The sequence below is a fragment of the Volvox carteri genome (genome assembly GCF_000143455.1).
Source record: "Volvox carteri f. nagariensis unplaced genomic scaffold VOLCAscaffold_44, whole genome shotgun sequence".
Taxonomy (NCBI): Eukaryota; Viridiplantae; Chlorophyta; class Chlorophyceae; order Chlamydomonadales; family Volvocaceae; genus Volvox; species Volvox carteri.
This window is the reverse complement of record NW_003307587.1, coordinates 919,618-1,056,327: the sequence shown is the minus strand read 5'-3', so window position 1 is coordinate 1,056,327 and position 136,710 is coordinate 919,618. Positions and strand designations below refer to the sequence as shown.

Sequence of the window (136,710 nt, the reverse complement as noted above, 5' to 3'; positions counted from 1 at the left end):
CAGCGGCCGGCTGAGGGCGGTGCCAAAGCTGTTCCCTCAACCACCGCACGGGCACAGGCAGGGGCCCCACCCGCGCAACGTACCCCAGTCAATCGAGGGAGTATTTCGTTGCCGAACTGGTGCAGCGTGGGGACCTACGCTCGCAACGGCGAGCCACTCTTCACCACCATGACTCGGACCGAGGATTCACACAAGGTTTACCACAATGCCTTCTGGCACGCACACAAATGGTATGCGCTGGTGCCGCCAGATGCCATGTTTCGTGACGGCGACCAGCCTGGCACTTCCGACACTCCCCTTTCCACGTCCTCCACGGATGCTACCACCACCACCAGTTCCGTTGCTAGCCACCCTCCTAGCAGCCAGCTCGAGGAGGGCCTCTCCGTTAACTGCGCGCTGATCAACCTGCCTGTCAGCAACATCAGTTCCTTCACCGACAACATGCGCACCGGCTTCCTGCCGGGCACCACCCTGCTGGTAGACTTCCCCTTCCCCGCCTTCCCCGACAACCTGGGCCACTGGGCGGAGATCATGCTGACCACCTACTCGGTACTTATGGACGGAGCATGGCGGAGTAACTCCGTCGGCACCCGGGGGGGCTATGTGGACCGCATCCTGTTACCCAATCTGCGAAAGGTGGGCGGGAGAGAGAGAGAGAGAGAGAGAGAGAGAGAGAGAGAGAGAGAGAGGGCAGGCGGGCACGGCGGGAGGCGAGTGTGCGGCTGTGAGAACCCGACTAGTAGCGACGGCGAGTGGGGACCCTGTTGCGAAGATGTTGAGGTTGGGGAGTTACAACGGGATTCAGGGTGAGGGAACGTAACACATGCACAGATGGCAGTTCAGTAATCTGATGTCCTGCCTGTTACAGCTCGTATGTGGAAGCTGATGGCGTTGTGTTAGGCCCTCCGGTAGGGGGCGCCTCTTTGGTGGTGTGGGTTAACTCGGGGTCCTTACACCCTTGCGGCTATCAGTGCTGTGAGCTCATGTTGGGGCTCGTGCCAGCTTGCGAAGGGAGAGGTGCCAACCCGATTATGAGTTCAGACGGCGTCAACCCTACCTGTGGCGGGTGATGGTGGTGCTGGTGGTTGGGTGTTGGCGGGGACGGTTGGTGGGGACGGCTGGTGGTCTTAATGCCGACAGGAATGCATCGAAGGGGGAACAGCCGTTTCTGTCCTTAGGGTCCCGTCACGTTTCTGTTTCGGTTACGTGTTTCCTGGGTAGCTGCACTGACGTGGCGATTGGTGGACGCACACGCATGCGGGTGCGAACGCGTATGTGAGTACGTTGCGTGTGTGGCATGTGTGGTCTGGGGGAACTAGGCTACCTGTTGCGTGCGGCGCTTTTTGTATCCTCAAATGGGTTTATTGTTGTTTGTTCCGCGGTGTCTTTCTCCTGGCTTTTTGATTTTCTTCCTCCTCTTCTTTTCCTGCAGGAAATGAACGACTGGTTCAAGGAAATCCTGGCCATTGCAGTGGCGCCTGGAGTGCGGAAGGGAGGCGCCCCGGTACCGCCCATCATTGACCATGCGGACCTGGAGGTGAGAGGCGGTGTCACAGCGGGGGCTGCAGTCCCAAATGGCAACATGTCCGCACCCGCCTATGTGTTATCCCTCCACCCATATTTCCTCCCGGCCCGACTGCCCGACTGCCCGACGGTCTTTCTCATTCCGCCTCTTCCAGACGTGCACCGGGTGTACCTCCTCCTCCGCCAACCAACCCATCACAGCGCAGCCGCTACTCCCCACCATCACCATTTGGCTCGCACCTGCGTATGTACCAGCAGCTAACCCACTCATTCATTCGTACATTTACTGACAGCATTATCGTCCCTGCCCTCTCCTTCGTGACCGGGTCCCCACCCGCACAGGCCTTCCCCAAGCTGTCCTGGCTGGCCATTGAGAACCTGCTGGTGGTGCAGGACAGGTGTGTGGATGTGGGTTGGCGGCAGGGAAGGGTCGTGGTGACCAGGTGTTGGGGGGGCTGTAAGCGAGCCGGGGGCTGGTGGCCAAAGGTATTTGAACATGGCATGGGGTAGCCCCTGGAGCATTGCCGCCCCACGCAGCTTCTCCTTGAGAACCCTCCTAGTCCTAGTCCTTGTCCCATACGGTGGGGTGATCGCCCAGGGACCCGTTAACCGCTGCCCAAGCGAGCGAGCGAACATTAGACGGGCGATCGGAACTAGACCTGCGAGCAGGGGGCAATGTGGGGGCATTCCGGCGCCTTTTGGACGGGGAAGGCCACATCAGGAGGGCTCTTTACCTACCGTGAGTCTTGGCTCTTTCTCCCCCTTCCCGCCCCTTCTCCCTCCTCCCCTCCCTCCCTCCCTCGCCTAAAGGTACACCCACCCGGAGCGCAAGACCGGCTTCATCGGTGCGGACCACGGCGACCTGTGGCGGTACGACGGCTGCGGGCGTTACGTCAACCGGGAGCTGGATGTGGGGTTCAGTAACGCCAGCTACGCGGCGGCTTTCAGGTGAGCTAGGGGGTCGGCTTGAGCGGCGGAGACATGCCCGGGCTAAACACACGTACTGCGTCTTTGGTGTAAGTCGTTGCATGCGCATGTGGGGCCCCTCTCAGTGTGGATTGGAGGGACGAGGGCGGGGGAGGGGGTACTGTAGCCGCGCTGGTAGATGGGCTGAAGGAGGGCATCTGGGGGGTATGTGGGGGGTGTGCGGTGGGAGACGTTTGGGAGGCGTTTGGGGGCTGTATATGCATGCACACGCCACGTGAACACACAGGTTGGACAAGCAACCCATACGTGCTCCTACGCACCGCACCGCCACCGCCCCTCCGGTCCCCCACCTGACACGGGCCCAGATGTCTCCTCACCCAACATGCCTGCTTACATCTTGACGTCCTAGACCGCTATTACGCCATCCCTGTCTCTTGCCATATTCGTATCTTCTCCCCCCCCCCATCCTTCTTTTACGGTTTGGCATTACTGCTTTTCCTGCTTTTTTAGCCCTGGCGGCTTAGGTAGGTAGTTTTTCCGACATCAGCTTCACTACGTCATCCCGAGGTCGCCGTCTTCACGGACGCCTTTCGGTCAGTTCTACGTCTGGTGCACTCTTGCCCTGGCAGCAGCTTCACTCGTTTGTGGTTCGTCTTCCCCCCCCCCCTGCGTGGTCACAGGGCTGCCGCCTACAAGCGAGCTGGCCTGGACCCTCCTGCCTCCAGCTGGGTCCCCGGCTCCCCTCCGCCCCCTCCCCTGCCCGGCTCACCCCGGGTCATGACGCTGCTGCTGCCGCATGAGGACTATCCCCCGGTGAGGGGGGAGAGGGGAGGGGGAGCTCTCCATGTCCCGGGGGTGTTCGCGAACTGAGTGGGCCGTTCGGATCTCGTCCAGGTCGGTGTGGGACTGCCCCCTCTTGCCCCCCCCTGCCCCTGAGCCCCAGGTGGTCAACTGGCAGGAGGTCCAGGAGGTCTTGCGGCGGGTGGGGACGGCCACCGGCCTGGAGGTGCGCACCGTCACCCTGTCCACGGATGCGCCCTTCGTCTCGCACCTGGACACGTTCGCACGCAGCTCGGTGCTGGTGGCGCGACATGGGCCCCTGCTGGCCACTGCAACACTCATGGCGCCAGGTGGGGGAGACGGGGGGCAGTGGGGGGCGCTGTAGGGGGGTGGGGAGATGGAGAGGTGAAAGAGGTAAGGCCGAAGAAAACCGCTTCCGGGTTGAGGTGGTTGTGGATTGAGGTGGTTGGAGGTGTACCGGGGCCACTGGCGAGGTGGTTGTACGGGAGCCGGGGGTTTAGAGGAAGCGTCGAGCACACCCAAGAGAGGCACAGATTGGGGCGGAGTGCACAGCAAACCGTGCTGCTTCATGTCGAGGTTCCCAGCCGCATTAGTTGGACCTACACCCACACAGACGCATATGATGAAGGATTAACATCCTCTACCTCGCCATGTAAGCCTCATCCCTCATCCGGCGGCTTGCTGCAGGTTCTGCCGTCGTCGAGCTGCTGCCGTACAAGTGGGAATGGCTGGGCCTCTCCAAGCTGTACTACAACATGACTCAGAGCGCTGGCGACCTGCACCACTTTGCCTGGCGGGCCACCGACCACCGCCTCGTGCACTACGACCACGAGAACTACACGCGGTGCGTTACGTCGCGAGGTGTCCAGCTCCGGTCGGTTATGTGGTGTCTTGGGAGCTCCCGCAGCCCCGAGTCAGACCTGACTCCCGCGGTCCCGGTCGCTCGTCGTCATCATGTCACGGCACACGTGTCTCTGCGCCTGACAGTACTGCGCACCCAGTTGCGCAGGACTCTGTAAGGACTGATGGGGGTTTGGAGGTACCCTTGATGAGCCTTTCCCATCGATGATGATGTCCTTGCCTGTCGCCCTCGTGCTCCCCCGCTCCCTCGCTGCCTATCCACATCTCAATATAGGGTTTTAGGGTTAGCTGTCTATACAGCTGTTCCCCACTCCCTCCTCTCCCAACCGCCTAACGTCCTAACCGCCCCAACCGCCACCTTCAGGTACCACTCCTGGACCCCCGAGGAGTGCAGCGCCCGGGAGTGCCTGATGGTGCACGCCCGTGCGGGGCTGACGGTCAACACTGTGGTACGTCGTCGGTGGCCCCGAGCCCCACCAGCGCGAAAGGGGGAAGGGCCGGCGGTCGGAGGGGTTTCCTAGGGGCCTTACAGGGGGTCTAGGGGGCAGCTGCGCTCGCCGCTGAGGCAGGACGCCGGTTGCCCTCCTCCACCTCTCGCTGGTGGCGGACAGGGGGCGACACACGTCGGTAGGTATACTCTCTGGTGCGCATGCGGATGCACTCTCGGTTGTCCTCCGCCGGCCAGAACGGTGCGGTTCAGTTCGGTGAGTGAAGACAGCATTAGAGACCGTGTGGAGCTTGCGACAGTGACCCGTGCTTGCATCCAGAACTCCAATGATGGCACGGCGCATGAACCGTCCTGGACGCCTTCCTTCCCTAAACCCCGGACGGATAGCGCACGAGCAACCAGGTCCGCTGCGCACCTCTGTGTGAGTGTGTATTTGCGTGGATGCGCACCGCTTTCTGCGGCTCGGTCCCCCATTGGGATATGAACATGAAAACTGGTACCTCAAATGTCGACCTGCCGTTCACGGGCGGGTAGACTCACTATCCGCTCCATCTGAAGCGCACACTGCGTTCTTCATGTACGGGTCCACTCGCGGCGCGTGTGCAGCTCGCCCCTGTCCCCTTTCAGCCCCCCCCCTGGCAGCAGCTTCACTCGTTTGTGGTTCGTCTTTCCCTCCCTCAGCCCCCCCACTCAGCCCCGGCCCCCGGCTCCCATGTTCCCTTCATGTGGACATCATCACCCTACTCAGGAGCTGGAGTCCCTGCTGCGAGCCAAGCTGCCGGATGTGGTGGCCGGCGGGGACGTGGGGGAGCTGCGGGAGCCCTGGCCCAAGGCGGTGTAGCTGCTGGGGGGGAGGGGACCTCAGCCATCACGACACCAGCGGACGATAATGCGGTGTGTCTGCCTGCGACGATAGCGGGAGGGATTGCCCCGGCGGGTCCCGGTGTGTGTGTTTTGGCTACACGTAGAAGTAGGCTGACTGCTGGCCAACGGTGTGGTGGTACATAATATGCACTTGGACAGGCAACAGCTGGTGGAGTGGCAGGTGGTCACCGCTGGGTGCTACTTTGCAGGTGGAAGTTACATACGGGGTTTGGTGGAGTGACTTGCGGACTTGTGGACGCGCGGCATACCGGTTGGATGCTGCTGCTTCCTGCCGACATCCAAGCAAGAAGACAGGCTGTCATTGTTCCGCGATGCCATAAGCCATTCGTGACGAAAGCCGTCATCCGGCGCGCAAATTGCCAATTTAATGTTTACACGTACATGGCAGTACGGTAAAAACTGAATTACGTGCGTGTTTCGTACATGACACCTCCTGCGCGGCTTTTAAATGCATACGCCCGAACCTGCAAAAAGCGCCTTCCACATCTGCACACGAAGACACGTACATACATACAATACACTCACACGTACACACATCCGTGTCCCAAAAGTATCCATACACATGCGCATACATATGAACGCCGAGGAGGTACTGCATCACACATAAGGCCTTCTTATGCCACGGCGCGGCACTGCGCTGAGTTCTCCCCTCACCCTCTACCCTCTAACAAGCCTCATCCCAGCACAACCCTGGAGCCTAACTCTCTACGAACACCGTACCTACCCCGTCGTACCACGCCCGGATTGAACCCAAACCGGCCACCTACATAGCTGGCGGCTGTCCTGCCGTACCGCTGTCCTGCTGCGCCACTTTCCAGGGGCCCGGTACACACGGTGCGCTACAATGTCGCCTCGTCTATCAGTTCCTAATGCATCTGCCAACCCGCATCAACTCGTAAAGGCTGTGGGATGAAGTGTAACAGCTTTGCTCTGTGGCAATCTAACAGTGATGAGGACATGTGCCTTTACAGCGCTGGCCCCTAAGAACACCTTACAACCAATCCTAGTATGCGGCTAGCGGCAGCGGCGGTGTGATCACCACACTCAAGCTGTCCGAGTCGTCGTCCTTATAGGACTTGTACGATCGTACGGACTCAAATGTACGGGAAAGTGCTGAACGCGGTATTGCCGCCGCCTCGTCCTCCACCTCCGCCGCCAGCGCCTCCGCGTCCACCAGCCCCCAGGCGGCCCTCGGAGGATCAGAGCGACGATCCGGTCCCCCCGCCGCCGCCATGCTGCCGCCGCCCAGGACATCATGGCTGAGACCGCGAAGAGCATACGGTGCCTCGTCCACTTCAATATCCCCCGCTGCAGCAGCAGCCGTTCCCGTCGCTGACGCCCTCCCCGCAGCCCTTGCTACTGCTGCGGCCTGCACTTGCTCGTCCATCGCTGTGAGTTGCTCTTGCAGTCGTGCGAGCGCCCTTCATTGGGGTGGCATAGGGTGGGGGGCGAAAGGAGGTTATAGGGGGTTTAGAGAGGAGATTTAGGGAGGAGCTAATGCTGAATCCATACCCACATACATACCCACATACATACCCACATACATACCCACATACATACCCACATACATACCCACACATACGTGTACACCCTAGTGGCGGCGTAACTCGGCGGTTGGGAACCACGAGCCGGGAGACTCCCCACAACCCGCCGGGGGGGGGGACCCGGTGTAGCACCCGAGACATGTTTCGAAACCCCCACTCCCACAACCCGTACATATCGTCCACAAGCACGCGCTCGCCCACCTGCTAGCGTTATGTCTGAGCCGGGATGAGGGTCGGGTCCAGGAGGTGGGACTACAGCCCGACCCTGGCCCCGGAGATCCACCCCCCCAGTCGTCAGGCCTGGCCCCCACCGCCTCCTGAACCGGGGAGTGAGGCAAGGGAGGGGCGGGTGTGTGAGGGGGGTTGGTGAAAGCAGTACATGTGACCGGGCGGAGCTCCGAAGATGAGGAGGACTTGCAGCACCAGCAGCAGCATGGGATAGGGGATAGGGGGACGGAGTCCGCCGACGTGGGGTTAGGAATATGACGCCTGCCGTAGTACGACTAGGCAAGCAGGCATCCGGACATCCGTACCCTCGAGCGTATACCAACATCTGCACCGAACGTCCGTGCAGACGCCCCTCAGCACGTCTCACGGACATGTGGGCACTGGGCACTGGGTGGGGATATCTGGCCCGGGGGCCCGGATGTTGGCGTGTCACGAGCTGCAGGAGGCGGAGGGCGGAGAAGTAGAGGCCACGCCATCAGGAGCCACCACCTACCGGAACCTCCGCATCACAATCCGAGACCCGCAAAGCCCTTTACCCGTCCTGGGCGATATCCCTCCATACTCCCCAACCCACCACCACCACTCCCGCACCTTGAGAAGCTCCACCCCCCGGAGGCGGCCCAGTTGTACGGCAGCGGACTGCTCCCGACATAAGTGACACAAAGCTGCAGCGGCATTCACCTGTGGCCAGTTAGCGGCGGAGGGGAAGGGGAGTGTGTGTGCAACCTGCCCTAACCGAATGCGACCAAGACGGAGCTCACCGGTTGGCGGTTGGGGTTTAAGAAGGGGGATGGAGGCGGACCTGCCGCACATGGTGGCAGGAGGAGCTTAGTGTCCACAACGAGCCCCCTTCCTTCCCTCCTCCCGTGTGCCCGCTACCCGCCCTCGTGCTCCAGGTGGGGTTCACACGAGCGGAGAGGCCCGCATCCCCGGGGCCCTGGACTGCTCTAACCCACCTGGGCTGGTTCCGGAGCCTCCTTGAGACATCTGAGCAGCGCACCCAGACTCTCTCCAAACTCCACCTGGGGCCGCATCCGTACATCCGTACATCCGTCCGAACATGGCGACACATGTGGGGAGAGGGGGGAAAGGTCCATCAGGAGTCACCACCTACCGGAACCTCCCACTGCTGAGCGCTTCTGCGTTGCGCCCTCACACACACCCTGTACTGCTACCCTGTTGGGAACCACCATACAGACCTACATACGCGCGAACAGAGGTAACACATACCTAACCCCATACACACATACGACCATACCCACAAACACACTCGCCTCCTCTTCCCCCCTCCCGCTCCCCCCCCCTCCACCTGCATCAGGCTCCTCCGTAGCTCGGGGTACTTGGCCGCCTCAGCCAGCGCCCCCACCGTGTTACACAGCACACCACCCGGGTCGGGGGAAGGGGAGGGGGAGGGGGAAGGGGGGGAGCCGCCTCCTGCACGCATATATGTTCACATATGCCCACATGCGGAAGGAGGTCACAGGGGGTTGCGGCCGCAACCCCCTCAAGGGCGCGCAGTGGGCAGTGCGTGATGTGTGAGTTTCCGGCGCGGGGCTTAGGGAGGGAGTTGGGAGGGAGAGGAAGCGCTGGACCCTTCCCCTACACTTCCTAGGCTTCACCACTCGTACGGTAACAACCCGGAGCCCGTCAAACTGCCAACCAATCATCACTCACGTACCTGACGCAGATCGCTCGTCCAAGAGCATGCACACCAGTCGTACCAAGGACGAAAGTGCACCGCACTCCTGTGCACAACCACCACAACTGCCGTGAGCGAGTGAACGAGTCGGAGGGATGAGGGTTGGGGATTGAGACAAAAAAGGCAGCGGAAAAGCGGAAAAACTACCTAGCCGCCAAGATAAAAGGAAAAGTCCTAATGAAAGCAGAAAAGCAAAGGAAACCGAAGTGGTGAAGTGCAGAACTGGAGGGCGGTGTTGGGCGGTGACAGGCGGTTGCGCACCTGTATTTGGCTCCTGGCCTCCTCGTCCTTCATCATGGTCACCAGTACGGCCGCAACATTGGCTCGAGCCGCATCACCTGGTGCGTACGACATGCCGTACGTTTGTCCAATATGACCCGGTGTGAGGATACACCATACACAGGCGAGGCGCAGTCTGAAAAAAACCCGCATTACCGTACATAGTGGGATCACCAACCGTGTGCCGTGCGTTTCAACCAACCAACCAACCATACCACTCCCATTCTTCCCTGCACTCACAGTCCAACCGAAACAGTTAAACAGTCCCCCCGCCCCCTCCCTTTTTCCTCTCCCCTTCCCCCCGTCCCCCCATCCCCCTAGATCTTCATCCTCACACCCACCTCCCCGAATCAAGAGCCCCGCCAGCAGCGGCACACAGCGTGAGGCCACCAGCGCCGAATGGATGTCCGAATTCGCGGCCGCTAGAGAACAAAGCGCGTTGGCGGAGTTGATCTGAACACAACCGAGCAACCAACAACCAACAACCAACCAAAGATCAGGCGGGAAAACCCGGGCAAGGAGGGACTTGCAACCGAACCATGGTACGGGCAAAGGAGGGGGATGTTTACCAAGCTATACAACCCAATGAGCCAGCAATCCAATCCGTACTTCACTTCACACGGAAAGACCGCCAAGATAAGCCAAGGGTATCGTCCCCCACCCCCTCCCCACTCCCCCTTCCACTCCCCGCCCGGGTCAGGTAGGTCGGGTGAGCAGGTACTGCATCTCCTATCCCTACTATACATACATACATACATACATACGTACATACATGCATACATACATACAAGCTCACACGCATACAAACCGCTTCCCCACCCTTCCCCCTCTACCCGCTCTCAATCACCTGCATGGCCGGGTCCTGCCCAGACTCCAGCAGCTCCAGCAGCGTCCCCACCGCCCCGCACCGGCCCAGCTCCAGCTGCATGGTGGAGCCCATCCGCGCCAGCGCCATCATGCACAGCAGGCAGTTGCCGCGGACCACGGGGGGGACCGGGTACAGCAGGTCCACACCGCCGGAGAGGAGGTCAGAGGACGGCGGGGTAGGGGGAGGAGCCGGGGAGGCGGAAGGTAAGGGCGGCAGCGGAGGCAGCCGGCCGGCGGTCAGCGCCGCCAGAGCCGCGGGCACCGCAAGCGCGGCGTCCGCCAGCAGCGGCGCTGCCGCCGGGTCTTTGCAGAGCTCTAAAAGTACGGCAGATGCGTTGACTCTTGCGCTGGTCGAGGCGGCGACCGACTCGTCGGCTTCACCGCGGATGTTACGTCCCGCCATACACAGCAGCAGCTGGGGCACCACCTGGCGTGACATGCGGGGGGGGAAGGGGGAGACGAACCACGGGAGATGGTAGAGGGGCGGTTGGGGTTGCACGGGTGTTAGTGGGGCGGGTGGGCGGGGGCTGGGCGGATGAAGGGGGGGAGTCCCAATCCCGATCCCCTCCCCTTCCCTTCCCTTCCCTCCGTCAGGGGGCGCCAATAACGTCCTACTGCAAACAACGGCTGCAGGGGAGAAGAGTCTACCCTTCCCCCTCTGCCCTCCTCCCTCCCCTCTACCCGCCCTTCCCTCCCCCCTCACCGCCAGGCTCCCACCCGCCTCCGACATGGCGGGCCGCACACTGGGGGGGGTCAGGGCGGCCAGGTTGTACAGCGCAGTCACCGAGTTACACGCCGCCGCGTCCGGACCGCGAAGCATACCCGCAGCAAGCGCCGGAACGCCCCCAGCCGCGACCACCGCCGCACGGTACGACTCATGCGCGCCCATCAGCTGTACGAGCACGCCCGCGGCGTTTGTACGAACGTTGGGCGCGTTGCTGACGGCTAGCAGGCTAATCAACGTGTCAATACCTCCGGGGGAAGCGGCGATGGCGGCGGCGCCGGCAGCGTGGCCGATGGAAAGATTACCGAGTGCGCTGCATGCGTTGGCGGTGACGACAGGTGCGTCACCTCCGGCAGCCTCCGCCGCTGCCGTACGACCTCGCGCGGCCTGCAGGAGTCCGTCTACAACTCCTGCGGCAACGAGCGTCGTCTTGTGCGGGTGCGGTCCCGCCGCCAGTGCCCCCAGTACGAGTGCGGCATTGGCGGCTGCGGCCTTCTCCGGGTGGTGTGTGAGGATACGGAGGAGGTGGGCGGCGGCGTCTGCGGGAGGGGGGGGCAGGGAGGAGGTCAGGGGAGGCGGGCGGGGACGGGGGAGGGGGGCCGTCCTCCTGTTCGTCCGCGGGTAGCGATGTGCCGATGACGGACAGGAGGGGCTGCTGCCACATCATCATCATCATCATCACGGGAGTAGTTGTGCAGCAGCGAGGACAGCTGTAGCAGCAGCTGTAGCAGCAGCAGCAGCAGACCTACAGCAAGGGCCCCTCCATTGCCCCCCTAGCCAGCGCACTCCGCTGAATGCCTGCAGATCCTCCCCCTCCTCCTCCTCTTCTTCTTCTCAGTACAGCCAGCCCCAACAACTCATCACATCACATCACATCACATCACATCACATCACATCACATCACCTCGCACGCGACACAGTCTCACCTCCCCCCCCTCCCGCCCCTCCCGCCCCGTCAGGTCCCACCTCGCGCCATTGCCGCCGTCCTAAGGCCCGGCGCCTCATTCACCAGACCCGCCAGGAACCCTAACTGCCGGGTCAGCTGCTGGGGGCCGGGAGCGGCACCCGCGGCACCGCCGCCACCCGTACCACTCGTACGGCCCGCACCGTCCGCCTCGGTCTCCAGATCCACCACGTCTGGATCCAGGGTCGATGCCGCCGGAGGAGCCAGGGAATCCGCTGCGGCCCGTACAACAGCCAGGCAGTCAAGCAGTCGCGCAGCCTGATCCGCCGTACATCCGGCTGCTGCCTGGAGCGCTGCGGCGTCCTCCTCCGTGTGTGTGTCCCCGGGCAGCAGGAGCTGTACGGCAGGTGGATTGCATGTGTACGGGAGGCGGCAGGTGGGCGAGTTAAAGGGGATGGTGTCAACGGCTGTTGGAGGGCTGTTGTCTGTCTGTCTGGGTGTCTAGGGGTCTGTCTGTGCGTAAACTGGGGTTGTGTGCCGGTGGGTTGTCGCTCTGTGCGGAGAGCGCGGCGCAGCCCCGAGCTCGGAGCTGGCCACGTGGCTCAGTGATCAAGTCCGCAATTCCAGCGGCTACCCCGGGGGGGATGAGGGGCACGACACGACAGGGAGCAGGCACAGCGCAGTGACACAGTTCACGATACAGCCCACATACAAGTCCCCCCAGCCACTCACACATACATACATACATACGCACCTGCGTCTGAGCCGAATCCATCAGGTCCCGCAGCAGCGCCTGAAACCGGTTAACGCCCCCGCCCCCGCCCCCACCACCAGCAGCGCCATACCCCCCCAGCAGCGCCTCCACCTCCTCACCCAGCCCCCCGGCCCCCTCCCCGCCCTTGCAGCTGATACTGGTACTGCCAGTTAGACTGCTGGCGGGGCCCCCCCGCCGCCGGGTGCTGCTGGTGGTGTTGGTGTTGGCGGCCCCCCCCGGCGGCCCCGTGGTGGCGGTGGTGCTGTGGGTCCTCAGGGAGCTCCTCCTGCTGGTGCTGGTGCTCAGCGCCCCCAGCCCCGACTGCGCCCTCCTGGCCAGGAACCGCTGCTGCTGCTCCTCAGCCGCCGCCTGCTGCTGCAGCTGCTCGTCCAGCCGCCGGGCGAGCAGGGAGGTCAGCTCGCGGGCTCGCTCCTGGGTGCCAGTCTGAGGAGAGCGGGTGGGGGGTTGGGAGAAGCAAGGCAGGGCACCGGCACTGGGGGTACTGGGGGGCCCTCCAGGGGAACCGGAGGGGGCTGGGGGCAGCTGCCCGCCCGAGCTGGACCCCACCTTCCCGCTGTACGGCGAATGGCTGGATGTGAGTTCCCCCCCGGCACCCGAGCAACGGAAAGGTGAGCAGCAACCCATCAGGCTGACCAAGCCGTCAACCAACCGGCAAGCGAGCAGGAGACAAAAGCTTCCCAGTCTGCGGCCCCTACCCCACCTGCGGTGGCTGGGTCGGATCTGGATCCCGAGGGTTTTGTACGGCAGGTGTTGACACCTGGGGCTCCACTCCCGGGGGCCGCCCTCCTGCAGGGGCCTCGTGCCGTGGGGGACCTGGGTAGCTAGGTGGAAGCTGGGCCTGGGACTGTACGGCAGGGGTGGAATCTGGTTTGCAGGTGGCGCCCATCGATGGAGCAGAGGTGCTAGGAGGCGGCGGTTGCGGTGGTTGTGACAGTTCTGTTTGAGGTTGGGTGCCGCATGGCCCCTCTTGTGTGGCTTGTGGCCGGGGTGGCTGAGGGGTGCTGGAGCTGGGCTGGCGGGCGGGACTGGAGGTCGGGTGCGGGGAGCCGGTTGGCTTGGGCTCTGGGTTTGAGGGGGTGGGAGGTGTGGGAGGACAGGGGGGTTGGGGCAGGTTGGGGGTTGGCGGAGCGTTAACTCGGGTGCAACAGGAAGTTGGGTGTGTGTGGGGGAGCGACATCCTATGGCAGGATTAGGATGTACTGGCAGACAGACAGTGGACAGATAGACTCGACAAACGAGGTTGCAGCCTGACCGCCGCTGCGTTGAGGGAATGCATGCTTGGTCCACGGACGCACACTGGCGCACACAGCCAGAAGGGTGATACATAGAGAGACAAGCGGACGCATACAACGTTGGCACGCTTGTAAGGGGTTAAAATAATACAGTGAAGGGAGGGCCCCTTTGCCTCCGTCTTTCGGCCTCACACACGGCCTCCAACTTGTGATATCGTGCCCAGGGCGGGGACATGGTAAGGCGAAACAGCGCCTCTATCGCAGTTATGCAACTCAATTGGAATCATAAATGTCTGGTGCATGCCTCCTCTCTTGCGCAAGTTGATAGGAGGGCCTTAATTGCGGGTGCCGTACAAATCCTTCCTTTCATAAACGATAAGGGCTACGACTTAGCTGTTGGATTATTTCTATGAATGGACATGGCTCTGCAAAGGAGTAGCTGTGCTGCAGCTAAGAAAGCGATGTATATTGCCACATCTTATAGGTTTAAGTTTTTTCCGCCATAACTCGGCGATGACGTGGGAATATGATATTAATTGTTGCTTTACCTGTCCGCCTGGCTACGCTGCTTCCACAACCCATTGGCAATGGCAAAAAAAGCAAGTGCTCTCGAGGTTCCACAGCCCTTCCTATGATGTTGCTAGTTAGTTCCTAATAGCTATGATCACGAGATTCAGAGTACCTCTGGGGTATCATTTCGAACAAGATGAAGAACGCATATATATAAGTCAATTCTTACGGGACCGCTAAGCCAGACGCATTTTAGAATGTATGCTGCAAGGAGATCGCGCAAGGCTAAGAAATTTGTGATATTTAAATTGATATTACATAGACTCTGAAGTCACGGATGCAGCTGACACAATGTGTAGTCTGCTCTGTCGATGTCCTGCAGTACAACTGTAATGCAACGCTATCCGCAACGCAGAGGAGTATCACATACATCACAGGGTAGAGAAAGTCAACTTCTGTTGTATTTTATGTTGTATCAGGATGTAAAGGTATGCACACCTACCGTTCTTTTTTGCATGTTAAGCACTTGGGGACCAAACACAAAGAAGGCCTTTGTGAGTTTTTCAGATTACTACAAACAGCGGTGTAAACATTAATGGTAACAACTGTTGGGTCGAAAGAAACGTGCAACACGCATCATACGGTTATACACAGCGTGCAGTATATACATCCTGCTAGTACCAGCAACATCATCTACCGCGTCCACGATACGACGACAAATAAGAGAACCATATGCAAGAAATCTCTTTGCCAAACTCAGATTAAAATAATTTCTGCACTACATACACTTGCGAAGGAGGTTATGCGGTGGTGTCATGCATTGAACCAGCTTTCGCAATCGCGCCTGTCAAAACAGGTTTTGAAACTGCAAGAGCCTTTTGTAGCCCAAAGCCCTATCAATAATCCACCAGACCAGGAACCCGAGCAACGCATCTACGATTTGCGCAGCTCGTAGCACTTGCTCTGTATTTGTTGATCACTTTTCCTGCAGCCCCTCCGATCCCCGTTGCCGCCTCGGCATACCCTTGAGTGCCTACAGCTGCATGACAGAGACATGCATACTAGGTATAGAAACATTGTGCACGCCAGTCTCGCGCCCATCTTCGCGGGGGAGTATTGACGGGGAAGCCATATATTATACTGACGTTCTTAACGCCACGCCCTATAGGCTATAGGCTATAGCCGTTACAGGGTGGATGCCGCTGGATGAATAAATTCTCGACCTTAGGATGTGTGAGGAGTGAGGACTGGGCCGTGCCGTATACGCCGTACGACCGCCATGATGGAAGAAACGAAACGATCAAGTTGCAAAGAAGGTTACATGGAACTTGGTAACAATTGTGGCCGATTCCAAATTCAATCCGGGACGTGAGTCTGTGTTCTCACGCTCTCCACCGACCAGTAGTACCTGCGTTTGTGAGGGCCGAGCAGGCTTGCATCGACTGGGCCAGACATGCAGGATTCGGCAGGTGTGTCTTAGTATGCACGGTCGCAGCTGGAGCGATTTTTGTCATGCATAGAGCTGATGTATTCATATCTATCTGTGTGATGTGTGGGACAGGGGGGCATATCTTCACCCGTGGCCACTACCCGGCGAAACCCTGCCTTCCCCGGTATTTCGGGCACCCTCATCCAGTCACCCTAGTCAACTTCTCAGTAGATCGCTTACGTTCCGCACCCACCACCGGCATCCATCGGAATCTGCTGGATCAACGGCGGCTCAACCGCATTCCTGTTCAGCTCGCAAGTAATTTTATGCCAGGTCACCATCACCCATCTATAAGGGGCACTTTTCTTTCCACCAACGGAAGGATTCTCGACCTTGACAGGTCTTGATTTCAGGATTTCCTGAAGGCATTGGTGCATGCTCTACCATTAGTGCCTGGCCTATGTATGAATGCATGTACGGCACATGCATGTGATGCCCTGCACGCAATCCAGAGTGCCCGGGGTAGAACGGATCATGGGACATTTTACAAGCGGGGTAGTGTGGTACACGTATAAGGGAGCCTATGGCTCTATGTACCCGAAGAAAGAGTGGTCATCGTTTGGATGCACGGCATTTAGCATGGAGGGGTTCTGACACCCGTAGCCTACACGCTCATGTACCAACGAATGTCGGTTACTGAATTCTATACACCGTCTCGAGCCCCACACTCCGTGGGCATTGAGCCCCAGGATACCCGTAAAGTCCAGGCTTACATTACCCCTGCCGCCTCTATCCCCTGCCGCCTTCTCCTCTGCCACCTTTATCCCGTGCTGCTCCTCGCCTGCCGCCTCTATCCCCTGCCGCCTCCTCCCTTGCCGCCTCTGCCCCCGGCCACCTCTATCTCCTGCCGCACCTCGCCACCTTCTCCCCTGCCGCCTCTAAGCTTTTTTCTTCACAGTGGACTCGCGAATGCACGAACAAACGAACAAACGAACGGGGGTTCTAGCCGTAGCCCTTAGAAAGGGCGCTCACTTTCTTCGGGGATAGCAGGGTCGCCATCTGCTGCTGGGGAACATCGAATATTCCTTCGGAGACGATTTACTCAAAAATTAGCGCTTCAGATATTATATTACCCTTTCATCAGCTTGTTATTCTTCTATGATTGACCCCTACGGGTGTGGTGGTTAAGGTTTCGGAGGCAAGTATTAGGACTTGTCCATAAGTAGTGTGATATGGCCATACACCGGTGTGATATGGCCGATCTGGGATTGAAGCAGAAACAACAGGGCGGAAACCTGCTTGGGCATGAAAATCTGACTAAAAAGGACAAGGACTCTTGTCCTGTCTTCAATTATTGTTTCATGATCTCCTTATAACGTTTATTGATGTAGCAGATACAGAACGTCAGGGCTCCAGACTCTGAGTCTCGCCGCGTTCCCGCCGTCACCGCCGTCACGTTTACTTGTTATACTTCTACATGCAGAGCTAGTACCTGGTTGGTATAAAAGCGTGATACTTTCTGTAGCACACCTGCCGTCCACCCGGAAGAAGGCCAAAGGTGTTGCTTACATCTCGAGAACCTCCTGTCGGTTCCGTGATTCGACGCCTGGTTGATTTCCTGATCTATCCTAGCAGAGAGTGTCCTAGTCACGAATCTCCTCGGCATTTTGTATAGGACGCGGATCGCGGTCATGGAAGCACACAACCCTACCGGTGTTGCGATCGGGCAAGAGGTCCCGAAACCGGTGTCAGCCGTCATCTTTGGTGCGAGTGGGAGAGTCGAGCTTTTGGGATGTAAAACGAGAACTGAGGGAGTGACGTGCCGCCTGGTCTCCAGACCGAGATAAAATTCGATACAGCAAGAGGGGGGCGGCTTCAAGCCATAATAGCACGCTTTATTCGCATGGCCGCTGTGCCCCTGTTGATGACATGCAGCAGTTGAGGGTGCTGGGAATCGACAATAGCAGCGGTAATTGCAGTCGGGTAGCCTCAGATCGAAGCATATGTGTCTCACTGCTAATAATCTTAACTTTTAAACCGAGCTGGGAGTTAGGGGGTACAATGGTAGGAGGCAGTTAGCTCAACTGAGGCGGCCCCAACTCTGCCCCAACGTTACCCCGCCCTCGTAGGCCGGCCCCCCACCCCACCCGCTGAGCCCCCAACTCCCTTTGCGAAGGCCCTCCTTTCTGAAAGAAACCCGCATAGAGCTGTACTGCCTCCTAACACCAACACACACACACAGACACACACACACACGACACGCACAACACACACACACACACACATAATTCCCCGACCATACCTCCCCGCCCGTAGGGTATCTCCCTCCCTAGATCCTAAGGACCCCAACACTGGATTTCACGTTGTGGTCATATTTGGCATTGGCTTCATTCCCGCGTCCGCCTGTGGCCCCTCCTCCGTCTCCGCTGTTACGAATCACTCACTCCGTCCTGTCAGATATGGACGGGCTGCTGCTGGACACGGAGGGTGCATACACGGTTGCCCAGCAGCGCATCCTCGACCGCTTCTGTCGTACCTTCACCTGGGAGCTGAAGGCGCTTATGATGGGGCGGCAGCCGCAGGAGGGCGCCCGGGTGCTGCTGGAGGCGCTGCAGCTGACACCCGAGGAAATAACACCCGAGGTAGGCGGGATGGGGGGGATAGCGGGGACAGTGCACTGGCGGCACACTTGCCAGGGGTCCGAAGCAGCACCCGATCCCCCCCCCCTCACCTCCTCGCTGATGTGATGTGATGTGATGTGATGCTCCGCTGTTGGTCTGTACCCGCCCGCGTCCCACCCAGCAAACCGCCCAGGTCCACCTCGGCCATGCGGTGCACCACATGCACCAACGCCAACCGGCAAACCGCCCCCTCCCACCTCGTTCGTGGTTCGTCTTTTCCCCCCTCCCTCCTCCCACCTCCCACCTCCTCGCAGCAATTCCTGGCTGAGCGTGATGCCCTGCTGCGGGACGTCTTCCCGGACTCCCCGTTGATGCCGGGGGCGGAGCGCCTGGTCCGCCACCTGGCTGCGCACCGGGTCCCCATCGCCCTGGCCACCGGCTCCTCTCAGAGCCAGTTCGCCCTCAAGACCTCCAAACACGGGGAGCTCTTCGGACTGTTCAACCGGGTAATCACGGGCGACATGGTGCACAGGGCCAAACCCGACCCGGCCATCTTCCTGGCGGCCGCAGAGGGATTTCCGCTGCCACAGCCGACCCCCGGGTCTGTGCTCGTGTTTGAGGACGCACCCAACGGTGTGGAGGCGGCGTTGGCGGCGGGCATGCGTGTTGTGATGGTGCCGTACCCAGGTATGCCGGAGGAGATCTCGAGGGGTTGCGGGGCGACTGCGGTGTTTGCCAGCCTGGAGGACTTCAAACCGGAGCAGTGGGGGCTGCCGCCGTACACGGACAGCTCAACGTAACCGCAAGGTGCGTGGGGTGCGCTACCGGGGGGTTTCTTCTATAGACTCCAACAGACCTGCCCAGGGGGCGTTTATCCTGTTTAAGTGATGGTGGTGGTGATAATGGTGATGACAGTGGTGGTGATGTGACCCATACTAACGTGTCTTGGTGTGTAAGGAGTCCGAATGTCGACCATACAGATGAGGTATTCATGTATGGTGAATATGTAAGCGGGAGAATGGTGTTTGTGTATTCACCTGCACTTAATTGCTGTTGCTCGCTTCGCCAAGCAGCAGCTGCTTCCCATCGCAACGGCTCTCATAGGCGTGCGGGTCCGTAATCCATTTTTTTTGGCGACCTGGCCATCAACATGGCTGTAGAAATGTTCGCGGTTTTTAAGAATGAAGATGGGAGGAGAGGGGCTTGGACGGGAGGAGGAGGTCATGCGCTGCCGATATATGCATGGTGGTGGCACTGGTGGTGCACACGTGCGTGGTGGTGGTGGTGGTGGTACTGGTGATTGCGACTGCTTTTTTGGGAACCTGTTGGGAAGCTGCCCCCTGTTGGACGTGGGCAGGAGTTGGGGTCTTGAAAAGGTTGCGAACTCAGCTGGTTACCTCAGGGCGGGGATGGCTGTGCTGCGTTCGCTTGGCTCGTGCTGTGTGGGTGACAATATGAAGTGCAAGAACTTCGAACTCTTACATGGCAGCGGTAGCCATATATAGCTACGGTATTTCTCCTCACCCGTCCGTGATGCTCTTCCGCGACCCTAGGGTGTGCGAGTGCGACCCCAGTCCCCTGGGTGGCTTCAGGGCATTGCACGTTCTGTGTACGAGAGACAATCATGGTCCTGAGTCACGGTTGCAAGTATTTATATCTCTTGTTTAAGTTCGCTGTACGATACATAGGTACCATCGTACTCCCGCCTCCATCAACGTCACCGGAGCATCTACGATGGGCTCAATCCATTACTCGACCAACCCGGCGGCGGGGGGATGGAGGCCAACCCCCAGAAACTGAAGCACAGATACAGACACTCACACATTAATGCCAGCCAGCCTAAGCCGCATCAGCACGACACAGTATGACGGATTAACAACTACCTTGGGAAGAAAACTCATGCCTCAACTAACTAACTCCAAGCTACATAACGGTCCTCCGGCAAATTTGCCCCCGCGGGGGAGCGGAAGCTGTGTCCCTACCTGCTCTCTCTACCCGCTTAACCCCGTCTGATAGCCTCAACCAACGCACTCACATATGTATGTGGTTTAAAAGCACCAAGAGGAGACAACAGCCCGCAAGCTGGGACGCAACAGCCCACCGCAACCACCCAGGCAGTGCACGTGACGTCGTACACGGGTTTACACATGTATGCACGCACGACGCGGATCTGCGCGCGCAATGCTCCGTTGCAAATAAGCATTATACATATACACGTACATACATGCGTAATCTACTGTAAACAAATAAGGGGGCCCATGCACTGCTAATCAGCGACTTCTTCTGAATGTGCGACTCCGCTGTCCGTGAAACAAAGCAACGTGGCCGCCAATGGAACGCGCGCACGTACGATATCTCAAAAGGCAAGGCCGCAATCTCGCCCGTGCACATGCACTTCAATAAGCATGCTTGCGTCAAGCGAGCTGCTGACACGGGTGCATGGTCTTCCTGGTACTTCCTGGGCGGTGGTGGGGACACCTTTCCTGTGTGTGTGCTTGCACGAGCGCTGAGGTGGTATTGACATGCTGCTGTTATGCTTGTGCGTGCGTGCGTATGTATGTATGTATGCTCGCCTGTGTGCACACATGCCATGTATGCGTTTGAATGTCGGCCATGTTGTCGTACAATCGTGCAAGCATTCGATGTAATCAGGGAAGGTTGGGCTTCTCCCGAAATAGGCCACTTAGGCTCACTCGGGCGCCTCCTCGACTCTCTGCGCCCCTCTGTGTGTGTGTATGTATGTGTGTGAAAACCTCTCCCTAATGCCTCAGCGCTGGTGATAGTGATTAAACCACATCACATGCGCGCACACACACGCTCATCCCGACATGCCATTCTTCATCCAGGCAGACGACACCTATGTGGATGTCGTAGTCCCGTCGGTGCACCCCCACCCCTTCCTCTCGCCCTCCTCTGCCTGGTTTCACTCCAGGGTGGTCGCCGCCCACCAGGCCGCCCACTCCGCAAAGGAGATTCCCACCCCCCTGCTGGCTCCCCGCCCCGAGGCCCCCCTGGACCCCGACCTGGCGCCGCCGGGGCCCCCAACAGCAGCAGCCGCCGCCGCTCCAGGCCCCCTGGAGTGCAGCAGCAGCACCAGCCGCCGCTCGTCCGGGGTGAGGGGGGGGTCCGGGGAGTCCGCCACCTCCTGGGCACATTACGTGTACGTGTACGTGCGCGGGTGCGGATGGGAGTGAGGATTGGGTGGGGCGAGTTAAAGGGGTATGGAAGGATGGGGTTGGCAGGAAGGCCACGACATGGGAAGAGAAAGGGTTGTGGGATGGGCGTTCAGCTGTCAGCAAATGTGCCTCTCTCCCGCCCTCCCTCACCTGCGACCGTGTAAAACACACAACGCTGCACATAGCCGCCCCCTCCCTGATCCCCCTACCTGCAGCAGCCTCTGCAGCTCGAAGTCGGCGAACCGGCCACCCCTGGCAATGTCGCCGTACCTGCCGTACCATTCAGAGGACAGGCAGGGTAGCGAACCCACGAGGCGAGGTGGACAGCACCACAGGGGGCCCGTGCAGTTGCGCTCAGTCAGTCAGCCAGTTGTTCGTTCGTCCGTCTGTTTTTCCGTCTATCCGTCAGCTGCATCACCGCCGTCACATCCATGTCCTGATAGCAACCCCATCGCATTACATCACGTCACGTACGGCACTCCGTACCACCCCCAAACTCACACGCCTCACCACTAGCTGCAACTTCTGCTAGTTGACCTTCGAAGGACCCGCACCCACCTGGCATACATGGCCGCTGCCGCCGTCACCTCCTCCCCGGTCAAGCCCAGCTCCCCAGCTAGAGTGTCGCTTCCCCCCTCCTCCTCCGTCACCTGCGCAGCCTCCCGCAGCACCAAGTACGCGTGGAGGCTGCTCAGGGGGGCGGTGGTGGCTTTGCGGGGTGTGGGGGTGGGCATGGCGGGGGTGGCGTGGGCCCTGAATGAAGACGAGGACGACGGGGAGGATGAAGTGGAGGAGGTCGGGGGGAGTGGCGACGGTGAAGACAGCGGTGCACCGGCACCGGCACCGGTAGCAGCACCAGTAGCAGTAGCAGATGCCGCAGCCATGCGCTTGACATGCCTCATGGCTGCCGTACTAGCCTGCAGTACTCTCAATCGGGAGGAGCGGCGCTGCGCCGCCAGGGGGGCAGCTGCGGGTGTTGAGGAGGGGCCCGCAGTGGCGGCGGTAGTAGCTGCTGCGGCTGCTGCTGCTGCGGCGGCGGCGGCTGCGGCAGGTGCCACAGGCCCTGAACTCGTTCCTGCGACCCCACCTCCGCCTCCGCTGGGCGCTGCAGTCGCCGGGGTGGCTGCAGCGGCTGCTGGTGCTGGTGCTGGTGCCTGTGGTAGTCCCAGGGCCGCCCGGATGAGGGGGCCGTGGCCGTCCGCCAGATCCTAATCAGGACACAACACGTGACAGCGGGCGGAGGGGAATGACTTGAAGCGGGAGGAGGGGGAGGAGGCGGTGTAGAGGGGGAGGTTGAAGGTGGAGTTCACCCCTTGCACAAGAACCCGAAAATCGCTGAACATTCCGTAAAACCCTCAAATGGCATTTTTGGTTTTTACGTTTTGAATTGCAGGACCTCCATCCATATATTGTTAGAACCATTTGTAATGTGGCAGTCAGACTGGCGGAAGGCCGTTTGGTGGCTGGATTAGCGCTTTTCTCAGCCGCAGCTGCAGTGCATGCATCCTTTAGGCAGCGGGCGGGCAGCTAGACACATACATGCACCCCTCCCCCCCCGCTGCCAATAGAGCCCTCCCCGCCCACACAGCCCCGCGGGTCCTCTCTCTCCACGCGGGTCCTCCTCCGCCCCTCACCCGCACAGCCAGCAGCACCAGCTCCGCCCGAGCGCTGAACTGCACCGCCACACGACCCACACGAATAAGCCGACCTGCGGGGGGGGGCCGAGGAGAGGGAGGGACGGGGTGAGATGACGGGTTTCGTTCTTGAAGCACCGTCCGGAGGGGCCCCGGGGAGGGGCCCGGGGAGGCAGTGGGTGCAATGTGCGTGCCCTTGCAAGGGGGGCCGGGTATTGGCAGTAGTTAGGGTGCGTGAGGACGACCGCCTCCACCCCGCAGCCACCTGCGTTCTTGAGGCCCCGGGACGCGAACACCACCAGCAGCAGCAGGTTGGCCACCACCAGAGCACCCCGTACTGCCGGGGGAAGTACGGCCTCGTCAGTGGAGGGGAGCAGTCCCAGACTCCAGTACGACATACACGTCGCCAGCAGCGGCAGCGCAGCCTGGAGCAGGTGACGGCAGGGGCGGCAGTGGAGGGCGGCGGGGAGGGGAGTGAGGGGGGGCCCCCGAGTAGTTGGGGAAGGGAAGACTGCGACTAGCCATGCGGCCTCGTCCATGCACGGGGGAAATTGACCTTCCCAGCTCCCATCCCGCCCTCTCCACCTCCCCTTCCCTCCCCACCCCCACCCCCGCTCACCCACCTTAAAGCCATGTACCTGGATCACCTGCTCCAGGGTGGTCCTCATGAAGTACGACCTGAGCTTGTTAACGTCGACCGCCTCCACACCGCCACCACCGCTCCACTGGGATATTACCTCGGCAGCCCGCTCCTGTGTCGTACCGCTCCGTACAAGTTCCACCATGTACTCGTATATCTTGAGATCCAGACTGCGGAAGGTAAGGCAGTGACAGGCGAGGTGGCAGCAGGGCAGCAGGCTTAGCTCTGGCTGGGGGCGGAGATGGAGCACCGGGGGGGGGGGGGGGAGGGAGGGTAACACTGATTGGGGGCGGCGGGGACCATCGGGGAGGAAAGACTCGACATGACAAATGGAAGAGGTGCGGAGCGTGACGAGAGGGTGAGCGAGCCCACCCTGGTCATCAGACCCCCCGGTTGCGGCCGCCATCACTGTCATCGTTACCATCACCATCATCGGGTAACAGCAGCTAAACGGCAGCTACTAGCTAGTAAACGGAGTACCGGGGTGGAATGGAGGAAAAAGGTAGCAACACCACAAGAAGGGATAATGCCGGTAAACGGATAGATAGAGGAATGTTGTCATTCATCGGATGAAAATGTCCCTTCGTGCAATGCGAATGCGGGATTGCCGGTAGCGTGGGACGGACCTGTCGTCGAGGCATGGGTCGTCAACGCCGAGTATGTTGAGACAAGAGGTTGAACCCAGTGAGTCGCAAGAGAGGTTCGGCAATCGGGTGCGGTCCTTAAAGGATAGAGGTGACGAATGCGTTGAGGAATTTTGGGAAGTGGCTCGGGTGCCGGCCGACGCCTGAACCATAACATCCGCGGCTGTTTGGTTCTGAGTGATTCGCTGCCGCTCGGCCTCGTCTATGTCATCTCGCTGAGCTGTCTTGGTAAGGACAGAGCGCGCAGGGACGCTTCGCCAACAACCGCCCACCACGGCTGAGGTGGCATGTGAGGAGACGTTGCTTCCATGGTGTAAGGTCTGGGGCGGCCCCCGACGTGAGATGGAGTCAACAACACTTAGCGCCATCTTCAATGCCTAATCCGGAGCGAACTCGAGCGTCTCACAATCTTCAGTCACGGAGTTAGTTGAACGTTTTGCAGCTTAAAAAACACACTTAACGAACGGTGAATGCCACCAATTATGAGCTGTGTTTATATGTAGAGCCGAATTCTACGCTGACCCAGATGGAGAAGGGCCCGTAATGACCTCAATGACGATAAACGTTGGGGCCGTACGCAATCAGAGGATGCGACTGTGCCTTGGACACATACACTTGACTCATCAAAGACATTTTGGATAATGTTCTTTGTACCTCTGTTCAGTCAGACTGCAAGAATTCTGATCTTCGCTCGAAAACTTTAAATAATCATGCGTAGAGTCGATGCTCAAGTATTTACCCTCCTTGAAATTTTATGAGATCATCCCCACTCCATATAATTGAGCAGGTTATTCACTAAGCGTCTTTGCACGAACTATAGGAAACATTTAATCGTACAACGACTGGCTTCGGAGGGGCAAAGGAAGCTGCTCTGAGCAAGACACCTATTGTATAGGCTTGCAGGCATGTCGTCTCAATTGGTGCTAATGTATGCATTGAAGAAGTAGCAGTATGCTGTCGCAATTGACGCACGCTAGCGGTCAGAGGCTTCAAGAAAGCCGAACTGTGCAGCAATCTACCTGCAGCTGCTCATATACAATTCGACCCATTAAATTTGCTACACATGTGCGACAAGCTCATCACGTAGCTGCTTGGAGTCAGCTTGTTGGGCGGCGGCCATCGTCAGCTTGCGGCGCCAGCAGTCGTGTGGCTGCTAGCTGCCCATATTTTCCTGGTGCCGCAACCAATTATAGACTAAGAGGAGCTAGCTTGCGTTGCAGTTCTGCTGCAGAACCTGGGCCTGGGCAAGAGTCAGTCATTAGCGGATACACTCCGGCGAACTATATTTCCTTTTCGGAAGACGAGAAGGATGTCGCCAAGCACACGTTTGTTATTGAAGTTGACGCACCAGCAAGCGTCTGCTTCGGTATTTGGAATGATTGGAATAGGCTTGTAGAGTTCTTGGACCTCGTAGCGCAGGTATGTCCAACCGGAAGTCCTCTGCCGCTGGGGTTTGAGGATACTAAGTGGTCTTCTTGATGCAGATTGGTCTCGACGCCAACAATCCGGACCTTGCGCTATTTCAGTGCTTTTACCGGCACGGTAAGCCTGTGCCGACAGTTTGAGTTGGCGCACGCCAGCCGATCTCGCGTTGCGCCGATCGTCCTTGCGACGATTTCATTTTGCTTTACAGGTTTACTTCCTGTGATGGAAATTGTTTTCGTCCTTCAGAAGACGGAAGTTGTGCCGGACAAACGTATAGCGTTCGAGTCCGTTTGGGGGATGCCGATGTCAGGTGGGCAAGTTAATGAGCCGGAGGCACAGGCTTGCAGATATAAGGACATATTTTGATACGTTTTGTAGGTGGTTCATATATGCACGACTTCCGAATGATGTGGCAGCCCCGCTGTCGGTAACCACGTGTTTTCAGTCTTGTTTGCGGAAGTTAGCTTTCCCAGGACTTCATACACAACATCGGCCATCACAGCTTGGTGCAGCAGGCTGAGGCCGACCATGTTGCCTTGTCCTTACACTTGCAGTCACAACCCACCCTGCCCCATGCCCTCCCCTGCGCTGTCGGAATTCTAACCTCAACGGACAGGGTTTGTGGCGTTCAAGCCGCTTCGAAGCGGTAAGACGCAGGTGAAATTGAGTTTCTCTCAGGCGTTACCGGACCTTCTGGTTGACCTCAAAGTGGGCGTCTTCGGTGTTCAAAACAGCTTGATGCCCATTTTCAGCGAGAACCTGGTCGCGTTCCGGAGCATTGCAGAGGCCGCAGCACGCGACCCTAGCTCCCTGCCACCGCGTGCAGAAGCGGGCGAGCGCGAGTACGCGCTGTTTGACGAGGAGGCTGACATTGCGGTAAGGGAGGTGGCAGGGCTGTTGAGCAGGTCGAGGGCCACACATGGCTGGCTGGCTCGCTGTGACTGCGATGGGAAGGGGCAAGATGGCCTTCCTGCAGGGGGCCACATGCGTTGTACGCTTGGTGTATACTTTTGGAAGGGGTGAAAAAATTATGCGCCAAAGCTGATAACAGCTAGTATAAAAATATGCCTGACAGGCCTGATGACAATATGGAGGAAGGGTGTGCCGAATATGGACAATATCCTGCAGGGCAAGCGAGTGTAACCTACAATGCGTTCAAGGCTCCTTCCGGTGCCAGGGCGTATAACGGCAGGGTCATTCAAGAGGTTACCCCGCGCATTTGTGCAGCTAACATTAGCTGCAGCATTAACTTGTGCTGTGCGGCGGGGTGGTGCATCGTCTGATTCTTATTGCGGTCCGCATTTTGGCCTGCCTGCAGCTGTTCGAGGAGATCATGGAGAACCTCGAATTTGATGAGGATGAGGAGGATGAGGAAGGTGCACACGCCCAGGAGAGCAGTGACCAGTTTTCAGGGGAGCAGCAACTGGAGGATCATCAGGATCGTGCAGAAGACGAGGAGGAGCTCACGAGCAGCAGATCCGCCAGGCAATCAAGGTCCTCCACAGCGTTACCCGGCAGCGCGGCAACTCAAGGGCGGAGTCGGCATGGCGATGAAGACACGTTGGGCAGCAGCAGTAGGAGCAGCGACACCGCTTCCAGTAGCAACAAGGATGCAGGTCGGCAAGACGCACCGGCAACGGCCGGAGGGCGGGCACCGGGGGCCGGCAGTAGGCGTGCAGGCAGTCGCGTTGCACCAGCGGGCGGATCAGCGGCATCGGCGTCTGTAGACGAAGACCGGAGGGGTCCTAACGACGTACCTCCCCCTCTGGTGGGGGCAGCGGGTGCACGTCGTGCCGCGACGGGGCCTGGAAGGGGTGGGGTAGCTGGGTCAGAGCAGCAGACGTCATGGGACTCGGGGCCGCTGGGCGGGACAAGGAGGCGGACAGCACGGTCTCGCGGCGCTGTGTGAAGGGTGCCGTGCAGTGCGACTGTGTGCTGGTTGGCGTTGGTTTTTCCTGCTGGTTGGCGCGGTTTCGAATGGGCGATTGCTGGGAATGGAGATGGATCGTTCCCGGTGATGGCACCGGCCGACACACTTGTTGCCTCTGTCTTCTGCCTTTACTTGAGACTTGGCGTGAGCCGCCGCTTGGCTGCTGGGTCTACTGGGCTTCCTTTGGGCTGTGGCACGCTCCGCTGGCGAAAGGCTTGCAGGTTGTCTGGGCGCGCGCACATTGCTTGCTGAGTTCCAGCACCTCGGACCCCTGGCAGGAAGTGGAGTTGCATTCTCCATTTTATCCGCGTCCCTCCGTCTTTTGGTAACTTGCTTCTTACGCTCTGCAGTGGGTCATCTTCCACGGGTGTACGCGTCGCCTGTTGAACAGCTGACGTACGGCCTGATGCAGGCGTTGCAGACGCTCAGCCAGGGTTGTGTATACGTCGGGGGAAAGGGGTTTCACCAAAGAGACGAGGCGACGGAGGAGTCGTAGACAAGGGTACTGCGCTGTCTCTGCCAATGTTTGTATGCACACGCTCTTTCTAGCGCCCAAATTAGTGACGGCTAGCTATGTAGCGAGAGTGGAAGAGGGGAGAGCAGCAACATAAGTTTCGACAGGTCAGGAGGGGAGAGGAACGACCATAGAGAGCGTTACCAGAGAGGTTTTCCTCCAGCAGCACCGGCTTCAACCTCACGCGAGCTGATGAGCGAAGAGTGACTACAGCCAGGTGGCTCTGCCGCATGTGTATGTCCTTCGTGGCACAAACTCTGTTGCCGTACCGCTCTGTAAACAAGTAGCATTATGTACTATGGCGGAGAAAAGGCACCACATGCTCAGAGCGTTCGAACTGCGTCCGTCCCCAAATCCGTGTAACGACGCATTTACTGCAGCCCTTCTCCCCTTCAAACGCGATCAGTTCCTCTATCTCCTGTCCACTTTCAAGGGAGACCATCCTTTTTCCCCGGGCAGGTTATAAACGCCATGCTTGCGTTCCTGAAGTCCTTCCGACTTCCCTCCCTGTCCATTTCCCCCACACGGGGCAGGAGTTGATCCAACTGACAGAAGAGGGAACAGAGGCCGTATGACGCTTAGTGACACAGCCCCACCAGCACCTTCCGTGCCCGCTTTCACCACTCCTCTGGCTCTCACTTCCTCCTCTACCCGCCCGCGGACCGCTAAGACGGCCCACACGGCTCCCACTGCTTAGGCATAGCCGCCCAGGTACCCCTCGTGTGAGCCATCCCACATCACCCCAGTTGAGATTCCGCAGTCGTCATCCGTCCCTCGCAGCACGTCACAAGCAACAGCACGAACAGCTGAACCAGGCCCGCCCACACCACTGCCACTACCGGGAGCCGCCAGCAGCCGCCGTTCCCTCGCCAGACAGCCAGTGGCACACATTCAGGAGGCCCAGGCTCCGAAGCTGTTCGTTAGCCACTTAGCCGCTATTTAACAGCAGCAACGCCCTCTGTCCTGCTGCTGCTGTTCCCCCGTGATGTCCCCCCTGCAACCCTTGTCCACATCATCCTCTCACCCCACACATCAGCAGGTACGTTGGCGCTGAGCTCCCTGCATCTGCTGCCTCTCCGCCTGCTCACTGGAGCCCTCCCTGGCGGGCGGAGTTGGGTTCCCGGAAGCACACGAGGGCACATGGGCAGGTGGGGGTGCAGGTGGCGGTACAAGAGGCGGCAAGAAGGCCGTGCAGTGAAAAACCCTAAGTACGATCAGTGCATCCTGTGCGCCCATGTGGCGCGCGAGGGCAGTAACGTGTCCAAGGGACATGTGAGCTGGGGAGGCGGCGCTCAGTTAGGCGGGGAGGAGGAAGGTGCATCCTGCCGCATGGAACGGAGGAGGGAGTCGTGAACCGCAGGCCCAGCCAACCGCAGGGACGCCCCGCCCAACCAACACCAGGCGGTAATACTACAACTCGACGGCGACAGCCTACCAGTGGCCATGGCGGTGGCAGTGGGGGTACACACCTCCGGTCCCCTATCGTGACCACTTCCCCGGCTCCAGGGCCCCCCCCAAACCCTCGTAGTACCTGCCACGTTTGACTGCCCCTCCCCCGGTCGCCGCTGTCCCTGCAGTTGCCGGGGGCCCTCTCGCCGGTTCCGAGAGCGCCTCCCAGTCCGCGGTGTCGTCCCCCTCCAACTCGGCGGGCAGGTCGTCGCTCAGCAGCAGGTCATCGTCGTCGTAGGTGCCGCCGTCAGCCTGGCGCCCCAAGTGTGTGCAGGGGGGTCCAACGGGGGCTTCGTTAAGATCGGATTTGAGGGCATAGAGAAGGGAGGATGGAGGTGATCCATCACATGCGCAGGTGGGGCGGCGGCCCGGGAGGAAAGGCACAACGGGAATCCGAATCAACAACAAAATCAAAATCGGTAAACTCACGCAAAAGGTGATAATGCACTGAGATATTCTCCCGCGCAAGCTGCATCTCAAGACTATCTCATGACCATTCGAGCAATGAAATGCGAGTGTACGAAGAGGGGAGTCCATGTGTTAAGCATTGTGCTGCTTTGGACTACAACTCCATCTGGTGGTCAGGGGAGGACGAACCCACCCAGACATGGTGGTCCAGATAAGGGGCCCCGGGCAACACACACCCCCGCCCTGCAGCCGCAACGGGCTGCGGACCACAACAGCCGCTGTCCTACAATCAGGTTGCCGCACCACTACCACCACAACCACCACCATCACTACCATCCCCCAGTCCCAATGGCCCTCCGCCTCCCGGGAGGAGCTCACCAGCCCTAACAGCTGTGGCCAGACTGGCAACCGCTAAGGTAACCGCCGCGCCCTGCATTCCCCTCCGCTCCAACCTGCTATCACCCGCGCCCGGGCCGTCACCCCAGCACAAACCAATCCTCAAGGTCAGGTCGTACCTCGTCAACAAGCTGTTGCATTTGTTCCTCTTCCTGTTCCTGCTGCTGCTGCTGTTGTTGAAGCTGTAGATGTTGCTCTTGTTGTTGATATCGGGCGCTAGGATTACCCCCACCACCGCCACCACCTCGCCTGCCAGCACTGCCATCTTTGTACGCCTCATCCGCCGCCGCCGTCTCCCCACCAGCCGCCACAACCACGGACGGTCCGGCGCCTGCACCGCCTTGTGCTCCATTCCTCACCACGGCCCCACCCCCCCGGGTGATGGCGTCCAGTCCCGCACCTGCGTGGGGGGGGTGCTGCTGGTTCTGGTGCTGCTCGTAGTGCTCGTCGTACAGTCCCGTACCGTCATCCTCAAAGATGTACGGCTCCTGCACGGTTTCCTGTGTCCGGTTCATGGGGGTGCCATTACGAGGCTGCGGTGCCGCGCCATTAGTCGATGGGCGTGCGGCCGAGGTGGTAGCTGGGGTAGGGGTCAGGGGCGACCCTCTCTCCATTCGCCCCTTTGCTGCCACGGCGGTTGCGGCCACCGCCGCTTGCTGACTGTCCCCGGCTGTGCTGTTTGACCGTTGCCGCTTTGCGGAGGGTAGTGACGCGCCCCCGCTGGCGGCACCCGCTGCGGCCTCGTGGGCGGTTTTCGCCGGCGGTGATGGCCGTGGTGCTGAGGACGTGCTCGCGGTTGCACCCCCGACACCGACACCGGCGACTGCGGCCGCGGGGCCCCCCGGCTTAGCAGCCTTGGCTGTAACTGCGACACGAAGGGCAGTGGGTGGGAGTCCGGCGAGAGCCGAGCACGTCCTGGTCCATCCACTACATCGAGCACGCTGGGGAGCTGCTGTCGCACTTCACATCTCACAACTGACAAGCACGAATTATAAACGGACTTTATAACTGCAACCCCATCGCCACGTACCTTCGGGCCCTCCAGTTTTCTCCACTCCCGCCGCTGTAGCTGTTGTCGCCGCAGCAGTCGCCGTGGCCGCCTTCTTGCGCTTCTTAAGCAGCTGCTGCTGCTTCAGTCGCGCCTCCTCCAGCGCTATGACTCGCTTCATGAGAGCAATGGCGTCCTCCGTCTTCTGAAGCACCTGACTACTCACGACCGCGGCAGCGGCGGCGGATGATGCGGCCGTGGCCGCCGCCGCCACTGCCGCCAAGGGCAGCGTGGGCGCGGTGGGCGCACCGACAGCTGCGTGGCTCAGGACGCCCACACCGACACCATTCTGCGAGATAGATAGATGCGTGGTTAAGTGGGTTGGGACGGGGACCTGCCGACTCAGACGTGACGATCGGGAAGTCCCCGTAGTTCTGAGAGCAGTTGGTGCTGTGTGGCGTAACCAATAATAATAATAAAAATAATAATAGTAATAATAATAAAAATAATAAAAATATAATATAATAATAATAATAATAACAGCGCAGAAGACTGGATACACATGCAGACCCACACACACACAGACACCCGCGAATGCCTGAAACCATGGTTCCCTACCGCAGATGAGGAAGTCGGCCCTGTGATGGTAGCCGCCGAGGTGGGTGTCCTGGAGGGCAGGGACCCCGGTGAACCCCGTGTCGCGGGTATTAGTGCGGGGAGGGGAGGAGGCGGCCCTGGTGCGGCGGCAGGCGGGTCAGTGACGGCCGCCTGACCCGCACCCGGGGTTGCAATGGGCCCCTCACGCACCCACTTGTGCCGTACGCTGGTCGGGGCAGGGCCAGGTCCCGCGGAGGCATCGAGGGCTCCCGACCCGGAAGAGGGAAGAGCCATGTCTTGCCAGAACAGACCCGCGGGTCGGACAAGGTAGGTCCCCGTACCCGGCCCGGCTTGCGGACCCCAGCTAGTTCCCGACCTGCACTCGGCAACCAGGGGAGGAGGTCACCAGACGTCAAAATAAAGCAGACGTACATACAGACGAGGAGAGAGGGAGGGAGTCATTGCGGGAGCAGCTGCAGCGGCAGAATGTGTGGCGCTGCTGGCAGGGCAGCGAGAGATTAGCCGCGATGTCCGCGACAGCAGTGCTGCCAGGGAGGGAGGGAAAGACAAACCACGAACGAGTGAAGCTGCTGCCAAGGGGGGGAAAGACGAACCACACACGACTGAAGCTGCTGCCAGGGCAAGAGTGTAATTGGGGAGGGAAGTATGTAGGAGCAGCAGTAGTCAAGGGGGGGACTCACTGAGCCCATTGCGATGAGTGAGGTGCAGGTTGGGAGGGCAGGTACAGCTTCATACGAGGGAGGGAGGGGGGAGGGAGGCAGGACGCTAATAAACACCGGCACGAGCCGGAAACGAGGAATAGGCCAATCATATGCAAGAAGCTAAGGGGGAGATGCGGCACGTGGGGGCCATTCACTTGGTGCTCTCTCCCGGTCCCCCTGCAGGACCCGAGGCCCTCACCTGGACACGGCCCACTCATCCACTGCCTGGCCCTGGGGCTGGAGCGGGTCTGCCTCCGCGGCCGCTGCCAAGAGCCCCTCCGGATGAGACACCCCCATGTCCCCCTCCGCCACCAACCCCCCCGCCTCCACCCGCCCGCCCGGTGCTGCTGTCACTGCTGCTGTATCTCCGTCCTCCCCGTCCGCAAGGCTTCCACCTCCTACCAGCTCCACCTCCCCGCTCCACGGCCGCCAGTCCCACACCCCAGGACCCCCCTCCGCGCCCTCCTGCTGCTTCTCTAAGGGCCTCCCCCCCGGTAGGGATCCCGGACCAGCTCCCCGGCGAGTGTGGCCGTTTGGCGGCACCTGACCGCCCAGCGGCTGAGGCGGGTGTGGGTGAGTGGGCTGAATGGAGCCTCCGCTGTCCTGCTGCTGCTGGGACCAACCCTCACCCATGGGGAGAGGCACCTGGACTGCCGGACCGCCTGCTGCTGATGCGGAGGCGGCGGCGGCAGCAGCACCCAGGTCGTTCCGCTGCCGCTGCTGCTGCTGCTGCTGCTGCTGCTGTTGCCGAAAGGGATGTAGCGCCTGGTGGTATGGGCTGGCCTACGAGGCCAGTGACGGCGGCGGGTAAGGGGTGTGGCAAGACAGGAGCGCGCGAAACGGGTCAGGGGACCTTGGCACTTGGGTGGGTGGTCGGGCCCAAAGGGCCGGGGTACGGGGAAAGGGGGGCGGGAGAACCGGGACGCTACCCGAGCGACGCATAAGGGGACCGAGGAAGGAGAGCTCGCGGAGACCTAACCCGGCGCGAGCCTCATTCCCACAACTGCCGGGGGCACAGGGCGCCGGCCTCACTCTCCAAACTGGACCTCCCCCCCCCCAGAACAACCCCCAACATCCGCCAACTGTGGGGCAGCAACCCGACTCGCAGACACCGACCCGGGGAGGGCGTTCTGACACCCGGGCGGCAGGAGCTGAAGGCGGGTGGAGGCGGCCAGCTGCCCTAACCCACATCCCCAATCAAGCACTTCATTCCCGCAACCCTGTCTCTGTCCCACTCCCCACCTCCGCTTACCTGCAAGGGAGGCATGGGTCCGTTTGTTCGCAGCGATGGTGGGTTCAAGATCATCTGCCGCTGCGGCTGTTCACCCTCGGAGGAACCCCAACCACCTGTGCCCTCGGCCCCTTCCTCCCTCGCTCGCATGTGCAGCTGCTGCTGGCTGTCGTGCTGCTGCTGCTGTTGATGGTGGTGGTGGTGCTCCTGCAGCAGCTGTTGGGGGCTGGCTCCGAAACCCGCCACCGCACCCCGGAGGTGCGAGGGAAGGCCGTCCGGCGAGGGTTGCCTCAGGGGGTGTTGCCGAGGTGGTGGCGGCTGCTCGGACGACAGCAGCGCTCCGCCCCTCCCGCCGCTCATCGCCGCAGCACCCTCCCCTTGGCCGCGGCCGGAGCTCAGACGCGACCCGGCTTCGCCAGCCCCCCCCAACCCCTCCTGCTCCCTCTCCATCGCCCCCACGTCTAAACCCACACGGGGGGCATCACGGAATATGCTGGGCATGTCCAACTCCAGGCCAACAGGAGGTGGGCGACCCAGTCCCGCCTCTTCATCTTGCATCTTCTTCGAGTCAGCGTCAACAAAGCCGCCGCCAGCAGACCCCAGCCCTGCAGCTTTTGCCCCCGCTGCCAAGCCGTCCGCCATCCCAAGCATCCCGCCTGCTGCCGGGCCCTGCTGCTGCTGCTGCTGCTGAAGCGCTCGCAACATGTACGTCATGGCAGGGTTGGTGAGCCCCGCAGCAGCCGCCATGTTGGCCAGCATGGGCGCGTTGCCTGCCCCTGCAGCCGCCGCCGCCCGCATCATTTGCTGCCGCATCACCTCCATAGCTGGCAGCCCACTGCCTCCACCGGCAGCAGCAGCAGCAACAGCCGCCAGCAGCTGCTGCTGCTGCTCCAGGGCACCTGCACCTGCACCCCCACCCCCACCCCCACCCGGCAGTGGCCCGGGAAGCACCCCAGGATGGGGCCCGCCCGGCTGGGGTGCATTAGGGGGTCCCCGGACGCGGGGCCCCCCAAAACTCCCCGCTGGTCTCGCAGGTGGTGGCGGCGGCGGCGGCGACATCAGGGGCGGCCTACCAGGCCCAAGGCGGCTGCCGGCGGGGGCGGCAGCGATGGCGCCCCCGCTTCGACCCTGCATCATGAGGCTCCCGCCAGATCCCGGGCCGCCAAAAGCTGCACCCCGCCCCAGGCCTCCTCTCCCTCCCCTGCCTCCGCTAGCAGGACCGCCGGTAACGCCATGCATCATGACTGGGCCCCCAGCGGCACCGTTGGGCCGTACACCGCCACGGCCCGACATTATCTGTCCCATGAGCCCCATGGGGCCCCTAGCCTGCATTTGCATTTGCAGCTGCATGGGTAGGGGTACTGGCATGCCGTTGGGCAGGCGCCCCATGCCCGGGGGGGGAGGCATGAGGCCACCGGGCAATGGCACTGGGGTTAAGATGGCAGGTCGCATGCCGGGTGGGAGGCCGCGGGGTCCGGGCATGAGCCCCAGACCGGGACCTCGGCTGCCGACACCAGGCTGCTGCGCTCCAGGGCTGCCGCCGCCGCCGCGGCCGGCGCCGCTGCGTTGCCCTCCTCCTCGGCCGCCATGCCGCCGAGCGTCCTCCGTGACTGCGCCAGCTGTGCCAAGTTCCTCAAAGTACGCGGCAGGTATCCCCCGCTGTGGCCCAGGTCCCTTGAGGCCCCGCTCAGCCTGTAATAGTCCGGACAAGACCGGACAGACAGTTGCAGTCGAAGTCCAAGAAGCATGGTGGTATCCGCACAGCTACTGGCACAACCGCGCAACAATAAACCGAAAGTGATCCTTTCGAGGCACTTTTAGAGCTTCTAAAAGCGCATTGGCCCCGGTACGCCCTTCGCACGTTTGGCACGGCTGCGCACCTGCTTGGACTCCTTCGCAGTTTCGGCCAGTCCACCGTTGGCGTCAGGCTGCCCACCAACGGCGGTGCTGGCGCCAGCTTCAGCGCCCGCTTCCCTGTTGGCAAACGGGATTACAAGCGGCCCAGCAAGACAACCGTCAAGGGCAATTCCGATGGTCGGCGACGTACAGCTTTCCCCCAGATGCAAACACGCCCATCTAATCGCGGCGCCGCACCTTGCTGAGATCGGTTCCAACGCCACACCTTCCTCGAGGTACTCCCCTGCTTGCAAGGTAAGTTGGGAGGAAACAGACGGGACGATCGATGCCTCCTCAGAAAGGTCAGCTTGCATCCACATGTCCCCTTGGATGTTTGATTGCATGTGCGGTGCTTACGGAAAAGCTCGTCATCGTCCCCAAAGTCGTCTGCGTACGTTTCCTCCTCCATAACTGACGCGCTGTAATGCAAGACTGCCTTTACCGGCGCTTAATTAGTTTTAATATATACCCTTCCTATCAGTCCTGTAACAATACAATGCTACTTTCTTGAAGAAAGTCACGCCGGCAACCATCGCAACGTGTTCCATCCATTCCATATAAGTGCGCGCATGAATAGCTCCTTGTAACAATTGTACTTATTTGGTGAGACTGCTCGTGTGACTGAGGTGAAGGCTCATAACAGTTTCGGAGCGATAAATTAATTGCAACAAATATAGTGTCAGCAAGTGGGATAACTCTCACAGCATATCTCAGATGGCTCAGGCATTACTTATTTCGCAGACAGTATACCTCCGGACGCCGAACTGGAGGCCTGACAACTTCAAGAAAGCCGGGAGTTGAAATGTCAGCCGTAGACCTCGCCGATGCTATTATACGTGGAGCAACAGTGGCAATAGTACATTATTCGGCAGAGGCTGCATCACGGGAGCTGCCCTGGGACGGTAAGCCGTTTCCGCTCTCCAGCTCCAAGTTGCTAGCGTCGCATTTTTGTAGCCTGTATGCGTCTTGGCAGGCAAGGGGAGCCTCTAAAACGCACTTTACGTTGTCTTGGAGTTGTACGCGTGTTTGTGGATTGCCGAAGTTGGCCCGTGGGACATTTTAGGCCGACATATGATCTCATGTAAACGGTCATCCCTTTAAGTGGGCCTTGCAAGGAAAGTTTTAAATGTCCTTCCCCTGTAAAGCCCACGGTGTCCTTGCACGGTGCAAGCGTCTGCCAAGCCTAGCGTCCACATGACACCGTGCAAGCCTATCCTAGAGCCGTCCACGTTAAGCATTCATTGGGCATACTGATCATATGGCGGCCGGTCCTGCGAGATGATTCTGACTCGTCCTGTTGCCACCCTTCGGTCAAAGTACACTCAAGGGCTAGCACGTCAATAGCGCCGCCCCCGTGACCCCCACAGGCTTTGGTGGCCTTGTACGAATTTGCGACGATGAAAACTTGCGCGAGCAGGGCGTCGTGCGCGCAGTTTCTCAGCAATCCAACCCGGTCCAACGGCAAACGAGCATCAAGTCACCGCCAACCGAAGCCATCACAGCCGCACAGCTCGCTGCAGTGGGCCAACATGTTAATCGTCCTGACGACAGGACAGGGACAGCGGCATGCGGTCTGGCAGGAAACCCATCTTCATGGACGGGACCCGCTGCGCAGCTGGTAAACGCGACAGGTGCGACCTAGTGCCACACAGGTGCTGGCTGGGGCCAAGTGGCGCCAGTGTCCTATCTTCTGTGAGCGGCTGTCGGCGGCGATGACGGCGGCTCTGTGGCGTGGATGTTGATGATGTGGAGGGGGTCCTTCAGTCAATGAATTGGATATTCTGAGTGCGTGCTACCACATGCGCGGGAAGCTGTTTTGCTTTGTGGTGGAAGGATCTTCCTTACGACTTGCGGGCACAGCAGTCCACCTCACTAGCGTTCTACCCGTGAGTTACGTTGCCCGTGATTCTAGGCCCCATCAGCATGCGGCTACTAAGTGAGGGTACTCTGCCGGGCCGTGAGTCATGCCCAGTCCAGTATTCGCGACTGAGCCGCACCTCGGCAGATTGCTCCTTCCTCCACATCCCCCCCTCCGTTCACAGGTCCGCCTGCAACCCGATCGCACCAATCCCAAGGAACCTCACACAGCACATCACCTCTTCCGGCCACCACAGCCCCACAACCCCGGGATCACGAACTACCTTTACACGCCCCTGGAGCATCCAGAGGACCAGCTGTGCCGGGGGAGGAACCAACGCCACAAGCAGCGGTAGCAGCAGCAGCCTTATCAGACCCAAGTCCGGTTGGAGGTCTAGGGAGGGCGCAGGCCAGTGCGGGCCCACGGCGTGTTCCCTCCTGGGTGCGGGAGTACGTCCTAGGGGAGGAGGTGGCCGGAGCGGAGAAGGTGTAGGACCCGCGTGGAGCCACCCGTGATTCTTCCTTGCCCATTCCACTGGGTGGGGTGATGCCTTGCGGATTGAAATGAAGCTGGCAGCGCGTGAAAGTGCCGAGGGCTAATGTTAAGGTGCGTATGTATGTATGTAGATAGGGCTGTGTAACGGGCCAAGATGGCACCCGGCGGTGACCTTCAGTCCAGGGATGGATCTGCTTTTATGGCTCAGTGTATAGGAGCACGCGAGGAGGAAAGGTGGGGAATGGCAGACCAACTAACGCCGTTACATGATGCAACGGTGGTCCGTAGACGGAAGTAGCCGCCTCGTGCCTTTCCCAAGCCATCTATCTCTGTTTCCTGGAACCGTGGGACGCGTTTCTTCCTGTCTACGTATACTAGAACTCGTGTAAGGCGCCACATGCTTTTGCGGCCATGAAAACAATGCGGTGGCATAATCCTCACCCGCAGCACGGTGGGGGTTGGTTGGTGAGTGCGTGCCGGCTTCTATGGTCAGATTGGATGAATCTATGCCATAAGAGATTACGTTTTTCGTCACAATCTTTTATACTATAAGAACAGGATGCGCTGTAAAAATTGCTGCACGAGAAATGGCTGTGATATGTTGACAGGGTGGGCATAGTTTGCGAAGAGGGCTGTCCGGCAGTTAGGACGGTCTCCTTCCCGCTGTCCCTACCCCTTTCCTGGCAACTTAGCGCCAAGCTTTGTTCAATTGCCAATGCCAACTTAAAGGTTACCTTATGTACATTATATGTGAAACGGACGGAGAGCTACCTCATAGCCTCCTCATAGCCGTGAGGTTGAAATCTCTGCTGTCTTCCAGTGCATGCTGGGATGTACTGCAAACATACTTGGTTGTGTAAGCAAATTCATTACCATGGGTTCTGATACAAACGTTAGCGTTATTTACTATGCCATCCTGTTGTACCTTGGGATTGCAGGTTTGCCGTAATCGGCTTCCGATGAGTCGCACTTTCCAGGCCAAAGGATAGCTGACTATAAACGGTGGTTTAAAACACAGTGATGTGGATAGGAAACTAAATCGTTTTTCCGTGTTAGGCATTGTGCAGTGTTTGCCATCAATGCCCAGTTAAACCATTAAAGTAGGGTCTACCATACTTAATCATTTGCAAAGTATATTTGGTGAAGTGTTCGGTCGAATCTTGCAGCTGGGTGACAAAGGCATCGCTCGAAAGGCTCCCCGTTTCTGTGTTTTTTCATAGGCAGCTTGGGACCACGTGGGCAGAAGGTGTCTTCGTCCACGTTTATCTGTACCATTTGGTTCGCCCTCTCTTGGTGTTGAGCTGTGGGAAGCTGAAGCTTCTTGCAGGAGAGCCTAACGCCAGTTAAGGAAAAGGAGGATTTCCGATCAGGAACATGACGAATTTTAATGCGGAGGTATCGGAGGAGAGGGAGCGGCTGCTGGGCGGAAGGACGAGTGAGCGGGATGTCGCTTCCGTTGGTGTGGCTTCAGCAGCGGCATTGCCTTCTGCAGAACATCCACAGCACGACGTTGATGAAAAACGTGCAAGCCATAATGTGCTAGTCATCCCTGCGACGTCACAACAACCTAGCTCTACTATCGGGAGCACTGGAGCCAGCGGCACCGGCCCGCGACCTCCGGCACACGCGAGAACGTCTTCGCAGGACAGCTTGAAGAGTAACATTAGTAGCAGCAGCGGCAGCGGGCCGTCAAGCGCAGGTGCAGCGCCCAAAGGGGAGTCGGGTCTGTGCCGGATATGCCTCGAGGAGGACTCCCTCAACAACCTCGAGCAACCTTGCGCCTGCGCGGGAACGCAGAAGTATGCGCACCACGAGTGCATCCAGGTGAGACCCAGGGCGGCTTAGGCTGTGGTTGATGCTATCTGTGGGGTTTCGAAGCACTTGGGGCTTCCTAGCATCTAGACCTTTCCCCCGAGGATTTTCTGCCATGGATGGGGATCGGCCACCATTTTGTAAGTATCCATTAGGTGTTGGTTGATGCTCGAAGGCGCCTGATGGAAGTGCGGCACGGCCCACGGCGCCATGCACGGGCACAGCAATGTCGTCATAGGGTTTTTCAATCGGGCCCAACATCCCTTGAACCTTTCGCTCACATCTGTGCCGTGTTAATGTTCTTTCCTGCCTGTTTAGCTGCACTGATATTCCACTACCCTCCTCTGCTTGCTCCACCGCAGCGCTGGGTGAACGAGAAGGGCAACCTGCGCTGCGAGATCTGTGACCAGCAATACCGGGGAAACTTTTCAGTGCCGCCGCAGGGTGCTGCTGGCGCGGACGATCCCGGCAATATGTTTTCTTCGATGTTTGCCATCCGCATGGATCACGCTGGCGAGCCATTGGGCGGCCACCACAACAGGCCTGCACTGGACTTCCTTGACGAGTCCGACCACTACTACCAACGTAACCCGTTGGCGTCCTGGTGCTTCACATTCGTGATCTTCGTCATGTTCCTGGTATGTTTGTGCGTATGTGCATGTGCGCACGTACGTGGACCCATGGGCCATGACTTCGCAAGTCCTGCTGATAGCCATAAAGCGTTTATGTGGGGTTTGGGGTTGCCGCCTCGTTAGGTCGCCTTGAAAATTGGGGCACGCCTTCATTTCATCTTAAGAGGTGGTCGTATGTGCGTGCGTTTACATGTGCCGTTTGATATGTGACGGCGGGGAGGGAAGCATGGCAGTCGATTGGTGCATCGGCCGTCCATATATCCGCTGATATAGAGGATTGGGAGTCATCCACGTGGATCTCGGTTGCCGGTTGATCCGCAAGCAACAGACGAGGGCAATCAAAGGATGGGGATGCCAATAAGACGGCGCAACACCAGCAACATACTTCCGCGTAGAGTGAGACCGCGTTTTATGGCGGTCAAAGCGCGGATTAGCTCACGGCTGAGCTGCTGAGTGTATGGCTGAGGATTATTGCAGGGCCCCACGCGGCGTGGGTGAGGCTGAACTATTGGAGGACGCTAGCATAGCGGTGACGTGAGGGTCTTGGCGACATGATGTGGGATGCGGATGGCTTACCTTGGCTCAAGCTATCTCCCATTCTCCCATTCTCGCAGGTTGTGTTGCATCACACCATGATAGTTGCGGATGGCATGGACGGCACTGGCCCCTCCCAAAGCAGCGGTGATGATACTGACGACTACGCCACCTCTCTGACCCTCTTTTTGTTTTGGATTGGAACCAAGGTGAGGCCGCGCGTTCCTGTGTATGGCACGCGTGGTTTGCAGCATCCTCGCATCACAGTTTGGCTGCAATGATAAACCATTTGTGAAACGACACATGCGTTGCGTTATTTCAAGTGCACACTGTTTGTATCTCGCTGTCTGGGAAGTTATCGTCACCGTTTCTCTGATCAAATTGCGCGTAAAGTGCGCTAATGACCCCTTGACAGGCTTTCCTAATTGGTATTCCTCTGTACACGGTTATGAGGATTGCCGCCCGCCAAGCGAGGCGGGAGCAGTACGAGGCCATGCTGCGCTCGACTGCGTTTGAAGCTCCGGCTCGACGCTACGTGTGGCGAATGCAGCTCAGGGACCAGGAGCGGGGGCATGGCCATCTACCCGTTTAATTGGTCGCAGCAGTCGCAGCGCGGTTTCAGCAGCTGATTCAGAGCAGGTTTTAAGGTGCTCCAGGTTTTCTGCAGTCTGCGTGGTTTCGGGCTTCTTGTCGGGATTTGGTACCGCGGGAAGAGGTGTGTCGTATTAGTTGATAGCAGTTGATTGGCTGTCAGCCATGTGCGTGCTAATGGCGTCTGTTTCGTAATTGCCTGTACAGTATAGGACTGCCACACAGCGAGCATTGTGTTTAATATCTTGTATGTATAATCTGTGCTCGGTTGTCCCACAGCATTAGGAAGTCGGTCTAATTGCTTGCACGGCTTCTGGGCTAGGTGGTAAGTACCGAAGTTGGGGCCTGTGCACGATGGTGCTGAGCAGGCAAAGACAAGTCTTAAGCATTGTTGCGAGCTTTGAGGATTATGCATGATGTCCTTTGGATATGCTTGGTCGCTGAATTTGAGCTTAGACCAGTTTGACATGTGGTTCAGATGATAGGTTTGGCACCATTTAAGAGGTGAAACACGAGATAATCTCATCCCCCCAATAAAGGAAAACACCCATGTCCACCACCCACCGAAATGATCAGACCTAGCATCTCCGCTCCATTGTGGCCCCTATGCAACTCAATCCCTTGTAACATGCAAGCGCGCCTTTCGTACACTACTCATACACTCAGCGTGTCACGACACATTTCGTCGTTATGTCACTGTTATGCTAATATCACGTCGTGAAAGACTCTCCACATCCGCAAGTCCCCTTGGCGTTTGGGTTCACAAATACAAACTCCTGCCTGCAAGCAGCAATAGCAATTTCGCCGAGTTCTTAGCTGCTCACAGATGGAAGGGGGCTACTGCGCGTCTTCGCAGCACGCAACAGGCCGCACGTACCTTAACTTGTCCTCAATGTAATCCATCTTGGTACCCAATACGTGCATCAGAGCCGCCGGCTCGATGAGTATGCGCACCCCCTTGTCTTCAACTAGCTCATCGAATTTTCCCTTGGCATCTACCGCACACATAGGGAAAAGGTCAAGCAAGGAAATCGCACGCCATGGGACCCACATGGTATGGCAAAACACACATACCTGCATAGTTCAACGTGTAGCTCAAGCCGCTACAGCCACGCGTTTTCACACCAAGCTTTAGATATTCCTGGAAAAAATATGTTACATAAGCTACAGCAAAGCGACCACTCAAGAACATGCATGCGCTTCACGCACCTTGTGTCGCTTGCTCAGGAGCTCCCGGACTCGGTCTGCGGGGCACGAGATTTGCATACAACATCAAGCGCGAGCTAAGGGTTATACTTATGTCCGCGGTGAAGTCGACGCACCTGCAGCTGCCTCCGTCAGCTCTAAAGCCGCTTTTCTCGTCCTGGTATTGCGAGTAGCTTCTTTTACGGCTTCTGCCAAGCAGCTAAGGGTCGCCTTCATGGGCAGCCTAAAAGCTCTCCAATATTGCAGACCTAACCTTTCAATACAGTAGTAAAGTGACCGAAGCAGCAGATACGCAAAAGCGCCTTAACGAAAAATGCTACCAAATGATTTTGCATGCAGGAGGTACTGTAAACATAACCGGATTGGGTTATTTTGGAAGATTGGTGTACTACGTTGCCACATGATTGTTGCCACGGCAAAGCTTCGCCTATGCTGTAGCTATCTGAGTGTGAGATCGTTCCTGTTTATTACAATATTTTTTGCTGTGATATCCTGCGTGAACATTTGTCGACCTGACAAGGGGCTATCCCTTCTTGCGATGTTTACTGTAATTCATTACGGTATTATTAGGGTGCCTTCTTGAGATAGGGGAATAACACCCCAGGCGGTATATGGGTTGAAACAACGCGTGTCCCGAAAATACGTACTAGTTTAGTGTTTGTAAGCACTTCCACATAGCCATGGCTGGAGAGGAGATTGCCACACTCAAAGCGCAAATGGCTGACAGGTATGATAGACCTTGCGCCACAAACCCCCGCAGCAGTTGCGGTTAATTTGATCTTTGGCACACTGGTGGTCTGGCGCCTTCGCTTAATCCACCTATACCCATTACCCTCTGTGGATGCTCTGAATTTCTCTGCGGGTACTGGGTGTTACAGGATAAAGCAGTATGAGAGCAAGCTGGCAGCCCTTAACGCCATTAATAGCGCCTTACAAAAGGAGAATGACAAGCTGCGCGAAGAGCTGGCTTTAGCACAGGATCCAACCACTGATGCAGGTGGGGACGTCAACGCAGCCGGCGGGGTGACTGGGTTGGGTGACTGTGTGGGAGGACCGGCGGTTGAGCCGGGGGGAAAAAGGGAATTGTCATCAACTTCATGAAGTCGAAGAAAGGCCCTCAGTGCGCGCACACACCTCTCAAGGGGCAACCGGCAACCAGCTGGCACGGCCTGGCTCACCCTTTCCCCGCACGCACGCACACAGAGGAGGAGTTGCTGGAACTGAAGGAAGAGTTTGCGAAGCGGCTGGGGGCGGCGGATGTCACTATCCAGGCCCTTAAGGTGCGGCGTGCAGCGGCGTGCAGCGGCACGCAACCGTCAACCACCGCAACCGGCCCTACAGCTTCCCACTCCCGTGCCAATCGAGTGTTGGACCTTTTGTGTTGGACCCATTCCCTGTGAGGGGCGTCTGGATCAACTGCAGTGCCATACAGCATACGGCTGTCCGGGGGTTTGGGCCTTAATCATGCTTTTGGTGCTATCAATATAACTCCTTTTTGCGAGGGGCGAGGAGGCCGTTGTGGGGCTGGGGTTCGTGGCTAGCATTCCGCAGCGAGGGGCTCGGGACCACGTTCACTGGAACGCCCTCTTGCTCGTACCGGTTGTACCGGGTCCGACCCCGCACCTGCGGCCAGATCCCCCTGCGGCCGCTAGCGCTATTGGCCGTACCTTCATGTCGACTGCTTACCCTCCCTATGCTCCAGGAGTCCAAGGATGTTTCCCCCTTGATTGCCCCGCCCCCCCACGGTGCGTTCCTTCTCTCCATACTCCTCACTGCCCCCTCCCTTTGTGGACACCTGCAGGATGAGAAAGCTCGCCTGCAGGCCCAGCTGAGCCAGGCGGCAGCGGGGGGGTCCGCCAGTGAAGCCCGGCTAGCGGACATGTCCAGCACCATTGCGCAGCTGCGGGCTGAAGGGGAGGCGCTGGCTAGGAAGGCGGGAGAGCAGGAGGCAGCGCTGAGGAAGGTGAGGTGGGAGGGAAGCGGACGGAAGAAGTTTCGAACACGAGAAACAATTTCTCCCCTGGTGCATAGGGGGTTACGGAGCGGACAGGAAAGCTTGGCTAATCTGTCGTCTAGCTCTGTCCATGCCGCCCCAACTCTTTCATGCAAATGTGCGTTTATTTCCCTGCGGGCTCTACTAGAATCCCGGCAATAGCTTTCCGTATCGTGCCCCCGCTCTCAGGCCCGGGCGGTGCTGAAGGATGTGGAGGCGGAGCGGGACAGGCTGTCAGCCCGACTCAAGGTACGTCCGGGGGCCAGAGGGAGGGGCCGGAGGACGGGTTGCACCAGAAATGCGGCGCCGCTGAATTGTATGCGTGGATGTAACCTCGCTTTCAGGAGGTCACAACAGCGATATTTGCCATGTGCTTTAAGGGTGGATATGGGGACACTGGACTGGGTTGGGCCGAGGTAGCTACGCCAAGACAGCATTGCGAGCTCGCTGCGACCTTGCTCTCTCTCTTGGGAAGAGGACGGCAGGCGGATCGGTGGGGTAGCTGCTACTGTCTTACGACTGTCTCCTGTTGTGCTGTATGCGATGTACTGCTTCGCACGCTGTTGCCCCGGGCAGTGAATGCGCTCCAGCGGCCCCTTCCGCGACAGTGCTTTCTGGTGGCGGGCGGGGGGAAAGACGAACCCCAAAGGAGGGGGAGGGGGACATCGCGGGTGCCCGCATGTGACACCGGGGAAGGGAAGAGGCTACAACACGCTGGGTTGCCTCCTGTGCATCGGAACAGGTGCTCGAGACGCAGCTCATGGAGTCACAGGAGCGGGCGGCGGCGGCGACGGCCACGGCGGCAGCGCAGGTGGGCACAGGGTTGGTCCCGAAGCTATAGGACGGCCTAGGGGCAAGGGGGGACCTTTCCGTGTCCAGGCTGGCCAGTATATGACGAGGAGTCTTATGGCAGGGTGGCTCAGGCTGCGTCAAGCCATGCACCGCCACTCCGCCGTTGTTCTTCCGGCCAGGAGGACCGTACTCGGACCTGCAGAGCGGGTGATCAACACGATGCTGGGTGTGAAGACGTGTTGTGGTCTCTGGCCTTTTGCCTGACATGACCCACCTGTCCGATGCCGTTGTCTTGTGTCCACTGGTATCGCTGCGGGGCTTCAGGCAGAGGAGGCTGAGCGGGAGATCGCGGCCGTGCGGATGGATGCTAAGAGACTGGTGGCGGAGGCGAGGAGGGAGGCGGCGGAGGCGCAGGCCAGGGCGGAAAGCGAGGTGAGGCGCGGGGGGGTGGTAGCGGGGTGGTAGCGCTCCAGCGGGAAGAGGGATGGCGGGAGAACAGGAGGCGGCAGGCAGCCCGCGGTCCGGTTCTTCCCCCTTCATTCCCTTGCGTCTGCTGCCCCTCCCTCCCGAGCCACCCCTTAAGGCCCCGGCCCCGGCCCTTTGATGGTCGTAGGCCGCTCGTGGCGGTGCGGAGGTTGTCGCCGCTGCCCGGGAGCGGGAGGGGGCTTTGGCGGCCACCATTGCGGACCTGCGGGCGGCGCTGAGCGGTCTGGAGGCGGCGGCGGCGGATCGGGAGGAGGCGTTGCGGCGGCAGTGCGGCAGACTGGAGGAGCGAATACGGCAACTGGAGGTCCGCCGGGGGGGAGGGCACGAGGGGTCCCACATTGGTGTGTATACGTGGGGGCCGTCTGCAGACCTTGGAAGTTGGAATTAACTTTGCATTCGTTCTGTTTCTGTATGTATTTTCACCTTTCCCTTTTCTAGTACATGCTTTCCCCTCTACTGGGCCCCCCTTACTCTGTATGTATGGAACGTAACGTGGTAGGGAGAGAAGGAGGATCTCGCAGCCACCACTACAGAGGCCTCCAGGCCGCTACTCAAGCAGATTGAGAGCATGGCGGCAGCGGCAGCAGCAGCTTCGGAGGCAGCGCAGGAGGCGGAGGCGAAGTTGGTTGCCCGGCTGCGAGCCACGGAGGCCGCGCTCACGGCAGCGGCGGACGCGGAGCGGGCAGCGGTGGGGCGTGCGGCTGCAGCTGAGGCTGCTGCCGCTGCTGCAAAGGAGGCCGCGGCGGTGGCCGGAGCTTCCGGTGCGGATGCCCGGTCCCGATTAGAGACGTTGCAACGACATGCGATGGCGTTGGAGGCGGAGAAGGTGCGGTGCGGTGTGCTCGTGTGTGCGTATGTATGTCTGTGGAGCCGGCAAAGCAACAAGAGGCCTCAAAAGCCAAGCTAGCAACGAAAGGGAAGACCTTGAATTGGTGGGCGTGTTGCAAATGTTGTTGTATCCCTCCACCCCGACCTGCTGGTTCCCAACTTCAGTCGAGTGCCGAGGAGCGGCTGGCGGCTGCGCTCGGTCGTGAGACCCAGCTGCGGGCCGAGCTGGAGAACAGCCAGAGGGAGCTGGGGGAGAAGCTGTGGGACGCGGAGGAGCGGGTGAGGGTGGGGGGTTAATGGGGTAATGGGCGGGGAGGTCATGTAGTAGCGGCGGAGGTGATAGAGGAGCCCACGGAGTTGAGTGGGGCTGCTGGAGATGAGGGCTGTTCCCTCGGTTGGGTTTGGTTGGGTTGGAAAGGGCAATAAGGTTCTGGTTGACAGCTGCTGCCCTGCCAGATCGGCGGGGGGCGGCTCTCTTAGTCAACTTCTTTTGCTTTTGCTGCTTTGGCCCTGGGCGGCTGACCAAGTCATCGAACGTAATCCTACTGAGACATCTGTTGTCTACCCCTTCCAAAATGTTTTTTTTGCGTGGGTTATTTTTACTTTTCCATCTACGTTTACCCACCCCGTTCATAGAGCCCCTTCTTCCGCCGCTCTCGTTGCACCTGCTACCGCAGGTTCGCGCATTGAAGGAGGAGCGCGAGGAGCTGCTGGCACGGCTGGAGTCCGGGCTGCAGATCGGGGCCAGTGGGCCACGGGGAGCCACCGCACCTAATCAGCGCTCGTCAACATCTTCAGTCACGACGGCGACGGCTACTGCGGCCGCAACAGCGAATGGTAGGGCCCATGCGCCCTCCAACACCACCGCAGGCACGGCCACCACAACGGACAAGCCGCCGGGTGAGCCCGCAACTCACAGCGGCCGGCACACTTCGCCCAGCGGGGGCCCCGAGGGAGGATGGCTAGCGGCAGAAGAAGAGGAGGAGCTGGATGACGTGCTCAAGGCGCTTGTACGGCAAGCAGCTGTAGCAAGGGGGACGACCGGGAACGTGGGTGGACAGATTACAAGCTCTAGTGGAAAGGCCCTTGTGAACGGGGGAAGTGGCGTTGTCGGGCCGCCCCTGAGCGACCCTGCTGCGGTGGCTCGCGCGTTGGAGTTGTTGCAGTCACGGCTGAAGGCTGCTGAGGCCGCGCGTGAGGGCGCTGCTGAGGCGCTTTGTGCGGCCTTGCAGCGAGCGGATGCAGTGGCGAGTGGCGCAGCGGAGGCGGAGTCTCTTCGTCAACAGTTGGAGGAGGCCACTGCCAAGGTGGACTTTTTGCTGGAGCTGCTCGGTAGGTTGTGGAATGCACGTTATCATGACCTATGGCTATGTGAGCCATACGTGCCTTTAGGTTCGGCATTTTTTTTGGGGGGGAAAAAAGCAAGCTCGCAGAGGGCCCAAATTCGAACTGAAAGGGGTGGCTACCACAGACCCTATTACTGGTTGGAGATCACTCCCTGTTCGGTGTGGTGCGGGCGCAGCACTGCACTCTTGTGTGTTAGCAGTTCGTCTAAGCAGTTGCTATGCCGCGTCAGCCGGCCTCGCACATCCCTAGATTTTGCCCAACACGAGCAACTCGCCTGTCTTCCCGGGATGCATTCTCTTTTTTCCCTTCCCTTCCTCAGCCCTTTCACCCTCTTTCCCCCTTTCGCTGCGCCTGACTGCTCCCAGGAGAACGAAACGAGTTCATCGAGCAGCTGCAGGTGGGTCGGCACATGTTCTGGAGCTGTGAGCTCGATTGGAATAGCTATTTGTATGTGTTTTCTTGGGGAGCCGCACGGCGCGGTGATATGTGATGGCGTTTGGGCGTTGCCTGCCCTGTCAAGTAACTGCTGGGTGGTTGAGGCTGGCTGGCTGCTCTCAACCTGCCAGCCGCTGAGGCATGGAGCGGTGCCCCTCACTCTCTGGTACATGCTGTGTGTTGGTGTGCTGCGCTGCCCGTAGGATGACATCAAAGAGATGAAGGGCATCTTTTGGAAGCAGCTGGAGGAGTGCGTCGCGCAGCTCAATGCCGCACAGGCAGATGCTGCACGGCTCCGATCTGCTCAGGGGCACGTGCCCCATGCCGCGTGCGCACCCTTGACTTCAACGCCGTCCTTGGCTTCGGCATCAGGGCCAGAGCCGCCACGGTCCTCGCTGCCAGCAGCGTCAGGCGAGGTTCCACCTTCTGCCGCTGCTGGTCTGCGGAAGCATCCCCTCCACAAGCTCAAGGATAAGGCACGATGAGAGCAAGTTCTGCTCGTTGTTGAGCCATTTCATGCAGCCGCCTGCCTGGTCACCCCTGGTGTACTGGCAACTGTAACTCAATTGTGTGAGGGACCCCATATGTGTGTGTGTGTGTTACACCTCGGTTGTGTTTCCCAGAGAGGTGTAACGAGTGCCCATACACGAGCCAGCAGAGGCCCAAGAGCCTAAGAGCCACAAGTTACGTAAAGGACATAGTACAAAGCAAATAGTTCCCCAGTACCCCAGCAGTATACACACGAGGAAGATAAGGACACTATTGAACTTTGACCGACTCTGTAGATACGAGTGCGTCAGTCAAATGCTGTGTACCAGGCGGGCCAGCTTCGTTTGCTCGCTGACCATCATAATCAATTTCATATCAGGATCGTGGCTAAAGAATACATCTGATAACTCTCGACATGCAGAATAAGCTGAGCATTCTAGATTCTAGAAGAGTACGATGCTCATCTTTCACCTTGTGCAGCACACGCAACTCACGTATCCTTTGCTCTCGTGACTTCCCAGCAAAGACACGATTCGCCGCTAGCGGCCAACAACACGTTCGAAAACTTCATCAAAGAACGGTGCATATCTGCCGGGATAAGCTTTTGCCGGATGTGTGGCAGCCGCCCGGTAGCCCCAGCCGAGTTTTCGAACGACAGACCCATCCAACGCGCATATTTCGCCATCATAACCCCCCCGTGGTTGCTCCCCATCCGACGGGAAATCCGTTGGACCTGTGCTTGCCGCATGCCCAGTCCGGGCCCCACACAACCCTGCCAACTCCGGAGTGTGCGTTTGGATTACGTGCTTACAGTGCATGCCGAATATCGATGCCACCACCGGCATCACACGGCTGGAGCCCTATCCGTGTGTCCTCGCTTCAGCTGTGCTACATGTTGCTCATAGCATGTGGGCTATGACAGTTGGCTCACTCGCTACGGCCGAGCGGTCCATAGGAATCCCGAGTATTGAACCTTCTGCTTGGTCATCCTGCCGAGTGTGGAGGAACGGCTCAATGCGGCTACTGCGGCTACTTCACGGCCCCAGTGAGTGGCAGCACTGATATGGATTTGCATGTGACATAGGCAGGAGGAGTACTCCTCCGTATTTCTGTTAGAAAACTTTCCACTACAGGTACCTTGGGCACGTGAGGTCGTCGGTCAGGCGCCATGCTTGAACTCTGTCCAGGCTGTGAGCAGTAATAGCATTACTGTGCCGACGCTCCGGCATAAACCCCCGATCAGAAAGCACTGTGCCGGCAGTCGTACCAGCTCTTGGGTAGGCCTGAGTGTTTCTTATCCAGGATCGTGTGTTCCCCTCATGAGAAAGGCTACTCCACGCAGGTTGGTGGGTGGGTTGGCATCTGCCGTGTGTGGTATGGCAGTCAGCTTGCATGTAGCTAGGTGCACGGGAGAATGTGGCATGTGTTTGTTTGTTTGCTTGTTTGTCTGTCCGCTTGTTTGGGGTTTTGAGGACTGATGGAAGTCCTTAAGAGGCCTTGCGTGTACGGAACTTAGGGGTTTGCCTTCGTTCTGCACCGATGTGGGCCGCTGTGAAGGGGCGGCAACGGACGTGTAAGGAGATGTCGGAGTGTAGGTGGGAGGGACCCTTGTCCTGGGAAGTTGGGTTGCTTGCCATTGGTTTGGTTGTTTGGGTGAATGTGTCTTTGAGGGTTGGATGTGGAGACTCGCGTACGGCACGTACATCTACCCGTACACCTACCTACCTATTGGTTGCCCACCTGGGTGGGGGAGTCCTTGCCATGCATGAAGGGCATTCGTAGGTTTGATTATGGCAGTTGAGGTACTCACACTCGACATCGCCCGGGAGAGGCGGGAAGGGGCTGCTGGAAGCGGAGTGAAGTGGCGGCCGAGGACCCCTCGGTACACCAACAGGCTTTCTGTATTGGGCTTCTAGAGCGGCTTGTTGACCATCGGCGGCTTGTTGACCGTTCTATCCTGCGATTGCATGTGCCTCCAACGGCTGCGGGCTACGATAATGCAAACTCAAACATGGAGATTATGTCTGCACTTTCTTTCTGGATTGAACGAATACGATTGTTTTACTTAGTCAGCAGTTGTAGGGGTTACGACGGGTCGAGACGGGTCGAGGGGGAGACGAAGAGGTCAGTGCGATCCGCGGTGACATTCCGATCAATTGCAGGCCACATCAAACATTTTTTAGGTAGCTTAACACCTGAAAATCATGTTTACGTCAATCAATTTTTCCAGCAGCTGTTGCTGTTGCTGATTCGCTTCGGCAGGGCAGGGCAGGGCTTCGGCTAACGGCTAAGTGAAGCTGAAACAGCAGCTCGAACGACTGGCCATAACGAAAATTAAAAAGATTGACAACAACGAAGACCAATCGTTCATCGATCACATGTGGTTTGGCCGACTGGGTGCTGCCTGATTTGAGCTTGGAATGGCAGTTGCCCGAGAACGAATAATCCATTTTCGCACGGAAGCTGTTTTCGCATACGGACAGTCGCGATGGCAGCTACCTTGCATAGATCAATATAATTGGAATCAAAATCGCTGAGCGGTTGATAGCTTGGGAGAAGGAAAAGCTCTACAGTCCGTCGAGAATGCGAAGCGACTGTACGAGAGGGTGTGAAGGAGGAAGTACGAATGCAGGTTAATGATCTCCAAAATAAAGTGTTTAAAGTGCTGTGAAAAGCACTCTCACATTGTTATTATAATAACGTTGATTACTACGATTGCGTGGCAAGGGTTGGAAACACAAATGGCCCCCAAGGGGCTGCTCTTCCTGGCTGCTCTGTTTGTAGGAGCATTCCTTGCATTCCCAGGTGAGCACAGTATGTATCTCCAGAAGACAACTGAAACCTTTTTGCCTGTACTAGCTGCTGCCTGCTATGTAAGGTTTTAATAACGGTTTTGGTCGGTTACGATACAAAGCGCTTAGATTTGCGCAGGACGGCATGCCCGCTTCCCGAACATTTGTATATCTCAGTTGCCATTCACACGTCTTGCTACCTATTGCATTGGCGGTGGAAGGATGCAGAACCAGTGGTGACATGTTGCATCTTTGCGAACGGGCAACACCGCATAGCCACCTGCACCACCTTGTTAATTCTTGCGTGCCGTATTTGTGCCAGGACGGCGCGCTGTATCCATTGTCAGTGAACATCGCGCAATTTGTCTGTTTTCGAAAGGGAAGGTCAAGGCATTTGTCAGGAAAACGGAGAAGCTGGTCTGAATAAACACCAACCAATGCCTAATTCTGACATTAAATTACTATTCATGCAAGTTTTGGAATTTACGTCCCGTGAATACAACGCGCAGGCAGCACAACGGGCCAACTTCTGCTGGCAGGTCGCCAGTCGCCGCCTCCGCCCTCCCGAACCGTCAACGTCACCGTGTACGTGGAAGGTGAGGACAGCTTCATTTACGAATGCATTAAAAATGAGAGGATCCCTCCGTACATACACACGGTGATAAGGTTTGTAAGCTTGTGAAGCGCGCACAAGCGACGCACATGAAGCCGTGTCGAATATACATACGAAGCGCGCGTTGCGAGCAGGGAATCCGTACAGTACTGAAAATCAATGTACAACGCACACATCGCTCATTCTTATCGTGCACAAATAGCAGGTATTAATGCATTATATTTTTCCACTTCGTTCAGGTACTGTCGTTGTCTACGTCTCCCATGGTCATCCCAATCAGAGCAGCAACGTGACCGCTGCGAGGCCGCCTCCTAAGATGGAGATTACCCACACCTTGACCGACAAGATGCCCAACGGCATTGACACGGTCGCCATGCGTATCGACTTCGGAGGCAAAGCTGATTCTTTGCTGACGACTGGCGATGTGATCCGCACACCCATCACGATCGGGCTCAGTGCAACTCAGGCTACACAACTTGGCCTGGGTACGTCCCTCCATTGGTGAATAAATGTTCTGTCTATACATTATTATATGCATACATATATATTAATGTATGTATGATATAATGATATATTAAAATCCGCCGACTCGCCGACGAGACAGCCGCATGTGATTTGCAGGGCCAGTTCGGTGTTTTATTTCGTTTAGGGCGAGGTCATTTTTTAATACTGATCAAGTGGTAGGTTTTCAGGAATTTGTTGTGATTTACTACCTAGGGGCCGGAGGGGCCCCCCAGAACCCCCCGGCAAGATACAAGTCCGCTTGCAAACCCACCATCGCCGATGTGTACTGGCGTTAGCAAACACTGTTTAAAGCCGTCTGGTGGGGATACTTTCATGTCAAATGTTAACTTCTCTGGTGGTTGTTCGCGGTTGGATTCCTTGGTTTAAGCATACTTTGCTGAGTTTGGGCTGGTCATATACGACATATCGCCTTCCGTGGCCCCCCACTGCTATTCTCTAATTCCAACTTAAAAGAGCTGTCCGTCATTTGGGGATGAAATCAAAGAACTGGACGAGGCGAGCCTCAATACAGACCTTCTTATCCATGCCCCAAATCCCATTTAATAAACTTATAGGGACATTACCGCTTAAGAAGAAAGACACTGCCAACATTTCGTCCGCCAACTGCGGCGTACATGTATGACTGTATGTGTATGTGTTGTACTCTTGCGCATTGAGCTGCTGCGCGAAAAACGCAGTAGGTACAGTCCATGGCTAAGCGTGTAGTGGTTTTCCTTTCTATTTTCTTGCGTGGCGGAAGCGGTTCATGAGCCTCCGGGTTCGTTTGAGCCGTACGTACGAGCTCGCTGAAGCTTGTACATTCAACCATCCATGACAATACGACAATCTTAGAAGAATGGTAACATATGAATAACCGAGTGCCATGCGTCCGGATTAGCTGACACGTACCATGGTGTTGTCATCCCAAGTACCGCTATCCGCCTACTCCACGGCTATCTGCCTTGCTTGTTGGTACAGTGGGACCTAAGGAATGCTGCCAGGCACACCGGTACACCGGCACATACACCGGCACATACACAGGCACAACCATTGTTTGCTTTTTCGCACTGAACCCATATATCATCTATGCCTATCTTTTTCTTTTCGTGCTTACATTTTTTTATTTATGTTTTCCGTACCGATACTTCTGTTATATGCGTGCATGCATTCAACAGCTACTGGAGGATCCAAATCCGGTCGCCGGCTCCTTAGCGAGGCACATGAGCGCGCCAGACGCATGGTGCTGGAATTCCACAACACCCGGCGCTCCCTGCAGCAAGCCAAGAGCCTTCTGGACTTGCTTCGCAGCCTCAACGTTACATCACTGGGGCAATCACCCAAATCATCCGTCGAGAATGTGCAAGTCCTCGCCCGGGCGACCAACAAGGTGTGGGATCGGTCGGGATGGATAACTACCGTACTGCACCGTATGCTCAACGCAATAGGTTGTGGAGGGTATTCCATTGATTCATGCATCGCTGCCCATTTTCCTAGCCTGGGCAGCAGGCGTCGCTGCATCATGCATCCCTGAAGATAGAGAGCCCGCCATCATCTATTCGCCCTGGCGAACTCTTGCATACATATGTTCTTGGTGTGTGTGTGTGTGTGTGTGTGTGTGTGCATGTTCAGCACTCATTACTAACGTTGCTTGTCTTGCCAAACCAAGCAACAGCCAGATCAATCAGTGAGGTGCACATCATCCTAGCTCCCGGTGGTCATCAGCTGGAGGGACACGCACCTTATTAGCTACACGACCTATCGACACCTTCCACTAATAAATCAGGGACCAGTGATGGGAGCCGATCGGGCCGTCCCGCGCCACCCAATGCTGGACACGATGTGTGCGCTAACAGTGCTGTGAAGCTACATTAACTTGTAAACACTTTGGTATATATGCCGATAGCATAGTTGTACATTCCTAGCAATGCCAGCAGCAGGCCTGCTTGGCTGGCTGTGCCTGTGGACATACATACGTGCTGACGTGCATGGTCGTGCATGGTCGTGCATGCATGTATGAATGATTTGGTGTCTCTGTTCGTGACACTCGCGATAATACCGTGTTTCGAGATGCGAACCTGACTCGACGCCCCTCTGCTGCGCCCTGTTGTGCCCGGCTGCCCCACACCCTGCCGGATGATTGTCCCTGCAGGATCTGTTCGTCGTGAACGGGCAGCAGCAAAACATCAGCTCACTGACGTTTGTGTTTAAGAGCACGTCTTGCGGTGTGTTCCCCGCCCTGAACGCGACCGCGGTACGGCAATGGTGGTTTGATGGCGGCGGCATTGTCGCTACCATGCAGCGCTACTACAACGTAAGCCACGAATATGGTAAATGTAGGAATTGTTTCTCAGCAGACACGGAAATTAACGTAACTGTGTGTACATAAAGGCCGGTATGTAAGTATGTTTATTTGTGCTTGTAAGTTATCGAGCGTATCTGCGAGAAACTGTCCACACACGAGCCTGGGTGTCGGCATTTAGGTCTAGCTAGCTAACAAGCTGACTAGCTAGCTAACTAACTAACTAGCTAGGATGCCAAGCAGGGGGCTGCTGCCGGCTTTCTGGCGTTCCTGCGGAGCAAGGTGATGGTCCGTCTCTTTGGTAGCGTACAGTGCACACAGCTTGCAAACCATGCCAAACATACGCCTTTACAAAAGAGCCCGCCCTGGAGCACAGATGGCCGCAGCCAACTTATTAGCAAGCAGCGAGCGCATGTATTTCTTGTCGGAGTCATTCCCTTTCCCGTGGCTATCTCACGGCCTTGCTCTTTTCCATGTATGATTTTTAAATTGAATTGTTACAGGGTGGGAGGCTTCTGGGCCATTTGAACACATTGTTATTTCTACGGTTTATCATACCATACAGGAACATCCACCATTACCACACTGTACTACGCCATACGAACTGGAAGTCCAAGGCGGTTGATCCTGCCTTCTAGGATCCCTCCTCATCCGTTCACCCGAACATCCGCAGAGACAGAGGGTTCAGCAGTCGCCACCAATCCAGCGTGCGAATTCTGGTCCATAAAATGTGACCTCAACTCCACATTTCAGCAGCCAGCCATAATCTCACGCTCCCGACAATGTCGGGGGTCTCCCCAAGAACCGAAACAATGTCCTTGAACTGTATTAGACAGTAATGTCAACCAGACCAGACCATGTGTTAGCATTGACTTATGCGGCATGTTTCATCCGTATTGTGTATCTGGTTAGTCAACGTCCTCGTCCCTGCCATGCCGTATACATAATTAATCTGGCACCTCCGTTAAACCGCTCACCTTACGTCGCAGGCTTGCTCGTACAACCAGGTAACTTTCCGACCGGAAAACAATTTGGTGTTCGACGTTGACATCCCTTGCATGGGCAACGTGTCCATGGGCATCTACGACCTTAAGAATGGCAGTGGCAACGGCCGTAACCTTGATAACGAATTGTACGGCATGGTCGAGCTTGCCAAGCAGTACCTGCAGGTGCGCACATTGTTCAGACGCCATACACACATACGTAGGAAGCGCTTGGCTACTGGCTTTTGAATAACGTTATGTGGTTACAAAGAAGATGTTGACAATAGTGAATCCTGAATTATTGCATCTATCTACCTGTAAACATGAAAACATGCTGTTATTATGGGCTGCTGGCGGCTCACGTTCGCGACGAGAGTGGACCGACCCCACAGCACGCGGCATGCCGCCATCCAAACTACTACTGCCGCCCGCTGCCCGCTTCTGCAAACGCAGACAAACCAACCTGCGTTGTTCAGTCGTTGGTCGAGCTTCCGCCGGAAGATCTTCTTTTTCCCCTTCAACTGGTTCAATAAAGAAGCGGCCACATTCGGAGGACTGGTAGGTGTTTGAAACACATCATACCGTACAAAGGACGGAGTGAGCAGTTAGGGTATTGCGTCATTCGTAGCTACTAGTGGGTGTGAATACGTAGCGCCCATCATCAGCTCGTGGTACCCAGGTCTACAAGAACGGAGTTGGGCTCCTCATCTGCGTTCTCATATGAGTGGCTCTTAGGCTCTTGGGCCTCTGCTGGCTCGTGTATGGGCACTCGTTACACCTCTCTGGGTAACACAACCGAGGTGTAACACACACACATATGTGCACAAGCATGCATGATGAACATCAAGGCGAGGCGAATTTATCCTTGCAAAGAATCCCAGATCGCGTCCTTGCTTCAGCTGGAAACCCTCCATGCATTGAGTGCACGAGGTAGGAAGGGATGCCCCCCATTAGTTGGGCCCCCCCCCCACACACGCGAGCGATCACACCGTGCATGTAGCATTGGTCTACTACTTGCACGCCTTTGTCCTGTCGATACGCTTTTTAATGCAATCCATTTCCGGTGTACTTGCATACTTGCATGTGAATTCTTACATACATACATATGTACATGCAGGCCGTAATGGGTTGCAGCGCGGGCGCCGAATGTTACACTTGGATTAACAACGGTATCCAGGACCAGGGGGTATATACGCCCGTCCTTTTCCAGGAACTCGGTGAGTGCGACATGTACGAAGACAACTACGGTAAACGGATAAGTCAAGTGCATGCGCATGCCATCTGTTTGCTGCCGTACACCAAGCACGCATTCATACTGTGCAGCGCAAAGTGCGATCGAGGAGGCCGGCAGGGGCACACACGATGCCGCATGCACGCAGTCAGGCAGTTGAAATGGTCCTTCTGCAATTCATGTATACGTCTGTATGTATGTACACTGTACCCCGCCATGCCATATCTCCTTGGAACGTCTTGGTTCGTTAAGTCCGTATAGCTTTTACAAGCAGCATGTGTAACACATACAAAAAACAAGGCCTCCAACGAGTAATTACCCGGCAGGGCAGTAATTACCCGGCGCAGGGCAGCAGAGGCGCATTTCTATCCCCGATCATGCCAGTCGCCTGCCAAGGACCTTGTAGTATTCTGGTCATAACACGGAATCTGCTTCCGCCGATCGATACTTTTCTGAAGTTGCGATTTACCCTAATAACTCACAGCACGTCTCCCTGGCGTTATTGGCTTGCCTTGGAAAGGATTCGACCTGGGGACTCGTCGCCCTCACCAGGGCTCTTTGTGGCCCCCCAGGTGGCTAACTGAGCGGCTACTCACCAGAAGGTGTAATAAAGTATACGCACATACATGACATAGCTTACTGGATGGACAATCCATGGCTGTCATGACAACTTGCATGCATCACTCAACACACACGACATACATACATACACACAAACGGACGGACACGTGACCTGGCGTGCGTGTTCGCATCATTTGGCCCGGTGCGGTTGTAGGGCACAACATCGGCCTGTCGCACTCCTCCCGTTGGGACTGTCAGGCGTCAATCGACGGAATTAGGAATGTGAACTGCACTTGGAACGAGTACGGCGACCCCATGGATCCCATGGGTACCGTACCGACGAAGGACATACAGGAGGATCTCACGTGCACCAATGCGCCCCAGGTAGGTGGGGCCCTCCCTGAAGTTGACGAGCAGCGAATCAGCGAGCGAGGTGTGGCGGGTCGGTCATAGACAGTCCACCGACCAGTGGACAGGCGCGTATGTGCACGCATGGCTGGAAGGACCTCGGCCACTTTGGTACGTATGTACGTATATATGTATGTATGCGTGTTACACCTTGAGTTGTGTTACCGACATGGCGGTATTATCTAGGGTTTGTTTTCTATTGTGGTCGAGTATTGATTGGTGTATGTATTTGTTACATATTAATCCGGGCCTGACATTGTGGCCAGAGCCACCTAACCGTATGTGTGGCGCTGACAGGCAAGTAGACAATAAGTCTCTGCCGGAAATAATAAGAAAGACCTCTGGGATACCCTGCCACGCATACATGTCGCTGCAGTCATGGACGGACATCGCACACCCGTCGCACATCCATGTAAATGTGCATGCAGGCCTACAAGGCCGGCTGGGCAAGGCCCATCGCCAATGGCCAGTTGAACTTGCTCGTGGACCTCAAGCCCGGCATTCCCCGTGACTTCACACTACCGCCCATGGCCCTCAGCCCGAACAACATGTTGCGGATAGTCACTGACGGGACGACGAATAACAATGCGACTTCGCGAGCACTGTTCGTGTCGTTCAGGTGCGTGCGCGTGTCGCATTTTCATTAACGACTGGTTTCGTTACATTTGTACAATTGCCGTTCTTGCATGTTCATACCTGCGCCCTTCAATGCGTTTCGTTAGAGAGGCACGTACAGATGCGCATCAACGTTCTTTATGTCTGATAATTGTCCTCTTCCTGTCGTAATGACCTCCTAAATTTGTATTTGTTGTATCTAAGACATTTAACTAATAGTCTTTTAGGTTGATGATGTTACATACCCACAGAATGCCGTCAGGTCCCTGATTAGGTCTTCATGGCGGCGCGCCGCTTTCCATACCTTGATTGCCTGTCTGCCTAACTAGTTTCCCTGCCGTACATGCAGGGTCAACCAGGCTGCCTCGGGTGCATATGACTCAGGCCTAGGTTCTGATTGGACTCACTTCGCCTGGTAAGCTGCTGCTGCTGCTGCTGCTGCTGCTGCTGCTGCTGGGGGGACAATATTTCTTGCGAGGCGTCCGCAGGCAGCCGCTTCCCGTCGCCACGTCTCCACCTGAAGATAGATGTGGATTCCGCGCGGGGAGCACCCGCCTGTAAAATTTATAGATTGCACCCCTAGGACATTTTTAATATTATATCGGGATCTTCCATTCTATGACCCCATTGCGCGATCTATAGACAACCAGTACATTTTACAGACGCCCGCACATATGTATGTATGTTTGTACGTAAGGATAGGTAGATAATTGCTTGATTGTTTGATGCTGCCAACTTCCTAACAGCAAATGAAGTTTTTGCACGACGAAGGAGGAGCCACCTGCCGTGTCTGTTGGCAACAAACACGTGTACGCAGGGTGCACGAGTTCAATGACACGGGCAGTGGGATCCCCGCCAACTTGAGATCTCCACCGGTCGTTATGGCGGCGCTCGTAGCCAATGCGCGTCAGCAACTCGCGAACGGGTTTGCCGTGACTCGCTTCACTCAGGTCCTGTCTAATACAAGCGGTGTCAGTATCACGTTGAAGAGCAGGACAGCATCCCAAGCTGTCGTCTCGGTGTGCCGCTTCGTGAACCAAACAGAGGAGGGCTGGGAAACCTGCTCGGACGGCATCGACAACGACTGGTGCGTGTGTGGGGCCGTGCGTGGGGTTTCATGGGACCAGATCCTGGGCAGTAGGTGTATGTATATATGTCGGTGGAAAGCTGCTGTGTTGGTCCGTTACGTGAGCAGGTTGATGTGAAATCGAAACAGAGGGTTAAGAGGGATATTGTTAGAGGGGGGATAATCGTAGTACCCGGGGCATGTCATCACGGGATCTGCATCCGCCGATCGGTACCTTTTTGAAGTCGTGATACACTCCGCCAACACTCCGCCATGCCTGATCTTTGCACGTACATAATAATAACCAGTGCTACCTGATTTCGATCTCTCTCTCCTTTGTTGCGTAGGTGTGTGTGACAGCTAGCAATCCAGCGTCGATCTTTGTATGGGCTCTATCCCACTGGGGGCATTAGTTTTGTGCGTTGACGAGCGAGCTCACTGATCCTTGGTTCTATCTGGGAGCTCTTCCACGGGCAAGAGACACACAGGCTGTTGCCGGGATGGCTGTTTTAGCCAGTTTGGTTGACATGCATATATGTATGTATGCACAGCTTGTATGTCAGAATACAAAATAACGCAAGTATTGCATGTCTTTCACACCCTTGTGTGTGCTTACGCCTACATTCCCTAATGGCCCTTTCGCAGCGACGGCCTGGTGGACGCAGACGACACGGACTGCTCGCGCTGGCTGCCGCCCCCCCCACCAAGGCCGCCACCACCAGGGATACCGCCAGCCCGCCGGGCAAAACCATCGCCGCCCCCTCCTCCCCGTCCAGCAAATCCGCGTTCAGTCAAATTTACCCAAAAGCCGCCCCTGCTGCGGACTTCCCCCCCACCGCGGCCCCCGCCCCGCATGCCCCGTGCTCCTCGCGGTCCCCGCGGGCCCAGCACGCCGCGCCTACCACGTCCACCACCGCGGCCACCAGCTGGTCGCTCGCCACCTCGCGCATCCGGGCACTGAATCTTCATCACGCCTGCAATCGCCTGTAGTGTCTCCGGCTGTTGCATGCACAACGAAGGAACCGCATTCCGCGGCGGCTGTGTCGTGCGTGTGCCTTCAAAGCCGCAGCAGCAGTCATCATCAGCTAAGTGGACTTATCAGGGCGCACTGCGCAGCTGCGTGCTGGAAATGCTGACTCAGTGAACATGTATGAATTGGAAAGAAACATCGCCGAGGTCGAAATTTTATGGATAATGTGCGCGTGTATGTGTTCGTACGTGTATATTTATTATCTGTGTATCTGAAGCCTTCCTTCGGCGATTTCGAGCGGTAGGCTCACTTCGGTCCTCTTTGGAGTGTGATCTCTCCCACCCAGGTACATCTATTTCTACAACACGGAAATACATACGCTGGTTCGCTAGCTGCTGCCGCTGGCTCGACTTGCTTATCACTTTCTTCATGCGTTGGCATCACTTTGCTCGCAAAGCCGTGTTGCAGGAGGCCGCCGCTCTGAGAATCATAGTCATGGAATCGCAGTGGAGGGAAATCGCGATTGAATTATTAATGCAACGGCGTCATAATTTCGTTGGCGGTTCTTGAATGCATGCATGCCTGCGGTCCGACGCTTCCCAGAGGGTGATTGCTGAACATTACTATGGCTGAACGAATTGAGTTCTGGATCGAATAAACCTCCTGTTCGTGCTGGGGTGACATACATGTATGTCGTCTTTGTGACCGTATATGGAAACAGTTGTTAAGCACGAGCGTGTGACAGATCGATAGCAAAAGAGCTGTTTATACAATGTTAAGCCATTTACGCTCTCTCGTCGCGATTGATGGGGCTTCTCCATGCTAGCTAGTACCCGCATGCCTGTGTATCATTCCCGGGGGTTTGGTTTTTAGCGGGTGGTTGGGCATCGACGGGCATACAGCAGGGCTTATGCTCATCTATGGCCTCAGTCGGCGACAAATAATTTACAGAACTATTTTTGCCATTGAGAGGTGTTTTCTGAATCACGTGCATCGGGAGTTTAAAATACTAGAGTCGAAAGATCTAGAAGACGGCCAGCGGCGATCAGTGATAGCGACGACATGACGTCTGGAAAACGTTTTTATACCGCTTACTTTGTGTTTCCAGGCAGCGCACGGTGGTCCCAGGCCCCTCCAAGCGCAGTCTGAGAGATCGCTAGGGCGAACAGGCAACTGAGGCAGCTGGGGATGTCTCTCCACAGTAGCACTATCACTCTGCTGCCCATCTGTCTGTTGCCCCTCAGCAACGTCTCCGCCATGTATGAGTAATCTGAACTGGGGAGTCTGATGAGCCCTTTGGTACGTTCATGCATTTAATAACTGCTTTTTATAATTCCGCCTGGAGGACTCGCTATCTGTCGATTAGAGGGACTCCCCCCGAGCTGAAATATATATTTAATTCCCGGCTGAACGTGCCTGCCAATATGTGTGTGTTACGTATTCTCGGCGAAATCAGACCTAAACAGCTTCTTGCCTCACACCAGACTAAAAATGACAAGTTGGGTGTCGGCTTCAAGGAAGCCGGAAAAAGGGCGGGGCCCCTCTACAGGCCGGTAGCAAGGGTGGCAAGGGTGACAATTGATGGGTAGTGTCAACGCGGTGGGAGATATGCTTTGTTGCAGCAGTGCTGATGGTGTGAGAGCTAAGCTTGCACTGGCGGAATCGTCAGCACCGCCTGCGGGCTCCACGCGAATCGCATCCATTCCGGGTGCATGCCGCATGGACAGTGCGGCAGACCGCAAGTCGGAATGCCCGTGCGGGCAAATGGTAACGAAAGCTGGGTGAATTTCGGTGCTGTCTGTGATGTTTATCCCCGAAGCGCCAGCGGCCTCAGCAATCTGCCCCACAGCCGCGGGGTTCATCGGGGCACACCGCAAGTCTCAGGAGGCCCCGTGCATTGGCCAAAGTAAATGTACAAACAAGGAGCTTGTGTATTTCATAGAGAAATGAAAGCAAATTATGTTGGCCTGCTGGTGGCAAGTCGGATTGCCCATGTCGGCAAATGGTAACACAAGCTGGGTGTTCGAGTTATCATACGCCGTCATCTCAAAATTCCATTGTGAGATACGCGGCAGCTTTTGGGATGAAATTTAGCGCGAGAGGCGTTGATGTGGCTTTTGAGGTCGGTGAATGGAGGCAGCTAAACTTGTTTGTGCTCATACGGTCTTTGTTAGCTACATGCGAGATACCTTGCAATAGAGAATGCTGTATAGTACCGATAACGCGTTTCAGCCGGGTGAAATATTCTGTTTGGTCCGTTACACACTCAAGGCCTGGGAGTTCGAGTTATCATACGCCGTCATCTAAGAATTCAAATATGAGATACGCGGTACCTTTTGAGATGAAATTTAGCGTGAGAGGCGTTGATGTGACTTTGGCCTCGGTCAATTGAGGCAGCCAAACTTGTTTGTGCTCATACGATTTTTGTTGGCTACATGCGAGATACCTTGCAATAGAGAATGCTGTATAGTACCTATAACGCGTTTCAGCCGGGCGAGATATTATGTTTGGTCCGTTACACACACACACACACACACACACACACACACACACACACACACACACACACACACACACACGGACATGGGCAATCCTACAGGTCGGGGCCCCCCTGGGCGCTTCGCGCTGGGGCCCCGCCCAAAAATCGCTTCCTTCCTTCCCAGATTATTAATATATGCACTAAATACCGTTGGGCGGCTTACTCCCACACACTAATTACCGAATTACCGAATTACGCCACGCGCACACATAAAATTGCATTGTCTAGTTTGTATATTACTCTCTAGTGCAGTCATGCACGGCCAGCTGGCCCGCTGGCTCTACTCTTCGTGAGTCTGGAGCCCACTGTAACAACCACACAGAACAATTGCGTACCCGGCCCCGCTGCATGTCCTCGCTTTTGGGAAGGCCGGCAGGGCCGGCAGGGGACCGGCAGCGTGTCCGTAAGTCTGTACGTTTTTTGATCTTCTATAGATCGCATCCAGGTATGATAGGATGGACAGTCCCTATCTGTTATGCCCGGAGGGCAGGATCTATAGACGAAGAACTAAACTTTTTCGGAGGTGGATTTGCCGAGCTGGGGAACATATATCACTTTTTGGGGTTAGTTCGCAGTTATAATTTATTATTGGTGCCATCTCCCGATCGCATACAGGTGTAGTGCCTTTGCAGAAACCTCAGAACCTGCCTGGGCCAAGTCCACGGGAGGATAACGCGAACGCGAACTCAGCAGGACACATAAAATACATTTTTGTTCGTAATACTTCTTGGAAAAATAGTATTAGTTGAGTTCCACTTATTCCTGCTCATAGCAGGCTGACTGGCGGCGGCTGTGAGACTGGCGGGTCGAACGAAGCACCGTGGAGTATACAAAGGGACCCTCGCTCGCAAACCGTAACTCGCTCCCTCGCAAACTGCTGGAGCACAGTTCATGTGTGACAAGGATAAAATCTGTATAAGCCGTCTCAAACTTCGTATACGAGAACGGAAATGAGGAACTGCGGCGCCGTCCTCGTCAAATCGCTTCAGCTGGTCCCAACAGATCTTGGCGACCGACTGACTAAAAAAGAGCACCGTAGAAAAGTGAAGTTTTTAAATGAAAAGGATTACGGAATGCTAAAATTTCAACCTGTAATTTGCGGAATGTGCGCCAGAATGCGATCGCCCAACCTGAGCTTCGAAACCGACAGTTACCCAAAATAACGTAAATCACCCAGACGGACTGAAGGCCACATTTACAGCTCACATTGCCCAATTAATTTTAAGCATGTAGGCAGCGCTGAAACGTGGGCGTGGACGAAGATCAAAAGGTGTCGAGAATGCGAAGCGATTCGTACGAACGAAGGTGAAAGAACAAGTACGAAGCGATTAAGCTTTTCATAATAATTGCCAGAAAGACCAGGTTTAATGTGTAATGACTGGTGTCAGGAATATCCCCATTTTGTGGATATCTGACACGGCTTACTACGATTGCGTGGCAAGGGTTGGAAACACAAATGGCCCACAAGGGGCTGCTTCTCCTGGCGGCTCTGCTTGTAGGAGCATTCGTTGCGTTTCCAGGTAATTCAAAAAATTTGTCCTTTGCGAACAGATGAGACCGTTTTACTCGTACAGGCTGCCGCCTCTTTATCCAAGGTTTTAACAACCGTCTGCAGTTACCTTGCGAGTTACTTTGCGCCTGCGCGGTACATCAAACCCACATCCCAAATTTATGAGAAAAATAAACATGACAGTAATTTCTGCGATGTTGATGCAAGAGGAATGCCGGGGCAATTCCCTCTTGCCATAACAGCACGGTCATTGCGGGTGTGCAATTACACAGCAGATTCATTCTTTCTATGCCGTGCAGGAGTCACAATAATGACCTCGTGCCTTTTCAGTGTAACCAGTGTTGCTCATGCCGCACAGGCCGCCGGACATAAAATTGCATTTGGCGAAAACATGAAGGAGCTCCATAATGACTATGTGCATGGCACAGCCGCAAGATATGAATAAAATCGTATTAATATACTAATGTTTCATGGCTTCACACTCCCGAAACGTAGGCAGCACGGTGGCCCAACTTCAGCAGGCCCGTCAGTCCAGTCTGTCACCCTCTAGCCCCTCAACCGTCAACGTCACCGTGTACGTGGAAGGTGGGAGTAGCTTCCCTTGACTTACACATAAGGGGAGACTCTGCATACATGCGGTGATGGGGTTTAGGGTGGGTTAGTGAAGTAAGCTAAGTTCCAACGACCGTGAAGTCGAGTGCACTGCGCATACAGTAGGTACATCTCTCCCACCTTACGTAATACACGTCCTAACCTGCTGGCTGCACCCTGATGTTGACGTTGAAACGGACTTCAGGAACGGTGCTTGTATACGTTTCACACGCTCACCCCAGTCAGAGCAACAACACTTCTTCTTTAGGGCCGCCCCCGAAACTCGAGATCACGCATACCCTAGTGGACAAGGAGCCCAACAACATTGACACAGTCGCCCTCCGGGTCGACTTCGGCGGCCAAGCTGATGCTCTGGTGACAGGTGATGTGGTACGAGCACCCATCACGATCGGGATGAATGCCAACCAGGCGTCACAACTTGGCCTGGGTAAGTTCACCTCAGTTTGGAGCAGCTGTAGATAGTACGGCACACATATCGGCTGCAGATGCACGCTAATAAGGATCTCCGCCCGCATCGTCTGAGGCCTTTTAAGCAGCAAGCCACTACACAGTCCATCGGTCGATTCATCGGCACCCATCGCCCCTTTCGCCAACGAAGTAGCCGCATGCAGGACCTTACAGTCCGTCCATCGACTGCTGTGTGTGAATGTATATCCATATGTTGTACTCTTTCACATTGAGCCGCGGGAAGGATGCATTCGAACGGGAAGAATGACTGCTGTGGCGAAGTGCGGGTGTGAATGCAAGTACTTGCCCCCTCCTGCACCGTTGTTTAGCAACTACCACACCCCAGCTACGTACTGACATGTACTCAGGATCGCAGCAGCCGCAAAACCTAGGGTCATTCAATCTATGGCTGGGCGGGTGCCTCCATCTACTGCAAACCCCGATGCCTGTCTCTAAGCCTCCTGACTCCCCGGGGTACCCATCCTCACATACACCATATGCCATAACATAGTCTGGTATAATTTTGTTTTCGAGGGACAGGAGAAAATCGTTAGCCTGGTGCGTTTCATGATATCTGTCTATTTTGGATAGCCTTTGGCCGGGCCCTGGGCCCCAGGGCCCCCGGCACACCTTTGGAAGGTAATGCAACTCAAGGTATAACTAACACACACACACACACATGCACACACGTAGTATAACACACACACGCACACACATACATATACAAGTATTTGTTCCCTATGCACATTTGCACGCCTCCATGCATCCAACAGCTACTGGAGGATCCAAATCCGGTCGCCGGCTCCTTAGCGAGGCACATGAGCGCGCCAGACGCATGGTGCTGGAATTCCACAACACCCGGCGCTCCCTGCAGCAAGCCAAGAGCCTTCTGGACTTGCTTCGCAGCCTCAACGTTACATCACTGGCGCAGGCCCCCAAGTCATCCGTAGAGGATGTGCAGGTCCTCGCCCGGACTTCCGACAAGGTATGGGATCGGCCAGGATGGATGATGTTACCATTAACCGCAGTCACTGAGAACCAGAAAAGGACTACGGAGTTTCATATATACCATCTGTCTATGCGTAAATGCGTATGAATGGTGCTTGTGCAGCCTGCAGGAGTACGTGTCGGCAGGCTTGTATGCGCCTGCCTGCTGAGCCAAGAAGAGTGGACCGGGATAGCATTGATGCCGCTGTCCGTCAATGCATTCCGTGACTACGTATACACGTATATAAATACTTGTTTCATGTCACTTTGACGGCATATGTTCTGTTGCGCTGTGAGATTTGAGGCTAATCTGGTGTTGCCCCACACCCTGCCGGATGATTGTCCAGGATCTGTTCGTCGTGAATGGGCAGCCGCAAAACATCAGCTCACTGACGTTTGTTTTCAAGAGCACGTCTTGCGGTGTGCTCCCCGCCCTGAACGCGAACACTGTACGGCAATGGTGGTATGATGGCGGCGGCATTGTCGCTACCATGCAGCGCTACTACAACGTAAGCTGCCGTGCATGAAGTCGAGGGCCGAGGTTGTTATTACCTGTTTACAGGCCACATAACGCAGCGGGACATATTTGTTATTTCTGTATGTATATCCACACAATCATTCTCCTCATGCAAGTCCACCCCATGCGCACTTGGCAAGCCTGCCTACCTACATATATACTCCATCGCTGCCTTGCTTTCTCTTCCTGTACGCCTATTCATGTGGGTTTTCTTCACACTCGCCGTTGGCTTTGCGTGTTTTATCGCTGGGATGCCTACGCATTGCCGTACCATCCGGTTAACCGCTCATCTTGTTTCCTGCCGTACGTCGCAGTCTTGCTCGTACAACCAGATCACTTTCCGACCGGAAAACAATTTGGTGTTCGACGTTGACATCCCTTGCATGGGCAACGTGTCCATGGGCATCTACGACCTTAAGAAAGGCAATGGAAACGGCGTGAACCTTGATAATGAATTGTACGGCATGGCCGAGCTTGCCAAGCAGTACGTGCAGGTGCGCTTACCCTTTGGCGGAAGCCGTAGATAGGTAGGACACACAGAAAGAATCTAACCGCTCGCGTTAATCGCCAAGAAAAACATTTCATAAGGACAAGGATTTCAGATTGCTAGATCGATGATTTGGGCTCGGGTTGGGTTACAAATGGCGTTGGGAGCGTTCCCTGGATTTATTGCCCAGTGCTAGTCAGTCCGGTTCTAGTCTACTCCAGCTGGTAAGAGGAATTGTCCTCTGGTTACGTGGACAGCCCGAGAGGGCACCGAAGAGGGTGCTTGAGGGCGGGTCGGTTGGACACCTAACCACACGTCACTGGACGGTTTCGGGAGCCCGGCAGCACGGACAGGGGCCGCAGGTGTACGTGTACATCTGCTATAACAGCCCACTGGGGATGGCGTCCCTGGCCCTGTCACCGCTAATCCCCTTAACCCCCGCCGGGTTTTATGGTCCTAAAGTGAACTTCATTATTTTACTGTTATTTGCTAACCGCGTTCTTTGTAATGGTAAAGGTAGTGTCGAGATCACCAGGTGGATATGGGTCCGCGAGCCTATCGATACACAACCGAGATCCACCCTGGTCCGACGACCCCGCATTCCGCCGATGGTACTGCCGCCCGCTGCCCGCTTCTGCAAACGCAGAGGAACCAGCCTGCGCTGTTCAGTCGTTGGTCGAGCTTCCGCCGGAAGATCTTCTTCTTCCCCTTCAACTGGTTCACCGGCTACGCCCCGTTTGCAGGCCTGGTGCGTGTCTTGCTACATAGCGTACGATTCCCCTCACACCCGCCCACTGTCGCCACAACTAGCAGATATTTAGTTAAGACAGGGATGCCTTTTATGAAGCATTACTTCAGAACTAGGACTCCCAAATGTGTTCGTAATGCGCGCCCGCATCTCCTCGCGCATTGGCTTATTAAACCGCTTGCTGAATGAGCTAGGAGTGTGTACGGCATTCGTTAGCTAATAATCGCGTGGGGCCTGCTGCTAGCATGTAGGCAGGGGCCCGTACGTAGACATAAATGTTTGCTCATCCAGCGGGAGGACATTATTATCCACAAAGCCACGTCAGCCGACAACAGCATCACCAACACGGTCCAGCAACGCCGTCATCGTCATGTTCGTTATGCTAACGAACGTGCACCATCCATGCGCCTAGCCGGGCCGTGTGCGTGTTGCGTGCTTGCAACCCTGCATGCACGCATCAGCCCCAGGCAACTCCGAGCCAGAAGCAACAGATCTGCAGTATTGATTCCATCGTTTGTTCAATGTGTTTCCACTGCTGTGACGCATCCATGAGGAAGTGTTCAATGTGCATGTGGTATCATTGCCGGATGCACCTACCTAGTGGATCTGCACCTCCGCCCCTCCCATCATACCTGGCCTGCACACATGGCGTTTGTAGTCATTTCATTCCAGCGTCATAACGGATTCCGTCATGGCCACGAAGATGTGAAACGTGTACGTGTGCATGCAGGCGATGATGGGTTGCGCTCAGGGCTTTGACTGCTACACCTGGATGAACAACGGCCTGTTGGATAAGGGGATTGAAATGCCGGTCGCCTTCCAGGAACTGGGTAAGGGGAGAGCACAAACATTTGCAGCCTGCCTGGATGACCCCTACCCGTCCTTGTGTGCATGTATGAGGCTGCCAAGCATCATAAGGAATTACACCATAATCAGGCCTATCATCGTCGTTAGCGTGCCACCATGCATCGAACCCCCTTGCCGTCCTCTGTCGCCAGCTGCAAATGGATAGCCGTTATACGCCATGTCCATTACAGCCATGTGTTGTTGGGATAAAGCATGTTACACGTGGGAATGTGTGCACCCATGTGCGCAGGACACAACATCGGGCTGGCGCACTCAGCACGTTGGGTGTGTGAGAGCAACGGAAAATGCTTCCGGGACGAGTACGGCGATCCTTCTGACCCCATGGGCTTCATCTGGGTGACCAGCATGCAGCAGCAGCTCACGTGCACCAATGCACCTCAGGTAGGTTGCTGATGCGCCGCGGGGACCAGCGGGAGGGGGTGGGGGACTAAGAGGGCGCAGACCTACCTCACCGTCCATGGTAGATAGGTCGCGCTGCATGTCTGCTAGGTGGGCCTCGATTGATGATTTCTTTTGGTGCACTTTCGTATGCGCACGTGTACTGATTGTTGACTTCGCGAGGATCACAGGTACATAGGGACGAGCAATAGCCGTATAGCCTAGATGGCAGGCAAGCAAGCAGCCTTCTGCCGCAAGGAAAACGTGGTGCCCCGTCTGGCAAGCACACGTGTATCACGATCACGTAGTGGAAAGCAAATGTTTATTGTATATGCGCTACCACCTGCCGGACCTGGCACCTTCTCTAAGGGCAGAGATTATTGATGTGGGATGCGTGCATGCGTGGCTCTATCTGTATCTATAGCTTTGCAAGGCGACCCCATGAAGGGGCTCGGCCACGCAGCCCCTGCTGCCTGCTATTGCATTTCGTGCCTGCCTAGCCTGCAAGGCCACATGAAGCTGCAGTCTTTGCAGTTAATCCCATGTCGTGCACGACATGAGAGAACGACGAGCATGACTAACGAAGAAGACTAACAACAAGGCCAACGAACAGAAATGACACGTGGCGGGTCGACCCAAATCGTAATGGCTATATAAGCCTGCCTTGCTTGATCTGGGTGCCTTGCTCAGGCGATTGTTCAAGACCTCGCCCAAAAAATCTATATCCCATATGCGCATGCAGGCCTACAAGGCCGGCTGGTCAAAGCCCATCGATAATGGCCAGTTCAGCGTATTCGTGGACCTCAAGCCCGGCATTCCCCGTGACTTCACACTACCGGCCATGGCCCTCAATCCAAGCAACATGCTGCGGATAGTCACCAATAACCCAGCGCCCAGCACCCCCACTCGCGCACTGTTTGTATCGTACAGGTATGTCGTACAGGGGCTATGGCCTGTTGTACATGCACGATGTCTATCAGCTATATGACGCAGTGCCGAAGTGCCGTTATCGTGCCATTCCGAGAAGAGGTAGGATCATCGAGGGTTGCGTCCGCTTCCTGAACGAGTGGGCATGCATCTCGAGCCTCATAAACCTCTCCCGCATTCTCATACGTAACCCACCGTCCTTAATATTACATTGAATTGAAAGCAAGGCAGTAGCATGCACATGCATATCCGTTAGTCAATCAAGCGATCTAAAAGATGCTGCTCATTTTCGTTTGCTCTCTCCATCTTCTAGCACGTATGCCTATGTGGATGATGTGTATGCATATGCCCGGATGGGCTGCGTATGTGTATGTGTATGTATGTGTCTATGTGTATGTCTTTATTTGTTTCCCCAGCCACACCCTTATGTGACCACACGCCTTGCCGTCCTGACATGCAGGGTCCGCCAAAACATACCAGGTGCATACGACTCAGGCCTGGCGGCCGACTGGAATAACCGAGTATGGTAAGCTAGGTTTACGTCATCTGTATGTGCTAGCTTAATGCTGAGCATCAGGCGTATTGTTAGTGGGAAAATCGCTAGATGGGCGATGAACGCTCTTCTCCACAGCCGCACGAAAGTGACCACTAAGAGAGCACACCAAGCGCCGGCCAAACCCCAGCGGGGAGTGCTTAGTGGTTTTGGTTATCTAGGGCCGCTCCTGTCCTGGTCAAGCCGAGTCACATAAAGGCGGTCATTCCCTGAAGCCGATGCTGCACCAGCACCAGCAACAGCAACAGCAAAAGCAACAAAGCCGCGGCGTGTCACATTTGTCCCGCTGGTCGGCAAGTGCCTTACGTAATTGCTTGGGGTGGTCTTGGACGTTGCTTCAGTTCCGCTGGTCACACATAACACCATCAGCAGCAGTACGACTCGCCGCAGATGCTGCTCCCTAGGGGTGTGTGCTGACAGGTCTCCACACGCACACGCGCGCTTAGTGACTGAGCACCCGTCACTTTTAGTTACCAGAGCAACGAACACTTCCAACCGACTATGCATGTGACAACGCACGTGCCGCCCGCGTGCACCCCAGGATTCACGAGTTCAACGAGACCGCCAACGGTATCCCAACGAACTGGAGGACCCCCCCAATCGTCCTGGCAGCGCTCACAGACGACCGGCAACCACCTACGATCGGAAACTGGGGGACGCTGAAGCGCTCCTTCTCTCAGGTGCTGTCGGGCACGACCGGTGTCGCCATCACGTTGAAAACCAAGACGTCTTACGCGGCCGTCGTGACGGTGTGCCGCTTCGTGAATCTGACCGAGACGGGCCCTCAGATCTGTTCTGACGGCATCGACAATGACTGGTGCGTCTGCATAAGGGGCCGGCCGTGTGAGGGGGTGCATGAGGCTGGGTAGGTATCTGGCCTGTGCATGCGCACGTTCGCGTGTGTATCCATCCACCCATCGGTCTAATTCACACTTGCCGGGATCCAACCACAAACAAAGAGGTCATTCTGTGCTGCGGTGTAAGCATAGGTTTTTTCCGTTTCAGTGGGAGGGGCGGGTAACCCGCGGCTGCAGTAAGGCGCATCTGGCTGCACCTTGCTCCAATGGGGCGTCTCGCATCGCCCACAACAGCCACTGCCTACAGTCTCTTTCCTTTCCTTCTCTCCACCTTCCGGGCAACTGAGTCTAGCGGTGTACAGCAATCTCCACATCTGATACATCCTGGCGATCGATCTTCTGTCTCGGCTGCATGTCTGCTTCTCAGCCCTCCAAGCCCGGTACTCGTGTGTGTGTGCTGGTGCTCGTCCCTCGTCCTTAAAGGTTAAGTCGTATATCGTCTATATGTACAGTACCCTACAGACCTGAAAACACAACAAAGACTTATGGGGCTGCTAACCCTACATCATGTGTCTATCGCTTGCCTTGCTCCGCAGCGATGGACTTGTGGACACGGAGGACCCGGACTGCATGCCCTCCTCCTATTCGGTGACCCCGCCAATACAGCGCGCACAAGTGCCGCTGCCGCCGCTGCGGCCGCCACCGCCACCACCGCCGCGCTCGTCCCCGCCACCTCCGCCGCCACGCTCGCCGCCGCTACTGCCGCCAACCTTGCCACCGCCACCACCGCCACGGCAGGGAAAGCAATCACCCCGGCCATCTCCACCAGGTCAGCCGCCCCCACCAGCCAGCTCAACCCCGACCAAGAAACATTCTCCCCAGCCCTCTAAGCCCTCCCAGCCATCTCCGCGGCGGCCGCTGATCCCCCGCTCCCCGCCGCCACCACCGCTTCCACCCCGCCCGTCGCGTTCGACCAGGTCACCACCCCCACCAAAGCTGCAGAGGGCGCCCCTGCTGCGGAGTCCGCCTTCGCCGCGGCCCCCGCCCCACATGCCTCGGCAGCCGGCAACGCCTCGCCCCCCACGGCCACCCCGGGGACCTAGCCTGCCGCGTCCACCGCGTCCGCCACCTCGACAGCCAGCTGCCCGACCACCACCTCGTTCACCCGGGAGTGCAGCTATGCGCTAGTCACACGCACGCACGCAGGACGTGTACCGTGTATCTCGAGCATCCGGATGTGTGACGTCATGCGAGTGTATGCCGCGTGACAGCTTTCATAAGTCGCTTGACGCGGAGGGATGTCTAGAGAACTTTGTGCGTCTGTCGGTCTATATGTATATATAAGATTGTATGTTATGTCTTTACGTACGTTATGTCTATACGTATGTTCTGTCTGTACGTATGTTCTGTCTGTACGTATGTACCTTAGCTACGTAAGTACGTTCTGCTAACGCGGCATCTACGGCACCGCGTGTTCCTACCGTGGTGCAACTGCCGGCTTTGCTTGCTGCGGGGAATGGTACTCGCGCGCGCCTGTAGCCCCTATAGTTACAAGTTACAAGATCCGCACACAAGTGCGGGTGTGTCCGTAAAAGCCGGGGGGCCCATGGACGTTGTATTGGTATTGATGCGGGTACGCGGGAGGTCATCTTCATTCTCCCTCGTCCGCTTCAGGGCGAAGCGCCGCAGCGCGACGTGCCTGGCCTCCCAAATTTCCCGCGCAGGGAAATCTGGCCAGCAGTATGTGACAATGGCCAATATCGCCAAAAGCAGCCCTAGACTTGCGAACCACCTGCTAAAGCCAGAGGGAAAGGTGGAAGACACGTGCGCGGTTGCGTCCCCAATGCATGCAAAGGTGCGTCGAAATGCAGGCGTGGGGTCCTTGAATGCGGGAATGTGTGTATGTGCACACGTATTACCCTTGCTGCATTTCTATGAAAACAGGCAGCAAGTATCATCGCATGTGATGCGACGCAATATGCACATACACACCATTAAAACACGTTGCAACGAACGGAACGCACGCATCGCGGCTGTACTGCCCAGGAAAGCTTGCGCGCGCAACTACGAAGCAGCAATTTTATCCCGGGCTTTGTGGTGTCGCACCCGATCAAGTTGTGTTTATTTTTTCCGGATGGATGATGACCTACTATGTGGTGTATGGCGTGTTTCGATGTGGTGTGATGGCGAGAGGGCGGACGTACAGCCGACCTCGGGCGCCAACATGTGTCTCGCTGCTCACATTTTTGTTGAATGCACACGTGCATGCGAGCATGCATGAGACGGAGGCATGACTACGGAGGTTTGTAGATAGGTCTGTTGGGCTCGCTCCCAGAGGAGACCTTCAAGTTTAAACCACCTTCATGTTTCTTCGTCATCATGAGCCTAGCGGCAGCGCGTTAAGTGAGAAGAAGTCACTCGCCGCCGGTTGTGACGACTCTTGTCGCACTCGCTCTATGGCTGCGGGTTGCGTCTGCTCTGTCATCCAGAAAAGAAATAGCTGTTGGGGGCGCGTGCGCAGTTCATTCTGCCCCACGGAATGAACTCCACGTAGCCTAGCCTCCTAATCCTCCACGTTCTCCACTCGTGCGACAACAAAACACCAGAAAAGGCAACCAGTTAGGTGCCGCAGCCGATATGCCATACACTCCGCCTGGGCTGATGAGCCAGCAGGCGGTTGCAGCGCGCGGTAGGTCCGATCTAGAGACCCAGGACACGGCTCCATCAGTCAGCTATGAAATACGATGAAACCCACCGATTTCGATGGAACGTACAGACCCGATACCCAAGAAATCTCAAATCAAACCTGCGCCCTACAGCATACAGGAGTCGGCCATTGCAACCCACATCATAAGCGTCAACAGAGCACGGCCCAATGAAACTATGGCAGACACGTGTGTTGTGGTACCGCGTACGAACGCGAGTAACCACGTCCAAGAAGGACTCGGCCAAGACGGCTATCAGAAACTAACCGATCGTGAACGATGAAGGGACTTCGGCCTGTCCGAGTTTGACAGACCAACGGTTGATAACCGGTCCGCTTGACAGCAATACAGGGCTGAGCCCTATTTAAGGCGGCTTGAAGCCGACCTGAACCACGACCTCTCAACTCTGGATTTCACTACAATCTTCACCTACATTTAGCTACCCGTCTACTTCATCGGCGCCAGTCAACGTCGCCTCTACCCCGCTGGATCCGCCAAGGGTAGATACCACTACAAGTGGTATCGAGACCCGAGGCCCCCCGCGCAGTCCTTGGAGCCACCCCCTGGGATACATCAGCCTAGCGGCGCTTCAGGCTCGCGCTCCGGGCATCTTGGAGCTGCAGTACGGGACCTTTCGCAGGCCTGACGGTGCGCGCCTTCCTGCATGGACGCGTTTGCACGAATTCTCCGACGTTTCGGTCGCCTGCGAATCTCCAGTAGGTACTGAGAGTCCCCAGTAGGGCTGCGTAGTAACGCCAACGCAGTTCCCCGCAAACTAGCAGCTAACCGTTCCAAGGGTTAATCGCTTCCGCGCCTCTCGATACCCGTGGTGGACTTGCCTGTTTACCCGGAAGTCCTTTGTTTTCCCCCTCAGTGAGCGACGAGTCGCACACGGCCTCGTCAGGTCTCACGGACTCGGATACCAACTCTGGTGAGAGTGGGAAGCGCGTGACTTGTCGGCCACGCTAGAGTTACCCTGATGGCGCAACCTCCACCGTTAGGCAACGCACCGCCGGGTTGGCAAAACATGCTGATGCAGTACGCAGCGGGCGCGCCTCCTGCCCCAGGCCTCAATGCGCCCCTTGCTATGCCTCTCGCTGGTGCGGGATACCTTCCTCCAGCTCCGCCTCTCTTTGTAGGAGCTCAACCACCCGCCGGTGGCGCAGCTAATGCTGCTGGGGCTGCTGCCCCTATGCTCGGGGCAGGAGCCCCACCCGCAGCTGCCGCTGCCCCGGCCGGGGCTGGCGTTGCGGCCGCAGCACCACCGCCGGCACCAGCAGCCGCAGCTGCCCCGGCAGGGGCTGGGGGCGCTGCTCCGCCCCAGCCACCAGCGGCCGCAGCCGGTCCCATGATGCTGCCGGCGGCAGCTGGCCCTGCACTGGCTGCTGTCGCAGCCGCACCACCCATGGACCCGGCGCAACAGCAGGCAAACATGCTCGCGTTCCTGCAGTTCTGCGCGGCCGTCGTAGCCCAGCAGCAGGCCGCAGGCGCACCTGCGGCAGCGGGTCAACCCGCGGCGCAGCCTGCGGGCGCGCCGCCGGGGGGGCAACCCGCCCCCGCTCCGCCGATCGCACCGCCTGCAGTACCCGCCGTCGCGGCACCCGGCCCAGTACCCGCCGTCGCGGCACCCGGCCCAGTACCCGCCGTCGCGGCACCCGGCCCAGTACCCGCCGTCGCGGCACCCGGCCCAGTACCCGCCGTCGCGGCACCCGGCCCAGTACCCGCCGTCGCGGCACCCGGCCCAGTACCCGCCGTCGCGGCACCCGGCCCAGTACCCGCCGTCGCGGCACCCGGCCCAGTACCCGCCGTCGCGGCACCCGGCCCAGTACCCGCCGTCGCGGCACCCGGCCCAGTACCCGCCGTCGCGGCACCCGGCCCAGTACCCGCCGTCGCGGCACCCGGCCCAGTACCCGCCGTCGCGGCACCCGGCCCAGTACCCGCCGTCGCGGCACCCGGCCCAGTACCCGCCGTCGCGGCACCCGGCCCAGTACCCGCCGTCGCGGCACCCGGCCCAGTACCCGCCGTCGCGGCACCCGGCCCAGTACCCGCCGTCGCGGCACCCGGCCCAGTACCCATGGCGGTGGACGCCATTCCCGGTGGAGCGGCTGGAGCACCCGTCGACCCAGCGGTCAGTGGTTTCCGACCAATGATACCGGTACCAAAACTACACGTTGCTGTAGGAAAGCCAGTTGACGCGGAACGTGTTCATGCGTTTATTGCTGACGCACGCATTTACTTCGCAGTCGCTGGCTGGGTGAACAATCCGAACTTGCAAAAGCTGTTCCTTAGCGGAGCTTTGGAAGCGGAAGCTAAGACATGGCATGTCGTCTGGACACGTGCGAACCCCAACTACACAGTAGAGGGGTTGTTCTTGGCATTGCTTGCTCGCTTTGCCCCGGAGGTACAGTCCCGTGCGGACCTAGCGCAACAGCAATTGTCCAGCGGGCAATTCAAGCAAGGCCCCAACGAGGCGGTAGCTACGTTTGCGAGCCGATACCAGTCCTTGGTTCAGGACCTGCCCGATATGCCCGAAAGCACAAAATGTTTCCACTTCCGCATGGCATTGTTACCCGCGTTGCGCAAGGCAGTTGCTTGCAACCCGGTAACCTTTGAGCCGCATACGACTTATGCTCAGCTCCTTGCTCATGCACTTGGCGCGGAGCGCCAGCAGCTGCTCGAGAACGCATCCGGGCGGAATGCCGTAAAGTCTAACGCAGCTATCCCCGTTCCTGCCAACCAGGAGCCAGAGGCTCCACCCATGAACTACGCCGCCGCGGTTGGACGCGGTCGGGGCGGGTACGCTCCGAACGCTGGCCATGGCGCAGGCGGCGCCGGCCGCGGTGCGGGTCCAAGCGGGCGGGGCTCCGGGCCCCCGCCGAACCGAGGCGGACGTGGTCACAACCCCGCCGGCCGCGGAGGTGGACGCACCGGATGGCAGCCCCTCTTTCTCGTCAAGTAACTGACCTGATGCAAAAGGGGATGATTCGCCCTAGCGTATCTCCATGGGCAGCTCCGATCCTCTTCGTGGGAAAGAAGGACGGAACGTTACGCATGGTGGTGGATTATCGAGGGCTGAACGCACAAACACACGTGCACACGAATGTCCTGTCATTAATGATCGTCGGTTGCCTCTGTTGTTCTATGCAGACGACCTTACTTTGTTCGCGACCTCGTTGGCACGCCTCCAGTTCTCGCTTAAGCTGCTTATTGAGTTCTGTGCTGCTTTTGGTATGCGCTGCAACGTTCGGAAATGTGAGGCCCTTGTTGTGGCTGCTTCCGTTGATGTCGTTAAGAGGGCGTTTGAGGGGGTGAGGCTCATGCTTCCTCTCCGTACTGATGGGTCGCTTTGGCACCCACCCATGGTTGGTAGTTTACTTGTTCCTAGTCCTATTAACTGGTGTGGTCGCGTTAGGTACTTGGGTCTCTATTGGGGCCCTGCGTCCCCGTTTGCGAGTTGTGTCAACGAACTTTTGGAAGCAGGGCGACGGGCTATGTTCGGCCTTAGTAATCGGTTGGATGAGAACAGGGTGTGGGCTCCTGCCGTTCGGCTTCAAGCGTTCGACACCCAGGTCCGTTCGGTTCTCTGTTATGGTGCTGAGGTCTGGGGTCCTGATAGGATTGTCTCCGTCCTGCGGTTAGGTAAAGGTGTTTTACCCGCTGGTAAGTCATATTTTGATTTGGCTTTGGAAGATGGTATGGTCCAGGTCCAGCGTGACTTCTGTTTACGTTGTGCTGGGCTCAAGCAGGTACCTTACAAGCTGTTGTACAGGGAGCTGTCTCAGTTGCCTTTGCAGTACTTTTGGTTACGCCTTGCGTTGTGTTTCTGGAATAAGATAGTCAAGTCCCGTGGGTCGGTCTATCACGACGTGTTAGTAGATGATCTCCGTCTGGCTCTTCTGTCTGATCTCAAAGTGGATTGCTGGTCGTCTAAAGTGCTCATCATTTTGCGTTGGTTGGGCCATGAGTGGCCGGCGTGTGACTCCGTTTCTCAGAAGGTAGATGTATACTCGTCTCAGTTGATTCGAGTGGGTGAGGTTCTGGAGAGGTTATCTGCGTTCCTTTTAAGTGACTGGGATCAGTTCAGCCAAGGGGGTGATCCGCGTGTGTTCCAAGGTAAAGGGGTTTCGCTTTGCAGGTATCATAACTGGATGGGCTCCCCTTCACCAGCAAGAGAGGGCTCCGATCCCACAGGCTATTTGCGTGTTTATTTGCCGGTCAACCAGTTGCGTATGGTTGCCAAATTCCGTCTTTGTTGTTGGCCTTTGGAGGTCAACAAAGGACACCATAGGCCGAGAGAGTGCCGTACGTGTCAGGTCTGTACGTCGGGTAAGGTTGAGGATGAATATCATGTGCTCATGGAGTGTGAGGCGTATACTGAGTTGCGTAATAGGTTTCTGATTAACGTTGAAGATACTGATATGCGCAAGGTATTTCTTAATACCAATCCGAGGAAAATCGCTACTTTCCTTACTGAGGTTTTTGATGAGCGTCAACAGCGTGCTCTGGAGCCTCACGGCTCGTGAGGGCACCCGCCGCGTCGGCGGCGGAAATACTGTAACCACAATGACAATGACAAACGGTTAAAAACCGGTATCCGTTGCCGCGGATAGATGATTTGGTGGATAGTCTGGGAGGTAGTGTGATCTACTCCTCCATTGACTTACAACAGGGATACCATCAAATTAAGATTCGAGCAGAGGATGTACCGCTGACAGCGTTTCGTACTCCCCTGGGACACTATGAATATGTTGTCCTACCTTTTGGGCTGACTAATGCCCCTGCCACGTTCCAAGTGGTGATGAACCGAATCTTTCAGCCCTACCTCGGCAAGTTTGTCGTGGTTTACCTGGATGATATCCTGGTGTATTCCCGAAGTCGTGAAGAACATCTAAAACACCTTGAAACCGTGTTCGAAGTGCTACGACGGGAACGGTTTCATGCAAAGTCGTCCAAATGCCACTGGGCGCAAACTCAGCTTGAGTACCTCGGTCACATTGTTAGTGCCGAAGAAGTTCGCATGGACCCTAAGAAGGTGAAGGTTGTCCGTGAATGGCCACTGCCACAGAACGTGTCCGAGTTACGGCAGTTCTTGGGCCTTACGAACTATTTCCGGAAGTTCGTTAAAGCGTATGCTTCGCTTTCGGCTCCTCTCACGGATATGTTACGTGGAAACAGTCAAGTCCGTCCTGAAGATTGGACACCAGTACGGGTACACGCCTTTGAAATGGTGAAAAATGCGTTAGCAGAGATGTACTGCTACGATACCCAAACATGACTAAGCCTTTTACGTTCGAATTGATCTCGGACGCGTCCTTACGCGGTACGGGTGCAGTCCTACTGCAGGACGGAAAACCTATCGCCTTCACCAGTAAAAAGTTCACCCCTGCGGAGCGGAACTATACCACGGGTGAGCAGGAACTACTTGGTGTAATACACGCACTTCAAGAGTGGCGCTGCTACCTGGAAGGTCCACATGATGTGAGAGTCGTGACCGATCATCACCCCCTGATCTATCTAAAGACGCAACCGACGCTGAATCGTCGTCAAGCTCGATGGCTTGAGTTCCTTTCCCGTTTTCACCTTGATTGGGAACACCGAAGCGGTAAAACCAACGTTGCTGACGCACTGAGCCGACATCCGCTGCTGAATGCAGTGACACGCATGCAAACGCGGCAAACCCTGAGGGCTCGCATCCTGACCGGATACGAGAAGGACCCGTGGTTCCAAAACCCTGAGAACCTTGCGAACCTGGAAAGAACGCAAGAGGGCTTTTAGCTCAAAACTCTTCCTGATGGCAAGAAACGTGTTGCGGTGCCCAATCACGGCGATCTCCGCAAGGAATTCATAAACCGTTGCCATGGTGACCCCTTGGCCGGACACCCGGGAGTTCACCGCACGTTGGAACTTGTACAACGTACTCATTGGTGGCCCAATTGTGCCGCAGATGTGCGACAAGTTGTCCTTACCTGCGACAAGTGCCAACGTAACAAAAGCCGTACAGGCAAGAAGCCTGGCTTGTTACAACCCTTACCAATCCCCGAAATGCCGTGGGACAGCGTCTCCATGGATTTCGTAACCGGCTTGCCCCGTACGGCTCGCCAGTTCAACGCGATCTTGGTCTTCGTCGACCGTTTGACGGAAATGACGCACTTTGTCCCAGTACGGAAAAGTATCACCGCCGAAAAGACCGCTAAACTCTTCCTTCAAAACGTGATCCGGTTGCACGGCGTGCCGAAACAAACGGTCTCGGACCGTGGATCTCAATTTGCCGGTCACTTCTGGCAAAACCTGGCACGGATGATTGAAATCGATCCTAATCTCTCCACAGCTTTCCACCCTGAGACGGATGGACAAACGGAACGGATGAACCGAGTCCTGGTAGACATGCTTCGCAGTTATTGCGCTACAGAACCACGATCGTGGGATGAAGCATTGCCCTTGGCTGAATTTGCCGTGAACAACGCTTTAAACCGAGCGACGAACCAAACACCGTTCTTCCTTAATTACGGGTGGCACCCGGCAACACCGGTGGTGAGGGAAACAGCCTGTAACGTACCGGCCGCCGCAGGTATGGCTGAAACCCTGGAAAAACGACTGAAGGAAGCAAAGAGATGCCTGATGGCAGCCCAAGATCGGACCGCGGCGTACTACAATGCAGATAAGAAATCGGCAACGTACCAGCCCGGTGACTCAGTACTCTTAAGTACGAAAAACTTACGAATGGGCCCGAAGGTACCCCGTAAGTTACAACCTCGATGGGTTGGTCCCTTTCCAGTGGAAAAGATGATTGGTAAAGCTGCGGTGAAGTTAACTACGTACCAGCCCGGTGACTCAGTACTCTTAAGTACGAAAAACTTACGAATGGGCCCGAAGGTACCCCGTAAGTTACAACCTCGATGGGTTGGTCCCTTTCCAGTGGAAAAGATGATTGGTAAAGCTGCGGTGAAGTTAACTCTCACGCCCAATCTGAAGATACACAATGTGTTTCACGTAAGCCTCGTGAAACCGTACAAGGCTGATGGCCCTTTTCGTCCCATACCACCCGAAACATTGCCTGTTTGGCAGGATACCTCTGAAGATGGTTATCTGCCGGTTGAGAGGGTGCTCGATTACCGACGACACAAAGTCGGAAAACGGACGTACGTGGAGGAATACCTCGTACGGTGGCAAGGATATACCGACGAGCACAACAGCTGGGAACCAGCGGATCATTTCACTCCCGATATGACAGCAGAGCTGGAGTCAGTACGACAACGGACTTGCGCGGACGCCAAGCCCTAAAGGGGGAGGCAATGTTGTGGTACCGCGTACGAACGCGAGTAACCACGTCCAAGAAGGACTCGGCCAAGACGGCTATCAGAAACTAACCGATCGTGAACGATGAAGGGACTTCGGCCTGTCCGAGTTTGACAGACCAACGGTTGATAACCGGTCCGCTTGACAGCAATACAGGGCTGAGCCCTATTTAAGGCGGCTTGAAGCCGACCTGAACCACGACCTCTCAACTCTGGATTTCACTACAATCTTCACCTACACTTAGCTGCCCGTCTACTTCATCGGCGCCAGTCAACGTCGCCTCTACCCCGCTGGATCCGCCAAGGGTAGATACCACTACAACGTGCGAAGATACAGAAGGGGCCGGGGGCCAGTTGATCGCATGCATGAATCTGTATGGTGGATGCAGATACACTGCTGCACCTCTTCTGGCACCTACTCACACCACCTCAAATGGTGGTACGTTTCACGAGTTACTTCACCTAACTAACGCTGTCATACACGCCCCAACGCAGCTACCTAGGCGGACATGTCCATCCTTGCGGCCGTCCACTTCCCAGTCAATGCATAAAGATTGGAAACGTACATGGTCCAATTACAAATTTTGCCCCTCTGAACGTGCACGCGAACACGCATGTGAAAGCAAGGGGAGATAGGCCAACCTGCTGCCCCCCCACAGCTGTCGTAGCTGGCCGCTGAAAAGGCCTCTCGAGATGCTGGTGGTCGTGCTTCGCGCGTATTTGTAGAGCCGTACTGTGTACCAGCTACAACAACAGCCCTGTTTCCGGAACAATCACACCTGTCCACCGAGGAAAGCTAACGGCGTGCGTCTATAGCGCAATAATACCGCACGACCGCATGCACAGGGCTTGCAGAGGACACGAAACGAAGGAAATGCGAGCAGCGGGACGGGCTTACTGCCTGGACAAGGGTATCGTATATGCAACCGCAGTCCTCAGCAGACTGTAGCAAACTCCTCATAATGCAGATACTGTCTGATATGACCGGACCGTCCACTAATAGCAGTGCATCCCATGCTCATCAATCGCGTCTGCACTTCTCCTCGCGAGGCTCTCGTTCCCCGCTCTAGCCGGACATCCTCGCACGTTGCCAGCTTAGGGGTCCGTGACCTTGGGGCGCTTGCTTGTGCATGCGCTGTCAGCGCTGTCGCTGCTGTCACTACTGTTGTCAGAGGACGACGAACTGCTACTGCTACTACTACTACTGCTGCTGCCGGTGTCGCACTCCACATCTCCACGCCTGTTCATGCCGTGCGCTATAGCTGCCAGATCCGGCCGCTCTTGTTCCAGCGCGAGGAGCCACCTCCGTGACATCTTGGGCCTCCCCTTCCGGGTGTGCTTCCAGACCTTCCGCACCGCACCGGGAAACAGGAACACTCGTGAGTTCGCGGCTTTCGCAAAGACGACGCATGCGTGAGAGCAACTTTGCATCATAGAAAATCCAATGGCCGGGAGGACAAAGCCGAATGACCACATGGCAAGATGTGCTTAGTAGTGCATCTTCAAAACGATGCACGACCATCTTTTTCAACCCATCCAGCAGGGCGCTCTTCTGGACGCCGGATGGATCCACCACTGGTGGCTAACAAGACTGCGGCAAAGCAATGACGACGCAAAGGACATGATGGCAGGTCCATACAGCACGCCTAGGTAAGCATGTCGAATTCGCACTTCCATGTTTGGTCGTGAATAGCATCGACACGTTACCGTAGGAGGTTCCTATTCTCTGTCCGGTACAGGAAGTAGACTAGACAAGATGTTCAGACCCGCAAAGGTCAGCACGGACTCTCATCCCGAGCAACTGACTGACCCGCTCGAAGTTCGCCCCACTGACGTAGTTCTGAGTGACAGCCAGCGTGTCGTCCAGATTGAGTACGGCGTGCCACCAGCCGCCTGGTACGAACACCGTCTCCCCTGGAGCTTGCAGCAGGTCCACGACGCGCGCAGTCGGCCAGTCCCCCTTCTTCGCCCGCGGGTAGACCTGCGACGTGCACATGCCGACACACAACGGCTACTTGCGCAACGGACGCATGCAGAATGTTACGGTGTGAACGCATGTGCAGCTCTCCCCGGGACCGGCGGTAGGTTCGTTGCGATTGATGATGATGATGATGATGATGATGATGATGATGATGATGATGATGATGATGATGATGATGATGATGATGATGATGATGATGATGATGATGATGATGATGATGATGATGATGATGATGATGATGATGATGATGATGATGATGATGATGATGATGATGATGATGATGATGATGATGATGATGATGATGATGATGATGATGATGATGATGATGATGATGATGATGATGATGATGATGATGATGATGATGATGATGATGATGATGATGATGATGATGATGATGATGATGATGATGATGATGATGATGATGATGATGATGATGATGATGATGATGATGATGATGATGATGATGATGATAATGATGATGATGATGATGGTGATATAGCCAATAACCATCCGCCAGCTAGGTGCCAAAGGGCCCTCCTCTGATCATACCGGACACCATTGCTCTGACCTGAGGGGGTAGAGAGTCCAATTCAGGAAAGAGGCCTCTGGACACACATGGTATGATGCGTTGAGTCCCAGGGAACCCGCTTGTACAGCCCCCCCTGCAGTAGTGGCGCATGGCCTTGGGGCATATCGGGGATATACCACCCACTCGGCCCGTATGTCGTATCTCGACATACAGCTCAATGAGCCCTCAGTGACATTCGGATGGAGTCACCGATCAGACCCCATCACGGCCGCCTTGCTCAGCTTCTACCTACATATCCCTACCTGTGGTGGAATTGTCCAGTACCCTACATACCACCACAGATGTAAGAAATTATCCCTATCATATTCACAGAGGCTTCACCTTGCTGAACCAGCTCACGGCTTCCCGCTCGACGCCATGCTCCCGGGGCAAGACCTGGCACCTCGGTGTCCCCGGGGGAAACAACGCCCAGCGTTTGTGACCTGCGTGGTGCCGCACGGCAGCGGTACCGAGCGCGGGGAATCGAGGACAGAGAGGGAGCCGAGGTGGGGGGCCGTCAGGCGCCGAACACAGACGGTCAAGGGCAGGCCGGGAAGCCATAGCCAGACGTATCGGTCGCGTTAAACAGGAGAGCAACAGCGACCACAGTTCTACACCGCAGTTCTACATGGGCCCTCGGACTGACTGACAGACAGACTGACTGACTGACAGACTGCTGGTGGCGATGAAGGCATGGAGGTCAACCCAAAGAAGCCACTGTATGCTGCTGGTGGCAAAACGCACCGACCGGCTGGGAGCCTGGAGCACTTGGAAAAGTTTAACATGTCCGATTTGGGGTGGCTTGGCTATACTACCCGAGTTGCTTAGCAACATGCAAGCAAGGAGTCGTACACGGGTACACACACGCATTCCCGGCCAGGCCCACAACAATCCAAGATTTGCTGTATGTATGTGTGTGTGTGTTTTACACTCGACGCATGCACGTAACGAAGGCCCCGGCTCAGGCGACCGCCTACCTGCTAACAGCGTGTTCCATGCGCTTGTCGCCAAGGGGTCGATGTGGAGTCCGCTGCCGCTACGGGCGGGACCCAGTACCAGCCACCTAGGTACAGGGCGGCAAACAAGCATTACCAGTTCTACACATGAAACGCAACGATCGCTTACTTACTAGCCAGTACAGTACATATGCAGTGGGGTCAAGGTAGCACCTGGCCGAGCACTCCTTCCCGGCTAGGGGAAGGAGGCTCTCGAAGGAGGAGGAGGAGGTGGAGGTGGAGAGGCCATGCACTTCGTCCGCCAACCCTCTCGCCAGTAATAGATATGCAACGGGCATGCATGCATGCTGCCCAACCACCTCACCTGCCTCACCTGCCTATCTACCCACTCACTTACCTGTATGGGGGTCTTCGCTTCTCCCCCACGAGGCGAAAGAGGTCCTCCCGGAAGTACACGGGGACCTGCGGGGCAAGTGCAGGAGTGCGACCAGCGGAGCTGTGAGACCAAAGCGCCCTGCCGAGTGCCGGGACGTCCTGATGGGGATGGATTAAACCAGGCAAGCACCTTCGTCCGCAACCGCGCGCCGCAACGAGGATAGCCGCCGAACTTGTCATACAACATGTAACCAACCACCGTAACTCGCGTTTGAGCGATTAAGCGGTTTTCCTTCCGCTCAGCCAGATGCGATCGCACATGCGGCAACATGACAAGAGGGGGAATATACACTACGGCCGATCTACGATCCGTACCAGCCGGGCCCTTCCCCAACACGGCTACATCTGGAAAGAGGGAAAAAAGAATCACAGCTCGCGATGTGCGAACTGCCTTCTGGCGGGTCGGAGCAATGAATTCAGTCGCATGCTAGGTGACGGTTTCGGGGGCCTGGCAGTACGGACAGGGGCCGCAGGAGGATCCTGCGCGAACATGACACCGTTGACTAATGACGACTCCCGGCACTTACGTTGCCAGCCCCTACCTTACCACACGACGGGGCTTAGAGTCCCCGAGTACGCTTTACGTCGAGGGACTCGACTGAACCTGACTGAAAGCCCAGGCTGTCCAAGCTGCAATCCCTCCTATCATTTCGGGCCCCCCCCCACACACACATAAAGTGAAACGCTGTTGCGGCCGAAATTCTGTTCCCCCTGTAAAGGGCGCTTCCGTCCATCTGCCGGTGTTACATCCCAGCCCCCAGGCCCCTAATGCCCCCGGCCCCTAGCCGCTCCCCGGGCCAGGCATCAACCAGCTAAGGGCGCACCTCGTAATCCTTACGCATGGACCTGCTGCCGTCCCGATCCGCGAACGTGCCGTCAAAGATGTAGAGCGGGGAGTCGTCCCGAGCCCCGTGCAGCGGGTCCGACATGTAGTCCAGGAACCCGTTCAGGGGCAGCCGCACCGCATAGCCCTCGTCATCTGAACCCACCTGACGATGGGACAGAGGTACACGTACAACGTATATACATGCACGTAAACATGCATGCATACATGCATGCATGCATACATACATACATACATACATACATACATACATACATACATAATTGTAACGATTAATGCTCACAATAGGTAGCCAGGCAAGGCACAGTTACGCTACTGATTGCGTACTGATTAGACCCTCTCTGTAAACTGTGTTGAGGCAGCGACACGGCAGAAGCAGCGGGGTGTTCGTACATGCATTTATGTGGGTAAGAGATTCATTGAGGATAGTCAGCGGGTGCAGCCTGCAGGTGCAAGCACACATGGGTAATGAGTAGGTAGATGATTTGTGCCGCCAGTTATGGTGGCTGCGTGTTGGCGTGGTGTGTGCGTATTATATGCTTGCAGCGAGCAAGCAGGTTGTGCTGCTGTACCTTAAATTTGTGTTCTCCGTAGAGCTGTCGCAGGCGCTCAGGCGTCCAGCATTTGGCAGCGGGCCAATCGTCGGCCAGCCCCGTGATAACGACGGGAATCCGGGGACGCTCAAAACGCTCCACAAATTCGGCTACCGAAAGATCCTGTGTCGATATGTTACGGCATGGACTGCTATGGCATAAATCATTGACAACAACGATTTCAATAACTGGAAAAATCACTCAAATCGCTCAGAAGTCTCCCTTGTGCCATACGCACCGCTTACGCACGCACAGCAAAGCGCATACCTGCCAATGTATCCGGGGAATATGGTCCTCTATGCCGTTAGTGCAGCAAATGTCCGATTGTGCATAACCGTGTCTGTACCTGCAGGAAGGCAGTTCCGTTTATTTCGTTAATACCGTTTTTTTGCGTGGCCAACCGCAACGCCAGCAAAGGCGCACCAGTCTCCCTTGCTGATGCTCAACTCGCTCCTGGCTGCGCGCTTAACCTTTCTGAGTTTCCTTTCGTTGTCATCATCCCTGTATAATCATAAGAGCCATTCTAACGTCTCCTATTGGTTCACGTCAAGGAAGCTTCTGGAGTGCAATTCCGACGAATTACCCTCTGAAAAGAGGAGGCTCCTTGTTCAACATATTGCGAAAACTACATACGAGACGCCGCTTTACTACAAAACGGACACGCCCATACACGGCGCCTCAATTTGGCGCGTAACTACAGATTACATTAGATTCATACGCATGCAATATAATGTATCAGTTGATGTAGTGAAGAACTGCAGTTGGCATAAAAGTTATGAAGTCGTGCAGTCCGCAGAGCAGCTGTACGAACACGAGGAAAGCAGAGGCATCCAGCTCGCGAACTCAATTACATGATACTGTCATATAAATCCTCCTGATATTCCTACAAAGCTTTCAAAATACTTACTGTACCCCGAATATAGGTACTGGGCATCACTGCTAACACATCGTTGCACAATATTTTTTTACTGTTCGATCATCTCTTTTTGATAAAAATGTCTTTCGCGGGATGAACTCTGCGGGCCAAAGATGGCGGTGAGATGTTTTCCGTTGGACGTTTTCCATATCGAAATTCGATGCCCATGCAATTAACCTGTCTGATAACTGTAGGGTGCTGAGGCGGGTCAGCCGCCAGGCGAGCACGGTGGCGTGGGTGAGTACTGGCTGGCGACTGAAAGAGAGGTAACAATCCGCGTTGTGGCCGGCGCTCAGTCCGAGTTTTTGTGCTTTCCTCAGCAGGCCAGCAGCCTGGCATCGCAACATTAAAGTATAGCGATGGGTCGGAGTACAAAGGAACCCTTAAGCACGTGCACGGCCAGGGCCAAGTCCCGCACGGCATCGGGACGTGTGTTTGGGTTGATGGCAACCGCTACGACGGGGAATGGCGCAATGGGCTCATGCATGGGTTCGGCACGTACCAGTGGACATCTGGACAGCGCTATGATGGGGAATGGAAGGTACGTGCCGTGGGTTGTTGGGGATTAGTAACGTTCTCCGCTTCCCCCTTGGCGGCTTACTCTTGCGCGCCACTGCCAAAGCGGCGCCAACACACACCCTGCTGGCACGGCTTATGCAGGACGGCAAACGCGATGGCGTTGGCGTCAAAATGTATGTCGATGGATCCACTTTCCATGGCATTTGGCGGGAAGGCAAGAAGCACGGGGTGGGCGTGTTCAAGCCTGCGTCCAAGGACAAGGACAAGGACCGAGCCAGGACGGTCGTCAAGACTAGCAGCGGAAAGCTACTTCTGGGTCACACGGCGGTGGACGGCGATTCGGTTTCCAACCTCAACGCATACGAATCGGTGCAGCCAATAGAAGTGACACCGCTGCAGGCTGGTAGGTATGGCATGTACGGCATGTATGCACGCTCTTCGGCAAGTTTTGCTTTTATCTGTGCTAGTCGCAAAGGATGCATCGCATGCATGTAAACGGCATGGCAGCGGCAGGGGCAGGAGCCGGGTGTTGCCAGAGTCCGCAGCATGTCGACAATCCTTGTGCAGCAGCGTCCGTCCCGAACCGCGGCATGCTGCCAAAGTTTTAAACGCTCAACTCAGGGGGGCCCCAGCATAGCGATCACTGTGCTCGCTGGTGACCCAGATCATGTGGCTCTGCATGGACCGCCACCACCGCAAGCAAATGCGACTCCAATAGCCGCCATTTTTTACCTACCCACCTGCTCTCTTGTGCGTTGCGTGCAACAATTGACCGACGAGGTGAGGTATCTGCTGTCCGCCCACTAATCTGAGACTCCCCAGACCACTCACCTCCCCACTCTCTCTCTCTCTTAGGAGACGCGTGTGATACCCTCCTGTTGTTCCCCTCCACCCGTGTTGCCCCTGCCAGACGCCTACAGCAAGGAGTCGTCCCACGCGGGAGGTGCCGAACCCACCCCAGCAGCAGCAGCAGCCGCAGCCGCTACTGGTGGTGGCGGTGCGGGGGCGCCGGGCACGTCTTCGGACGGGGTGGCGGAGGGGGAGCGGGATCGGGAGCTGGAGCGGGGCCGGGACCGGGAGGGCCACCGGGAGCGGATGCGGGAGCGGGAGCGGGATAAGGATCTGCGTGAGAAGGAGGGCAAGGTGGTGTTCATTCGGGCGTTTGAGGATGGCGTGTTGCGGAGGGAGGACAAGCTCAGCAGCGAGGACGCCAAGATAATCTTCGGGCAGGTAGGTGGGTACTGGGTGGTGGAGCGGAGTGATGTTGGGTTGCGAATGGGCTTGGGTGGGGGTGAGGGGCCCAGGATGGGGCCGCTTGGTGGACGGGGTAGGGCTCTGTCATCGTGGGGAGCTTGGAGCTGGAGGAGCCTGACCGGAGTGACCTGCTGAGCTGCGTGAGCCAATGTCACAGCCCCTGTCTCGGCGCCTGAGCCAGCTCTTTTAACCTGATACACATGATGTCATGATGCAAGGGCCGGAAAGGGGGGAAGGTATGAAGGGGGAAGACACTGGACGGGAACCCCGGCGCGACCGCATTGGTGGGAGGGGACTAAGGGCTGTAATGAAACAGGTGACAGGCTAGCTGCATGCCAAGTGAGGAAGGCCCCTACTTAACGGCCGGCAGGAGGAGCCTGACTGGAGACCTGGGTGGGGGCTGTGATGGGGGACGTAGCGGACGTAGCTGTACGGGACTCTCGGGGGGATAAAGCGGCATCAGCGAAGTCATACCGGAACTACACCGGGAACTTGCCGGCCATGATGGAACGCCACTTCCCAGGTTGCGCTTACTCGTAGCTACGTGTCTGTCTAGAGTGTTCACCGCGGGTGGGTCATGCGATCGTGCATTGATGGACTAGGTCCTGGATTGCCCCATTATTGCATCGCTGTGTATCTGTGGCAACTCATTGCCCTTCCACTTCCCCTTTTGGTTTGCCGGACTGTGTTGGCGGTGTTGGCGGTCCAACAGCCGCAACAGTCGGAGGAGAAGCGCCGTGGCAGCAAGGCGAGGAAGAAGGTCAAGCGGGCTCTCGGGCTGGGGAAGAAGCTTCAGCAAAAGCATGGGCAGCTGTTGTACAAGGGCATGCCCGGGTAGGACTTGGAGCGGAGGGAGGGGAGGGGAGGGGAGCTCCAGGCGGGGGCCCGAAAGGGGCTGGGCTTCCAGGAACAACGCACTAACCCTGAGAGACCGGGGGGGAAGGCCAACCACGAACGAGTGAAGCCGATGCCAAGGATAGGCTGATGCGCCAAAACTATGTAAGAAATAGCTAACCAGTCGCGACGTGCGAAGGAGGAGTCTTCGCGGTGATGTTAGTAGTCATGAAGATAGGGTAGGGGAGCGCCAAGGAGAAGCCGGGAGCGGTTGTACAATTGGGTCAATTGGGGCTTTGCAACTTTTTCTTTGCGCCGCTGGCGGTTACCATGACCACAAGGTGAGGAAAAGAGCACGCAGCAGCCTTCCACAGCCCTACCATATCCACCCGCCCACAGCGACTTGGTCCGCTGCCACCCTTTTTAACCCCCCTCCCACGACTATCCCGCCATGGCCATGCTCCCTGCCTGACCTCCCGCTGCAGGTACAACCTGATGTTGCGGTTACAGCACGGCATTCGATGGAGTGTCGGCCGGGGCACGTACGGCAGGGCGGCTGCCGGACATACGGCGGTGCCTCTGCCTCCCCCACCGCAGCACACCAACAGCCAGGGTGGGCCCATGCCGCTCACCCACAAGCTTGGACCGTCGGATTTCACGGAGAAGGTCAAGGTGTTTTTCCCCAGTGCGGGCAGGTGGGCGGCGAGCGGCGGGAGTTCAGGGAGCCGATGTGGCCGGGGGGTTACCTCGTGGGGTGGCTCCATCTAATGCCATGACGGCGCACCTACGTACTAGCTCGCAGGTGGAGACGGCCGCTTTGCTTTTGGCTTCCTCTCGGCAACTGGAGGAAACGAGAACCGGGAGCGCTCCCAGACGCGGTCCTTCGCTCCGCACTCCATTCTCCCTACACGTGCTCGCCATGCCGCCTTGTCCGTAACACTCGACCTAAGTACGCTCCTGAGATATATCACCTCCCCGCACTCTTCCGGATGTTGTTGCTCGCTCGTACGTAATTTCTCGCCCTTTGCCAACGCCAATATGTCAACACCACTATGCCCCCGGACGTGGGGCGCAGCCAGGAGACTCCTGCGCATCCCGCGGGGGACTTCAAGTGGAAGGACTACTCGCCACGTGTGTTTCGCAACCTACGCAACATGTACGGCATTGCTGACGCGGACTATATGTTGTCGCTGGGTGGCAGCAGCGCGCTGTGGCAGCTCAACTCCCCGGGCAAGTCGGGGTGCATGTTCTTCCTGTCGGATGATGAGCGCTTTCTGGTCAAGACGATGCGAAAGACGGAGATCCGGACGCTCATCGACATGCTGCCTGAGTACTACAAGTAAGGAATGGCGCTGTACGAATGCCCCAAGCTCGTCCAGCCTGAGCTAAAACCACGTGAAACCATGTGACACTGCGAGTTTGTCTACCGGCTTTTGATCGTCCCCTTTACCTTTGCTTCCTACTATCATGCTCACTTTCATCGTTCTCCTGGCCCTCCTGCTCTCAGGTACATGGAGAGTCAGCCGGACAACTTGGTGATCCGCTTCTTCGGAGTGCACGGCGTGAAGCAGGTGCACGGGCGGACCGTCAGATTCGTAGTAATGCATAACATGTTCAACACCGACCTGCAGGTGGGGCTGTTTCAGGGGTGGGGTTGCGGCCGCCCCGCGGATGGGGGGTGGTTGTGGAGGGCGCGTGTAGTTAAGCTCTGGACCATGTGGCTGCTGCAGCTGTGTGGTGGGTATCGGACAGCAGTGCCTTTCCCCTTGCTGCAGCCGGAAGCCCATCCGCCCATCCTGCCGCTGGCCGGGATGTGCTGCCCCGCCATCACCTGCTGTGGTTGACGCTTGCAGGGTGTGTAGCTAGGCACCCTGCAACGGCCACCGCCGCTGCTGCCGCTACCCCGCCCCCTGCCTTTCCTGCTATGAAAGTGGCCCCAATACGCCGGGGGGTGTGTGCGTCTGTCCTCAGATCCACAAGAAGTTTGACCTCAAGGGCAGTACTGACGGACGTACGACAGGGCCTCGGGTGGATCCCTACGACCCCAAGACCATTTTCAAGGACCTGGACCTGGACCTGCAGGTAGGCTCAAGGATTGAGGGGCGGAAGGAGGAGGGGGAGCTTTGAGGGGAGGGGGGTTGCCATGTCAATGACATTGTGGCGATCGACAGGAATCGCACTGCGTAAGGGGTTGTGACCCGCAAGACGATAAGACCGCCCTCAGACAACAGAGCAACCCGCTGATGTGCCGAGAGCGCAGCTGCCGTGCAGGGGCGCCCGGAGGCGCGTCTCTTATCCCCTTGTGCTTACCTTCTCCTCCCCCCCTTGTGCTCCTCTTCCGCAGTTCCTGCTCGACCCCAGTTCATACGACCGAGTCATACGCCAGATCACCTCAGACGCGGAATTCCTGAGGAAGGTGGACGTCATGGACTACAGCCTGCTACTGGGGATACACTTTTGCAGCCGCATGCGGACCCCCGCACAAGATAACGACAGCTCCATCACGAATCAGCACCCCACTGAACAGCATCACCAGCTGTCTGAGCAGCAGCAGCGGCAAGGGACGGCGGTGAAGGGGCCGCCGGAGGGACAGCGGGGCGAGGCCGTTCCTAAGGGCGGCAGTCCATCCGGCGGTCCTCCAGCGAGTGCGGGAGCGGGGGGAGGCTTCCAACAGATTTCCCAGCCGCCGCAGCAGCAGCAGGCCGTGGCGTTGCAATCCATGAGCTCGCATGATTCGACGGACGGCGAGGAAACCACAGGTGGGTTCGCGCGTCAACTGGGAATTAGTGGGTGGTTAGGTAGTGGCAGTGGCCGCTTACCTGTGGAGCTCTTCCTGTTGTCGTGTGTATTGTCATTTAAAGTCATCGGGAGGTGCCCGTCGCGGGGCCGTCAATGAACCGCGGTAGCGTAGCAACACTAGACCCGCGTAGGTGTCCTAGATCATGATCATGACGTCACCTAGCTGCAGCTGCACCCGCGTCGCCAACATATCGACCATGTTACGGCATATGTTGCATTGTATTACACACGTAGTTGGCCGCGCGGAAATGATGGCTCCTAACACTTTCACATGCGGACACCGACCATGGTGGGATTGGGGGCGGGGGATCCGGAGCACTTCGCCTCCGCAACTGCAAGGAACCTGCTCCGTGTTTGAGAAACTCAGTGCCACTATGTTGAGAGACCAACAAGGGGGTGTTGGCTCCTTCCGGGTGTGCAGCTGAGCGGCAACCCCGATTCACCCCAAACAGTGGTTGGGAGTGGGGCCGCCGTGGACGTTATCTCCCCGGGGCCCGAAGGTATACATTCGCCTATCTTTCTTTCCCCTAAAAACCCCTAACTCAAACCCCAGTTCACTCTGGAGATTTGTGCACCCCGTCCTCTGCACATCACCCCCCCTGTCCGCTGCATGTATGTATATCTCGCAGGTCAGCGGACTTCGCCCTCGCGGCTGCTTGCTGGTTGTCAGCCCCACTCGCCATTGCCTTCCCCGGCAGGTGGCGCCCGGCAGGTTCCGGGGGCCCTGGGTGGCGGCGACGACTCAGACGGCGAGCACGTGCGTAACTTTGATCTTTTTTCGGACCGCCCAGGTGAGAGGTGGGCTGTTGTTGTACTGCTGCCAAGAGAGGAGGCCCCGCCGGATGTTTTCCAGCCAGATCGGAGCAAGGTGGTTGGACGCCTGGTGTGGACGGAACAACAATCTTTAGCATGGGTAACGTATGAGACCCCCAACGTAGGTGCAGGGACTGCAAAACCACCTTCAAAGCGAGCTATCTGTAAATGCATTCCTCAATTCCTTTCCCTTACTGGTCTCATGCATACATCACTCTACCTTGCACAGCGCCGACTTTATACCCAAATTGTCTGCGGACCCAACGTCCTGCCCTAGGGGTCTGTCGCCGGGCGTTTTCCCAGCCCCTGCTCTATTCACCCACCTTGCATTTTCACTACCTCTGCTTTGTTCTCCAGAGCTGGATAAGCAACTGCGGCTAATCGAGGAGCGCATGAGGGCGCTGGGATATAGCGATCAGCGCATTCACGACATTCTCAGCCTGGTGCGACTGCGTATCCTGGGCGACCAGATGAAGAAGCGCTCCAAGAAAGCGTACAAGGTACGAGGCGATGTGGGTTGCTAGATCCTGCTATGTTGCTGCATCAATTCTTTTGTCGGGTAGCCAGGCTGGAACCTGGAACCGCATCATCGTTGGATAGCGTCCACAACCTCGAGAGTCGTCCAGGAGGTCCTGGTGAGGCATCTCTTGCGAGCGTCATATCCAGGCCTTTCCTTCTCGTTGCAAGATTGGATAGGCCACAGCAGCTGACGATAGAAGGCCGTGCTGTGCGTGCGATGCAGGTGTATGACGGACCCAGCACGGTGCTCATGGCTCTGGCATCACGCCGGCACGGGCCGGAGGCTCTGCCCCGGCTGGAGGAGGCTGATGAGCAGCCGGCGTCCGAAGACGATATGGAGGAGGCGCAACCCGGCAAGCAGCCGCCATATTTGGGTTATCAGATGCGAGCTCTTGCTGTCCATATGGTGAGTTATTTGAAAGTGGATGGTTGGGGTACGCCCAGAGGTCGTGTGGGCGCAGGTGACCCTGACTGTAGCTGCTGCATGAGAGGGTTGTTATCTTGCGCTCGTCGCTTCGTGGGAGATTACCAGAGAAAGATGCATGGTTTGTCCATGACTTCCCGCTGTGGACGCCCGTTGCAGGACGGTGACCAGCCACCGGAAGAGGTGGTGCTGTGCTTCGGCATTATCGACATCCTGCAGGAGTGGAACGCACGGAAGGTGGGGAGTCGGGGGCCTTGTGAACGACAGATTGTGCATGGGGATATTTTTATTCGCGCAGGTTCAGCCGGAGTCCTGCGACGAGCCACCTTGGGAACCCAAACTTTCGAGTGCAGACCAGTAATCAGGCTGTCAGATCACAAGCGGCCTTTGCTACCTCCGCGCTCCTTGAAAATTGCCCGGTACTGCCCGTCGAGCCCGAGAGCTCAAGTCCTGCCGACATTGGGCCCTGCTTGCAGCCATATACACAAGTACTTGTAGGGGTTCTGCAGTCATCCCCATTCAGGATGCAACCCCAATGACACATCTCAGCACATCTAACCGTAAACAGAACAAATAGGGCATCTACAACAAGTGTGCGTCAGTCGCAGTTTCACCAGATCCTTACCAGACCTACTTTCCCCAATCCATGCTTGACGCTCGCTTCCAGGTGCTGGAGCGCACCGTCAAGAGCTTCACGCACGACTCGTACGCGATCTCCGTGGCGCCGCCCAAGTTGTACAGCGCCCGGTTCGCGGAATTCCTGATCAAGGCGGTGTTCATGAACCCTGCAAGTGCCGCAGCGCGCGGGCTGCGGTTGCCGCCGCCCACTGCCGCTGCCTTCAGTGTTCAGGGCCCCACGGTGCACACCATCATGGAGGAGCGGGAATCGGACTTCCATCGATGACGATGCAGCGTCAGGACTACTACTGCTATAGCCATGCGGATTTACTGAGCACTTCGGATGGGGGTTAGGCAGCGCATTCCAGGTTCTAGTTTAGATAGAACGATTCTGGCCATTGCCGCGAGAACATGAGTGATACACAGCAGGAGTTAACTGCGTGCAGCTGTGGAGGTTTCTTCTTGGCATTTGGGAATAGAAGGGCCGTGAGGCGTGACAGGTCGCTTTACCATGTCCACCTTTGCAGTGTAGGAGATACATGGCTTTGCTGGCGATCAAATTCTTGGACTGCGGATACGGGAGGCGATACTGGATGATGATGCAACATTGGTGTAGTTTTAAGACGCGGATGACGAACTTGATGCACTCCATGAAGTGCCGCAGTTTCGGCTGTTATAGCATGGTCCGGGCGCTGCCGTGAGTGGCTTTACCATGACGTTAGATTTGTGTTCCGGAGTACCTGCGCCAATCATTGGCGAGCATAATGCTCGCTAGAGATCCCTACGTTCAGAGATTAAGGGATATGTCGGAAGCAAGGTGTAAACTTGGAAACGAAAGCTACAGCGCTTTACCCTCCTGTCGAGACTATACGATAGTGAGCTAGAGAGGTCCGTACAAGATGTGCGCCATTCTTTGCACTAAATGTGTTCGAATCGCACTGCACAGGTGTGCATAATGTAGTGCACAAAAGCTACACTCAATCACTTCTCTCCGTACCGCGACGATATCAGTACAGTTGAGTTCGCGTCGCCTCTCACAGAGGCACAGATACGCTGTGAACCTCAAATCCTTACTCCTCCCCCGCTTCACGAACATCCGTCATTTTCCCGTGCGTAAACTGCCGTTGAATGACTTGGAAGATGAGCACCGTCCAATACAGATGGAGGACAAACAGCACCAGCAAAAGGCCGTTGAAAATCTCCCAGTGCGGATGCGGCTCGATCCCCAGCTGGGCAGCCACCAGCATGACCGGCTCGAACAGCGTCGAACGGATAACGTAAGCTGGGAAAATAAGTACTCGGGCCACAACCCACGACACGAAGAAGACGATGAATGCCGGCATGCCTATATCGTTGCGGTCTGCGTAGCGGGCAAGCTTGGCCATTTCCAGGAAGATATCGGACACGTCGTGAATCAGAATCACAACAACTCCGACGCGGGTGAAGTTGACCGCATAAGAATAGAATAGTAGTCCCGACGTCACTACGTGGTGGATCATGCTCTCCAGCCAGTCTTTCCGCCGTTCCTGCGATGAGACAAATTTTGATTAACCGCACAGTACGCTTCGGTCTAACGGTCACGTTCACGGCTCAACCGCTAACGGTCACGTCCATGGCGCCAACGCGCCATTACTGCTAGCATGCAATCATCTAAATTACTCAGTATCCTCAACCAGCCATTTCATTGTACGGCGACGTAGAGACGCGCTGCTTACCAAAGCGCCCTGCTGTACTTACGAGGAACGATCGTCACATGCAGACTCACCTCGTGCACAGCGAGGAAATGTATTGCTTGGAGATAGAAACCAGTCTCAGCGCAGTAGAAGAGCAGCACGCCGCGAGATACAGGGAGGTTACACGGAGGAAACCGCGAACAACCTAGCCACCAATAGCGGCTGTCTGTGAACCAAATCTGCAAGAAAGGCGAGGAAACCCGTCCGAGCTCTTTCCGGGAAGAAGCAACGTAGCCTATGCCAGTCGGCCGGAGCTTTACGCAGAGAGATGGGAAAGTCTTCGTTCAGACGTACCTCGCCCCAGCAGACTGCGAAGGCCAAAGCTGTGAAGGCTATGTAAACTGTCATTTTCCAGCAGGATTCGTTCCACTTTCGAAGCTTCCTCGCCTGTTCCTGTTCGTCCACTTGCACATCAGTCTTTTTCGGATCACCGCCTGAGAGCGCCCGCTTGCCCAAAGGCTGCGTTTCACAATGAGGGAGCGAAGGGTTGGTGTGGGTCATGTCAGATGATGTCAGGCAAGAGCACTACGCAAGGCATCCATTACACCGCATCCACGGGTTCCCCCTGGTACACGGTTCGCGCGGTTGTTGAAACAGTCAAGGGTATTTCCGGCGCCCTACGCGTACCGGAAATAATCGGACCGTCCATGACACTGTACGGCTTCGGAGGCCAACCCACTGTTCAACCTCCCCTTCCCTACCATCACAAAAAGCGAAAGCCCACATACGTTCGAGAGCATACCGCATGCGCTCACCTCGAAGACGAAGCGTGTAAGGATGCCCCTAATAACCGGGTACAAGAGGGCGAAAACTACGCACAAGGAGAAGTCCAGGTACCGGTCCCCCAACAGGTACGCCACATCAGGCTCCGGTGATACATTTAAAGCTGTTAACGTTGTGTTGACAACGTTCAACTTCACGCCGCTTTCATATATCCATCGGCCCAGGGTTGAAAGTTTCTCGAGCTGCAGCTGGGGCTGAGTCTCCATTTTACTCGTGATCCCTGACTTATTATATTATCGATTACTTTGTTTACGTAGACAGAATTAAGTCGCGACTAGTAAATGAAGCCCGAAAAGTTATCTCCTGTGGGTCCACACCATATTTGACCTAGCAGGCAAACAAAAGGTGTTTAGCCATTATGATCTAGCCATGATGATCTAAGCGAAAACGCAAATGTTGGATTGGCCACTGTAAGAGGCCGCCTATACCTATCAACGGTAGATGAGAAGGTTTTTCTCAGAGAACTTGTCACAATATCTGTGCAGTGCTCTTATTCACTTGTGATCGCTCAAATTGTAAGCAGTATGTCAATTCGCGCCAGCTGGATTCCTGTCGTACTGAACGTTTCTGATTGGCCAAAGCTACCGTCCTACACGCGTATGTTCCTTGACCGCATAGGCATATCATACGAACGCAAGCTAAGGTCGTTACCTTTGGATATTGTTTGGACACACCTACACCTTCTGCAAGAAGACTTACATTGTGATAATAGCAACAGCTCACACGTGGCTGTCTGGTACGGCATCTCCTTTCACCGTGACCTCTAGCTGCACCTACCCCACAGTACGTGCGATCGGTATCCACGGCCTTGGGCTACATGTGGCAAGCGCCAATCAAACGCGTAAACGAGGAAGCGTTGCAAGTCGGAAAAAGACGCAACACACGGACAGCACTGGCAGCACACGGACGGTAACCCTCCCGCGCGCAGCAGGTCTCCGCCCAACGACCTTCTGGCACTCCGCGATTTGCCGTCTTGCAGAAACATCTCATCTACAGGCGAGGTTTACCGTCAGACCCTCTGACGGTGCGCAGTGTCATAGTCCGAACATTGGCCCACGAACGGCCCTGGGGACCCGAACGGCCTCAACGCAGGTCATCGACGTAGTCCAAACACAAACAAACATCTACCACAAGGCACTTCCGCCAGCCGTTCCCCATACACACTATACCCCTCATCCAAGCGGCACCTGCGTTGTGGCAATGCCATCCGACTATACGACGCATCCTGACCAATATCGCGTTGACACCTTCCAGAAGGAAATCCTGTCACAAAGCGAGAAACAACAGCTATTCGCTATTACTTACCACCGAACACTTCCGCTGCCTCTCCAGATCGCCAACCAGACTGCCATCACGACAACGTTCGTACCGGACCGCACCAACGCGTCCATAATAGACCGCAAAACTTTAGGATAGCAGACTCCCAATCGTTCTTCTACCAAAACGGGCACCAACCAATGTACGACTGGCACAGGTTTTCATGGTTGACGGCCTGGTGGATAAGCCGCTGTACCTGCGCCGCCACACTGTCTGGCTCCACGCCGCCAGCACCTCCACCCACTGAAACCTCCGGTGCATAGTCCCGCCCCATAAGCTTGTCAGACATACGCTTCATCACCTCTACGGCACGCGTGTTGAGGACCTGTAGGGGCCGGGATGGACAGCAGCAGCGACAGTAGTGGATTGAGGCCCATGGGTGATTATGTGTGCGTAAGGTGGGCTTCGTCGTGCGTAACTTTTGTCGTCCAGCGAAATCCAAACGGCACTAGACAGGGCGATGCAGCCTCTCCAGTGAACCAGCTTTTGGGAGCGGCCAGAAACATGGGCGATGATGGGCTCCGCAAGCCCAGGTGAGGGCGACATCGTGCCGAGCTGTTCCCTACTAATACAATCGAAAACGACCACGTCTGCAGTTCGACGCAACGCCAGTGGGTGGTGCAATCAAGGTCCTTCTAGACGGACCCATGTCAGTTCCCCGTTACCCCCGGGTTTCCTACCTCGTTGGCATCCCCCAGCTGCGCCACAGCATCCTTGAGCTCCTTCTCGCGGGTCTCCCGGCGAGGGGGGCTGGGCATGAAGGTAAGGCTTGTGGAGGTGCTACCCCTCACCGCTCCACCGCCCAGCGCATCTCGGGCCCCATGGGCGCCTGGAGGGGCAATGAGGATACACACGTGCTGGCATGTGAAGAGTTCCTTTCATTCCAGGCAGACACCGGACATGCATTTCGGTTCAAGAGGTCGATTGATGAGTTGGTCGATAGAAGGGTTGTTGGGTACCAGTCTGTGCGCGGTGAATCAGATGTCGCAGTTTTAACCCACTAAAACCAATTCCTCACCCCCTCTATTGTGCCAGCTAGCAAATGCCCCGGCCCTTTGGTGGCCTGACCTGGCGCCTACCACCACAACATTCACATGGAGCACGACACATCACCCACCCGCTTCTGTGGCCGTGTCTCCGGTTCGCGCCAGTGCCGCCTCCGTGGCCGCCTCCGTGGTGTTTAGCAGGCGCCAATTAATGAGCGGGTCGTGCACAAAGGCCTCCAACATGGCCGTAACGGACTCCTTATTGGAACGCAGCACCCGCATCACATTCTCGCACTGCGCGGGAGGAGTAGTTTAGGTTGCGAGTTGGGGGGCTGGAGCTCATCTAAGTGGGGATTTGGATGTAGAATGGAGTAAAGCTTTGAGGCCAGAGAGGCTGCTGGTTACGCAGGTACACAGCGCAGCCCATTTAACGGAATCGCGGGTGGCAGACGGCGACTGTGCGTCGAGTCCGCTGGAATGCGGATGAGTGCCGCTTACCGTGGTTCGGAAGTTGCCCTCAATGCCGCTAACCTCCATTGCCTTGATCATCATGCGGGTCAGCCGGAAGGGCACCTGCGAGGGCGCGAAGAAGGCCACGAAGTGCGGGCCCAACACGAAAACGTTAGGCCAGTCCGTCGCCCTGGCAAGCCATTCAATCAGCCCTTGCCGCATAAGGGGAAGAGGCACGGCGTTCTCCATGGCCCCTTTGCGTACAAACATACACACACCCCGAAAATCCACAGGCGGGTATTTATTTCTGCGTCGTTTCACAGGTCGACACTCCAGAGAGCGAAAGGACGTCCTCTGCAAACCCTTACGGACCAAGGCACCTGCCATACTCCGTGTGCGCGCTTGCGTTGACTTCAGCTAGCCCAGCCCAACCTGACCCAGCTCAGATCCCTCTTCACCTTCTCAGGGAACTTCTCACGGTTCATGGACGCCTCGAAGCAGTCCCCGAAATCGATGTGCAGCAGCTTGCCGCTGTACCTGTCCAACATGAGGTTGGAGGGGTGGCGGTCACCCAGCCCCAGGATGTAGCCCACCATGGACATCACGGCCGCAGAGCGAGTGTAGTTGGTACGGCGGTCAAGCCACACCTCGCTGTTCCGGCTCTTGAGCCACAAGACCTGAGCGCACGCAGAGCAGGGAGAAATAGTAAAGAATAAGACACGAAACAGCAGCTCGCACAGCGCAGGGGAAAGGAAAACGCCTCGACAGATGAAAAGTGAAACTGACTTGATCCACTGACTCATGTGCGGAGGACCGCCGCGGGGCCCTTAACACCCCTCCCCACCACCCAGCACCACCTTTACATCCGCTCACACTTCCCCACCTTGTGCAGGTCCTCTCCGCTGGTTGAGTCCAATGCAAACTCAAACACCTCAACCTTCTGAATGACCGTCAGGTGATCGTAGTCAGGTGCCATGCCCAGCATCAGCCGGTGCTCCCAGTTGAGCGGAATCTTGCGAGCCTCCCTGAGAATGACATGACGTAGAGATACAGGTCACAAGGTCAGGTCGGACTAGACCAAGCCGGATTACAAGAGCAGTGTAACCCACCACGTCAGATTAGACACAGGGCCGCAGAAGATCTGACCGGGGTCGCACACTCACAGGGACATGCAATGTGGTCAGCACGGAAGGCAGCCATGCAGCAGCAGCGGTTTTTGCAGCAGTAGCAAAGGCCTCCCTCGAGCCGCGACATCGACACAAGAGGGCAGAAAACTGCCCTCTCGTCACAAGTCTATACAGGCCTTGAGACCCATCTCACATTGCTGTCCGTCTGCTCCTTCACCTCCCTATATAATATATATATGTGCCGACGTGTGCGTGCGCACGCATATACATACATAGATACATACATGTGCACACATTTCCCGGGGCCCCCTTGTTTCCCCCTCCACTGCACCTGTACTCCCGAATGAGGGCGTGCAGGGTGTCGCAGTTGGGCACCCAACCAATGAGGCCGCTGTTGGGGCTGAGCGGGATGACGGCGTAACGCGCAATGGACAAGTCCCTCTCCGCAGTGATGCGGTCGTGAGCCAACATGGTGTTCACCAAACCGAACAGCTGCATCACACGCTCGTCCTGACGCAGGTCCTCGTGACCCTGCATGGGGGCGTGGGGGAATGAAGACAGTCAAGGGGCTGCGGGAGGGATATGCGGGAGAGTAAAGCGGAGTAGCGAGGTTGATATTGATGCATAAATGAACTGCATGGTCTGCATGCGCTACATGCGAGTGTGTCATCAACGCGTGGACATACGGACGGACATACAGGCATGGGGGAGCCTGCTTAATGGCGTTTGCTTACGCCGATCGCAATGTACCGCCGCCGCCGGCAGTACATCACGCCGGTCTGGCACTAGGAGTCCGCGGAGAGGATGTCAAGCGGGGTAACTCTCCCGCCCTGGGAACCCTCCTCTTCACCACCTCCCAACCCAAGGAGTCAGACCGCCTCCCGCGGAGAGAAGGGCCCCCCTCCCTCCGCGCGGTACACGCGGCTCCACTGACCTTGAGCAGGAACATGTATTCCGAGCCGTCGCCACCGTGGATGGTGAGCTTCCGGGGCCGCTGCTTGGACGAGATAACGTGCAGCTGCGGCGCAAACGCTGCAATGGTGACCAGCGGCTCGCCGGCGATGTACGTGCCCGGCACCGCCAGCTCCAGTCCCTGTAGGAAAGGAGCAGCACAGGCCGCAGTGTGCCGCGGGTGTCAGCCCTTTTGTCAGAGGACACAGCCGCAAGTGGCTTGCTTCGCTCCACTTGTGCAACCTTAGCAGACTGCGGTCCTAACCTGTACCTCTCGTGGTCCCAAATCCAGTGACCTGGTCCACCACAGACACGATGTGACGTGATGGCACAGGGGGGACAGGGGACACGTGACAAGGACACCAGTGGGGGCAGCAACTTCCCCTTTCCTCTCTCCCGCTTCGTTTCGCTGCTTGGAAAGTAACACACACACATACATATACATACACACGCACAGACGTGAAGACCCTCCAAGGGCACCCACCTGCGCGCGCACGAGCGCCGGACTGACGTACTGCAGCTCCAGCGTGGTGAGAGAGTGGAGCTGCTTGTTGATGCGCTTGAAGACGTGGTAGTATAGGTCCCAGGCCTGAAGCGGAGGAAGCAGGGTGCACAAAGCGTTGAAGTGCCAGATGAAAAGGTGGCCAGATCCAAAAGAGGACGCCACGGCGGGTTATGGTAAGGGTTGAGGGCTCACATCCGTGCCCATCCCTTTCTAAGGAGTATGGCGGAGCGGATGGGAGAACCCAGGCCGAACGCGACCTCGACTAACATCATAAGTCAGTTCCGGGATACCTAGACGCATCGCTCTGTATACTCGTTCCCACTACGCCTCCCCGCGCCTCTCTCTCTCTCTCTCACCTGGTGCAGCTCCGCCTCCTTCCGACTGGCCTTGTACTTCATCAGCCACTCGTAAGCCTCGGACAGCTGCAGGAAGTATGATAGATGCGAATTAGGCGCACCGCAATTTGCAATTTCAGACGAGTGAAAGTGGTGTGACGTGACCATGTGCTACATAGAAAGAGAGGGACGCAAGCATACCATCCGGCAGAGCGGGTGGACTCGGGTCCAAAGTGGGTTGCGCGATAGTCAGGCTTGCGACGCCAAGTCTATCCGCCCGTCTTTGGGGATCCAACAAACAACAACAACAACAACAACAACAACTGCTTGCCGGTGCTCTGTCGCTGACATACTCCAGACCCCGCAAAGCTTGGCCACATCTTCCCTCCAGGAGTAAGCATGCAGCACGGGGCTGCTGGGGCTGCTGCCCCCATGGGATGAACTAAAGCTACGGCAGCAGCTGCTGCATGAGGTGCAGCTAGGCACATTAATCACCTCGTGCCTGTATGTATGTATGTGTGTCCGTACTTGCATTTCCCGGGGAGGCCAACCACACGCAACGCACCTCTCTTCCGTACGACTGCACAAATGCAATCTCCTTGAGTGTTGTGGGCCCCGCCTTTTCAAGCATTTCGTGCAGGGGCAGCAATGTGTTGAGCATGCCCTCTACGTTGCTCTCTCCGAAATACAGCCGACTGGCCTCCTCAAGACCTGAACACAGCCAGGACAACACACCCAGGAGGAAGAGTGGAGGCGGGGCCCCAAGAGGACGGCAAAAGGGCCGGCGTGTGAAAAGTTATCTCACACGAGAAATGTACGTGTTCAGCACCCCGCACCTTCCGCCCGTCAGGCGACGCAACGACAGGGTGCCGCTGTCCTCAGCCTCGGAAGTCATGTCAGGCCAGCCGCCCCTGCCGCACCCACCCGCGCCGCAAAGACAGAGACAGACAGGCAGGCAGGCAGGCAGACATCTAGACAGACAGACATCCTCTCGCGCAGCATTTCAACGCCCTCAGGAGAGGCCCCTTTCCCCTCACCCCTTTCTCAATCTTCGGATCCCGTTTCTTTCCGCGCCCTAACCCCTCCACTTCCCTGGTTAACCGGCAGGCGAGCGTGGCGTCACCACGACTCACCTTCGTGCCACATCTCATGCCACAATATGGCTATCCGAATGAGCTCCCCACTGACCAGCTGCGCCTGCTCCACCAGCGCTGCGCTGTGCTGCCGAATGCACTCCAGCACGGAGTAGGCTGCCTGGCGCCGAGCGGGGCTCTGAGACTTGGTCGCCACCAGCAGTGGGTACATGAGCGCCTGATGGGACGGCGGGTTGGAAGGACGGACAACACGGGATTGCAACGCACAATCCAAGTGGTGGCAGGCAGGTAAGCTGGGCCGCCTCAAACCATATGCACACCGACTCACACACACAGACGGTTGTCCATTCCCCCTCACGCACCTGCGGGTGATGCCGACCAATCTTGACCAGCAGGTGGTGAATGAGCTGCCGCACGTCCGTATTGTGCGTGTGGATCCGCGCAATGATTTGCGGAATGACCAGCAGCCAGGTGTCGATGGACACCAGCTGGAAGCCCTCCTGGAGGGCCGCTCGGACCTCCTCATAGGCCCCGTGGTTGAACCACAGAGTCAGCAAACGGAGAATGTCCTGAAGGGCAATGGGCACATCAGCTGCTAGCTTCATACCAGACAGTACAGGACCTGCCGAGGCAGCTAACACAGATCGACCGGTTTAACGGTATACATACAGTAAGACCATTCAGGTCAAAAGCAATAACGCAACACGCTGCAGCACCGCAGTGCGGAGCTCTCTCCCCGCCTTCCTGGGCCTTCTCTCGCCTCAATTGGTACGCGAGGAGCTATCCAGGTAGAGGATGGTGTTCAGGTGTCTACCCTACCCACCTGCAGGTTACCGGTGCGGTCTCCCGCAGCCTGACCCAGCGCCACACTCCGGAAGAAGCCCTGCACAGCGGGCGGCACATGCCCCACCGCTAGTGTCTCGTCCCGCGTGCTGGGGAACATCGGGGCGAAAAACGAGTCCAGGCAACACAGGGTCCGGCGTCTTTTTACATTAAAAAGGGAAGGAAAGTTTCAGGGAGTGAGGAGCCGGACAGCTAGCTTTGGTGAACGGATTCCAACAACGCGCAACAGGCAAGACGGCACCTCGACGCCCCCTTGCCTCACAAATCATAACTCGGATGTGAGCGGCACAGACGAAGTGCAAGTTTCGGCGGTCGGTTTCGAATCGCAACAGAGGCTACCGTGGCAAGGTAATCACTAAGGCGGCGAGGGCCAGGCAGGGCAGGAAAGCGAAGGGCACGCGCAGCGGCTGATGTGTTGGCGGGTTGTTGTTCCTCCGCACGCCACCCTAGGTACCTGTAGTGCACCGATACGGCCACGTTGAACAGCGCCCACTGGTGCCACGCCTTGGCCCAGTTGGGTGCGTGCTCGGTCGCGGAGCGGAACGATTCCAGGTTCTCCTTGATGACCGCGGGATTGTCCAGCTTCTGCTCGGTAGCGAGGACACCGCGGACAGCAGAAAATAGGGCCGGGATAGGCACAGTACCATGGCAGAGTATTACGGGATACGGATGACGGGGTTCACCCAACCCACTAAAACCACCTGGCCGGAGCGCGAGGACAGCGACATATGTTCCGTTCCGACCACCTGCCATCACATGCCCCAGAAACTGAAGTTGCGGGTGTCTGGCAGCAAGTAATGTAGAGGACAACGGGTAGGTGGGCTAGGAGGCGAAATGCGGACCTGGTCATGTATGCAGTCACGTACAACACCCAGAGGCCGTGATGTGCTTTCCAAGGGAGGGGAGGAGGGAGGGAGGGATCCGCGGAAACGAGCCTCACACTGGCGAGCCCCAAGATAATGGGCATCACTACACCGGGACCGAACCCTCTCGGCGCCTCGTTGCAACATTCAGAACGACGAACGACATCGGAACGTTTCTACTCCTTTTGCTTTTCCTGTTATACCAACCACCGTATTCCCCACGTTCCCCCGGAACCGTTTCCACAGCATAGCTCATTGTATAATCCCACCCAGAGAGAAATACCCACCCAACCATTCTGTCTCCCTTATGTCAACCCTGTGGTCCCGTCACGCCCCCGTGCAAAACCGCACCCCCGTCTACATGCCCCTACAGTCTACACACATCAGCACAGCAGGGCAAAGCGCGAAAAACCACTCACATCGTTCATGGCCCACTGCCACATGCCCAGTCGGAGGAAAGCCCGGCCGTTGAGGGACGCCTGGGGCCGGTCCAACCAGCGAGAACCTCCACCGGGTGCGGTGGCGGAGGCAGTGGGCGCGACAGCAGGGGCCTTCGCAGCGCTGGCAGCCGGAACACCGGCGGCCGTGGTTGCCGTACTTGCCGCAGCGGCTGCGGCAGCGGCGGCCGTTGCCGCGGCGGCAGCCGCCGCTGGCGGCACCGCATTTGCTTGCAACTCTTGGACCTGCGTGAGTGCGTGTGCGTATGTATGTGCTTTAATGGGATCAACAATCTGCGCCGCGGGCAGGAGAGCTGGACACGACGGCACGCGTGTAACGCTTCCAAAGGAGGCAGTCCATCAAACTAGCGTATTCGGCACCATTATGTCGGACCAGTCCTTACATTACACAGCCTTCATCGGACTCTCCCTGGATCCCCCCTCCTTGTAAGTCACATGAGAAAACCTGAAAACCCACTCAGCTGCAACCCGCTCCATTCCCCCTACGTGCTGGTGTGGTCTGATGTGATGTGGACCTGGTGTTCCCTTCCTTGCAGCTCCGGAGCCCCTTCCGTGCAGTCGCAGCCAGGTGCGTACCAGGTCCTGTAATCGGTTGCACGCCTCCGTCCTCTGGCCCTGCGTCCACAGGTGCTTGAGGAAGGCCAACATCACGTGGGGAGCCCCGCTACCGGCGCCGTACCCCGGCTGGCCCCGCTGGTTGATGGACATGGGGTTGTAGCGGAGCAGCTGCACGGGCAGCGGACGGAGGAAGAGGCGACCGACGACATGGGACAAGGGCGGCGATAAGTCCAGGCACACATGAAAACTGAAAAGGTAAAACCATGCACTGCTATTCACAGCCGGGCGGCCGGATAATTAGGTGCGCATGACCACCTTCTGATCTGCATCAAGACAACCCAGATAGGTCACACAGACAGCAGCAACTCAACAAAGCGCACAGGGCCTCAAGGCATTTCGCCTCACGGTTTGCACTGACAGTATTCGGAGTTCCCATCCCAGCTGCCAGTCAATCATTTAGTCAGTTAGTCAGTTACTTAGTCACCCAGTCGGCCAGCTGCAATGCCGCACCCGTCCAAACCTCCTATCGGCGGTCATTCACCCGCATAGGAGAACCCCACATAGGAGTCTGTTCAGGTCGGTCAGATAGGCCCAACATCCCTCAGCCACCTAGAAAGCAGCAGTCACAACGACGCGTGCACATGCACACACGGCGATAGTACGCACCTGCAGCAGCATGCGGTAGGCTTGCCGCTGCCGTCCGCTCTTACGACAGAGGCTCGCAAACTTGAGCCAGTTGTCCACGTCCTGCGTCAAGACCCCGATGGCGCTAGACGTTAGCTCAAGATTACAGTAGGGTTAGCTACTCCATTATACATACTGCCTGCACTGCCAATACCTGGGCTGGGCGATGTCAACACTGCAGGGACCAACATCCGGGGAAACAGGCTGTGACGCCCCGCGTCCGCTCAATGCGGGTCCGTGGACACACTTGCCATGTGCTTCCCCAGCCCGCACCCACAAGTCGCAAGAGAGAGCGCACAACCCAATACCCAACCCAGCGCCCCCTTGGCACTCGGCACACGTGGCCCCGGGTGACTACCACCACCACCACGACCACCACGCCCCTGCTCACTGTCTCGCCCCCACCGCGGGAATCCCTCCCTCCCTTCCCCAACCTTTACACCGTCACCCACCCTACCTGCGCCATGGGCACCACCAAGCTGCGAATGGAGAAGAGGCTCTGCCAGACCTCCACGTGTCGCTGAACCCCCCGCAGCCGGTCTCGCCACAGCTGCTGGATGAAGCTGATGCGGGAGTCGGAGCCCGCTGGGTCGACTGGGAGCGGAGCGGAGCGGCGGGAGGGAGGGTAAAGAGTATGAACATGCGGATGTATGGACTCCTGCGGGCGTGGACATATCTAGTAACACACGTACTATGGTGGTAGGCCGTATAAGGCAACACGGGGAGGACTGCTGACGAAGGGCGCCAGCTTCTGGCATGAAGAGGATATTGCTATCAGGCCTTCAACAGCGACCCGGGGCAGTTGCTCCAGAGCCACATTACCCCGAAACCCAATGTCATCCCCCCTTCCTCCCCCTCCTCCCCCTCACCCGCTCGCCGCTCCAGCGCCTGCTTGTACGCCACCACCTCCTCCAGCTCCGCCAGCTGCTGCACCCGCACCATGTCCGTGTAGGCCCGCTCGTAGCTCTCACCCACCAGCGCGGCAAGGTCAGTCACCATCAGCTCGCGAGCGCGGTCCACGTGCACCTTGGCGGATTCGAACTGGGGCCCGGCAATGAGGCAGGGAGAGAATGGGCATGTGGGAAGCTCATTAGGACTAGGATGGCTCTTTAAGGAAACCCACAGTGGGTCAGTGAGAGAATGGGGACTAGAACAGCGCGGAAGTCGCTGCAAGCTGAGTAACAACCCAAACAACACGTGGTGGGTGTTGGGGGGAAATCATATGCGAGAAAGTGGGAAATGAACTGCCGGTGACCAAGAGGTCCGACACTGCTGGTGGGAGTGAAACGCAATGAAGTCATCGACCCGGAGGCATGGGGAGAAAGTCGCCTAGCTGGTGGGCGCAAAAAGATCGCGCGAGCGACTGCAAGAGGAAGTAAACTTGCAACGCAGCCACACGCAGCCAAAGTAGGAATTACTTTCAGTTCCATTTCCCTGGTTGTGGTAAGAGGCATACAAGACCAGGATTGATCCCCACCCACCGACATGCGCCGGCACACACCAGCTATCCGGGCACCGCGCAGTACCCTGGTGCCACACACACCTGGTTGCTCCTCACGCACAGCACAGCTCGCAAAAAGGCCCCAGTGCCGGTCTGGCTCTGCGGGCCCACATCAGGGTTGTCGATGGTGTCCACATACGACGACATCTCCTCCCAGGCGCCCATGTGCCAGGCGGCATGTGCGGCAATCATGGCCATCTCCCGGCGCACATGCGGCTCCGATTTGCGCCATTCCGTACGACACAGATTGGACAGGTTCTCCCACTCCGCCAAGTTGGCCAGACATCGCATCTTGCCTAGGAGGGCCTGGGGGCGAGGGAACGGAAACCGGAACGGAACGGACTCGACCGGTTGCACCGAGAGTCAACATGATTATGTGAGTCCAACGAACCCTGCAGTCCCCACACAGCCCGACAGCTCCGGCAAACGCCTACAGTAACACCTGGATGAGGAGACACACTCACTGCACCGCAAGCGACCCCTAGGTTGGACTCTCATACCTAGTGGGCTCCCCAGTATAGTCCCAGTAGACTGTCCCCCATCTCACTCCGCAGGTTGTTCCGGAACATTCGCGGCCACGTTTGGAAGACGTCTGGGTCCACGATCGTCTTTCCCAAAACCCTGCCCCCCCCTCGCTGCACCTGCCGTACAGCTGCTTACCGTGTGGTACTCGATGCTGCCAGGGGCCTCCCGCTGCAGGCGGCGCTCGTACGCATCCAGCGCCTCATCCCACCGGCACAACTTCTCGTACCTGCATTGTACGCGTCGGGGCGGGCGCGCAAACAAGGTATACTCATGACCTAGAGGTTTGTGGATTCCTATTGGCTTCAAGTGAGGTGATGGGAACTGACGCATCAATCCACGACCCCAGTATCCCGCAGGAATTAGCTCCATCCTAGGTGGGATCGGAATCGCTTTCCCACCTCCCACCTTCCAAGCCCCCACTGCTGCGTCTCCCCTTCACACACACGCACCAGCTCTCCTTGAGCTCCATGTGCAGGTGCTTCTGAGCATACGTAAGCACACCCACAGCTGCCTCGGGCTGTCGCAGCTGGTTGTTGATGTGGATGAGCGCCTCAATGGCGGTCTGGGGACTGGTCTGAAACTCCAACTCCTGAGACGGCGCACGCAGCGAAACGGAGCAGTATCAGGTATCAGCAACAGCAGCGGCGGATTATGATTGAGAACCGGGGGTTGGGGATAAGGACGGTAATTGCCATCCATCACCAGCGACAGGCAGCCCCTGTTCCCTCCGTCCCCTCTCCTAGCCCCTCACTCCTCACTCCTCGCTCCTCCGATGGCGCACCGGTCACCCACCCACCTTATAGTGCAGCGCCTTGGCGAACGCATGGCACTTCTCCGCCAGCGCCCCCAGTGTGCGGGTGTCCAGGGGCAGCCGCTTGTCATCGTGCTCCATGAACTCAGCAAGGTTGAGCAACGCCGTCACGGTCTCGGGGGGAATGGTGGGGGACGCCAGCGCGGCCTAGGGGGAAGTCGGCCCAGAGGGGCAAGGGGACCCCTCAGTGGGAGGCGGGGCTATCACCCGTTGCCACCGCTGCTGCCCTCGGCGACGTTCCAACACCCCTTCCGGTGTAACCCACCTACCGAACACCGTCACACGTATGCGCATAGATTAACGCCCGGCCGCCCGACAGTCAGACAAACAGTCAGACAGACAGACAGACAGACAGACAGACAGACAGACAGACAGACAGACAGTCAGACAGACAAGCAGACACACGCACAGATACACAGCTGCCGAGCTCACCTCCAAGCTGCGCACGAGCTGTTCCTGCAGTGCAGGGTCCAGGTCCGCCCAGCAGCTCACAAAGCCAGCGGCGAAAAGCTCACGAGCCATGGTGGGGTGGACCTGCGGCGCGATAAATTTATGGGCGGATCAGGTGTGGCGGGACGTGGCGGAGGAAGACACGGGGGGAAAGACGAACCGCGAACGAGGGACGGAGCGAAAGACATCCGTGATACAATCCGCGCGCACAGCACCACACTGCCGACTGTTACAGACCTAGCACTCCAGCTGCGCTCAACAGCAGCAAACGCATGACGGTGTCCATGGATTGCGCTGCACCCATTGTGCCGGGCGGAAACTGGACCCTGCCGCCAGCCACCCAGCCATCCGCAACGGCACGCACTTGTGCTAGCCCGTAGCATGCCCTCAACGCGGGCGAGGGGCTCTCCTTGAGCAGCTCCACACTGAAGTTCCGCATCCACTCCGCCCAGTCCTCCTTCGTCACCCGGTGACTGCTCTCCCACGCGCGGCGAAGTACCCCCGCGTTGACGGAGAGCTTCGGGGGAGGCCCTGAGGATGGAGGTGAACAGTGCCGGCCAAGGCGGCCAAGCGGGCAAGCGTTAAGGAGGAGGGCCCAAGCAAACGTGAGGAAGCGGGGCCCCGCAAGTCAGTCAGCTCTTCGTGTTCCCCTGAGCCCCCTCCTTCCAGCAGCCCGAAACCTCCCAGACACACAAAAAAAAACCTAAAGGTCTCTACCCTCCTGCCATGACGCAGCACTTGCCCAGCTAGTTTCACCCGGTCTGTTATCACCTGTGTCCGGTTGTGGCGGCTGGTGGCCGCCTCCCCCTTCCGCCTGCATGCGCGCCAGCAGGTCTATCTCCATGGCCCAGTTGCCACTGACACCCACCGCAGCTCCCTCCCAGTCCTCCGCATCGCTCATGCAGGGCGGCGATACGGAGCAGACCTTATGCGCCAGCCGCTCAAACCACTCGTGGTGCAATCTGTGCCGCTGGCAGATCTGGAGGCCGCACCCGACAGGAAGGAAAGGAATGCACCGGAGGAGGTTCAGTACACATGCAGACATGCACAGATGGGTCAACAAAACGCCCACCTGCTCACCTGCTCACACTTTTTGGCGCCGCCATGGCGGCAGTGGGGTTAACCAGGACCCGACCGATGCAAACCCACATGAGATAAGCCCCGCACTCGATCAGGGCCCCGCCCAGCCAGTCAGTCAGTCAGCCAGCCAGCCAGCCAGCCAGCCAGCCAGCCAGCCAGCCAGCAGCACACGCCCTCCTATCAGACTCAGATGCCACGCCTCCACGCACCTTGCGAATCGTTGGCACGAAGATGGCGAAATCTGGTCCTAGACACACCGCCACAGCACAAATGGTATCGATTGCGTCCCGCCGAAGTTGCTCATCGCTCTGGCTATCCAGCACCTGCGCAGAGTGCGTTACATTTTGAGTGATGTTGGTGCGGTGTCCTCACATGACCGGCAGTACCATGGTTTGCGGGGGGCCAGCTTGGGCGCTTGTGCAACGGCTACCAGTAACAGCCGCCGCAAACGCAGTAAGACAGACAGGCTGCCCTTTAATTGCCACCGTCACCAGCCGCAACAGGAGCCGCACCCGCAGCACCCGGCTACCTTGATCAGCGGGTGTAGCACAGCTGATGCGTAGCCTCCCAGCTGCATTCGTGGAATAAGCTTGCGCATGGACCTGACGCGCAACAAGGGAGGAACAAGGACGGGATAAGAGCTCTACAGCCATGCAAAAGCCTCTCTGACCCGGTGGCTCACCGCCTAAGGCAGGTGCACCAGCACCTACATCAGGTATTGGAACCATATTGCCAGCGACACAGAACTGGAGCCCACGAGGTGAAAAGATGATGCACACCGCAAAGTGAAGCGGGCAACTCGAATGCCTAATCTGCCAATAGGGGCAGCAGAACGGCCTCGGACTTGGCCCACCACTCAATGCTCACGGCTCGCGGCAAGCCATCCACTAAGCTGATAGCCCTCCGCTCCTCAACCATCCCATAGCCTGCGTGCCTATCATCCAGCTGCCCGCTGTCCCCGCTGGTCCCCACCTCAACCGGTACATCATCCCCCCCAACTACTCCTCTTCCACTCCCCCACTCCACGCGGCTCCCTTCCTCCCGCGCGTCGCCGCCCCTCACCTCAGCGCCGCCCTCCGTATCTCCGCCGGAGTGGAGCTGGCCGAGGGGCTGATCAGTCGCACCATGGAGGGCAGCAGCAGGTGCAGAGAGTCGTCCACCGCGGAGCCCAGCGCCTCCAGAGCCCCCAGCGCCGGACGCACCAGGTCCCAGCTGCCAGACCGCTCCGCCTCGCCAAATACCGCAACAAACTTGGGAAGCAGCTCAGGAACATACTGCCTGCGAGGTTACGGTGGGCCCGGGGGGTGATCATCAGTCGTAGGGAACCTCCCCCTCTTGCCGCGGGATTGATATCATTAGTGGAATACTTGTGGCCATTAGTTTATACACGCACACACACACACACACAGCATCCTTTCGGTGCGCCGGCGGGGAGCCTGGGACACCCAAGAGCAGCAACACTAGAACAGATACAAGAATGTTGGGAAGCACCGGGCCCAATGGGCGTTGACAATACTTCGGGCCAGCGGTAAGCAAGGCTTTCACATGCACGCATATGAGCCCGGCGCACTGCCGCGCTGCGGGCCTGACACGCAGCTACTGAACGCACGTTGCGCCTCCCGGGGCCCAAACCACTCATTACAAACTGCGCATCTGGGACGTACAGACACACAGGTACTCAAGCGCACGTATAGACATGTAGGAGCAGGTACACACGCTTGCGGCTCAGTTTGTTGTGGCCCCTTCTTGCCCCCGTAGGCATCCTCCTCTTCTTCCTTGCTTGCTACCACCTACATGTTTCCAGTCGTGCCAGGCGACTGGTAATTGACAAAGGTGCGCCCCACTCCCCGGGGACCTTTCTTCTGTTCGGCATACTTGGAACTCCTTAACCCTTTCTTCCAGGTGCGGTTGCTTTACATCAGTCGCAACCCGTCGACCCACCGTATGTCATCCCGCAGTGCAACCCCCAAGTCCGCAATCAGCGCCAGGCAGGTGCGAGGTGAGGTCGGCCAAAACTCATGGATCAGCTGCAGCAGCTCCGGCAGGAAGCGGCGCATGTGCTGCCGCACGTACCCCACCAGCGCCCGCAGAGCGCCCAGGATCTCCTCACGAAGAGCCTCGTCACCGCCGCGAAGAACACCAAACAGGATGGGTAGCACCTGTGGCCGTACCGTGCCGCATCATACCGTACCCGTGTGTGTTTGCGTGTGAACACATGAGCAATTGGAGAAAGGTACATGAGCAGAAGGACAAGGTGGAGCAAGGAAACCAAGTCACGGGAATACATAGGAGTATTTGTTGGGGTCATTGAGGCGGGGGCACCGGGCTCACCCCATCAGTCCAGTGCTTCAGATGGATAAGCCAGAGCACCCTGAAGCTCTAAACTGACAACAAACTCAGGCCAGCCCAGCAGACTACCCAACCGATTATAAATCGCATTCGCAGCCTGAAACCCGTATCAGGTCCAGAGGCCAATCTCCACTCCCGCCAGGTCCAACGTCCCTCTCCCATTACCGCCCACCTTAGGCAGGTACGGCACCACATTGAGTTGCAACGCCTTGAAGATGGAGAGCAGCGCCCGTATGACCGCCAGGTGTTGTGAGGCCAGTGCCGGGTCCCGCAGTACCCGCATGAGCGCGTTGATGGCCACTGTGGGGTAGTAGTCCTCGGAGGAGGTCACCAGGCCGGAGGACGGAAGCAGGTCGCCACTGGCGCCGCCATCATCGCCAGGAGCTAGGAGAAAGGAAGGGGTTGTAGAGGTAGACGGGGGGTAGGGGTTAGGAGTGGGCATGGGGAAGCGGCAGAGCGGCACGAGGGGCGATTGAAGGGAAAATGAAAATCCGTAGCGAATCCGCAGCATTGCATATACATGGAGTTCGAGAGGAAGACGGGAGAGGAGCGGAAGGTAGACTTCCTTGGTTCGGAAAAGGGGAGCAGAAGATTTACATCATCAGGTCGTCAGGTCGTCAGGCAACGAAGCAAACCAGCTCTCCCGACCCCAACCCCCTATCCGTGCCCATGGGAGGCTGGGGAGGGATTTAGGAGAAGGACTTCGTAGCAGCAGGAGGAATACCTCTATTCCTCTATTTTCCAGCCCTGATCCTGACCTCTGGCTCCGGACCAATCCCAGTACGGCAGTACGGCTGCGTACTCACCCAGTCCCGCGTCCCCGCTGGCGCCCACCAGGCCCCCCCCGCCGCCACCCGCGGCTGCCGCCCCGGCGCCATGTCGCAGCGGCCGCACGCCCTCCTTCTCCAGTTTGCCCTCCCCGCTCAGACTGGCCTGGTTGACCTTGTGCGTGTGCGGATCCAGTGCGCCGATGATGCCCAGGACCTGAGTCCGGATCAAAGGGAACAAAGTCAAACAAACACAAGAGGGCTCATCGGCGCGTGAATGTGATGTTATGTGTGCATGTTTGTATGTCGAAAGTGGTGCGAGACAGGAAGTAACCCCGTGTGTAATGCGGTAATGCGACGTCATAATGGGTGTTGCCACAGGGGGCACGTGACCATGTAAAGCCCCCCAGTGGGTCCTTGAGGGCACCAGCTAGGGCCCTAGGAGGGAGGAGGAAAGAGGGAACCTGGGCAGGAGTGCATACACACCTCCAGCCGCCCGAAACAGTCAGTCCGTCCTCCGACATGGCATAAAACCGATGAGCCGGCCCAAAAGGGCTCTGACCCAGCAGTAGCAGCAGCAGCACACACGTACTTGAGGGACACCAGATGCGCCGTGACTTGTACAAACCCAACGGACGCGCACGGGTGGCAATCACAGGTCGGTAAGACCTAAGCACCTGGCCGCCGCTGTGAGGAGCGCCGGTCCCAAGATAAGCCACACAGCCGAACGTTGATGCTGATATGTACAACATGTAGGAGTATTGGGGCGACACGGACTGTCTCACGGCCCTACCTTGATGACCTCCCTCCTCTGTGCGGCATGTCCCTCGTGCAGCATCCTCAGCAGCACCGACAGCAGCTGCGGGTACTCTAGGTAGGGACCCATCACATTTCCGCAACTGGACACAATGAAGCCCAAGGTCTTGACTGCCACCACCCGCCGCCGGGCGTCAGAGTTGTCCTGAGGGAACAGGGGAGAGAGCGAGTAAGGACAACATGCACTACATACATACACACACATCAACCGCCTGGAGCAACTAACCAGCTAGAGCTTTCCAGGTGAGTTAACAAGTTCGCCAAATCGGCCGTTTACCGCTCCGTTGCGCTTGGTGCGGGTAAGGCAGTGAAAGCAGGGCGGCTGGAAATTCCGAACAACAGACCATGGCGACAGCAGTAATGGGAAGCCCCTGCTTACCCCCCCCCATGCCCCCGCACTCTCATTCACGTTCCCACCTGTATTGCCTCAATGACCAGCGGCACCACCTCGCTGATGAAGGGCCGGAAGTTGGTGCCGCTAACCTCCGCAAGCGCACCCAGCGTGGACAGCACCGTCTGGAAGCAGGAAGACGAGGACGAGGAGGACGCGGTGGAGGGGGGTTGAACCGAAGGATTTGGAAGCAGCCATGACGGCAGGCAGGGAGTCCCGCCCCCATCGGAGCCCTCCCTGGTTTCGACCCCGTCACGGCCCAAGGTCAAACAAGCCAGGCTAAGCACCTACAAGTCAGTCTGCAAACATGTTCATATCCGGGTAATCCATAAATAGATGTCCGGTAATCTTTCACTCGCCCTCCATCATCTTCAAAAATTTCACCTAAGCCCATGAAGTGCAAGGCCATCCATCCCCTGCCACCTGCTTCATTCCCTGCCCTCGTCCATTTGCCCCAATCCCCTTCGCCGCCCCAACCACCTTGATAACGTTGTTTTCGTTGACCAGGTCACCTCGGTGCATAGCGCTCTTGGCCTTGCTGGCCCCTCCCGCCACACCCCCAGTCGACCCACTTCCCGGCACCACGTCCTTGGGACCACCCAGCAACGTGGAGCCCATGATGGAGGAGGCGGCACTGGGAGCACTGCCCAGGGGAGCTGATCCAGGAAGGGGGTCGAGGATAGGGCCATTTGGAGCGGGGCGAAAAGAAGTCATAACGGCATAAGGGCATAAGGCGCGTTACGACGCGCGGACATGAGCTTGGGACTGGACCAACGTAATACTCAGTGGCAGCACCCATACACGAGGGGTCTGCATCGACATGTACCAGCACCGCACGTAGCACTGTCGTAGCACTGTCTACCTACCTAACATCGCAAGAGGGGCCCACCCCTCACTCCCACGATCGCCACATCACTCAGCCAGCAGCCACCCCTCCTCTCCCCTTGCACCCTCACGTCGTCTCCTGACCTACCTTGTACGACGCCCGCATTGGTGCCCAGGGGAATGGCAACCCCGAGGGCGGTGGGCAGAATGCTGGGACCGATGCCACGTAGCTTACCCACCAGAGCCTTTTGGATGGGCGAGACGTACGGCATGATGAGCTTGGCTGCGCTGGTAATCAACACCTCGAGCAGGTAGGCGCTCTCTGCGACAGTGCAGGCGGTTGGGGCCGAAGGGCAACAAGGGCCAGGGAGGTGAATGAGGGGTGGGTTATTGATGTGCAAGACGCCGGTAGATAGTTCACCAACACGGATTAACGGGTCACCCCTACATGTAGCAGTTCACTCATACATACGGCAGGCAAAGTTGCGAGGTGCATTGCGACATTGGAGCCCAAGTCAGCCCACTTTCCACACCCAGCGCTGACGCCCCAACCACACCGCGAGGCGACACCACACCACACCACACCGCACTTCACCGCTCCGCCACTCACCCTCCCTGGCCCGGTTGTCTGGGCTGAACTCCATGTCGTGCAGCAGCTGCAGCAGGTGTTTCCGCAGCGCCGGGTTGACATGTGCGGGGTTGCGGTCCGCCAGACGACCCACCAGGCGGATGGCCAGTGCGCGAACCGTGCAGCTCTCGTCGTTCATGCCAACAAACAGAGCCCGAAGGCAGTCCGCCTGCATGCACGTACGTACGAATGTATGCATGGCAATACAGCAGTGAGGAAATCAGAAAAGGAAACGAGAAGCCGAGGAGGGGAACGCGAACACGACGTCCAACCCGGGATATCGCACATGGTGACTGAAGGGCAATAACGCAGTGGTTGCATCAATTCAAACTACAGATCCCAGATAACTCCCAACAACAGCCCCCCCGCCCCTCCATCACTCATTACGCAATCATGATCTGCGTCTGCGCTTCGATTATGCCAGCTCGCAGGCTCTCCAATATTCATTCCAGAAGCCACAGGAGCCACAGGCGCCGTTTCCTGGTCACCCGATCTTTCCCCTCCCCTCCCCTGACCTGCGCCAAGTAGTCATCCAGCGCCGTGGTGGCCACCAGCGCCAGAAGCACCTCCTTGCGGACTCGCTCCGAGGAGTCCGCAACGGCCACCACCAGCAGCCGGTTCACACACCGCTCAACTACGCGAGTGTGCCACACGGCGGTGGCGGCACCGCCTAGCGTACACAAGTAAGAGAGGGGTCAGAGGGAGGGGGGGATCAGCGGAGGTGGCCAGGTGGCTACGACATGGTGGTGCAAGACGTTATTAAAGATAGACCGGGACAGCATACATACATACATACATACATACATACATACATACATACATACATACATACATACATACATACATACATACATACATACATACATACATACATACATACATACATACATACATACATACATACATACATACATACATACATACATACATACATACATACATACATACATACATACATACATACATACATACATACATACATACATACACACACATGCAGGGAGGAATGGCTCAAGAGGCACCAGTAATCACTGGCATTTGCGGGAAGCCCCATAATAGCAAACATTGACCCCAACCCCCTCCCAGTGAAACCCGCTTGATAATTGAATTCATATCCGTTCGCTTCCACAGAAGATTAAGGCTTAAACGAAAAGTCCCAAAAACCTTATTTGCAGCTGCTGCGGCGGCAAGTCCTGATTAGCTTTCTCTCACTAAGCTCAAAGACAACCTTTCCCGGAATCCTAAACCCGACACACCTTGCTGGCTGGCAAGCTGCTGCACCGCCCGCCCGCCGGCCCCCACCGCGGCGGCCGACAGAGCTGTCGCGGCGTGGCGCTCCAGCACCCTGCACGCCGCCAGCACTGCCGCCTGGCGGATTTCCTTGTCCGGGTCCTCGGTGTAGGCCAGGATGTGGTCGCGCATGAACTCCAGCAGCTGTATGCCGCCCAGGTCGAAGGTGCCTGGGGTCAAGACGTGAGGGGCCCCGGCAAGGGCGTCCAGGAGCGGTGCGGAAAAGGGCGCGTCGTGGGTGCACTGCCAACCTCCAAAAGGGGACACACCCAGCGAACACTGCAGACGTGATAGCTACACCCGCCAACGTGCTGCATCCTCCTGCTGTACATGATGTACTGGCATTCTCAACGTTCCGTTCGCAAGTGGCTTTAGGTTCCTGCCGTGTGGCGCCCACCGGCTGGGCCGACGGGATCCAACAAGATCCAAATCCATTTAAAAGGAATGTTTTCCGTTCCCGCCCAGTCTCGAAGTCAGGTAAATACGCATTGTACATACATACACAGCTCGGCTCTTTTCCCATTTCCGTGTTGACGCACCCAGATCCGGAGCAGCTTGGCCGCAATCCCAACACCCCGCGTGGAGGGGACCACACTTCGCGACAGGGCATGGGAGCACCAGGAGGGACCCGGACCCGGCCTAGTCCAGTCCCCTCCCGTCCAGCCCCCCTCACCTAGGGTTTGCAACGCCAGCTTGATAAGGGCGTTGCCCTGCAGCTCCCCCGCCGCGATAGCCGCACTGAGGGCAGCGAACTTGGGCTGTGGTAGCAGCATGGTATGCGGCCGGCGGGTAGGTCATGTAAGTGGGTGGTGGTAGGTAGGGCATATTGTGGGGAGCATATGCGCTGTTGCGTGCACAAACTACGTAACCCGATCGACCACCACTTTCAAGTGTCCCTCCTGTATCGTCATCCTGCGGTCCATGGCTGTGAATTTTCACCTTCCGCATGTACGCGATGTTGCGGTCTTACAGTAGCTACGTGCCCCATATTACGGCCAGTCTCTGCACTTCCGCCTTTCAACCCTTCCGCCTTGCTCCCCCTCATCATCACCTGCGTTGTCGCGCTGTTGAAGGGCCTCTTGGAGAGCACCAGACTCAGCAGGTCCAGCAGCTGGTACTGGATGTCCTCAAGCAGCTCGGGAAGCGCATTGGCCACCTGGAGGTGGGGGGCCGTATCCCCACGGGATGGGTGTGTCAGGAGATGGTGCCAGGGGGCAACAACAAAACCAACCAATGGCGCTACCCCGGTTCCCAAGACGGACACGCAGGCTACTGCCCAGTACGGGCAACAGAGCGTCATGGGCGATAGGATACCAAAGAGCGTGACCAGGCCCAGCCCTCACCCGGGACTGGTATGCTCGCAGCTTTCCTCGCTCGCACCTTTCCTCCACATCCCTCTCCGCCTACTTACCCCTTTCCCCTCCCCACCACCACCCACCTGTGTCAGTGAGGACACCAGCACCTCGCTGATGCCCGTCAGCACCATGGATTCAATCAGTGCAGCCGCGTACGGCCGACACAGCGGGCCCAGCGCAACTGCCAACATGCCCACACACTGGAGCGCCTCGGGGCAGGTGGCGGGACGGGGCCGCGCAGCAGCACGGGCGGCAGGGGGCACGGACAGCGCCTCCCGGATGGCTGCATAGATGGGCTGGAGGTAGCCCTCAAAGCCTGAGGACCAGCACAAGCATGGCACGTAACACACGAGCCGTTGAGACACAGGACCACATTAGCACGGGTTCTAACGGTTCCTTGTGGCGGCATGGCATGGTCCCTTCCCCTAGGACAGGTTCAGGACTCCCGAATGCCTGTGAATCGCTGGCTCTGCCGCCCTTACCCCCGTGATACCTTTGCGGAATTTCCTCCTCCTCAAAACACACCCACACCCACACACCTGCAGCACAGTTAACTCGGGCCAGTGCCGCTGCCATATCCGCCAGCGCTGCAAAGGCCGCCCCCCGCTCCGGAGGATTCTTAAGCACCGTCAGCAGGAACGCAATGGCGCGAGATAGGTACTCTGCGGGTGGGCAGGGGATACGGATAAACGGTTGGAAAGAGGGGATCCGGGGCGGCCGACAGCACTTGGCCACACGGAGCGCACGGAGGCGCGGGTGCGAGGATGAGACAGGCAGGGATGGGCCAGGAGGGGGGGGGTGAGCAGAGGCGGCTCAGCTACCTGATGCAAACCTCTCCGGTGAGAAGGCCGCCATGCGGGGCAGCAGGTGGATGACGGCCCGGCGGATGTTCTTCTCCTTGCTGTCCTTGTAACGGAACACGTTCTCGACCACCTCCTTGTACCTACAGGCAGGCAAGCAGGCAGGCATGGAGATGGGGACAGGAATTTCTCATGCACCTACCACATGAGGTTGCTAGGGGCAAGGTCAGCGGGAGGTCTAGGACCCCAACTGGATGGGCTTTGCGGGAGCCTGGTGCGGGGGGGCTGGGTAGGGCTAGGTGGGGCAAGGTGGAGAAAGAGTGCTACGGTCTAGGAAAAGAGGGGGGTGAGTGACACCGACTTGCGTGTGTATGTGTATGTGTGCGTGTATATGGGTTCAGGAGCACCGCTTAGGACTGACTGAACACGGTGGAACTGCAGTACAGCGCAGACACCCACAGCCGTACCCACACGCACCCACCTCGCCAGCATGAACTCCCCGGTGTGTTGCAGCAGCTCCGCCAGCGCCAACAGAGATCCGTGGATGGATTCCGCCGAGGGCATGGAGCCCGTGCGGTGGTCCCGCTTCATGCCGCGCATGGTCTGCTCGAAAAGCTTGTAGTACCACTGAACACGGTAGCGAGTCTCACGCTTCTCAACCAGACACAGGCAAGCCTGGGTGGGGTCGGGTGCGGGAGCAGGCGCAGCGACGGGGATCGCTAAGTCGCTACGACGCACTACGGGATTCAACGACGTGGCGAGGTCCCCAGGGCGGGTGGGCTTTCCAACGGCCGGTTGGACCGGTTACCATTACTCGGCCTCAGACCCACCTTGAGAGCCCGCACCGCCGCCTCCCGTATGTGTTGCTTGGGGTCCCGAAGGGGGAACCACACTGCATCGATGAAGCTCTTGACGTGCACGTTGAACACCGCGGGGGCCGACTCCGCCGCCTCGTGCAGCACCAGCAGTGCGGTGAGGCGCCGGGACTCGGAGGGCTCCACGTGGGGGTCGCACCAGGACAGAGCGCGGCGGATCTGAGGGTGGGGTGCGGGAGAGGGAAAAGGGAATGGGAAGGGTGGGGGGACGACGACTGGTTCTGGATAAGATGCAGGAATGCATAACAGGTACTCATTAGTGCTGTTTGTTCCGTACGAAACACTTCCTTTCGTCCTCCTTCCATGCGGCTGCCCTCCCACTGGGGCTACCGGCATGCCATTGCCCAAGCCCGCCCGTGCCGTCCAAGTCCCCCGCCCACACCCACTCACTTCCTTCTCCACGATATCCGACGTCATGGCCCCACCGCTCCGCACCAAGTGCCCCAGCGTGTGTGCCGCTGTTTCACTGAGTGTGGCATCTTCGCTGTCCTCAAGCACGCGGGACAACATGCTGGCCAGCCGGGACGTCTTGGCCGCGTCATCACCCGAGAGCTGCAGGCGTGGCAGAGCGAGCGGAGGAGGTAGCGGTATATCGGGCGGTAAGGCAAGGACTCAGCCACCCTAGCCCCCGTGAACTGAACTGAACCGACCCCGAATATGGAGTAAAGCGGCCGGGGGGGTGAAACGAATCACGGAGGAGTGAAGCTGCTGCCAAGTAAAGGGTGTAAAGCGGGGGGAGGGGGACAATGCTGGTGGTAAACCAAAGTTGCAATGAATGTCGGCCCCGTCGACATGGTGCCGATGTAGCCAAGCAACGAGGGGGACGGAGGGAAGCACGGTCAGAGGAAACGGTGGGTGAAGGAACGTGACGTCGAGGGCCCATGGCTCCCTTCCCCAGGATGCAAAGTGAGTGGTTGGCGCCATAGGGTCCCGGTTCCATCTGCTGGCAAGTGCGTTATGCGCTACGGCAATCTCACCTTGACATCAGTGAGCTCATCAATCGCAAGCACGCCACCCATACGACGGGTGATGTCGTTCCTGGGTGCGAACGCCGGGTGGGTTACAGGGCATGTTTCCAGGGGTCGGGACATTTGCATTTACAGCATACATACAATTCTGGAAGGATAGCATGCCGCCAAACCAAATAATAACTCAATGTCTGAACCCCCGGGTACGCGCAACTCAACAGCATCCACGGCACCGCACCCCACACAACACACATCAACTATCGGAACGCAGTTCACGCCCAGAACCCCACAGCGCTGCACCAACATCTCCCGCATGGATGCGGAATACCCACCCCTTAAACAGCATGCTGGCGATGCGAGTGTAGAGGTCGGACATCAGCCGTCCGAAAGCCTCTAAAGAAAGGTCCCGTGCCTCCGCCTCAACATACTCCAAGAGGCCTTTATCCCCATCCTTTGCACGGCGCTCCCATGCACCAGGGCGGCATAACTCCTCAAGGTGCCGAGAGAGCGTGTCGGCAGCCTTGAAAACTGGTTTAGCCGTAGCCGGGCCAACACCTGATAACATCATGGTCTGTAGCCGCTCAACAGAGCTTACAGGGCTGTGAAGAACTGTGGGCTGCGGTCATCGCGGCCCGAGCTTTGCCTCTCTTCACGTCGCTACTTTGTTCATAAGAAAAGTTATCCTTTCCGATATATTGTATGTATGGAAGGGCATGCGCTATAGACCTGTAATTGCGAGCATAAACGGGCCGACGAGGGTTTTAATTAAACAGAGGCAGCTAGCGCTAAGGTGTCCTTTCTATAATTGCCTAGCTTGAATCGCTCCGACAGCACTCTAACCTACTGGCCAAGCTGTCTGCCCTATCGACAGATGCGGTTGCCATTTTACTAACTGGCGGGCGGCTAGAGCCATTCAGCATGCCTTGACATAGTACCTACTGAGAAGCATATTTCACTGCTAGTTTCAATAGATTCGGTTCCTGTGCTCGTCACGTGCGTACGGCGAACGTATGCTCCCGGCAACCAGATTTTGATCCACGGTCCACTGCACTACTCGTGCCTACTGGCCACCCGCCATCCTCCCTTCAGCCCTACGTTCCTTGTGGACGCTTGCACATATGCACATACGTGGATGATGTTATCCGTCTGCCTTTGCCAGGCTTTGCCACTTGTTCCTACGCCTCAAGGGCATAATCCGAAGAATCGTCAATCCCCCGGCTATCCGTTGCTGCAAATCATTGCCTCTGTGCTAGAAAGGCCTGATCGAAAGGGGATACTTGACGAGGAAAGAGGAAAGAAACCCCTAGCTAAAAGACAGCACTGGAGCCTTACATCTAGGGGGAGTGCGTGCTGATCAGCAAAACATGCTACGGAAGGAGAAGCTCTTGCGCTTAAGCAGAAGCCACGCTAGTTAAGGCGTAAAGACTGTTTGGCTGAGAAACAATACGGCTGGCCCGTGTCCCCAGGACCACTTAACCTGCAACTTTTCCCAAAGTCTCACCCACAACCTCAAACTCGACGGTGTGCTCATCAACCGGCCCATGTGACGCGCATGTGCCCCTCTCGCACGCTCAACCACGCGCTGGTTGCTGCATACCGACAAACAAGCCGCAGCCCGAACTGCCGCTCCATACAAGTTACTGCAAACGCAGCTTACGCTGCCCTGCTCGCCGGCCCTTGCGCCTCAAAGCGCAGTCCGGACAAGTGGCCCCAAAGGCGGTGCCGTGGCACCCAGCTAGTTCGCGCACCGCACCGCCGTACAACCAAGTTGGTGATCTCGAATGGCCGCACCACCAACACCACGTAAAAAACCAATGCAGCAGTAGAGTTTTGATCCACAAGGAAACACACAACACTGTGCAACGGTTTAACTCCGCAGCTTGGCAACGTGTTACTGAAGGGCGAAACTGGCACTGCATATAATATCGAAAATCCGCCAAGCCAGAGCGCTCTGGCACCTTTCCCCCAGGCCTGGGTTTGCAAGCATCTCATATGTATACCCTTCGCTCACCGTTGACAGCTTCTTGAGTCACCGCCAGATTTTGAACTTCGAGACAACCAGACTTGATCAAAGTTGCTCTTTCTTGCTTGTCGTACAGTGCCTGGTCGGTCTGCGCCTTGCGGTCTGTAGCGCAATTTGCTGGGCGTTTCATGTTGCGCCGGGCGTGTTTCCCCTGCATGACCCAAATGGGGATGTAAGGGGGGAGGGCGCCCAGTGCACTGAGGCGCCCAGTGACCCGCGCAGGTGACCTAATACCCCCCTCCCCCTGGCCCTCTCCTCGTACGGTCCCCTCGCCCCTCAAGGCGCAGCTGCTGGTGGCTCGCGCGGTGCCCTTCCTGTCCTGCGGTGACCTCGCCGGCGGTGACGCGGTGCGGCCCATCCTGCATCCCCTTCCTCATGCCCGCCCACACGGATGCTAGCCAGGTCCCCGTCCGCGCCGCGCCGCACCATACCTCCCAGATGTGCGCCAAGGGCTATATGACAATCAAGCCTTAACGTACGCGTCCTGAGGCACGATGCTAACTGACGGTCACTGAACAGTTCTCTGTGCAGGAAAAAGTTATGCAACCCCATCAACCTTTTTGTACCATCTGATTCAATTATTTATCCGTATCCGCACAACTCGAATCAACAGAGTCCCGATGTCTTTCCTAGCCGCTTCCGTGGGTTGCAGGCAGCGCAAGTCACCCGCTCTGTGACATATGGCGGCCGGTCGGAGTGGCACTGGGTGCAATGCGGAGTTGAGCCCTCGAGCGCCAACACCGGAAACAGATATCTATTTCAGGGTCATCCGCTACACGTTACGTGTCGCGTTAACGTTCGGTTGGTTTCTTTCCCCCCCCCCGTGGCCATAATACGACGTCATGTCGTGAGCCAAATGTGCGTACCGCCTGAGGGGGGTTATGGAGAGGGCATCCTCGGGCTGTCCTTCCCCTCCGCTCCACACCAAGTAACCACCAGCATGACTTACTGCTCACCCACTCGATCTGCAGCCACTCGATTTGCACGCTTGCTCCTTGCCACCCTGCGCAAGTCCGATGGGTCAAGATCGTTATGAGTTATGCAATGATGCGAACAGCTTCTTTATTGCGCCTCCGGTTGGTTCTGGTCTTGGTCTTGGTCGACGTAACGACATAACCCCTGGAGGGTATGGACCGACAGCGGGTTGCTGAGTGGGACCTACCGATTGCCGGGGAAATCCGGCGGTTGCGAGGGGAGGAGGTAGGAATGACACGAGCAGGCAGGAAGGCAGGTGTATGTTGACAGGGAGGGCTTTAGGCTTTGAACAAAGCAAAATCAGCTACAACTAGCTAGGGTGCGATAAGGAACACGCCAATATTCATCCGCCAGTTCTGGATTAAGAAAAGTATATGGCACACTGTGATTGGCACAAGGCAATCCAAGCAGGCCGTTTGCCGCGAGGTAGTTAGCAAGTACGGCACCTGCACGCTTTTACAGTCATGCTTGAGCGCCTAAGTGCTTCCCTTGCGTCATTTCCAAGAACGTTCAGCGTTGTAAACCCCTTGACATATTTGGGCCATGCTGAGAAGCTAAAGCTGTAGAAACACACTCCGCATTGCCGGGACCAGTGAGAATGGCGCAGCACGCCCGACGGCTGGCCACTGGCTTATGGCTCAGCGGTGGAATAACTATGGCTGCATATGCAGCACCGCACGTCTTGGCGGAGAAGGATGACAAAGACAAAGCCTCCATCCATAATGATAGGTTATTCGACCCTGAAGCACTGGAGAGGGGTGCCAAAGCGCTGCGTGAGATCAACAAGTCGCCATATGCCAAGCAGGTATAGTGGGCATCCTTCGAGCAAAGGCGACAAATCCGGAAGGCGGCTGCCATCCGCTTACAGCGCGCTTGATGTTTCATGGCGATGATGATCTTGAGAGCAAGTTATCGAAAAAGTCGGTAATGTAGGATAGGTGTGCTTAGCGCTTTCACTTGCCGTGTGATCGTGTCGCCTCCGACACCTCGTCGCCAGATGTTCGCACACATCTCGCACGCACCCAAAATATATGCGCTCGATACCATATCTCTTGAGATTACTCGGTAGAGCGCTTAGTATGGGGTATCTCTTGGCCAGGCTGAGGGTTTTCGTGGCGTGAACGTTCTTGGAAGATGGCGAGCGGTTGCCGAGACAATTCTTGAAATCATCAACGTTATAGTCTTCTACGGTATAATGATCTTTGTTCGATCCGGCTGCGTACGCTTCAGGCCTGCGCTTATGGGGTTGGTGCGGTCGGCCCCATAGTCCGTGTCCTTGCTCTCATACTCATCATCATCTGTGACGCTGGCCCTGGGTGCAGGCGTTGGAGCTCAGTCGGCAGCAAGAAGTCACGAAACAAGCGGAGCATAGGGAGAAGGAAGCGGATTACCGCCGACAGGCTGCGGCGCTTGAAAAGGTGGGTGGAACTATGATAGACGGAACACACACATGCTCCATTTTGCGTGTACATACTGGGTTCTGCAACTCTTACGCTGAAGCATGAAAGGTAGTAAGGCTCCTCGGGTCGGCGTCGGGTTGGGGTTTACACTTACCCCTCTACCCCCGACACACTCCTTGCGCAAGCTACCTCTTATTGAGTGGGTATTCAACCTGGACAGGCCCGGGGGGGGGCGTCTTGGCTGTGGGAGCCATTGGTTTGGGGCTACCTTTGCTTCGGGAGTGAACCCAAGGAACCCACTCGCGTGGCATTCAACATATAGGCACATAAGCGCCCTATGCCAGCTGACCCACTTGCAGCGGTAGCTGCCCTCACGCCGCTGGCTTGGGTTCCTCTACGGGCCCCTGGCACACCCCGGCTTCACCTCGCGGCGGTTTGGTGCACAGTAGCCCTCACCCCGTATCCCGCCTTGCCTTGTTCACCGTCACCTACCGCCTAATATGGCCCATTCGTTGGCGTCAATTCCAAACCGCGCCGGCGCACATCACGGGGCCGCCATCCGCACCTCGTTCCACGGGGCCGACCAACCGATCCCCTCCTGCTGCCCCTCCTGCCGCTCCTACTGCTCCTACCCACAGGAACGTGAGGTGGTGCGATATGAGGAGGAGAGGAAGATGGAGGAGCAGCGGGCGCAGGTGGGGTGAAGGGTTGGGGGGATGGCGTATGGAGGGTGCACCACAGCACGGGGGGTTTGGAGGCCTATTCTCCGCTTCTGACAGCGGAAAAGGAAGAAGGAAAGGGAAGTGGGGAAATAATAATTACCCTTATTATCGTGTAACATGAGGATGGCGGCATGGGGGAATTTTACTTCTGTTATGGGCGGTGTGGGCAGTTGGAAGGGTGTGGAGGGGTCCCAAAATGGAATCAGCGGGGTAGCGGCGGTGGTCCAGCGGGTGGTGGCTCACGGGGGCCGTGTGGGCTGGGCACGGCCGGGCGAGCAGGTCTGGCTCCCCACCCGCTTTCGTGTCGCCCGGCGGCGCCCAGCTCACACGGCCCCCTTGGGAGCTGCACTGGAGGCAGTGGGCAGGGGGGGCCCTTCATGTGCATGTGCCCGTTGGTCCGCTACTGGGTCCCCTGAGCACCAACCCCAGCCGCGTCTCGCCAGTGCAATTGCCACCGCCATAACACCACGCTGGTGGGTTCGTGTCCGTACTGTGCGGCAGGTCGCTGCCCGTATGAAGCAGTACGAGGACGAGCTGGCTCGCAAGCGCATGATGGCGGAACACGAATTGCAGCGGCAGCGGAATGCGGAGCTGGCGAAGCTGCAGGTGCGTCGGTTGTGGATTGGTTGGTGGGTTGGCTGACAGTTGGCCCATATTCGTAAGTTTCATGGAACCCTCGGGGACCCCCCCCCCGGGGTTACATTCGGCCTCATTTTCCTTTAATCGGTTACGTTGGCCAGGTGGACTAATTGACATCATCACGGTTTGTCTGCTAACCTAAGCTGACACGCCATCCCGCGCCGAAACCTCCGTCTCTCGCTCCGCTGCAGTGTGTGTTACCCGCTCCCCCCTTCGGCAGTCGTTTCCTTACCTTAGCATGCGGACTTCCCCTCTCCCTCCCTACTCCCGCCACCGGCACCACCTCTACCGCCACTGCCAGGAGGAGGCCTCTGCTCGTGCGGAGCAGGAACGGTTGCGGGTGGAGCAGCAGATTCAGGCTGAGCGGCGGGCGGCGGAACAGTACGCGGTGAGATAGGGTGCTGGTAGGGATTGGAGGATCTGGGTTTGGACCTCGGTTTGCTGTTGCTGCGGCGGCTGCTGCTTCTGCTGCGACGGCGGCGGCGGCGGCGGCGGCGAGCCGATGGCTTTGGCTTCGCTTGAACTTGTAACTTTAGGAGCTGCCGACGCCAGATGATATCAGGCGAGCTTTCTGGAATGGACCAATCGACCCGATCTTGAATCCGTTCTTCCCCGCGGGGGGGGGGCACATAACCTCTCCTCCTCCTTTCCTACATTCGGTTGTCCGATCTGGTGTTCCTGTTCCGTGCAGGCTGACTTGCAGAAGCAGATTCAGCGCGAGCGGGCCCTGGCGGAGGCGGAGGGGCGCATCAAGGAGGCCCGGGAGAACGAGGACGTGAACCGGCGGGCGGCGCTGCTCAAGTACCAGGAGGAGACGAGGAAGGGTGAGGGACGGGGAGGCATTTTTAGGCATGTGCTTGGAGGCTGGGGTCTGGGAAGGGAAGGTGCGGGTGTGGATGGGGCTGCTGCGTGGGGGGGCATATGGGTCTCAAAAACAGCAGCAGCAGCAGCAGCAGCAGTAGCAGTAGTTGTGTTTGGTCCGTCGCGCTGCCCCCATCAGCTTACTCCAACAAGCATCCCCACGGTGGCCCTGCAGCCCTAGCGTTTTGGGTACATTTGTTTTTAAAGAATTGCCTTCCAATCCCCTCAACCACTAGTTGAGGTTGCAGGCGGTCTTGTTTCTAACTGCCCCTTCCCTCTCCTGCCGCCTCGCTGCCTGAACTAAAGTTCCCCTTTAGGGGAAGAACCCCCTGCCCTAAACCCCTCTATCTCTCTCTCCCCCTCTCCCTCCCTACGTTTGGTACACTCTTGCCCTGGCAGCAGCTTCACTCGTGTGTGGTTCGTCTTTCCCCCTTCTCCCTGCAGCCCTTGAGAGCATCCACGCGGTAATGAGCCACCTGGGTGCCGCCGCCCTGGAGCTGGTGACTGACACCAACAAGCTGCTGACGGCGGTGGGGGGCACCACCCTGCTCTTCCTGGGGGTGTATGCCACACGGGAAACAACCCGGGTGGTGGGCAAGACGGTGGAGGCGTGGCTGGGGACACCACGGCTGGTGAGCTGACGCTGTGGTTGGTGGGGTCTCTGTGTGTGTGTGTGTGTGGTGGTGGGTTCTGTGGAGCCCGGAGGGAGGGGAGGGGAGGTGTGGGAGGTCAGGATAGCTGAGATAGGTTACGTGGCGGTGGGGTACATAAATGGCGGAGTGATGGAGCTCGGTATTGGCTTCCGTCTGATCCCCTCTCGTCTCCTTTCCCCCCACGTGCCCAATGCCCTCCAATGCCCCCTCCAGGTTCGCGAGACCTCCCGCTTCAGCTTGTGGAGCCCCAAGTCCTGGTCGCTGGGACCTAGTCGTACAAAGGAGGACATCAAAAAGGATTTCTCCGATATCATCCTGCACCAGGTAGATAGATACGGCCAGGAGGGTAAACATAACCAAGGTGATTTGTACGGCTGTACGGCTTTCCCACGTCAATTGGTTCACATGTGGACATCATTTAGCTGAGCAAAATGTTGAACATCTACTTTCTGGTTGCAATATTCCTTTTCCCATCTACTGCTGTGCAGGAGTTGCACGACACTGTACGGCAGGTTGCTGCCGCCGCCGCCAACACCAAGGCCCACGGCGCCCCTTTCCGTCACATGTTGTTTTACGGGCCTCCGGGAACTGGTGAGGTGGAGGTTTGGGGCGGGCTAGCGGCTGGTGGGGGGGGCTGGGGGTTTTACAGGTAGCGGGTGCATTAGTCCGCTTCCTGCCTAGATTGCACCTTCAAAGCCATATTTCTCTTCTGCATCATGTGTTCAACCCCTTGTCACCCCACCATCATTGTACTACCACAACACACACATCAGCTCCCGACGCAACATCTCGGCGGTTTGATTTGGTTTGGGTCAATACGCGGACGGGGTGGTCAAGTCTGTCCTAGTCGCCGGTTGTCTCGTCCCACCTGCCTGCCTGGCCGGCACCCCCTTCACCCCGCCAGGCAAGACCATGGTCGCCAAGCGCATGGCTCGCACCAGCGGTCTGGACTACGCCATTATGAGCGGGGGAGATGTGGCCCCCCTGGAGGGGCGGGCGGTCACCCAGCTGCACCAGACCTTCGACTGGGCGGAGAAGAGCAGGCGGTGGGTAGGGGGAGAGGAGGGAGGAGAGCGGAGGGGTAACAACATGCCACTTTGATTGCCCAACGAGCCGTTTTTCCTTTTCCATTCATGCCGAATGTGGGGCGAGTGGGTGGGCGAGGGCATGGAATGCAGCCTCAGCATGTCGATGCCTCAGCATGTGGTGCGGCCCGACAGCCCGGTGAGCTCGGTGACACTCGAGCAGCTTAAAGGCCCTTGACCCGGAGCCCGCCGCTCTGGAAACGACCGTTGGTACGCAACGGCCAAAAGTGTAGTGGCAGTAAAGTTCACAGAGAAGTTGCGTCATGCGGCTTTGGACTGAGCCAGCAGTTGGCAACTTTGGGCTTTCCCCTTGTCTTGACTTTGCTGCGTGTAGTCCCCCCTCCCTCGGCTCTTCATCCCCGTTTGTGTGCCGGCCTCCGGACCACTTTCCCCTCCTTCCGTTCCCCCTAACCTTTTCTCGCTCGTGGTTCGTCTTCCCCCTTCCCCAACCCTTCCCTTCACTCGCCGCGACCTGTGCCCCCAGCGGCCTGCTGCTGTTCATCGACGAGGCGGACGCCTTTTTGGGGCGTCGTTCGGACTCCATGTCCGAGGGCCTGCGGGGGTCCCTCAACGCGCTGCTGTTCCGTACGGGAGATCAGAGCCGGGATTTCATGGTGGTGCTGGCCACCAACAGGCCGGGTGAGGGGAGGGGAGCGCAATGGGTGGGAAGAGGGGAGAACTGAGGGGGATAACGCACGGTGTATGTGCATGTGCATGTGTGCTTGCTTGGGAGGAGGGGTCAGCGCTACGGGGAGAGCGGAGGGGGATTGCCCGCGTGCCGGGGGTTTAAGTTCTCCGTGTCTGGGGACCTGTTCGCAGTTTCAGGGTGAGGTGGGGGTGCGTTTGGGTAGGGCCGGTGTTCAAGTGGGGTTTGGCGTTTTGAAGTTTTTGGCACTAGGAAACGGGGGAATCCAGTTCGGGTTTCGGAGCTGGCAAGAGGCACTCTGAAGGGTTCCCCCGTCTTCAACGCCACCACCCACCCTACAGTGGGAGCCCTAACAACAGCGTTTCCTGGTGCCCTGATTACCCTAGCTCCTATCCCCGTGTACGGCGATGACATACACAGGTGATTTGGACGATGCCGTACTCGACCGCATGGATGAAGCGCTTGAATTTGGTCTACCTGGTCTAGCAGAGCGGCAGCGATTGTTGGGTTTGTATCTGGACAAGTACATTGCGAAGGCGGGGACGGCGGAGGGCGGCGCGGGGGCGGGGAGTGCGGGCGGACCGCTGGCGAGACTGACTGCGATGATTAAGGGGCGCAAGGTGAGGGGTTGAGGGGCGGGGCTGCTGCTGGGAGGAGGCCGGGGACTGTGGAGAGGTTTTAGGAAGGCGTGGGGGGGGGCTGCCGGAGAAACTCTACTGGGTTTTGTACGGGCCTGACTGGGCAGCGGTTGGGAACGGGTGGCCTGTGCTTGGCCTCTGCTAGGAGAGGGGTTCCCGCCACACGGGCAGAGGGGCCCCTGGGCCGCGTACCTCCTGGTCTGCAGCGGTAGTAATTTCACCTCCCCTGTACCCCCCTTCCCTTCCCATCCCTTCCCCCTCCCACCCCGTCCCGCTCAGGCCTCCGCTGACCGCATCACCATCAGCGAGGGCATCACGGAGGAGCTCCTGGCGGAGACCGCCCGGGCCACCGAGGGCTTCTCAGGTGCGGGTGGTTGGGTGTGTGGGTGTAGGGCGGGGGGAGGACACAGTTGGGGTGAGGGGGAGGGAGCGCGTGGAGGCGTAGTTGTCTCATGAAATGGTAGGTGGGATAGCCTTTGGGATTCCATGCCTTTGTCACGTCCTCGGTGTACGGTGCGCATGTATCAGTTCGGTCCGCGGTCTGCACCCGCGCTCCCGTCTCCGTGTCCGCTCCCCCCTCCGCGTTCCTCACCTCAAATTACCCGAGTTCACCCATGACCTCATCCTCTTGGCCGCTCACTATCGCTTTTCCGGCAGGTCGTGAGCTGGCCAAGCTGCTGGCTGCCGTACAAGCTGCCGTGTACGGCGCTCCCCAGCCCGTACTCACCCCGGAGATCTGGCGCACCGTTCTTGCCCGCAAGCTGCACGAGCACGCCGAGCGGAGGTCCTTCCGTCTCGGCCACCACGGCACCGGGGACTCGGCCCCAGTGCTGGCGGGGCCGGGGGCGGGACCGCAGTGAAGGGGGGTATGGTGGACTACATTAGGGTTAGGTGGGCCCTGGGGCGGGTGGAGGGCTGTGCCAGTGTGTGGGGGGGATTCGCATGGCAAGGTACCACCGGGTTCAAGCAAGAAGAGTTGTTGGGATTCAGATTCATCCGCTGCTCTCGGCTGATTGTTAGTTTTTAGAACAGAGAAACGGAAGCACTGATTGGTGCTGGGGGCCATTAGAGAGTGCATGTGTGGGTAAGTCAGCAGCAGCTGGTGGGGTGAGGGGGATGGAAGTTGGAGTAGTGCTGGATGATGGAGGTTGACCGCAGCGCGGCACGAGACGAAACAAGTGGTATGCAACGATTACATGCAGGTGCTTTGGTTCGCCTGTTGGACCCCAGAGGTCATGCATGGCTGGGAGGGGCCGTTGCCCAAAGCTTCCTTCCGGGCCATAGTAGTGCTCTGCGCACTCATTATGGGCCGGTGTCTCCACCAGGAGACCTTATGACGTTTCGGACCTAAGGCTAGCTCTGAGCGGCCTCAGCCGGTCCCATTCATCGCCTTGGGGAGGGGGCCCTGCTGCGTGCCGTGCCGCGATGCTGCCGCTGCCGCTGCCGCTGTCGTGCGGCGCCCAACCCGACCCAATCCACCCTGGTCGGGTGGAGGACTCATGTCCCCAGAGTGTAATGGCTCATGGACATGTTGCGGCGGACTCGCACACGCGCCTGAGGACCGACGGGCCCTCCGGGAGCCGGCACGTCTGCGAGCTCGTCGGAGAGGAACATCAGTCCTGGGTGCCGTGCGGATGTCCATGTCGGGTCTCTAATATCGTCGCCGTGCGTGGCTACGGAGTTATGAGTATGGTATGTACTGACGCGCATGCCTTGTGCAGCTGTTGGTCCTGTTGCGACGCGGCGGACGGTTGTGTTTGTTATGTTTGTCGTACGGCAGTTGTTGGCGTTACCGCCTGTTCGGACCGAGCCAGTGGGGCCAGGAGGGGGAGGCGGGAGAGCAGTCGTGTGTCCATTCGTTTGGTTATATTTCCATTTGATGCGAGAGTGGTGCGGGATGTTGTTGGCAGGAGCAGAAGCGTTGGAGGTCTCTCGGTGAATTGGGGGGGGGTATGTCGGGACTTTCGGACGTGGAGTGATCTGCGTGTTCTCGTGTCGCTCGGCCCCCCCTTGTGTGTTAAGCTGTTCCTCCTCCATCCCCCCTTCTTGAAGTGGCCCGC

General features: G+C 57.5%; 17 protein-coding genes across 17 annotated transcripts in view; 8 read left to right on the top strand and 9 right to left on the bottom strand.

Annotated features, from left to right (window-relative positions):
• Nucleotides 1-5,402, top strand: part of VOLCADRAFT_106494 (uncharacterized protein) — a gene marked incomplete at its 3' end in the record, with an annotated part of 5,790 nt that extends 388 nt beyond the window's left edge. Inside the window, exons 1-11 of the mRNA XM_002954661.1 lie at nucleotides 1-636; nucleotides 1,433-1,537; nucleotides 1,867-1,922; nucleotides 2,123-2,263; nucleotides 2,335-2,472; nucleotides 3,132-3,264; nucleotides 3,395-3,581; nucleotides 3,940-4,096; nucleotides 4,478-4,562; nucleotides 4,725-4,817; nucleotides 5,310-5,402. The exon at nucleotides 1-636 is cut by the window's left edge and continues 388 nt beyond it. Of these exons, the coding sequence (XP_002954707.1) occupies nucleotides 1-636; nucleotides 1,433-1,537; nucleotides 1,867-1,922; nucleotides 2,123-2,263; nucleotides 2,335-2,472; nucleotides 3,132-3,264; nucleotides 3,395-3,581; nucleotides 3,940-4,096; nucleotides 4,478-4,562; nucleotides 4,725-4,817; nucleotides 5,310-5,402 (1,824 nt within the window). The remainder of the gene's footprint in view (nucleotides 637-1,432; nucleotides 1,538-1,866; nucleotides 1,923-2,122; nucleotides 2,264-2,334; nucleotides 2,473-3,131; nucleotides 3,265-3,394; nucleotides 3,582-3,939; nucleotides 4,097-4,477; nucleotides 4,563-4,724; nucleotides 4,818-5,309) is intronic.
• A 1,047-nt stretch (nucleotides 5,403-6,449) lies between these two features.
• VOLCADRAFT_95541 (uncharacterized protein) lies at nucleotides 6,450-14,725 on the bottom strand (the record flags this gene model as incomplete). The annotated part of the gene is made up of 15 exons (XM_002954592.1): nucleotides 6,450-6,867; nucleotides 7,192-7,307; nucleotides 7,586-7,654; nucleotides 7,810-7,899; nucleotides 8,175-8,240; nucleotides 8,528-8,652; nucleotides 8,897-8,963; nucleotides 9,179-9,255; nucleotides 9,538-9,649; nucleotides 10,044-10,490; nucleotides 10,767-11,326; nucleotides 11,754-12,087; nucleotides 12,446-12,889; nucleotides 13,167-13,526; nucleotides 14,711-14,725. 15 exons carry the CDS (start codon nucleotides 14,723-14,725, stop codon nucleotides 6,450-6,452), a joined length of 3,300 nt encoding a protein of 1,099 aa, XP_002954638.1.
• A 2,176-nt stretch (nucleotides 14,726-16,901) lies between these two features.
• VOLCADRAFT_109270 (uncharacterized protein) lies at nucleotides 16,902-19,058 on the top strand (the record flags this gene model as incomplete). The annotated part of the gene is made up of 3 exons (XM_002954660.1): nucleotides 16,902-17,401; nucleotides 18,095-18,279; nucleotides 18,573-19,058. The coding sequence occupies exons 1-3, from the start codon at nucleotides 17,329-17,331 to the stop codon at nucleotides 19,056-19,058; spliced, it is 744 nt and encodes a 247-aa protein (XP_002954706.1). The 5' UTR covers nucleotides 16,902-17,328.
• A 2,123-nt stretch (nucleotides 19,059-21,181) lies between these two features.
• Nucleotides 21,182-24,720, bottom strand: VOLCADRAFT_118834 (uncharacterized protein; the record flags this gene model as incomplete). The annotated part of the gene is made up of 8 exons (XM_002954591.1): nucleotides 21,182-21,403; nucleotides 21,644-21,704; nucleotides 21,993-22,401; nucleotides 22,522-22,642; nucleotides 23,069-23,142; nucleotides 23,334-23,493; nucleotides 23,692-23,878; nucleotides 24,335-24,720. 8 exons carry the CDS (start codon nucleotides 24,718-24,720, stop codon nucleotides 21,182-21,184), a joined length of 1,620 nt encoding a protein of 539 aa, XP_002954637.1.
• A 1,110-nt stretch (nucleotides 24,721-25,830) lies between these two features.
• On the top strand, nucleotides 25,831-29,290 carry VOLCADRAFT_106492 (uncharacterized protein; the record flags this gene model as incomplete). The annotated part of the gene is made up of 5 exons (XM_002954659.1): nucleotides 25,831-25,894; nucleotides 25,986-26,087; nucleotides 26,394-26,653; nucleotides 27,096-27,393; nucleotides 28,058-29,290. 5 exons carry the CDS (start codon nucleotides 25,831-25,833, stop codon nucleotides 28,201-28,203), a joined length of 870 nt encoding a protein of 289 aa, XP_002954705.1. The 3' UTR covers nucleotides 28,204-29,290.
• On the bottom strand, nucleotides 29,254-36,317 carry VOLCADRAFT_95537 (uncharacterized protein; the record flags this gene model as incomplete). The annotated part of the gene is made up of 13 exons (XM_002954590.1): nucleotides 29,254-29,320; nucleotides 29,753-29,922; nucleotides 30,594-31,339; nucleotides 31,505-31,811; nucleotides 32,081-32,129; nucleotides 32,270-32,435; nucleotides 32,761-32,807; nucleotides 32,981-33,339; nucleotides 33,411-33,446; nucleotides 34,034-35,704; nucleotides 35,893-35,986; nucleotides 36,107-36,152; nucleotides 36,266-36,317. The coding sequence occupies 13 exons, from the start codon at nucleotides 36,315-36,317 to the stop codon at nucleotides 29,254-29,256; spliced, it is 3,810 nt and encodes a 1,269-aa protein (XP_002954636.1).
• Nucleotides 36,318-36,710: 393 nt separating this feature from the next.
• VOLCADRAFT_106491 (uncharacterized protein) lies at nucleotides 36,711-42,471 on the top strand (the record flags this gene model as incomplete). Its single annotated transcript, XM_002954658.1, has 8 exons — nucleotides 36,711-36,810; nucleotides 37,276-37,427; nucleotides 37,460-37,539; nucleotides 37,951-38,215; nucleotides 39,906-40,085; nucleotides 40,436-40,711; nucleotides 41,320-41,448; nucleotides 41,655-42,471. The coding sequence occupies 8 exons, from the start codon at nucleotides 36,711-36,713 to the stop codon at nucleotides 41,829-41,831; spliced, it is 1,359 nt and encodes a 452-aa protein (XP_002954704.1). The 3' UTR covers nucleotides 41,832-42,471.
• A 69-nt stretch (nucleotides 42,472-42,540) lies between these two features.
• On the bottom strand, nucleotides 42,541-43,252 carry VOLCADRAFT_102213 (uncharacterized protein; the record flags this gene model as incomplete). Its single annotated transcript, XM_002954589.1, has 5 exons — nucleotides 42,541-42,610; nucleotides 42,708-42,825; nucleotides 42,905-42,971; nucleotides 43,040-43,074; nucleotides 43,153-43,252. The coding sequence occupies 5 exons, from the start codon at nucleotides 43,250-43,252 to the stop codon at nucleotides 42,541-42,543; spliced, it is 390 nt and encodes a 129-aa protein (XP_002954635.1).
• A 464-nt stretch (nucleotides 43,253-43,716) lies between these two features.
• Nucleotides 43,717-49,402, top strand: VOLCADRAFT_95534 (uncharacterized protein; the record flags this gene model as incomplete). The annotated part of the gene is made up of 14 exons (XM_002954657.1): nucleotides 43,717-43,763; nucleotides 43,915-44,033; nucleotides 44,240-44,316; nucleotides 44,838-44,999; nucleotides 45,219-45,278; nucleotides 45,772-45,840; nucleotides 46,146-46,253; nucleotides 46,435-46,611; nucleotides 46,807-47,133; nucleotides 47,301-47,414; nucleotides 47,813-47,972; nucleotides 48,006-48,467; nucleotides 48,848-48,879; nucleotides 49,121-49,402. 14 exons carry the CDS (start codon nucleotides 43,717-43,719, stop codon nucleotides 49,400-49,402), a joined length of 2,196 nt encoding a protein of 731 aa, XP_002954703.1.
• A 2,745-nt stretch (nucleotides 49,403-52,147) lies between these two features.
• Nucleotides 52,148-61,840, top strand: VOLCADRAFT_118828 (uncharacterized protein; the record flags this gene model as incomplete). The annotated part of the gene is made up of 13 exons (XM_002954656.1): nucleotides 52,148-52,211; nucleotides 52,708-52,794; nucleotides 53,051-53,296; nucleotides 54,491-54,702; nucleotides 55,465-55,626; nucleotides 56,604-56,783; nucleotides 57,051-57,155; nucleotides 57,715-57,814; nucleotides 58,604-58,773; nucleotides 59,226-59,416; nucleotides 59,762-59,827; nucleotides 60,230-60,499; nucleotides 61,795-61,840. The coding sequence occupies 13 exons, from the start codon at nucleotides 52,148-52,150 to the stop codon at nucleotides 61,838-61,840; spliced, it is 1,899 nt and encodes a 632-aa protein (XP_002954702.1).
• Nucleotides 61,841-73,458: 11,618 nt separating this feature from the next.
• VOLCADRAFT_65059 (uncharacterized protein) lies at nucleotides 73,459-73,974 on the bottom strand (the record flags this gene model as incomplete). The annotated part of the gene is made up of 2 exons (XM_002954588.1): nucleotides 73,459-73,637; nucleotides 73,689-73,974. Coding segments are annotated over 2 exons (465 nt in total), but the record flags the coding sequence as incomplete, so codon positions are not given.
• Nucleotides 73,975-77,107: 3,133 nt separating this feature from the next.
• VOLCADRAFT_33332 (uncharacterized protein) lies at nucleotides 77,108-77,599 on the bottom strand (the record flags this gene model as incomplete). Its single annotated transcript, XM_002954587.1, has 1 exon — nucleotides 77,108-77,599. A coding segment is annotated over one exon (492 nt), but the record flags the coding sequence as incomplete, so codon positions are not given.
• A 6,313-nt stretch (nucleotides 77,600-83,912) lies between these two features.
• Nucleotides 83,913-88,809, bottom strand: VOLCADRAFT_121342 (uncharacterized protein; the record flags this gene model as incomplete). Its single annotated transcript, XM_002954586.1, has 10 exons — nucleotides 83,913-84,164; nucleotides 84,628-84,798; nucleotides 84,894-85,361; nucleotides 85,709-85,809; nucleotides 86,344-86,429; nucleotides 86,720-86,784; nucleotides 87,582-87,746; nucleotides 88,174-88,317; nucleotides 88,462-88,540; nucleotides 88,778-88,809. 10 exons carry the CDS (start codon nucleotides 88,807-88,809, stop codon nucleotides 83,913-83,915), a joined length of 1,563 nt encoding a protein of 520 aa, XP_002954632.1.
• A 263-nt stretch (nucleotides 88,810-89,072) lies between these two features.
• On the top strand, nucleotides 89,073-97,734 carry VOLCADRAFT_106487 (uncharacterized protein). Its single transcript, XM_002954655.1, has 16 exons — nucleotides 89,073-89,229; nucleotides 89,305-89,347; nucleotides 89,431-89,651; nucleotides 89,771-90,032; nucleotides 90,540-90,859; nucleotides 91,596-91,717; nucleotides 92,203-92,412; nucleotides 92,793-93,056; nucleotides 93,225-93,348; nucleotides 93,689-93,799; nucleotides 94,062-94,476; nucleotides 95,215-95,307; nucleotides 95,687-95,829; nucleotides 96,072-96,254; nucleotides 96,432-96,509; nucleotides 96,940-97,734. The coding sequence occupies exons 1-16, from the start codon at nucleotides 89,224-89,226 to the stop codon at nucleotides 97,174-97,176; spliced, it is 2,832 nt and encodes a 943-aa protein (XP_002954701.1). The 5' UTR covers nucleotides 89,073-89,223; the 3' UTR covers nucleotides 97,177-97,734.
• Nucleotides 97,735-97,766: 32 nt separating this feature from the next.
• Nucleotides 97,767-99,881, bottom strand: VOLCADRAFT_106486 (uncharacterized protein). The gene is made up of 4 exons (XM_002954585.1): nucleotides 99,379-99,881; nucleotides 98,918-99,082; nucleotides 98,656-98,802; nucleotides 97,767-98,416 (listed from the first exon to the last, which is right to left on the bottom strand). The coding sequence occupies exons 1-4, from the start codon at nucleotides 99,610-99,612 to the stop codon at nucleotides 97,961-97,963; spliced, it is 1,002 nt and encodes a 333-aa protein (XP_002954631.1). The 5' UTR covers nucleotides 99,613-99,881; the 3' UTR covers nucleotides 97,767-97,960.
• Nucleotides 99,882-100,841: 960 nt separating this feature from the next.
• On the bottom strand, nucleotides 100,842-125,573 carry VOLCADRAFT_65073 (target of rapamycin, growth-regulatory PI3K-like protein kinase; the record flags this gene model as incomplete). Its single annotated transcript, XM_002954584.1, has 49 exons — nucleotides 100,842-101,048; nucleotides 101,404-101,516; nucleotides 101,841-102,003; nucleotides 102,208-102,282; nucleotides 102,618-102,836; nucleotides 103,043-103,184; nucleotides 103,618-103,817; nucleotides 104,221-104,379; nucleotides 104,722-104,826; nucleotides 105,099-105,164; nucleotides 105,643-105,788; nucleotides 106,211-106,388; nucleotides 106,534-106,740; nucleotides 106,995-107,103; nucleotides 107,469-107,599; nucleotides 108,297-108,428; nucleotides 108,912-109,061; nucleotides 109,560-109,640; nucleotides 110,035-110,162; nucleotides 110,447-110,618; nucleotides 111,121-111,384; nucleotides 111,739-111,829; nucleotides 112,053-112,192; nucleotides 112,400-112,561; nucleotides 112,847-112,948; nucleotides 113,229-113,381; nucleotides 113,812-113,936; nucleotides 114,114-114,267; nucleotides 114,474-114,546; nucleotides 115,007-115,218; nucleotides 115,882-116,103; nucleotides 116,466-116,609; nucleotides 117,128-117,277; nucleotides 117,854-118,021; nucleotides 118,294-118,392; nucleotides 119,281-119,414; nucleotides 119,703-119,889; nucleotides 120,236-120,354; nucleotides 120,968-121,180; nucleotides 121,684-121,768; nucleotides 122,062-122,166; nucleotides 122,449-122,661; nucleotides 122,921-123,027; nucleotides 123,187-123,308; nucleotides 123,647-123,840; nucleotides 123,996-124,199; nucleotides 124,431-124,592; nucleotides 125,018-125,078; nucleotides 125,341-125,573. The coding sequence occupies 49 exons, from the start codon at nucleotides 125,571-125,573 to the stop codon at nucleotides 100,842-100,844; spliced, it is 7,281 nt and encodes a 2,426-aa protein (XP_002954630.1).
• A 3,088-nt stretch (nucleotides 125,574-128,661) lies between these two features.
• Nucleotides 128,662-135,510, top strand: VOLCADRAFT_64976 (uncharacterized protein; the record flags this gene model as incomplete). Its single annotated transcript, XM_002954654.1, has 14 exons — nucleotides 128,662-128,811; nucleotides 129,329-129,424; nucleotides 130,045-130,101; nucleotides 130,630-130,734; nucleotides 131,069-131,155; nucleotides 131,459-131,591; nucleotides 132,073-132,260; nucleotides 132,495-132,605; nucleotides 132,770-132,877; nucleotides 133,191-133,327; nucleotides 133,851-134,005; nucleotides 134,433-134,632; nucleotides 134,960-135,014; nucleotides 135,308-135,510. The coding sequence occupies 14 exons, from the start codon at nucleotides 128,662-128,664 to the stop codon at nucleotides 135,508-135,510; spliced, it is 1,785 nt and encodes a 594-aa protein (XP_002954700.1).
• Nucleotides 135,511-136,710: the final 1,200 nt, after the last annotated feature.

What these genes read in the sequence shown, in the direction of transcription:
- VOLCADRAFT_106486 (XM_002954585.1), bottom strand. Translation starts at nt 99,612, where the DNA reads ATGGAGACTCAGCCCCAGCTGCAGCTCGAGAAACTTTCAACCCTGGGC. An exon ending in TCGCAGTCTGCTGGGGCGAG is followed by an intron (nt 98,803 to 98,917) that starts GTACGTCTGAAC and finishes CCTTTCTTGCAG; the next exon opens with ATTTGGTTCACAGACAGCCG. An exon ending in ATTTCCTCGCTGTGCACGAG is followed by an intron (nt 98,417 to 98,655) that starts GTGAGTCTGCAT and finishes GTCTCATCGCAG; the next exon opens with GAACGGCGGAAAGACTGGCT.
- VOLCADRAFT_106487 (XM_002954655.1), top strand. An exon ending in ACCTGGACCTGGACCTGCAG is followed by an intron (nt 93,800 to 94,061) that starts GTAGGCTCAAGG and finishes CCTCTTCCGCAG; the next exon opens with TTCCTGCTCGACCCCAGTTC. An exon ending in AGGAGTGGAACGCACGGAAG is followed by an intron (nt 96,510 to 96,939) that starts GTGGGGAGTCGG and finishes GCTCGCTTCCAG; the next exon opens with GTGCTGGAGCGCACCGTCAA.